This window comes from Dermochelys coriacea, chromosome 6 (genome assembly GCF_009764565.3).
Source record: "Dermochelys coriacea isolate rDerCor1 chromosome 6, rDerCor1.pri.v4, whole genome shotgun sequence".
Classification (NCBI taxonomy): Eukaryota; Metazoa; Chordata; order Testudines; family Dermochelyidae; genus Dermochelys; species Dermochelys coriacea.
This window is the reverse complement of record NC_050073.1, coordinates 109,034,198-109,178,376: the sequence shown is the minus strand read 5'-3', so window position 1 is coordinate 109,178,376 and position 144,179 is coordinate 109,034,198. Positions and strand designations below refer to the sequence as shown.

At 42.1% G+C, this 144,179-nt stretch overlaps 2 protein-coding genes and 1 long non-coding RNA gene across 14 annotated transcripts; 2 read left to right on the top strand and 1 right to left on the bottom strand.

The window, feature by feature from the left end:
- The first annotated feature begins 6,889 nt into the window (after positions 1-6,889).
- On the top strand, positions 6,890-15,913 carry LOC122460736. Its single transcript, XR_006282210.1, has 3 exons — positions 6,890-6,936; positions 10,460-10,497; positions 15,792-15,913. It is a non-coding gene; the product is annotated as an uncharacterized LOC122460736 (long non-coding RNA).
- Positions 7,499-7,876, top strand: LOC119857530 (histone H2B 8-like). Its single transcript, XM_038406607.1, has one exon. The coding sequence runs from the start codon at positions 7,499-7,501 to the stop codon at positions 7,874-7,876; it is 378 nt and encodes a 125-aa protein (XP_038262535.1).
- A 13,058-nt stretch (positions 15,914-28,971) lies between the features above and the next one.
- On the bottom strand, positions 28,972-142,623 carry MARK3 (microtubule affinity regulating kinase 3). Of its 12 annotated transcripts, XM_043516761.1 has the most exons (20): positions 141,920-142,623; positions 127,730-127,768; positions 118,459-118,650; positions 108,054-108,107; positions 101,820-101,868; positions 98,558-98,623; positions 93,535-93,605; positions 83,440-83,496; positions 82,298-82,534; positions 82,081-82,200; positions 80,631-80,730; positions 80,255-80,367; positions 69,497-69,650; positions 62,278-62,495; positions 56,302-56,405; positions 45,256-45,420; positions 44,233-44,490; positions 39,778-39,804; positions 32,686-32,730; positions 28,972-29,524 (listed from the first exon to the last, which is right to left on the bottom strand). In XM_043516761.1, exons 1-20 carry the CDS (start codon positions 141,968-141,970, stop codon positions 29,179-29,181), a joined length of 2,466 nt encoding a protein of 821 aa, XP_043372696.1. In that variant the 5' UTR covers positions 141,971-142,623; the 3' UTR covers positions 28,972-29,178. The 12 variants fall into 12 exon arrangements, with proteins under 12 accessions (XP_043372696.1, XP_043372699.1, XP_043372697.1 ...); XM_043516764.1 differs by lacking the exon at positions 32,686-32,730; XM_043516762.1 differs by lacking the exon at positions 39,778-39,804.
- Between the last annotated feature and the right edge of the window lie 1,556 nt (positions 142,624-144,179).

Genomic DNA, 144,179 nt, shown 5'->3' with positions numbered 1-144,179 from the left:
GACAATTACACTAAGCTCATTGACTAGTATACATTCTGCATCCTGCATAAAATCTCAATAGTTTAAGCATGTTCAAGGTTTACCAAAGCAATCTTTAAGATCATCTCCAAGTTCATCCAATGTGGCTGCCAAAAATCTGTATACCATGTCTGGGCAAAGAATGTGAAAACTTCCTTTAGCTGTTCAAATATTCATTAACCCAGAAATAGCCAGTCATCTTCTAGAGAGCCTGAATTTAGCCTACAGAGCATGATGGGAAAAAGCAATCTCAGAAACAGACATATCAAGTTCTATCAGGAAAACATGGATAGTCAGGAAGTTTGGGGCACCACAGAGCCCACCAGATACGCGTCAACAGAAGGTCTCTCCAAACAATGTCACCAAATACCTGATCAACATTGCTAAAGCAGACAAAGATACAATTTTTGAGGTGTCAATCAAAAAAGACTGGAGTCAATAAAAGAAATCTCCACTTTTGACCAAGATGAAAACTTCCAACCACACTTTAGTGAAGAAATATAGAAGGCATTGAAATAAATGAAAACAGGGAAAACTTGTGGCTTCGACAACGTATCACCAAAACTACTACAACATCATAGAATTGTGGGACAGGAAGGAACCTTGAGAGGTTTTCTAGTCTAGTCCCCTGCGCTCATGGCAGGCCTAAGTATTATCTAGACCAGGGATGTGCAAACTTTTTGGCCCAAGGGCCACATCTGGGTATGGAAATTGTATGGCAGGCCATGAATGCTCACAAAATTGGGGGTTGGGGTGTCGGGGGGGTGAGGGCTCCGGCTGGCGGTGCGGACTCTGGGGTAGGACTAGAGCTGAAGGGTTGGGGGTGCAGGAGCTCCAGGCTGAGACCAAGGGGTTCAGAGGGCGGTAGGGGGATCAGGGCTGGGGCAGGGGGTTGGGGCACAGGAGGGGTCAGGGGTGCAGACTCCAGGCGGCGCTTACCTTAAGCAGCTCCCAGAAGCAGCGGCATGTCCCCTCTTCAGCTCCTACGCAGAGGCGCAGCGGGTGGCTTGGCGTGCTGCCCTGTCTGCAGGTGCTGCCCCTGCATCTCCCATTGGCCGTGTTTTCAATGGGAGATGCGGGCGTGGCGCTTGGGGTCGGGGCAGCGTGCGGAGCCCCCTGGCTGCCCCAATGCATAGGAACTGGTGGGGAGACATGCCGCTGCTTCTGGGAGCTGTGTGGAGCCACGACACACATGGAGCGGGGAAAGTCCCCATCTGGAGCACTGGAGCGGGGCAAGTCCCAGACCCCACTCCCTGGCATGAGCTCGAGGACCAGATTAAAACATCTGAAGGGCTGAATCTGGCTGTAGTTTGCCCACCCCTGATCTAGACCATCCCTGACAGGTGTTTGTCTAACCTGCTCTTAAAAATCTCCAGTGACAGAGATTCCACGCAACCCCCTAAGTAATTTATTCCTGAGCTTAATCACCCTGACAGGAAGTTTTTCCTCATGTCTAACCTAAACCGCCCTTGCTGCAATTTAAGCCCATTGCTTCTTGTCCTATCTTCAGAGGTTAACAACAACAATTTACCTCCCTCCTCCTTTGTAACAACCTTCTATGTACTTGAAAACTGTTATCATGTCCCTTTTCAGTCTTCTCTTGTCCAAACTAAACAAACCCAATTTTTTCAATCTTCCCTCATAGGTCATGTTTTCTAGACTTTTAGTCATTTTTGTTGCTCTTCTCTGGACTTTCTCCAATTTGTCCACATCTTTCCTGAAACATAGTGTCCAGAACTGAACACAATATTTCACCTGAGGCTGTATCAGCGCAGAGTACAGCAGAAGAATTATTTTTCATGTCTTGCTTACAACACTCCTGCTATTACATCCCAGAATGTTGTTTGCTTTTTTTGCAACAGGGTTACACTGTTGACTCATATTTAGCTTGTGATTTACTATGACTCCCAGATCCCTTTCCGCAGTACTCCTTCCTAGGCAGTCATTTCCTATTTTGTATGTGTGCAACTGATTGTTCCTTCCTATGTGGAGTACTTTGCATTTGTCCTTATTGAATTTCATCCAATGTACTTCAGACCATTTCTCCAGTCCAGATCATTTTGAATTTTAATCCTATCCTCGAAAGCACTTGCAACCCCTCCCATCTTGGAATCATCTGAAAACTTTATAAGCATACTCTCTATGCCATTATCTAAATCAGGAGTGGCCAACCTGTGGCTCCAGAGCCACATATGGCTCTTCAGAAGTTAATATGCGGCTTCTTGGATAGGCACCGACTCCAGGGCTGGAGCTACAGGCACCAACTTTCCAATGTGCCGGGGAGTGCTCACTGCTCAACCCCTGACTCTGCCCCCACTCCACCCCTTCCTTCTCCCTCCCCTGAGCCTGCCATGCCCTCACTATCCTCCCTCTCCCTGCCCCGCCCCTAATGCATGCTACAAAACAGCAGAAGGTGCGCGAAGGGAGGGGGAGGTGCTGCTCAGCGGGGCTGCAGGGGGGTGGGAGGGGGCTGCTGATGTATTACTGTGGCTCTTTGGCAATGTGCATTGGTAAATTCTGGCTCCTTCTCAGGCTCAGGTTGGCCACCCCTGATTTAAATCATTGATGAAGATATTGAACAGACTTGGACCTAGAACAGATCCTTGTGGGACTTCACTTGATATGCCCTTCCAGCTTGACTGTAAATCAATGATAACTACTTGCTCAGAACAGTTTTCCAACCAGTTATGCACCCACCTTATAGTATCTCCATCTAGGTTGTATTTCCCTAGTTTGTTCACGAGACGGTCATGCGAGACAGTATCAAAAGCCTTACTAAAGTCAAGATATACCACATTTACTGCTTTCCCCCTATCCACAAGGCTTGTTACCCTGTCAAAGAAAGCTATTAGGTTGGTTTGATATGATTTGTTCTTGACAAATCCACACTGACTGTTACTTACCTTATTATCTTCTAGGTGTTTGCAAATTGATTGCTTAATTATTTGCTCCATTATTTTTCCAGGTACTAAAGTTAAATTGACTGGTCTGTAATTCCCGGGATGTCCTTATTCCACTTTTTATAGATTGGCACTACATTTGCCCTTTTTCAGTCCTCCAGAATTTCTTCGGTCTTCCACAAGTTTTTGAAGATAATAGCTACTGGCCTCAGTCAGTTCCTTGAGTATTCTAGGATGTATTTCATCAGGCCCTGCTGATTTGAAGACATCTAACTTGTCTAAGTAATTTGCAACTTGTTTTTTCCCTACTTTAGCCTCTGAGCCTACCTCATTTTCACTGGCATTCACTAAGTTAGATGTCCAATCGCTACTAACCTTTTTGGTGAAAACAAACAAAAAAGTCATTTATCACCTCTGCCATTTCCATATTTTTGTGTGTCTTCCTCCCCCCGCATTAAGTACGCTGTTCTTAGTCTTCCTCTTGCTTCTAATGCATTTGTAGAATGTTTTCTTCTTATCCTTTATGTCTATAGCTAGCTTAATCTTGTTTTGTGCCTTGGCCTTTCTAATTTTGTTCCTACATAAGTGTATTATTTGCTTATATTCATACTTTGTAATTTGACCTATTTTCCATTTTTTTTTAGGACTCTTTTTTGAGTTTCAGATCATTGAAGCTCTCCTGGTTAAGCCGGGGGGGGGTGGTCTCTTGCCATACTTCCTATCTTTCCTATGTGGTGGGATAAGTTTGCTCTTGTGTCCTTAATAATGTCTCTTTATAATGTCAACTGTCTTCAGTTGTTTTTCCCCTTAGACTTGCTTCTCATGGGATCTTACCTAGCAACTCCCTGAGTTTGCTAAAGGCTCCCTTCTTGAAAAATTTATTGTGCCGTTTCCCCGCCTACCATTCCTTAGACTCATGAACTCTACCATTCCATGATCACTTTCACCCAAGCGGCCTTCCACTTTCAAATTCTCAACCAGTTCCTCCCTATTTGTCAAAAATCAAATCTAGAACATCCTTTCCCCTAGTAGCTTTCTCCACCTTCTGAAATAAAAAATTGTCTCCAATACATTCCAAGAACTTGTTGGATAATCAGCTGTTGGGGTAGCTGAAGTCTCCCCATCACCACCAAGTGCTGTGCTTTGGATGATTTTGTTAGTTGTTTAAAAAAGCCTCATCTACCTCTTCTTCCAGGTTAGATTGTCTGTAGTAGACCCCCTACCCTGACATCACCCTGGTTTCCCCCCACTTTTATCCTTACTCAGAGACTTTCAACAAGTCTGTCTTCTATTTCCAGCTCAGCCTCAGTCCAAGTATCTACATTTTTGGTTTTTAGGCAACACCTCCTCCTTTTTTTACATGCCTGTCCTTCTAGAGCAAGCTGTACCCTTCTATACGAATATTCCAGTCATGCGTATTATCACAGACTGTGATGCCAACTATACTGTAGTTGTGCTTATTAACTAGCATTTCAAGTTCTTCTTGCTTATTCCCCATAATTCTCACATTAGTATACAGACATCTAAGATACTGATTTGATTTGGGAAGAAAAGCCAATACGGGTTGTCTATCTTCAGGCCCCATGTCATACAGAAGAACGATACCCAAGATATGGTGGAAAGCTAAGGTGATAGCTGGCTGCTAAAAAGTGGTCTTCAGCTGGCTGTGGTAAAGCTACCACCCAATATCATCCATGAATTGTAGGTACAAACACCTGGAGTAGATGATAAGAACCCAAGAATGGCCATACTTGGTCAGATCAATGGGCCATCTAGCCTACTGTGGCCAGTACCAGCTACGTCAAAGGGAACAAACAGAACAGGGCAATGATCAAGTGATCCATCCACTGTTGCCCAGTCCCAGCATCATGATCCTATGGAAAATTACATCCAGGTGTAACAGAGCGCAGTCTGCCACTCCTGTCTTCTTGTATACATGGCTCCGTCACCTCTGGTTTGTAACCAATGCTGTGTACTTTGTGTGTGTTAAATAAACCACCACCCACTTATGTTATTCAGAATAAAAAATGTAAGGGATAAATGGCTTCTGCTTGTGACCTTCTCTTTGGTCAAGTGCATTTCTCATCAACCACCCACCATATCAACCATTCAAAAACAAAGCGTTCTTTCCTGTATCAGAAATCTTCATTCTCTGCACCTGCCCTCAGGATGAGACATGGCCTTTTCAAACTGCTGCCACTCTGCAGAAGAGGATCATGCCACTGCTTTATAAAAAGAAACAACAATTCCTACAGAAGGCTGCAAGTACATCCAAGATCCATCCAGTCCAAACCTCTCTGTCCCTCCTCGAGACATTAACAACTAGAGAGGGGATCTCTGTGATGCCTCCTTAAAACACACATACTTAACACATGCAAGAGGAATAGTGTGATGGGGGATGGGACAGAAAGATACTGTTGTCTGGACTTACTGGTTACTAGGAGGAAAGGCTACTCAACTCAAGTGCATGGAAGAGAGAACGCTCAAATGGAGCGGCCCTCCTAGAACGTGTGCTGCTCTCTGTACCTTCTCGCATACAGCTCCCAACTGAGCCAGGCCTTGTGGTCCTGAATAGGTTTAGTGCTGGATTTACAGTTGTTGAAGCAGAAGTCCTTGTTTAGCCACAGAACAGGCACAGCAGCGTGGAGCAGTAGCACCGGTTTTTGCACCTTGCCCCATCAATCTGCCATGACTCATCTGGATGAACTGTATGTCACATCAGCATTGCAATGATCACCACAAACCTCTAGAGGCCAAGAAGGTAAGTTGGGGTCCTGGGTCTTAGCCTCTCTCAGGGTGCCAGTTATGGAGGCCATTCTGTTGACAGGTTAGTGACATTGACTCCTCCCTCTAGAAACTACACTGCATTCACCAACTCATTTCACAGAAGCCCCTGAACAGCCTTCAGCCAGCAATAGCTCTCAGTCATTACAAGTCAGGGCTGAATTTGGACTAGTGACATGGGGAGGAAAGACTCTAGAGCCCTTTTGAGCCATCCCTGCCACAGGAGTTTGGAAGATAAGTTAGTTGTGATGTAGTTATGTCCCTCTGGAATGGCTTGGATTGATTGACATCAGGATGTTATTTCCCCACAAGTAGGTAACACAAGAGGTGGTTTCTATTCCTTCCCAGGAAAAGTTTTAATGGATTTTATATACACACACTACCAAAGATTTTTTTATAAGTCAACATTAAAGGAACAAGAACTTATTTCAGCTATTAGTTCTCTCTTTTTTCAGTTGTTATTCTCAGTGCATACTTGTGTGTGTGTGTTTTCCTGCTGTACCATGATCATTTCAATTTTACTTTTTGTTGTTGTGGTTGTGTTTAGTTACTAGACAACCTAGTACTAGAGCGAAACTTACACCAAAAGCAACCTCCAGTACAGACTCACAGTGTATTATGTGGCTTGTTTAAAATCCAACCTTTTCAGCACAATTATATTCACCCTTTAGTTAAAAGCCAACCCTGACTAGGAAAATGATCTTTAAATGGTTTTATAAGACAGGTGTCAAGAAGATGCAAACAATGGAATACATTAGAAAAAGTACTCAAGACTGGATTAGTGTGGAGATAATTATAGCCTAGAAAGGAATGTAATTCTACTAGGCAAGATACAGCAGCTCATTCCATGTGGTAAAATGTGCACGCACACATACACACACCTCCCAGTGGTTACCAGTGGAGGCGGGGGGGGGGGGGGAAGAAGGGATGGGAGGGCTTTATAGTTTCCAGCGCTGTTAGAATCTGCCACTTTCAAACACAAAACCTCCACCATTAAACCTTTATTAATCGTTGCTTCTGATTTCCCCATGTGGGTCATTTAGCACGAGTTAATGCTAAACTTGGGGGAGGGGGCAGTAATAAGTAAACCACTAATCTTTGATCTTAGCATAGACTTCTCAGTGTGCTAATTCATAACATGTTCTTTCTTGTCTTTCTACCCCGCTGAGATAAAAGACCCTTTACTCCAGCTGTAGAGGTAGTCATGGATGGCAGCAGTCAGCTTGCCATGGAGGTATGTGGTTATGCAAGACACCTCCCTCACCTCTCTGGGTTCAGGGTCCCCCCTCAGGAGGGGGGTGGGGTGCCTGGAGTAAATCAGTCCCACTCCGCAGAGCTTTTATGTCTCACTCGGGTTTTATTTTTCAGTATTTACAAGGTGGGCCTCAAAGTAGGCCCATGGAACACTCTTCAGCCAAACACTAAGAACCAAGTTCCTAACACAAATTCCAACTTCCTCTCCTGCTCCCTCTCTGGGGTGTTGCCTTGTTATTCAGGCCTTTGGGTGCCAGTCCTTCCCCAAACAGTCCCTTAGCTTAGTAGTTTCCTTTACTGGGAGGAGAACAGCCTTCTACAAAGGAGTAACCTTTTCACCCTGCTGTAGCTCATCTCTCCTCCCTCTCTCTCACAAGAAGAGGGGTTTTTCAGACTAGATGATCATAAAGGTCACAGGCAGCCCTTAATTGAACTCAGATGTCTCTAGTTGACCAGAGGTAACCTCTTTTCAGCTTTACCCTTCTAGGGCTGATATACATGCCTTCCCCCACTGTTCCTGTGCTGTGAGATTAGCCATTGAGATGCCTGAGCCAGTGAAATCTGCTCCTATGTCCAAGAAGTGCTCTGAGAAAGTGGTAACCCAGACCCAGAAGAAAGGGGATAAGAAGCGCCGCAAGACCAGGAAGGAGAGTTACTCCATTTATGTCTACAAGGTGCTGAAGCAGATTCACCCTGACACCGGCATCTCTTCTAAGGCCTTGGACATCATGAATTCCTTCATCAATGACATCCTCGAGTGCATGGCTGGGGAGGTGTCCCACCTGGCGCATTGTAACAAGCACTCCACCATCACCTCTCGAGAGATCCAGACCGCCGTGCGCCTGCTGCCCAAGGAATTAGCTAAGCACTGCGTGTCAGAAGGTACCAGGGCTGTGACCAAGTATACCAGCTCCAAGTAACCTGTCTGTGTGTGCCCTGAGGTACATCAATTAAAAAACCCCACTCTCTATGACTTGTCCGGTCTGACTTTAGAAAGACAAGGTGGGTGAGGTAATATCTTTTATTTTTCCAACTTCTGTTGGTAAGAGAGACAAGCTTTTGAGTTTACACTTCAGGTCTGGGAAACTAACTCAGAGTGTCACTGCTAAATGCAAAGTTAAGCATGAATGCCTGTCTCTCTCACCCTCAGAAAGATATTACTTCACCCACCTTGTCTCTGGGACAAACACCGCTACACCAACACTGCATATGGTCTGACTTTGTCACACTCGTTCAATTTCTGTCAAGGGGATAGGGGATATTATCTTTATTAGAGTCACAGCACTTTCAAAACAGCCTTTTAGTATATATTCCGAAATAGGTTGCTTTAATATTGGTAACCTTAGGTGAAATGCTGTAATAAAGCCAGGCAGACACACCAGGATACTTCAATGAAATGATGCGTTTTCCACAGATTCCTTTTCTACTAGGGCATTCACAATTCAGGTAAAATATTCAATTAAATTGTACTTTAAACATGGCCCAAACTTGACTGAATTCCTTGTTCCTTGTCAAGGCAGAAAAAGGGGTCCCAGGTTGAGTCAGTCTGCCAGACAGATTGCAAATACAAAATGATGGGGTCTAAATTAGCTGTTAGCACTCAAGGAAGAGATCTCAGCATCATCGTGGATAGTTCTCTGAAAACATCTGCTCAATGTGCACTCGCAGTCAAAAAATTGAACAGAAAGTTAGGAACCATTAGGGAAGAGATACATAACACAGAAAATATCATAATGCCACTATATAAAGCCATGGTACATCCACACCTTGAATACTGTGTGCAGGTCTGGTTAACCCTGATTTTATATATAAAATCAGAAAAAAGTACAGAGAAGGGCAACAAAAATGATTAGAGGTATCTAGGATGACCAGATAGTAAGTGTGAAAAATCAGGATGGGGTGGGAGGTAATAGGCGTCTATATAAGAAAATGCCCCAAATATCAGGACTGTCCCTATAAAATCGGGACATCAGGTCACCCTAAAGATATTGAACAGCTCCCATGAGGAGAGAGAGAAAAGACTGGGACTGTTCAGACTGGAAAAGAGACGACTAAGGTGGGATATGAGAGAGGTCTATAAATCCATGACTGGTGTGGAGAAAGTGAATAAGGAAGTGTTACTTACCCCTTCACATAACACAAGAACCAGGGGTCACCTTGAAAACTGGAGTAATAGAAATGGGATGAAATTTAATAGTTCAAAGTGGAAGGTCATGCACTAAGGGTAGGTCTACACTACCCACCGGGTTGGCAGGTAGCAATCGATATATGGGGGGTTGATTTATCGTGTCTAGTCTAGACATGATAAATCAATCACTGAGCGCTCTCCCTCGAACTCCAGCGCCACGAGAGGTGCAAGCGGAGTTGACGGGGGAGCGGCGGCAGTTGACTCACCAGCGTGAAGGTGCCGTGGTAAGTCGATCTAGGTACTTCGACTTCAGCTATGCGATTCTCATAGTTGAAGTTGCGTACCTTACATCGACTCCTCCTGCAGTGTAGACCAGGGCTTAGGGACTAACAACAAGCATTTTTGCTATAAACTTATCAGTTGGAAGTGACAGTGGAGGAGAAAGAACTGGTTGTATTGGTTAATCACATGATGACTATGAGCCACCAATGTGATACAGCCACGAAAAAGGCTAATGCGGACCAAGGATGCATCAGGCAAGGCATTTCCAGTAGAGAGAGGGAAGTGTTAGTGCCATTATTCAAGGCACTGGTTAGACCTCATCCAAAATATTGTGCGCTGTTCTGATCTCCCACGTTTAAGAAAGCTGAATTCAAACTGGAACAGGTGCAGAGAAGGGTTACTAGGATGATCCGAGGAATGGAAAAACCTACCTTATGAGAGGAAACTCAAAGAGCTTGGCTTGTTTAGCCCTAACCAAAAAAAGGATGAGGGGGGATAGGATTGCTTTCTATAAGTACCTCAGAGATAAATACCAGGGCGGAGTTATTTAAGTTAGCACCAATGTAGACACAAGAACAAATGGATATAAACTGGCCATCAACAAGTTTAGGCTTGAAATTAGATGATGGTTTCTAACCTTCAAAGGAGTGAAGTTTTGGAACAGTCTTCCAAGGGGAGTGACGAGGGCAAAAAACCTAACTGGCTTCAAGACTGAGCTTGATAAGTTTATGGAGGGGATGGTAAGACAAGACTGCATACAATGGCATGTAGCTGATCTGCAACAATATATCCAATGGCCAGAGATGGGAGGGCTCTGAGTTATTGTAGCAAATTCTTTCCCAGGTATGTAGCTGGTGGGTCTTGCCCACATGCTCAGGGCCTAACTGATCGTCACATTTGAGGTCAGGAAGAAATTTTGCCCTGGGGCAGATTGGCTGAGACCCTGGGGTTTTTCGCCTTTCTCTGTAGTGTGGGGCACAGGTCACTTGCAGGTTTAAACTAGTGTAAATGGTGAATTCTCTGTAACTTGAAGTCTTTAAATCATGATTTGAGGACTTCAGTAACTCAGCCAGAGGTTGTGTGTCTATTACAGGAGTGGGTGAATGAAGTTCTGTGGCCTGCAATCTTCAGGTGGGCAGACTAGATCATCATAATGGTCCCTTCTGATCTTAAATTCTATGAGTCTAAATTAATAGGAAGCATGTTTAAAACAAATATAAGGAAGCAATTCTTCACAAAACGCACAGTCAACCTGTGTAATTCATTTCCAGGGAATGTTGTGAAGGACAAAAGTATAATTGGGTTAAAAATATAATAATAATAGTAATAATAATAATAATAATAATGATAAAAAGAATTAGCTAAGTTTATAGAGGATAGGTCCATCAATGGCTATTAGTCAAAATGGTCAGGGATGTAACCCCATGCTCTGGGTGTTGCTAAACCTCTGACTGCCAGAAGCTGGGGCTGGACCATTCAATAATTGCTCCAGTCTGTTCATTCCTTCTGAAGCATTTGGCATTAGCCACCGTCAGAAGACAGGATATTGGGCTAGATTGACTGTTGGTATGACCCAGTCTGGCTGTTCTTATGTAAATTTGCAGAGCATGGAGAAAATAGTCACTCTAATCCTCAAACTCCAGCAGATCCTGGAAAGAATAGTCTTTCCTTAAACCCGGCTGAGTTTAGTAATAACAGCATTTAGCTGTGCCATATGGACATTTACTAAATTAATCCTCACAAAGCAAGTATCACTACCCCTATTCTACAGATAGGGAAACAGAGACCAATACAAAGTGACTTGTCCAAAGCCATACAACAAGTCAGGCCCAAGCCAGGATTAGAGCTAAGTGGCTGCTGAGTTCTAAGCCTGCACTCATTCCTCCAGCCCACCCTCGCTGGTGATGATATACTCCCAGAACTTGGTGTGGAGTGATGGGGGTCACCTATTTTCCACTCTACAACCTCAGCCCCAGGGAAACACTATACAAGAAATTGCTGTGATGCTCTAATATTTCTAATTCTGTTATCAGACATGCAAAATCCTTCACCCTAGCCTCTCTCACACAGACTGCACTGGGCCAGTCGTTAAGTATTTTTGTCCCAGATGATTTGGAGTCCCCCTTCCCCCACCCTGCTTTAGTTTGCTTCTCTCATGTTTAAAATAAAAATACAAGCCTCAAGAGCGCTCTGGTTCCCCACTTCCCTTCGGAAACAGGAAGTATTTCAGGAATCTCTCTCTCCAGGGACAAAAAATACCTCAGGAGGCCTCCAATCCAATAAGTGGAGAACAGCTCTGCATATTGGGAAGTAACTTTCCATCCCTTCAGCACCAACTTCAGAGTGTTGCCAATGATTGTGACATTCCTGGGCCTTTCCACGTCTGTGTGTGGCTGGTCCATGCCCAAGGCATTCAAATACAGTGCTCTGTAGATTTACTCCAGCTCTGATGCAATGTTATCACATCTTATGTCAACAGCCTGTGGCATCTTATCGTAGGAGTGGCAAGTTGCAACATCAAGGGGGAAAAAAAATTGCCCTACATGAGGCAACAAATTGTCCTCCACTTTGTGTCAGAGGGGAAAAAAGACAAATGCCATATTGTTTATAACAGTGTGGCAGGCAAGTTCATTGCTGTGTTCTAGGAGAAGTTCTGATGTTTCTGAAACCATTTATAAGATTTGGTATAAAAAGAAAAGAAAATTGTGAAAGGTGGCAATGTGGTCTAGTGGTTAGAACAAGGAGTCAGGACTATTAGGCTCTCTACTTTACTCAGCCATTTACTCATGTGACTTTGGTAAGTCCTGTCAGTGTGACTCAGTTTCCCCATATGTAAACCAGGTGACAAATGCCTATTTCACTGAGTTTGAGGGTGCTTAACTAAATGTTCGTGAAGAACTCAGAGAGCTTAACCTATAAAGATCCTTCATTACTGCCTCGTTATCTATCATACTTATCTCACTCCTATCACCTTAGTATCTGAGCACTTCATAATCTTTTATGTACTTAACTACACAACAGCCTTGTGAGGTAGGTATCATCCCCATTTTACAGATGGGAAACAGAGACATATAGCAATTAAATGACTTGGCCATAGTCATACAGGGAGTCTATGGCAGATCCCAGTCTCCCAAATCCTAGGCTAACCACTGGACCAGCCATCTTTCCAACCTTTATATCCACACTCGTTTTTATCCCATGTCCTTTGGTCCCTCTGCTCTGCCTCTCTCAGATGGCTTTTTGCTTCCTCCCATGCTACTCCTTACAGAGTTAAGAGTGGCCATGACCCTGTCCTCCTTTAATCCCTTCTGAATACCCACTCCTGCTTTGACTTCTACAAGAAAGTAGCCAGCGTTTAGTGGCTGGGCTGAGGGTGTGTTGAGGAAAGCTGATATTTGGGCGATTATAATTAACTAAAAATTTTAAAACAAATTGTATTTTAGAACTGTACCTACTTTATTATCTCACTCTCTCACTGCCTGTAGATCTTAGATGGTCAGGTTTTTGGTGCAAGGCCTGTATCTACTTTTGTGAGCCCAATCCTGCAAAGGGAAGCTGATGGAACCTCTCACAGCACATAAAGTTAAGCATGTATTTAAATCTTTGCAGGATCAGGGCCTTGTCTGTTCAACATCCAGCACAATGGGCACTGATCCTGACCAGGATCACTGTTTGCTAGTTGCAATATAACTTATAGACATGAATAATGCGTGACAGAGCAGTGCTGTATCACTGAAATGATTGATAGAAGGAACCACAATGTAAAATGAATTGTTCCCCGGCACCTCCACCATAGGAGTAGTGAGGAGCTAAATAATGGTGTACAGTGGTAGAAAATAGAGAGAAATCTCAGCATGGGGAGAGGTTGCTGTAGAAAATGTGCAGCACAGAAGGGCACGCCCCTGCCAGGTTTATTTTCCTTATTCCCATGGAAACAGAAGCAATATCCTCTAGCTTTGCTGGTTTTGCTGCTGATTTTTAAATACAACTCATGCTTAGATTCACGTACAAGTAATGACCCATTGCTGATGTGTTTAATCAAGGCTCTTCTAACATGTCCAGGGTATCAATACCTTCCCTGCTGTAGGATCTGGGACTAGATTTCAAGGCACAACAGGATAGTCAAAGCCACAAAATGGAGAACAGCATATTGTAGATCTGCCAAAGCTATCTAAATCGGGGAGCTGACTTGAGTTCCTTAAATGGAAGCAAAGTCAAGCCCTGGCCCAGCGTGTAAAACAGGCTCTGACAAGTCAGTTGTAACTCCCGTCTGCTCTAGTTCAAAGTTACGTTTGCTGAAGCCAGAACAGTAAACAGGCGGCTTTCAACTTTCCGTTCTAAAGTCGAAACTGTAATCACTTTCCCCTGAATGGCACTGCCATTCAAAAATGCTGCGTTTCCACCAGCAGGCTGGAGAGGATGACTTTCATATCAAAGCTCTTAGCTCCTCGCTGCATTTGCTGAATGCAGGCTTTAGGCTTTGAATGGGGAATGTGCTTTTCTCCCCCACTGTCTCCGGTTGCAGATTTGTGAATATTGAGGGATGTAGCTAAATCTCCCAGCTATGTTCTTATTCAAACAAATTAAACAACTGATTTAGCGCTTTCCTGTGACTTTCTACCTGGCTCTCAGTGTGTGGTGAAGCTGGAGGCTTGGGCCTGTTTTGAGATGCTCACAAGAAAGGTGCTGGGCTGGAGCAGTACAGACTTGCTATTGCACGTCTGGTTTAGTTCCCTCTGGGTGTCGCAGTTTCATTTTGTGCTGCTAACAGAGATGAGGTCAAGCCCAATTCCTAGCAACGCTCAAGTTGTGGAAATCATGGAGTTGGACAGCAGCAGTGAAGACCTGCTCTAGCCAGCTTAAGATAGACCAAGAAAGCTTGCCTGGGAGCAAGACTCCCATAATGCCTTGCAGTTAAGCTAATTTTAAGGAGTGGGAGTCTATCAAGCAGCTAAGTTCTAACTTGTTTTGAAATTGTTGCTACAGGTATTTTAATAACTGCAAAATGCATCCAAAAGGTACAACGAATAACATTACCTCTCAAAGAAAGACTAAATTATGACTAATTGTCACAGATCCACGAGATCGGTGCTATGCTCCCCGTTTCAGAACAGTCTCCTAGAGAAGCCCCTTCGATACGACAGGCCCCCAAGGGGTCTCACTCTTACTTCAGGGTAGGCCACGCAGCCTCACTGGCACTGAAACTGACCCTCTGGGGTGTCAGTACTCCTGCTTCATGCTGTGTGTTCTGCTCAGTGAGTCCAGACTCCTGGTTAGAGACTGGTAGGCGCTTTAGGAACGATTGCGGCTCACCCAGTATTTGCAGTGACACTCAAGCAGTGATTTGAAAACAGTAGGGGCTTATTAGTCAACTGGAATGTAGCCAGTGGAAGCCCCTTAGGTTAGTATAGAAAAAATAAGGTTAAAGCATAGTCCATTCTGGTCAGCCCAAAGCAATTCACCAGCCAAACTGTGGTGAACTCCATTTTCAGGTTCTCTCCGACTTGCTTCCTTAAGTCAGTTCAGAAGCCAGCTCTTTATTTCCCCAGCTCACTGTCCTTTGTTCTGGAGCTGAGGCCTCTGCTCACCTTCCCTGCTGAGAGGCAGGGAAATCCTCCTTCTTCTGGGTCTTTGGCTGCGCATGTCAGCGTTCTGGTGCGTGGACTTTCCACTGATGTGTGTCAACTTCAGCCCGTCCTTTTAATGACCTATCCTGTCTACTCAGGCAGCTAAGTGACATACACCCATACAGCCACATATCTCTCTTAGCCAGCCCTGAGAGCAAACATAATCCTTCCCCCCACCCCCGGTAGCAGCATACAGTATAGGGGAAATGGAGGCACACATAGGGGTCATAAAAAATTACAAAAAACTCCCACTTCGTCACACTAACTATAAGGTGTTCAGGCAGCTAGAAAGTTATAACTTATAAGGGAACGGGAACTTAGGAAACAACCTACATAAGGACTGGAATGATTAAAAAATAAATGATAGGGGTATAATTGTCCCTATAATCTATCTATAATTTGCAGACTGGACGCTGGCTCTTAGTAGGCTACAGAGAAAGGTCTTCTGCAGCTGTTTTAACCACATTCCTCTGTGTATGTGCCATGTGTTAAATCAATAAATCTAATCAAAGCTAATGTAGCTGAGGTTTTTTATTAAATTAATCCGGACTCTAAAGAACCCCTCTCACTAAGCAGATAATCACAGCCAATAATTGATGCAAGCTTTAACTATCAATTAATTGGTTATTGATTATTGGCAAATTATTGAATATTCATTATCAATAGCTGCAGCTGGCTGCCAAACCACCAGACATTGCCAAGCAGGGACCACCATTCACTTTTGAAAGTTTGGAAACAGAAATGAGAGAAATTTTCTAAAAAGGTGAAAATGATGCTGTGACTCTTTCCCCAACCCAGAAACCATCACCTGGAAGGAGACTGCCACAGAATGCTGCTATCTTATGGGGGAGGAGCCTGGAGCCCCAGCCTTGGCCCCTACAGGCTTCTCAGGAGCCCACTTGACAGCTGGGACTCAGCTATCTCCCTTCCTCTTGCCCAAGGTAGGTAAGAGCCCCAGGGGCGCCATAAAAACACAGCCAGCATATTTTGAGGAAATGGGTGTGTGATGCCATTTGCTCTTCCTCATTACTATTTTCACTGCTGTTCCATGCTACCAGGCCACCCACCTCTACTGCAGGAACACCCTGCTCCAGCTGCACCCATTCCCTGGGCTCAGCCAGGTTACAGTTCCAAAAGATACCCAACCCTTCCCATGACATCTGGCAACCCAGACTCCTCCACTCAGACCTTCCCACAATTCACTACGTCACCTGCCACAGGGAGGAACTGTCCATGGAAACAGAAAAGCAGACATAAGAAGCCAGATTCCAGATGCCCAATGTCTATACACTGCACAGGAGCACTACCGAGGCATGGGCCAGAAGCAGGCAGCACAAAGGGACATGAACTAAAGCTGATGCTGATCAAAACAAGCTCTGCCACCAAACAATGAGTGACCTTAGCAGTGATGAAGCACTTGATATAGGCTGCATCACTGAGGCTTGGATGGATGACACTGCAAGCCCTGTGCTAGCCCCCTCACCTCCCTGGGATACTTGGTACACCCCAGACATGGACAAAAGATAGCAGGCAGCACTGCATTAATCATCTCTGCAAACATCAAATCCAAGAGAGGTGCCTCAGGTAAGGCAAGTTCAAGTGTCTCTGATCCTCCATCAGCAGCTATGTGGACCCCTCATAGATAGTTCCTTCTTGTGATACAGGCCTCCGACCAGGACACTGACAGCCTCACCCCTTGTGGGGTAACAGAGGCCAAACGAAAACCCAAAGTCTTAGTGACCATGTACCAGGCCTTTGGCCCTGGCTGGGCTTAGTAGTCCTTGCCCCTTTACTCCTAAGGCATACATCACCCTCCTGCTGGGGCGAGAGAGGGGTGATAGTAGGGAACCCAGGCCCACCCTCTTCTCTGGGTTCCAACCCAGAGCCTTTGTGAAAAGCAGCTAGGGTCTGTTCCTTATGATCCCTCACTACTCCCTGCCTTTGCATGTTTGCAGGCATCTGTCATGGAGCAGCACTCTCCAGCCCTCTCTCCCTGGAGTTGTCTCTCTCTGTGCAGCTTTCCCCAGTTTGTCAGAGTTGCTTTCTCAGGGTGGCTCCTAGCCTCTGGGGCAGCTGCCTGGAATCTCTTGAGCCCTGCTACCCTCTCCCTTCATGCTCAATCCCAGGGTATAAGCTCCTTACTACAGGTCTCCTCTCTCCATCTTTCTGTACTCGTCCTGCAGTCTTGGTATAGGAACTACCCAGTCTCATTCTCCCCAGCAGGATCTAATCCTCAATTACTTGTTTCCCTCCAGGTGCCATAGAATGGGTTAATTGGGCTCTCCAGCTCCCTTTAACCTTGTCACTGACCATGTGGGGTTTATACATCCCATTACACCAACAAGTGGCCCTTTCTCCCCACTGCTCCCACAGATCTCCTTGGCTTTTGAACACTTGGTGCTGGATGAAGACAGAAGGCCAGAAACTTGAGCGTCAGTGGTGGGAAAAAAGGATGATACAGACAGGATGAAACAACTAATTCCATGAAACCTATGCTGAGGTTGTGTTACAGCTGCCAAATCCCAGCCCAAGGATACACCTCATTATAGTTGTCTCCTCCACGATGCCTTTCAATGGATATTTTCAAGGTGAAGGCCAGTATCCTCCTCTTTCAGGCAACCTTTCAAGCACTGGGCTTGCTGATAAACAATCAGAAGTCAACCTTCATCCCACTAGAGAGGATAGAGTTTCATCGGAGAGGTGCTCTATTCTACCCAGGCCAGGGCCTTCTTCCCAGAAGACTTCAGACGATGGCGCATACATAGCGCAGCATGCGAGACTGCACCTCACACCCCTTCAATATTGTATGGCCTCTGTGTACTTGCCGAATCACCATCATTTGGACACAGTGCTAACAGTGCCCACTCCGGTCCTTGACTAGAGGAGGGACCCTCGACTGGTGGGCTCAGGCGTTCCCTTTATCAGGCCCCAGCACTCAATATCCTTAGTCTCAGATGCTTTGGGGCTAGTCTTCAAATCAGCCAGTCATCAAGGTATGGGTAAACTTGTACTCCTCACCTTCTCAGGAAGGCCGCCAATACTGCCATGCATTTCATAAAAACCCATGGGGCTGCTGACAGGCCAAATGGGAAAACAGTAAACTGGTAGTGGGTCTGATTCACAACAAACCTGAGAAACATTCTGTGGCCTCGGAAAACTGGGATATGGAAATAGACATCTCCCAAATTGAGGGAGGCATTCCTCCAGTCTCTGGAATCCAGGGAGGGAATGATGGAGACTAAGGAGACCGTGTGGAACCTCAGCTTTTTGAGACAGCTGTTGAGCAGTGCAGGTATAAAATAGGTCGGAGACCACTTTGGGATTAGGAAATAATGTGAATAAAACCTATTCCCTCTTAAATCCTGAGGAACCTCTTCCACAGCTCCTACCTGGATGAGGGCTTGCACCTCCTGGACTAACAGCTGCTTGTGAGAAGGGTCCCTGAAGAGGGACTGGGGTGGGGAGGGACAAGGTGGAAAAAAATTGGAGGGTATATCCCTCTTCCACCATGCTCAGCACCCAATAGTCTGTGGTGATGCGTGACAATGCTGAGCTGAAGTGGGACAAATGGTTTGGAAATAATAGGGGACTGGATCTGATGTGGGAACTGGTATAATGTCCTCGGGCGCCCCATCAAAAGTTCTGTTTGGAGCCCCCCCGAGTATCTGGGAGGGCCAGGTAGCAACGCTGATGCAGATGGAGGCAGTTACCTGCACCTAAAGCCTCTACTTTGCTTTCTGCAGGTCCTGACAGGGCAGCAGAGTAGAGAAATGCGTGGGCTGTTGGGGCCTGAAATGTTTCCTTCAAGGTGCCGGGACATAGACACCCAGGGATTTGAGGGTGGATCTGGAGTTCTTCAGGCTGTAGAGCTCTGCATCTGCTTGCTCTGAGGAGAGTGAACACCCTTCAAACCTGAGGTCCTGAAGAGACTGCTGCATCTCTGCCAGTAGGCCAGAGGACAGGCGCCAAGAGCACCTTTACAAGGCCACCGCATCTGCTGCATTGAGGGTGGCTTGCAAGGAACCCCTGGCTATTGCCTTCCCCTCTTCCACCAGAGTGGAGAACTCCTGCCTGGACTCCTGAAGGAGCAAGAGAGTCACCACTGATGGGGCCACCATGGCCAAAATGTCTACTAGGCTGTGCGGGGACTCTTACGACCTCCACTTCCAGACCTAGCTTCAAGGTCACCCTCTTCAATAGCCCCTGATGAGCTTTTAAGTCATCCTGGGGGTAGGGTGTGATGCGTCTGGCCCTGACACTGCCTCCTCTGGGGAAGAGGCGGCAGTGACCTGCACTGTCACAGGTTCCTTCTCTTCTTCCTCTGCACAATGCAAATCCCATAGGTCCAGGTCTTGAATGTCAGTACTGGGTTCGGTACTGGAGTCCGGTGCTGCTTGGTGAGACAGGAGCCTCTCTCTGACGCCACTGAGAGAGAGAGAGAGAGAGAGAGAGAGAGTGTGTGTGTGTGTGTGGGGGGGGGGGGGGGGGGGGGGGGGGGGGGGGGGGACTGGCACCAGGGTGAAGCCTTATAGGTTCTAGAATGGCCATTGCATTTGCATAGGTCAGTGCCCACTGGGCCAATCACTCAGAGGTACCCCCACACTGGGATCCCCCATTGAATAGGATTGAGAGGTGGTGTATTGGTAGGGAGTCCTTGTCTGGGTGAATGACTCCACCTCCGCTCCAACAATGAACCTTCCTCCAGGGATTATGGAGATGTGGTACCCATCAATTCCAGGGGTTGATGCAAAAGATCAGGGGATTGGTGCCAACATGGAGAAGCCCACGTCGATGCTAGCAGGGACAGTTACCCTCTAGATGATACCGATGGCCCCAGTACTGAATGGGAACTCAGGGCAACATGCTTCCTTATGCTCTCCAGGACTGATGATGCCGACACTTGGACTGCCAGCGATGGCAGTACGAACAGTGGAAGGAAGTCTCTGGCCACAACTAATGCCTCTGGAGTGGATGGCACCGTTATCTCACTGGTGCCACACTGTCCCTCCGGTGATGACGGCTGACCTGGGACTGGACTCAATGGAGCCTGTAAACAGGATGGAGTCGACAGTACAGTCTGCTGTGTGGGGGATAGACGAGTGACCAGACGCAGGGAACACTCCGCTATTTGCCCCATGAATGGCCTTTTTAGCATTGGGGAACACCCTGGCCAGCTGCATATGTTTTTTCTCAGCATCGGTGACAGGGAACATGCCAAGAGTCACTTACAGTGGGTGGAGCACTCAGTACTGATGCTGAAATATTTGGTGCCAAGTCCGACCAGCTCACTTCCAAGGAGGGTCGGAGTGCCACTTCCATCAGGAGGACTTTAACATGGCCTCCTGTTCTTTCTTTGTACGCATCTTGAACTGGCGGCAATCTCTGAGATGAGTCTCACCCAAGCACTTTAGACAACTGGAAGGTGGTATCCTCAAAGGCAGGGCCTTACTGCAGGAGGTGCAGAGCTTGAAGCCTGGAGAACGAGGCATGCATGGGGAATCTCAGCGAAAGCGGCAAGAGTCCAACTATTTACAACTACTAACTAAAGTTCAAACTGAGAAAACTATTGGGAAGGAAAAAAAAAGAGGAAGGGATGGAGTGACAAACGAGAACCACTAACGAAGCAAGAGGAGCAGTTCCAGCAACTGTCACGGATGGCAAGAAGGAACTGAGAGGGTGCAAGGTCGGGCGACCCCTTTTACAGGGCGATAAGCGCAAGGCACCAAAGGGCACTCAAGGAAACCCAGTGGATTCCACAGAGGGAAAAATTTCCAGCGACTGTGCACGAGGTGCGCACACACCTAACATGGAATGGACATGCACAAGTACTCAAAGAAGAACCATTCCAGTAGCTAGGGATTTCTTAACCACAGCAACATTCTGGCCACATCCTCTTTCTCCTGGTCGCACACTTGACCCTAAGGGCTGTGAGGAGGCACAACACAGTGGTATAAAGAAGGCTCTTAAACACATGCTTTCCCCTTGGCTAGGGGAATCTCTATGTGGCTAGTTAAATCAACTTTATAGAGCTTTTGCACCACTGGAGCAGTTCAAAGAGATGTAGAGTAGCACAAGTGTAATTAGGAGAGGGTTTGGTCAACAGAATGATTAGTGGAGATGAGAGAAGGAAAGCATCTGCCCATGGGTTTCAGATCCCAGAGGAAGTCTGTAGAGAGAACAGTTAGATAAAAAGTTTTAAAGTTCAGACTGAACAATTTTGCTTTGGAACATTGTAATGCAACATTTACAGAATGTACGTAAAGAGAAGAACAGCAGTTAGAACACTCAGTTTAGTGCACACATTCAATACACTCAAAGGGCCCAAATTGGGGCAGTCAGTCAGTCACATTCTGCTGACTCATCCATGTTTCTGACTGCAAAAAGCATCTAAAACTAAAAATATATAATACTTCCCTATTCTTCTTCCATGTAAACAATTGCTACAGTTGGCACAATTATGCAATTACAATTGGGTGGGAAGATGAGCACAAACCTCTCCTATAAGATGGCCATCCAATGAAAATGCTTGACAATGGCTGCGTTATGCAGTTTGCAAAATTTCCATGCCTACTGAATCTAGACACGTCTATCATTGTGTAAACAAACAGCTCTTTGAGAATTAGCTCCCTCTGAAGTTTTCAACTTTAATTATTCAGATAATTAAGGCTACAGTAAAGTGAGGATTTTTTTTAAAATCAGAAGAATGTGGGAAGTGTTTTTTCCCCATAACCCTCTCATAACTCCAAATACAGCTAGCAAGATTTAAAAAATAAAAACATGTTCTGTAAGAGCAAACATGGATAACTATAGGCACAAAGCTTCACAAAGTTATGCAGTGGAACGGAAATGGAAACTGATCTGAGATCATATTATTACAGTGGCATGGGAGCTTCTGACATGTTTAAAAGATTGAAATTTTTAAGTTCTCTAAAATTAACATACTTAGATTCCTTTGAAATTTGGTACATCAACAGAAGGGAGATAGAAATTTGGATCTAAATTTGAACCACTAACCCTATTCTGCTGCCTCCTGAGGGGGATGACATACCAACCAGGCAACCATAACTCGGCATTGACATTACCTTTTTACTATGCAATACCTAGGCTCACAATCTTAACTAGAACAGTCACAGGTAAGTGTCCATTATAATATTTAAACAAACACCAAAGCAAATAATTCCAATTAATTAAATCTCAGAAAGAGAGGAAATTGGAGATTACTCTTTAGAAAACACAAAAGGAATTTCATCTTAAAAACATTGCTGTTGCCCTTCCCAGCAGACAAATCTTAGCCTTGTCTACACTATGGGAGATCAATCTATGTTATGCAACTTCAGCTACGTGAATAACGTAGCTGAAGTTGACGTATTTAGATCTTCTTACTGCAGGGTCCGCACTACACTATGTTGACAAGAGATGCTCTCCCATCAACTCCCCTTGCGCTTCTCATTCAGGTGGAGTACAGGAGTCGACAGGAGAGCAATGTGGTCTTCACTAGACACACTAAAGGAATTGCCGATGCATTGATCACTGCACATCGATCCTCTGGTAAGTGTAGACAAACCCTTATATTGGGCATCATGATGAATTCATAGGGAAATGGGAGAAGAAACAGGGTGAGAGGAGTTCAAAGGGTTTCTGCACCCCTGCTGTTTTCCCATGTAAAAGATAAAATCAGAATGTACAAAAAAATTAATTCTATGAACAGAGATGTAATGAAGAGATAAAGATAGCATTTTGTAGCATTTTTGTCAATCAAATATATACAAGTAAATATTTTCCACTAGATTTTTCTAGAATAGATCTGCAATAAGCCAAAGTTAATTATTACAATACTACTACTGTTCATATGAAAGTTATAACATATGGAGTATTTCCTGGAGTCACTGCTCAACATCATTATGAGTAATACCAAGCCATGGTGGCTCCTTTTTGTGTTTCTGAATTTGAGAAACATCCTGTAATCATTGCAATCACTACAACTCCACCTCTATTTTATGACAATCTACTGTAAGAAAGTACTGTTGCTGTAGCTGTGTTGGTCCCAAGATATGAGACACAAGGTGAGTGAGGTAATAACTTTAATTGGACCAACTTCTGCTGGTGAGAGAAACAAGGTTTTGAGCTACACAGGGCTCCTCCTCAGGTCTTGGAAAACCTTGTATTTAGTGTCTCAGCTAAATACAAGATCGAACAGGTAGATACCATAAGAAAGATCATTCCAGCAAACAGTCCTCATCCTCTGAAGCACAAAATGGAAGTGCCGTGCCTTTCATTGACTGTTTTCTCTATAAGTATCAAGTTGTTTTTAATCTTCATTATTGTGCCACAGGAGCAGAGTAATTATATTCAAGGCACTTTCATTCTACATCCCTACTTTCAAGATCTACTACTTTCCAAATGAATTACCTATTTGGCTGGCAGTTTTCTTGCTTATTCTCTGCATCACAGGGAAATATTTGTGCAGAGTTTAGTTAAATGTCATTCGCCCATTTTGAATCAGAAAAAACCCCAAATCTTGTTACACTTACAAAAAAATTTCAGATTTTTTTGCACTCAATTAAAAAAGGATTTTTTCCCCAGTGTTCAAGGTAACCAGTTCTTAATGAGAAATACCTCTAACTTAGAAAAATATTGGTTGACAAATAGTCGAATGATTGAAAATAACATTCTGTACATACACACAATAGCATTTTCCTTAATGACTATATTCAATTTGCATTGCCACAGATTAAAATAATCTCACCTGTGCTTTTCAATTAGATCATTTCAATCTGATTACTTGTGAGAATATCTAATTAAATGCACCTAATGCATTCAGTGTGATTAAGAACTACACTGAAACACGAAATGTATGATTTCAATGTTTATTTTATTAAATGTAATGCGAGAAGAATGGACTGTTGTGATTGAGAATTGAAAACCCCAAGCCAGGGAATTCAGTGCTATGGTTTCCCACAGCAACCATAACTCTGCCACTTTGTATGCATGTATTATATTTGCATTTTACCCGATTTTGATAGAAACACTCCACAGATGCAGAACAGCAATTGCTGAAGAAATAATGACCATTTTAAATTTCCATCAGGAATGTTTAACATTTTTTTAATTAAACAACTTATCTGATGAATTGCCACTACTACTATTTGCATTTAACAGTTCTAGATAAGTAAATGTAAACCAGAGGTAGCAGTTGCTGACACTAAGTTGTTTCCACACAGATTGCTATGGGGATTTGTATTAACATCTACAGCTCTTCTGCTCTCAACCGTTGTCGGGGCAAAAAGCCTACCATATTCAGCTGAGTTTAAACTTTATTCTTAGTGCTAGGACAAATCTGAAAGTCTGAGAAAGACAATTTAAGAATAATTCAAATTCTGAGCAGCAGTTTTAGTGCCATTGCTTTTCTTAGTGCCTCTGCTGGAAGGTGTACATCCATCAAGAATGCATCCAGAAAACACAGTATAGTGTCAATGCCTGGAAAGAAAACACCAACAGGATAGGAACCTTGTAAAGCTGATCAACAAATTGGATGGACTTTATTTCTTCCACTAGTTTCTACCTGAAAATTCACTACATATTGAAGTAAAGTGTTGATCTTAAGAGTTTTCTAATTGGATAAGAATTCAATAATGCGATTATTAAAGTAGGGAGCCTTCCAAGAAACATAATATTGAAACTGTTAAGAGATAACTTACTGCTACTCAAACTGAGTGCCAGAACAGTCCCTGACTTACCACAATGTCTGAAATGGTGATGAAATTGGCAGTACTAGTGATTTTTAATAAAATGAAGCCATTCTGCACTGCAAAGCTCCAAGACTTCTCTAGCAAGAATGAAGGAAATGAGAACTATACACACAGCCAGGAGAGTAAAATGCAGATCAAAACAGTCACCAACTGCACAAATTTATTTGAAAAATTATACATTAATATAAATTTGAAATGTGTATTCACATTCCTAAAGAGGTTGTTCTTCCAACCATGTTTAGACCAATGTACTAACACAGCAGTGTCTTACGCCCTTAAAGATATAAATTTGAAACAAAACATTTGGGTAAAGAAACACGCTCTAGTGGAGTACATCACACATTTCCTCCTTCTTCTCCACTATATGGTTCCTAAAATATTTCATTGTGCAGACTGCCACCAAAAGGTTCTAGGGCATGGGAAGCACACAGACTACAATATAAACCATCAGTCTAGAGCCGCTGAAATACACAAATGTTGTTACACTGATTCAAAGGGAGTGGCTTTGGCCCTGATCCAGCAAGGTGCTTTAGGATGTGCCTTGCATTCACACTAATGGGACTACTCACATGATTCAAATTAAGCAATGTACTTCTGTACCTTGCTGGATCAGGGCCTTAGACAGAGAAGATGGTTTTATGGTTAAGAGACTGGACTAGAACTCAGGTCTGTAGCAGACCTGGGAATTGAACCTAAATTTCCTATGTGACCATGGGCAAGGTACTTAATCTCCGTGCTTCTATTCCTATCTGTAAAATATGGAAAGCAATACCTCTTTTTTCAGACCAGGGCGTTTTAGATTGTAAGATCTTTGGGACTGCATCTTACTGTTTTTGTTTTCAATAGCACCCAGCATTATAGGACCCCTATCTTGGTTATGGCTTTTACCATAATGCAAATGATTAATAAGAGAATTAGTACCCAGGAGTTTGTGCTACTTGTACTAAGGCTGAGGTTCCTTGAACCCACACCTACCAGGCCATTTTCTATAGGGTCACTTCCTTCAGCGATATCAAAGACGAAGGTACGTGTAACATACTTAGAAACTAAAGTTTGGAGGAACAGCTAGTACTGCCCTTTATGCTGAATTATTTACCATCTCCTTCACAACATGGTCCAAGGTCTTAAAACATATCTGGTCAGGCAAATGCAGCTATTTCTCTCAGAACTATGCCTTTTTGGTTTCTAGATTGCTTCAATGAATTGTAACCTTAGAGAGAAAAGCTTGGTTGAGCTTATTAATTCTCACTTACCGTTGAGTTTCCATGTATGACAAGAAATATTTTGAATTGAATTACTTAAAGAAAGCTTTGCAAAATATAGTAATTAAAATATACCATGAAAAACTCAGAACATTTTTTTACCTGCTAGCCAAGCGAAGAAAAGCTTGATTTCAGAATCAGACCTGGCAGTGACTTGGGTGGGAGCACACAGTGCGTTAGTCAAGAGCCAACAAACATTTTTAGAAAATGAGACACCGATCTCTAGGGCAGAATTAATGCTGTTACAAAAGCATTTCTCAGCCCTGAATCAACATCTCATGAGGTGTCCAGGACTGCTATTATCACCACAGTACACATCTTGGACTCTGATTACAAGGAGGTTTGATACATAAAGTAACTATAGACCCAATCCTGCCAGCTCATACCAGCAGGCAATCCCCTGAGCTAAAAGATCTCCAGTGACCATGCAGGATTGAGGCCTATAGCTTTATATTAAGCATCTTCTTAATATAGCAAAATATAGTTCCTTCAGTGATTGTCCTACCAGTGAACCAGACAAATAATTACAAGCTTCTGCACTTTAGAATGAAGGACATTGTGTGTGTTATGATCAAGAACATTCGTAACATTTTTGCAATTGACAGTTCTGTATTATATTTGAGAAGGAAGCTGTTAAGAACCTGTTTCTAGTGCTAATAAATATGTCATTTGGTGTATTTTAATATCTCAAATACAGATTATTTCTAAAAGTATCTTTTGAACACATTTTAAGACAAAAATACTTAAGTACAAACTTTTAAAAATATTTAAACTTATGATACTGTTGTACTTTGCAGAAACAATTATATACTGAATGGGTAAAAAAAACAGTATTGCAGGAGACATTTAATATGAAACTTTTGGAATTTCCACTGAATACAGATTTACAATCAGTAAGTGCTATGATCAGAACATGGAGTTTAAATTATAAGACAACAGGAAGTACACTACTGTATGAAAAGAATACACCTTGAGCAGTGTTTAACGTAGAAAGCTAAAGGCTATGTGAATCCTCACCTGAGAAGTACATCTGTCCTGTAATCTCTTATTGCTATTACAAAATGGAGTTTTCATGGCAAGACCATCCTGAGCAAAGTAAGCACGAGTACTGACAGCCCATCAAACTCCATCTGCACCAAGAGTTCTAAAGCCAGTTCATGATCCAAAATATACATACATTAAAAAATGTAAATTCAGGAATATTTACTGCATTTAACAACTATAATTATCTTTTAGTTAGCAAAATTATCAATGCTTAGGGCAAGGTCACTAGAGACTGAGGAAGAGGTATAAAGGAAGAAATTCTTGTTTTCAGAGCACAGATCACAAAACTGAACGTGCAAAATATTCTGGATTCTGCATTTGCACCTTGGGTCAAACCTAAGTTGCGCACACAGTGAAGAACTACGTTAGCTCACTGTAATTTTAAAAAGCAAGCTTAGGGTCTGAATTAAAGCACATATTAAGTACATGCCTAACTGCTGCATGGGAACAGGACCATAAGCATTAAATTTATATAAAATAAAGTAGATAACACGCGGTATTATATACACAAATCCTTAGTGAAATAGCAAACTGAATACAGGAAAGGGAAAATTAGTAGGTAGATTGAATGGATCGGGGAATCCAGGTTTCTGATTCAAATCCATCCCAGGTCAGTAGCGACTAAGAGTTGGTACCATCTGATGGCTGCTTGGTGGTCTGTAGGAAATGTGTTGGTCAAGATAGAATTCAGAGAGGGCAGGTTTCCTCTCCACACTAAAAAAAAGCACACTGCAAGTGACTCCCTAGTAGTCTCAGCAGAGACCAAAAGATAGAATTGACATGGAGATCGAACTCTCTTTCCACCTATATAAGTAGTACCTCACAGAACTGGGCTGAGGGCATTGCAAGGAGTTAGTAGGAGGTAAAGGGAGGGCGGAACCACTGCCACTTGTGCTATTGTGTTTATCAAATGATAGGAGTTCAGTCTCTAAGGCGGTCTATCAATCTGGTATCTTGCATCACTTTTAAATTCATTTAAAGTATGAAAAGTGATCAGCAGACATTGACTTTCCACTTCTGGATTTTAACAAGAGTGCATGCTCACAGCTCAAGGGGAAGGGATAATGTATGTCCAGCAGTAATGTAGAAAGTGAGCATCTCAGGCATGTGGTAATTCTCACCAGAACTTTTATCATTCACTGAAAGTCCTTTTGTTCTTCTGAAGAAACTGGCCAAGCCTTTACAGTAGGAACTTTGTCTGAAATTGTCACTAAGTCAAGTTCCAGCAAGTCAGATTTTTAAAACACATTTCTACCACAAGATAAGACACTAAACGTGATGTTCTCGTTGAACTACACTGTTTACATTCTGTAGCTGTAAATGGTAGAGCTTACTGAACGGTAACCCATTCTACTAAGTCATGAAGACAAAGAGATAAAAAGGATATATTTTTACACTTGTGTTTAACATGAACAGAGAAATTGAAGCATTTACTCAAATTTTAATGCATAAATCAACTCTAATTTTTAATCTAATTCAGACTTAAATAATAAATAGTGGGAGAAGTATAATGCAAGACTTACTGAGTAAAAGTGAATGTTTAATTATCTCATGAGATCTACTTAAAAAACAGGAGTAATGTTCACAACCATAAATCCAAACCCTTCACACTTTTTTCTTAACACAGCAGTGAACTGTAAAACTGCATTGACTGGGTAACCATTCAATTATTTTAAATATTAACCCAAGTGTTTCCTCCTTGGCCATTTCAATTTTTAGCACCAAAATTAGCTCCAAAAGAGGTACGGGTATAGCTCTGATGTTTTCAATGAATAGTTTACATATAATACTTAATATATTATACACACATACTGTACATTCTCACATCCACACAAACAGGAGGCATATTTAAATGTATATATTGTGTGTTTCAGTTTGTTGTCAAAGACTTAGAGCAATGGAAATAAAGCAGAAGGGGTAATATTTTACATAGTAGGCAACTTTAATGCTGTAGTGCACTTATAAAAAAACTCTCCCTCCCAGCTCAGCAGCTTGTTTCAATTTTTTTTTTTTAATATCATGATTCAAAAGATGCAGAAATTATTGCCTAAATATTATTCTATACATTTCCATCGGTGTTCTCAAAAACACTTGAAATTGCTACTTAATTTACAACTTAATTACTTTTTCTTACAGCTTTAATTCATTGGCAATTTTGGAAGCAATGTTTTTAAATGCTATGGATGTTCCCGATATCCGCTTAAAGCGGACTCCATTCAGTGACAGTCTTGGCAGTTTACACACCTCCATCTCCCACTGGACAAGATTTTCCGCATGTCCCTCGCCATGGACACAGAAAAGCAAGAAACGCTCTCTTTGTTCATAGTCACAATTATTGGCATCCAAGACTTTACGAATTTCCCTCATCATATCATTAGGATCCATGGAACTGGTAGTTTTCATGCTCCAAGTAAACCTCAGTGAGCGGGGCTTGGCTTCCTTGTTTTCATCCTTCTGATCCACAGCTACATTGCGACTGAAAGAAAAAATTTATTATTTAATAGAACAACCAATAGCCTCTTAAATCTTGTGTTGGTGAAGCAACTGCCATGTTCAGTGTGCATTTTTTGTATTACAGAAGTCCCTAGAGGGGCCCAAACTTGGAAAAGGACCCTTTTGTACTAGGTATTGCATATTACATATACACACAGTAAGACTGTTCCCACCCCAAAAGCATACAATCTAATTAAGCCAAGACACAACTAGTGTGAACAACAATTGGAACAAATGGGGACACGAGGATGAAAAGCTTGATTACTACCATGCTGAAGGTAAGTTTTCACTCACCTGTAATTCAATTAAGGTTACAACCTATATGGACCAATATTCCGGGCCATATAGCACCAGAAAGCTCTAGAAATCTGGAACCCTCATTAAGATAGCAGCTCTAAGTCACAACTTAAAGACTTAGGCTATAGCTGATATATAACTTGCAATGGTGAACAGTCTAACTTCTGAAGTTACTGCAGTGCCTTTTTCAGAATAAAATACAGGAAGTTAACATACCAAACTAATGTTAACAAAAATGATCTCCTTCTCACTACAACAGAAGGTACAATGGGAAAGTCTGATGACTATCAAATGTAAGAATTAAAGCACATAGCAATAACAATGTTCCTCTCTTGTTTTGGTGGTGGTGGAAACGGATCAGAAGACGAGTTCCAGAAATTTGTAGAATATCAGCTCACTCTTGTATTTCAGCTATGAATTAATGGTCACATGGCTAAAAAGAGAGCTGAAATCTGTGTACTGAAACCTTCACAGAAAAGTATTTGGTAAAATGCAGCTAGGTGCATAAAAGTGTTTTCTGCATCAGAAACCTCTTTAAAGATTATTTTTGCTCTCATGGTATACCATACAGTTTAAAATCAGCGGTATGTTAAGATTCATAATTCAGTTTAGAATATAACAGGCATACTGGGTCAGACCACAGGTCCACCTAGCCTAGTATCCTGTCTTCCAACAGTGGCCAATGCCAGGTGCCCCAGAGGGAATGAACAGAACAGGTAATCATCAAGTGATCCATCCCATCACCCATTCCTAGCTTTTGGCAAACAGAGACTAGGGACACCATCCCTGCCCATCCTGGCTAATAACCATTGATGGACCTATCCTTCATGAATTTATCTAGTTCTTTTTTGAACCCTGTTATAGTCTTGGCCTTCACAACATCCTCTGGCAAAGAGTTCCACAGGTTGACTGTGCAGTGTGTGAAAAAATACTTCCTTTTGTTTGTTTTAAACCTGCTGCCTATTAATTTCATTTGGTGCCACCTAGTTCTTTTGTTATGAGAAGGAGTAAACAACACTTCCTTATTTACTTTCTCCACACCAGTCATGATTTTATAGACCTCAACCATATCCCCTCTTAGTTGTCTCTTTTCCAAGATGAAAAGTCTCAATCTTATTAATCAACCCTCATATGGAAGCCATTCCATACCCCTAATCATTTTTGTTGCCCTTTTCTCAACTTTATCCAATTCCAAAGTATCTTTTTTTGCATGCAGATGTGGTCACCCCATCTCAAAATAGATATTTTGGAATTGGAAAAGATCTCTCTTTCTTGAATAACAGCTAATTTATACATCATCATTTTATATGTATAGTTGGGATTATGTTTTCCAATGTGCATTACTTTGCATTTATCAACATTGAATTTCATCTGCCATTTTATTGCCCAGTCACCCAGTTTTGTGAGATCCCTTTGTAGCTCTTTGTGAGATCCCTTTGTAGCCCAGTTTGCCAGGGTCTTAACTATCTTGAGCAGTTTTGTATCATCTGTTTACCCCTTTTTCCAGATCATTTATGAATAAGTTGAATAGTATTGGTTCCAATACAGACCCCTGTGGGACACCACTATTTACCTCTCTCCATTCTGAAAATTGACCATTTATTCCTATCTTTTCTTATCTTTTGACCAGTTATCGATCCAGGAGAGGACCTTCCGTCTTATCCCATGACAGCTTACTTTGCTTAAGTCTTTGGTGAGGGACCCTGTGAAAGGCTCTCTGAAAATTTAAGTACTCTATATCCTTTGGATCCCCTTGTTCACATGCTTGTTGACTCCCTCAAAGAATTCTAGTAGATTGGTGAGGCATAATTTCCCTTTACAGAAACCATGTTGAATCTTCCCCCAACAAATTATGCTCATCTATGTGTCTGACACTTCTGTTCTTCACTATAGTTTCAGCCAGTTAGCCTGGTACTGAAGTGAGGGCTGTAATTGCTGGGATCACCTCTGGAGCCCTTTTTAAAAATTGTTGTCACATTAGCTATCCTCCAGTCATTTGGTACAGAAGTTGATTTAAATGATAGGTTACAAACCACAGTTAATTCTGCAATTTCACATTTAAGTTCCTTCAGAACTCGTGTGAATATGATCTCGTCTTGGTGACTTATTACTGTTTAATTTATTAATTTGTTCCAAAACCTCCTCTAATGACACCTGATAAGGACAGTTCCTTAGATTTGTCACCAAAAAGAGTGGCTTAGGTTTGTGAATCTCCCTCACATCCTCAGTTACAAAGACAAGTACTAACAACAAATCAAGTTGTCCTTTTATGGACATTTTTTGAACAGTTTCTAGTTACATGAAACAGACTTCTGTACCATCATATTGGCAGAACATTGTGAAAAAAGTATTGAATAAAAATAAAAACTTGATTAGAAAGTTAAACAAATTCAGCATGAAGATGACCTATTTGATAATTCTGTGAGTTATCATAGAGGAGACTTTCTTTCACAGGAGCAGCCTCAAGCTGATTAGTAGAGTCAGAAATTATGCTCATAACCTTGAAAAGGGTAAAAATAAACAAACAAAAATCCACACTTTAGCACCCTCCAATATTGGATTATAAAGCTGTTCTGCAGTCTCACTGGGGGCTGCCTAACTGCCTGCTCAGCTGCTAAGATACAGAAATACATATAGGGAAAAGGCAACATGAAAGATGGAAGAGTTTAGAACCAAGTCACTCAATGATTTAATCACTGTTTTGCAGACAGGAGGACTTCTTGGTTTAGTTTCGTGGAGTTAAAGGAAACAAAACCTGCTGCTCGGAACCCCTGAGCCACATAAACGGGGGGGAGAAAGGTTCAAACTCACCTAAGTAACATTTTAAACAAAAATCATTACCCTCACCTTGAGCCCTCATATCTCCCGTTCCTCTCATATTCAGTCGGGAGCCTCATTGAAAAGAATGCAGAAACAAAAGGAAGTGGGAAAGAGAAGACAAATCTTATACTAGCATACATAATAGCTGAATAGCTGCTAAATGCAATATCTCAATGATACTGTAATTATAATGTATTGTGTTATGACACTTTAGGCAACAAAGATTCAATGGATTTTCAAGATCACAGCAAACTTAGAATACCACAAATGTCTTGCCCACCAAAACAATATGTATTTATAAACCTCAATTTCTAAAAAGTAGATACTTTTAGTATTAATTTTAATACTATATTGACACACGTACACATGAAGTTAAAAGTTAAGATTCCAGTGGGGAAGAATGTTGAATTAGAAATATGTAAAATTTATTAATTCAGTGTAAACAAAGATATACTAATTATTGTTAAAATTAAAGTGCTAAGCTATAAAAGAAAAAATGGTATTAAAAACAGCTTTAATATGCACACCCATACCTGTAAATCAAATATAGTGAAACTTGTAGATCAAAATGATCATCTTATTAATTTCTCCCGCCCTCCCTTAAATCAGGATATAAATTAAAGTTAGCATAAGAAAAATTTCAAGGTAAATTCAAGATTTCTCAATATGTAAAATCCTCTGAATATGAATTCTTCTGAATTCCTGTACCACGGATTCATCTTCCAGAAGACATATGCAGAAGAGTAAAAGAAATTATGCAATATAAAGATTACAGGCAGAAAAGTTGCTTAACACTGTTATATATTAAAGTTACATTTAAGCAACCCTCAAGGCAAAACAGAATCAAGGTGGAAAAATCTCCCACAAGCACTTGGCTACTTTCTCCCATGCCTATCTCACCCCAGGTGTATATACAACATTAACACACCAAACTAATCATAGTAGATTAGGGCAGCTTGGTAAATGGTGTGAGGATGAGAAGGGAGAGTTAAAACTGTGGTGCATCATCTGTGGTGTATGGTAGCTGTGGTGATGAGGTGTATGCCGGTTTGGGAACATGGGTACTGTCATGTAGCTTTTAGTTTCTTTGCTTTTGTGGGTTCAAATCACGTATGTTGTATACCAATCCTAACTATTTCACAGTAATGTTTAATCTATTAACATAGGTTTATAAATTATGTGGCAGGAATTCTATATTTACTACGTATACATCCCTGTCAAAATGGATACGGTGCGCCTATGCTATTCTGAAGGGAATGGTATAAGAACCTGAATAGAACAGGGACTGTGAACAAGGACCAGGTTCCCTAGGTACTACTGTAATACAAATAGCAAGAAAGCAGCGAGACAGGTTTAAGGAACATAAAAGTTGAAGTGAAGATAAGGAATTACAAATAAACCAGTATTCTATATTGCCACAGTGCCCAAAAGCCCCAATCAGAAGCCTACTGTACTAGGCACTGTACAACATAGATATATGGTCCCTGCCCTGAAGAGTTTACCATCTGATTAAAGACAGGATGCAACAAACAATAGTAGGAAGGGGGTAGGGAACATGATTAAAAGAAGAAGATCCTTAAACTAGATGTAGAGTTTCAAGGTGTGTTTTACGTATTGTTTTTTCTTTATAGCAAGATTTTACATAAAACAAAAAGAAAAGGAGTACTTGTGGTACCTTAGAGACTAACAAATTTATTTGAGCATAACCTTTCGTGAGCTACAGCTCACTTCATTGGATGCATACAAATAAATTTGTTAGTCTTTAAGGTGCCACAAGTACTCCTTTTCTTTTTGCGAATACAGACTAACACGGCTGCTACTCTGAAACCTTACATAAAACAACTACACACAAGTATATAGAAGAGAATCCAAAAAAATACAAATCAAACTTTTTCCTGAACTAATACAAACAAAATGCTGTTGCAGGCATACAGGAACACTGCTCTCTGCTACTTTTTTTGGGTCAGAATCACATTTCAAAGTTTCTCAACACTGCAGTCTTATTTTAAAATCTTGAAGGGAAAAAATCTGGGCTAAATGAAGTTCACATTGAAGCAAGAGTCCTGTTCAGATTATTGCCAGAATACTACGTCAACACAGAGTGTATAGTACCACAATGGCCGTCCGGAGTAGGCCTCTCTCAACGACTATTCTAAGTGGTTTCTTAACTAAAGGCCTGATGCTGCTTCTATTAAAAACAATGCGTTTTTCTCCATTGTATCAATGGAAGCAGGTTCAGGCCTATAAGAAGAGACAGTTCTATCATCACCTGTAGCAATATAGGATGGAGACAATCATTTTAAGTTATGCAACATATTTGTCCATATTGGTCAGTAAAATAATTTAGTTCTCTTAGTTACTGAACTGTGAAGCCTGTCAAAGACAGATTAAAATGCCAATAATATTTATAATCAGTTTAGTAGACATGTCAAGCTGATATGCTTCTTTCTCTAGAATGAATGGAACTCAGAAATGGAAAAAGCCTACTAGGTCTGTGGTGTACAAGTCAAGATCTCAGGGCTGCTCTTTACATCAATCTCTCCGGAGGATGGAACACTAGTGAAAGCATGGGGAATTATGGGAAGGGAGAAAGCTATAAAAGCTGAACAAATCCAGAGGTTTCAACAGTAGACCTGCAAAGGATCTTGTGGAAGGCTCATTCTGGAAGGCACAGCAAACTCCTCTCTCTGTAAGTCTGAAGTCACTTCCTGACTCAGACAACAAAATGTCAAGTGCTATACTCAAAAATACTCTCTGAAGGGCACTAGAGGCATCTGTTCCTCAGAAGTAGGAGAGAACATTTTTGCTTATAGTTGCAAGCATTTATAGATCACATCAGACTCGCTTTCTCAGTTGACAACAAAGGCTCAAGAAACAGAACTATGACCTGTCATCCCTATAGTGAATGATACAAGAAACCTCAAGATTAGCTTACTCAAAAGTTCAGACTTTCAAAGGGACAAAAATAGTTTGTTCTGGTTTCAGACCTATTTTCAGCTGAGGCTGAAGTTCAGTTAAAATTGACCAACTTCTAAACACTCAATCTACATTTAGGGAAATCAAAGGTATTCACTAAACACCTGCACCAAGATACATCTTGAGTTAAGTACTCTTATTTGTAAGCCTCTTTTGGAAAAAGAAAAGGAGTACTTGTGGCACCTTAGAGACCAACAAATTTATTAGAGCATAAGCTTTCGTGAGCTACAGCTCACGTCATCGGATGCATTTGGTGGAAAAAACAGAGGGGAGATTTATATACACACACAGAGAACATGAAACAATGGGTTTATCATACACACTGTAAGGAGAGTGATGATAAACCCATTGTTTCATGTTCTCTGTGTGTGTATATAAATCTCCCCTCTGTTTTTTCCACCAAATGCATCCAATGACGTGAGCTGTAGCTCACGAAAGCTTATGCTCTAATAAATTTGTTAGTCTCTAAGGTGCCACAAGTACTCATTTTCTTTTTGCGAATACAGACCGACACGGCTGCTACTATGAAACCTCTTTTGGAAGTACTTATAATTGTGAATGGGCTTAAAAATTAAAATCTGAACCAAGAAGTATACCAGGTCATCTAACACTCAAAACTACATTCCATGATGTGTGACCTCCAACATAAAACCTGAAGTTTCAGAGAAGCAGTGTCAGTCTTCCCATTCATATTCCTTCCCCCTTGGACCTCGAAGCATGGTTATGCTCTATAAAGCACCATGCAAATTTACAGAATTCTGTAAGTAAAACATATACCAGTGCACTTCTGATTAAAATCATACTGTATGTGTCATTTATAATACTGTATATGCTTACAAGTCAGATACAGCTTTTAGGCTTCCAAGTTGCCAATGTGGTCTGCAGGACTGAAAGGAACACAAACTCCTGATTTACAACAGAAGACTATTGAGCAGATAATGTGTTAAAGAAAGGAGCTGACTAATAAGCTAATCAGTTTTGTGATAGAGTAATTTTATATTTTATTTTTCTGTTTTAAGCCTACAGCTGTATTACAATGCCTATAGCACTTCATTTACTTTTGTTAAATGGTATGTGAAAAGTTGTCAATAGCATAAGTGATATGTTGACGTAGTATTGTTCTTCTGTATATCTATCATAAATTACGTTTTGTGCATTGCAAGTGTTCTCTATGTATACTCAGTTAAAAACCCAGTGAAACATTAAAAAATAAAAACTGTCTAAAGAATATTTCACAGCTTGATTAAAACCCTAAATGATTACGGGGGAGTGGAAATGGATGGAGTCTACTACAATAAGATTTAAATTAATTTCTACATAAAAGAAAACAACCTGCTTTTTCAAGGAAAGTTACCTGTAATTAAAGAAAAGATTCTACAACAAAAAAGCTATCAAAATATCAATACCCCTTTGCTATCCAAGTATCAAATTAGCCTTCCACAACATACACGCATCCCTGCAGATTTGCAAGGACACTGTATAGTATCTTAATGTTACATGAAGTATGAGAGATATAAAACCTATCAGAATGCAGTGCACTATTAACAACATTTAATTTTTAAAAAACAAATGAAATGTGTAGCACTCAGAATTTGCTGAGCTCTCTGAAGTGAAGTTGTAATATTGTTCTTGTGACAACTATAATAAATTCCAATGTTAAAATATTTCAGTAGACTAGATTCACAGCAGGTAAAGAATTTGGCAAAACAAATAAATAAATAAGTAGCATTGTTATAGGCAACAATGTATTTCACTTCACTCACTGCCTGCTTACAAGAAGGAGAGAGACAGGCACACTGGTGGAAGTCACATGCACATACACATCTACTAATAGAAAGAAAAATTCAGAGATGCACTGTTGCGCAAGTCTCTTTTTAAACAAGAATACCCTGAAAAAGTTACTATCAGAACACGAACCACTGCTGCAATTAATGAACGTCAAATGTCTGATCCAAAAGTAAATAGATACAATCTTTATGTTACAGTACCATATTTCTATTCAAAGGTAACTCACTAGAACGCGAGTTATAAAATGTAATTGAACTTCCTGACTAACTGATGCATCTCACTTTTTGCCTCAAAATGCAATAAAGGCTTACAGTTAAATTATGATGACTGTCCAGTTGTGGAAATAATAGCTTATTTGCTCTACTAACATTCTAATGTTTTACAGTAGTCATCGCTGTAGCTTTGGAAGAGGCAAAGCCTCTCTTTCAATCTCAGATCCCTGTGCAATTCACAGAACCCACACTGACTTCTGCAACTGTTCAGAATTCGGTGGCTCAGGCTACATGCTGAGTTAAGAAATTTGCCTTTATTCATTGTCAAGTGTACAAGATTGCTGGCACTCAATTTCTTCTCTGATCTACCCTAGCAACAAATAAAACTATAAGAGTCCATGTATATTCCTCCTCCCAATTTACACTCCTGTAAACCGACAATTAATGCCGATGGCAACTAATCCAATAAAAGAATTCTAAAATACGTTCACGTTTGGGAATGCCCCAAACATAGCACTAAGAGGGAGTGTAACTTAATACTATGATTTGTTTTGAAACAAAGAAACCATTCCAAGTCTAGTATGCAAGGTATTTTTCACAGCCTGACTTTCTTGAATGAATGTGAACTTCAGCAGCTAGTTTGGAATTGAATTACATACGATTCCTAATGGAATTAACTAAATTTATATCCTAACAATATCACAGCTTGCCTAAAGAAAGAACGACAAACTTCAAATTGCAAACATCAGTGAGATTTACCTTTAGAATGAAAGTACAAATGGATGCCCATTTTTAAAGTAAAGTATGTTGGGCGGAAATGAATTTTGGGGGGGGGGGGGGCACTTCTGAATCAAAACTTCTTCTCTCAACAGTTGAGCATGGTATCATTTCAGAGAAGCTCTGCAACAGTTAAAAGGCTACTGTAGGATATTACCAGAAAATCCAGCTAAATCAAAAAGCTGTTTCAAAGTTTTAGAAGTCTTCACTGACCGAAGAGTTGCGAGTAGCTCTAGCAATATTTCTTTCAGAGGGACTTCCTACAACTTTTAGTTTCTCATTGTGAAATTGAATTTAGAGTTTTATACTGAAAGAAATGAAGTTATTGGAACACAGTCTTTTTCAAGCTTCCTTATTTTTTATTCTATTCTCTGAAGAAAATATGGATGTAAGCAATTTCTAAGTCATACTTTTTATTTCCATCATGCTTCATTTTTAGAATATTTTGGTAGCTTTTTTTCCTGTTGGTCTTTTTCTTCCATGTTTTAGCTTATGGATGAGAGGGCTTTCCAAAGAATTAGGAGAAGAATGCTGAAGCAATACAGCTTTGAGAATAGGGTGCCTGACTCTTTTTTTCACCTACTCAATAGAATTACTTGTAATTTATGCCAGTATTAAAGCAAGAGGAATCAGTTCTGCCTGTTTTCTTAAAACTTTTCTATATAGGATAGTTTTTCCAAGATTGGTTCCTTTTGTCAATGCACTTGCATAACTTTTATGCTTTTGTTTATTCTATAAATTGTAATTAAGTGCTTCAATTTATGTCATTGCTGGACAGTATAAGAGGAAGTAATTTGGCTTCGGGTACTCTACAAAATGCTTATTTGAAGATTTTCAATGTACATCCTTCATCCCTCATGCAAACTTCCAATCTCTCAAGTGATTTGTAATTTTAAGTCAAATTTGGTGAATGTCTTATATTTGTTATGACTAGAAGCAAATTACTAATGCACTATTTTGATAAGAATTTTCCTAATAAAGAAAATTAGAGGATAAAGTATATAGCGCATCACTTACCTTTACACATTTGTGCCCTTATGTTTTGTCTACATTTTTCAGTGTTACGAAACACGTCATTCTTCAAACATAAGCATGCTAAGTGTATTAGTATAAGAACAGAATTATATTGGTACTATCAACTATCAAAGAAAGAAGAGTGCACAAGGCATGCTTTGCATCTTGTTATACAGGTGCCACAGATGCTTAAGTATCATCATTAGTCAATGGATTTCCTTCTATATTTTCCTTTCAAGGAAGAAAGTATTTAGTTCTCAGCAGAAAGTTTAGTTTTTAGAAAACCAAGACTAGAAAGCCAAATTGTATGTTAATTGCAGGAGCCACTTCTTTAAATATAAATAAATCCTACCTTTTGATAAACCTGAATGACATGTTTCTAAAAGAAATTAAGCCAAAACAATAATTAACAAAAAAAGTTTGTACCAATTAAATTGAAAATTCATTCAAAAGTGAAACATGCAATAACAATGAGATTTCATATTTAAATGCACCTGGAAATAAGAAGTTTCAAATTATTCTGAGATTAGAAGAATGATTTCAGGGCTGAGGAAACTTCCTCTTAAATTTTATTGTTTTCAACTTTGTTTTCCTTCTGAGAGCATTCCAACGTTTCTTCTGAAGTGAGTCATCACTAAATATTATAAATTCAAATGTATACCAGTTTAAAAATATTCTTAAATTGTAGCATTGTATGCACTTACAAAGGGATTGAATTTTTGTCTATTGTCCTATGTATTTCAGACAGGAAAAAAATATCTCAACTTTTGTAGCTGAATAGCCCCAAAATTAACTCATTTCTTCATAACATCAATTTATTCATTTGGTGCCAAGAACTGTGTGATGGGCTGGATCACAGAGACCTCCTTGGGACTGCCACCTGATGTGCTGACACTACCTCTGAGCCAGTTTTCCCTGGCAGCTTGGGACTTCAGAACCCTGCCTTGTTGAGCCAGATGCAATAGTTTGCGCCAACACAGACCCAGGGTCTGAACTACCTCTCCCAAAAGCTGCAGACTTAACTGAAGACTGCTTAGGAAGTGCTCCTGTCTCTAGCACCCAGGTACCCAGTTCCCAATGGGATCCAAACCCCAAATAAATCCGTTTTACTCTCTATAAAGCGTATAGAGGGTAAACTCATAAATTATCTGCCCTCTAGAACACTGACAGAGATATTCACAGTTGTTTGCTCCCCCAGGAATTAATTATTTACTCTGGGTCAATTAATAAGCAAAAAGTGATTTTATTAAGTATAAAAAGTAGGATTTAAGTGGTTCCAAGTAATGACAGACAGAACAAAATAAATTACCAAGCAAAATAAAACAAAAACCACGCAAGTCTAAGCATAATGCAGTAGGAAACTAAATGCAGGTAAATCTCACCCTCAGATGTTCCAATAAGCTTCTTTCACAGACAGACTGTATTTCACTGTATTAGGCTTAGACTTGCATGGTTTTATTTATTTATTTATTTATTTATTTTATTTTGCTTGGTAATTTCTTTTGTTCTGTCTGTCATTACTTGGAACCACTTAAATCCTACTTTTTATACTTAATAAAATCACTTTTTGCTTATTAATTGACCCAGAGTAAGTAATTAATTCCTGGGGGAGCAAACAACTGTGAATATCTCTGTCAGTGTTCTAGAGGGCAGACAATTTATGAGTTTACCCTGTATATGCTTTATACAGAGTAAAATGGATTTATTTGGGGTTTGGATCCCATTGGGAACTGGGTACCTGGGTGCTAGAGACAGGAGCACTTCCTAAGCAGTCTTCAGTTAAGTCTGCAGCTTTTGGGGGACATAGTTCAGATCCTGGGTCTGTGTTGGAGCAAACTAGCATTTCTGGCTCAAAAAGGCAGGGTTCTGAAGTCCCAAGCTGCCAGGGAAAATGGGCTCAGGGGTAGTGTCAGCACATCAGGTGGCAGTCCCAAGGGAGTCTCTTTGACCCACCCTGTCACAAACTGCCTCGATGCATTTATATTTAGCAGCAAAAGTGTGAAATTGCCCACTCCGGAATATAAGTAATTTATTGTCACAAGAGTTTACCCATAGGAAAAATGCAGCAGGATATGAAAAAAGATTAAGATTAAAAGGATGTTTTTCTGCAAAGGTGAGGAAGAAACAAAGTGTTGAATCCTTAGGGATGGGGTGCCTTCCTATGAGTTTGTACAGCACCAAGCAAGATGGAGGCCTGATTCTGAACAGGGCTTCTGAATGCATACTTAATACATAGTCTGTAACAAGAAATTGAGATTTTGTATTTCATTTGTGCAGTTTATTAAATAATCCCCAGATAGTGGAATTATTTACTGTCAAAAGGGGTCTGGCCAAAAGCTATTTTGCTGTGAATTAAAAACAAGAGTTCAAGCTTTTACAAGCTTAATTATGTTCTAAATAATTGAGAATGCTCGCTAATAGATTCCAGGAGCAGGGCTCAAAGCTTACAAATTCATAGTACATGAATATATCCACATTTTGAATGGTAGATGGAAACAGTAAGAAAGGGCATTATAAAACTAGCAATAGTACAGATGCTAGAAAAAGATGCTCCAAAAGGATCTAATGTTTGAATAAGTAAAGCTTTTTTCTAAGCCAACATTTATAGGTAAAAGTTACCGAGATAAAAATAGACATCTTAATGATAAAAAAAAATCTCCACATATCTCCCCTCTAATCTGGCAATTTGTCAAAATAATGTACAGCAGAGCGGGGAGAACTTGGAGCAGGGCAAAAGCTTACCAAATACAAGACTGAGGCGCCTTGGATTTGTCAAAGAAAACTTCTACATTTTAAAGCAAAAATTCCCCATACTGGAATTGCTAGTTAGATATAACATTAGGTTGACTTAGCCCATGTAGTTCTGAAGGAAGGATAGAAGACTGTGAGAAACAGTGTAAACAAGGTAATAAAAAGGAAAGTAAATGAATGGGTCAATGTTAGTGGGGTATACGCCTAGTACAAAACAAGTAGTCAAAGACTAAAAGTGGAATACTCTATAAATCATTTAGCAAGATTAGGCTACTAAAGGCACAACAGAGGTAGGGAGAGAATCAGAAGGCGTGTGGATAGTACCCAAAGCCTCACTCCTGCAAAAAAACGTATACACAAGCTCGAAGATGAACATACAAATGTCATGCAGTGCTCTAACATGCATGAACTATAGGTCATCAGCTCAGATACCAAAAAGAAGAAAATAAAGAATTCTGGAATGTTTAAGATGTATATGAAAAATATGATTTTTAATTTTTAGTTCCTGTGGGAGCTGAAGAAACTTAAGTTACCAATGGCAAATTCAGAATGTTGTAACTTCCTGCTGAAGTAAAAACCCTCAAAACAGGAGCAAGCCTCCGCTTAGGCTAAGCTCCTTGGGTAGGCTATAACTTTTAAGACTAAGTCAGGTCTATGCCTAAACTAAGCGACACACAAATATATCTTTCAAGAGTTGAGCAGGCTTCTGTCTAAACCAAGCTTTTAGGCTAGGCTGACTCTTTCAAAAATTAGGGCAGCTTTATATAGAGTGACCAGGTTTCCGGTTTTCGACTGGCACACCTGGTCAAAACGGGACCCTGATGACTTCGGTCAGCCCCACCGACCAGGCCATTAAAAGTCTGGTCAGCGGTGCTGCAGCGCTACGACAGCGCTATGCAGTTCCTACCTGTCCCAGCTGGGACTACGCTGCGCCCCGGAAGCAGCCAGCAGGTCCAGCTCCTAGGGGAGGAAGCCATGGGACTCCGCGCACTGCCCCCGCCCTGAGCACCAGCTCCGTAGTGGGAGCTTGGGGGGAGGGCGGGACAGTGCCTGCAGGTGAGCCGGGTTGCTGGCTATTTCTGGAGCCTGCCTTGGCCACGTCGCTGCACCACTGACCGGGAGCTGCCCGAGGTAAAGCCACGCACCAACCCCTTGCCCCAGCCCTGAGCCCCCTCCTTCACCGCAAACTACTCATTCCCGGCCCTACCCCAGAGCCTGCACCCCCACCCCAGAACCCTCACCCCCCTGCACTCCAACCCCCTGCCCCAGCCCAGAGCCCCCTCCCACACCCTGAACCCTGCATCCCAGGCCCGACCCCAGAGCCCACACCCCCAGCTGGAGCCCTCACCCCCTCCCACACCTGAACTCCCTGCCAAGCCCGGAGCCCCCTCCTGCACCCTGAACCTCTCATTTCTGGCCCCTTCCCGAAGTCCTCCCACACCCCAACCCCGTCCTCCATCCCAGTGAAAGTGAGTGAGGTGGGGGAGAGCAAGCCATTGAGGGAGGGGGAATGTAGTGGACAGGGCCGGGACCTCGGGCAAGGTGCAGGTCTAAGGTGTTTGGTGGTGTGTGACTAGAAAGTTGACAAGTCTAGCCTTATAGCTCCTTAGCTCGACCTGTCATTAAACTCCAGACAGAAATCAGTTCTAGTGACAGACCACACCATTGCAATGAACAGTCAAGTTAACCCATCTGAGTAAATCTCTGCAGGATAAGAGCCCAAGTATGTTACAGATCAAGGTGAGACATGTTGATTATGTTTCCTAGCAGGAAGTACGATAGGCCAAATTCTGCCAACTTATAACCCACGTAACCCTACAGAAATCAATTTGACTATAATTATAAACTGTAAGAACAATGGCTTTCAAAGATCTAAAGAACTCAAAAAAATTCAAAAACTAATACATCTAGCATTTCAAATTGCAGAAATGGCTCAAACACATTGTTCAATGAATATGAATAGAACTGAACTGCAGCAAAAAAGTATTTGGAGAATGGGAAGTACCTAAGCGAAGAAAAATTCTCACTATACAGTTGTTATTTAAACAAGCCTTACCTTCTTGTTAGTTTTGAAGTTAATTTACTAAAAAGATTAGTGGAGCCCCTGCTCCGAGTCTGTGAAAGTGGTGTTGCTTCATGGGATAGACTGGGTGAGGCAGGTGGTCCATTGTATGTAGCAGTACGTCGCTCTCTTAGTTGACCATGAAAAGTGCTACGACTGGCAGTTCCTCTTGGGAAACGAATGCGATCAGGTGTAGTTGCACTGCTAATGCTATGAGTTGAAGCGACAGGAGTTCTTTGATCAGAAACAGTACTACAGAAGAAAACAAAAACATATTGTACAGTTTCATATTATCTTTTACAGAAACACCAAAGTTTTGTAGGTATGCATTGTTTCCTGCAAATGTGCAACCGTAAATTCTACAATACAGTACGCTTAAAGACATCCTTATATAGGCCATAGTAGAAAAACCAAAAAGTTACTATAGCATATTACAGAATCAAGTAATATTTTACAAAAAAGTTAGGAATAAATAAAGTCTAAACACAAATCTGTGCAGTTAGAAAAATGTAATACTGAGCAAGCCTGTTGGGAATTAGAGGAAACTGTGCATACAGATTTTCACTGACAAGACTGATGAAAGAAGGAAGGACAATCTTCCTTCCAGGTGTGTGTGTGTGCGGGAAATGGATAATGTAAAACCTTGCTTTCTCCTTTCTGTGCTTGTGGAGAACCTTGCTAATTTGTGAACATCTTGTAACAGAACTCTATATACGAGCAATCTACTTGAAAATATTAAAATTCCTAACAGTACAAAAAGATTAGAATATAATCCCCCCCCAAAGCGTTCAAGAAGTAAGTAGTAGTTAGTTACTTACTTAGTAGTAAGAAAAAAGTATTAAATGTTCACTATGGTAGGATATCACAAACACCACAAAACAATAAATGTAAACAAAACTAAAAATTAGGAAAGATCTTGCAGAAAATACAGTCTAGAACAAATCAGACTAAAATTCCATAGCACAAAGTTAAAAAGCAGGTAAAACTTAGTGTCACAATTATTTCAGCTTTTCTTACATAAGCTTGAAGTTATCTGTGTCATTGTTTATTGGAGGTAACATCATCTTCGTGTGCACAGAGACTGACACGGACATCGACTTCTGATGTCGCAGCCGAATGCTGGAGGAGGAAGTGGTACAAACTGAAGCAGGGCTAGCTGCATAAGCGAACATTTCTGTCAGGCTGCGAGGGGGTTTGGGTTCAGGCAGAGGCAGAAAGAACAGCATGGTGGACCAATGACAAAGTGCAAACTATTGTGTATAGTGAGAAGAAAACACTTCTCACAAACATCTGTCTTGTGTCAAAGAGAATATAAGCATTACCATCACTTGCATAGGAGCTAGAGCAATTAACTATTCTACACTGACTAAAACATTTTTTTTAAAGTGTCCTTTTCTGCAATGTGATAATTCAAATGCATTGACAGCATTAGCTTGTGGACACACCTGTCTTGACTAGTTAGATGTATAGAAGCTTGGGCCTTGAAAATCTTAGTGATCTGCACTGAAGTATTTTTTGAAAGAAAGGTGCAGGTTGTATCTGTTATTTTTCCTATGAAAAATGCTTTTTTAAAAACATTCTTAACACCCAGGTCTAATGATTGGGGCTGATCTTCTGGGTGAACAGTAATTTCAGTCAAGTACTCTGCTGCTGCTCGAAAGCGTCCAGGTTTTTTTAAAATTTGCTCTTCCAGTGGGACACTCATTTTAATAAACCTCAATCACTGTAATGGTCTGAGGACTTAATGGACGTGACCAGACTTGAAGACTTAGGATATCTATACTGAGTAGCAAAACAAACAAACAAACAAACAAACAACAAACAATAGTTTATCCTACTGGTGAGTATCCTGCTACAAGGACTAGGGGTGTTGGAGTGCTGGAATGGAAGTTCAATTATCTCTGTGAAGAGCAAGGGACAAGATTGTTCGAGAGTACTTTGTACTTGGGATTATTGAGCAGTACATTTGATTAACATTCATGCTTTGAAGAAGGTCTATTGAATCTTCTTCAGCAAAAAATGACGAATGGCTGTCATGTGGTGCCTCATAGCCATGGTCTACACTAGGCGTTGAGGTCGAATTTAGCAGCGTTAAATCGATTTAACCCTGCACCCGTCCACGACACAGCCCTTTTTTTCGACTTAAAGGGCTCTTAAAATCGATTTCCGTACTCCACTCCCGACAAGGGGATTAGCGCTGAAATCGGTTTTGCTTGGTCGAATTTGGGGTACTGTGGACGCAATTAGACGGTATTGGCTTCTGGGAGCTATCTCAGAGTGCTCCATTGTGACCGCTCTGGACAGCACTCTCAACTCAGATGCACTGACCAGGTAGACAGGAAAAGGCCCACGAACTTTTGAATTTCAATTTCCTGTTTGGCCAGTGTGGCAAGCTGCAGGTGACCATGCAGAGCTCATCAGTCGAGGTGACCATGATGGAGTCCCAGAATCGCAAAAGAGCTCCAGCATGGACCAAACAGGAGGTACGGGATCTGATCGCTGTATGGGGAGAGGAATCCGTGCTATCAGAACTACGTTCCAGTTTTCGAAATGCCATAACATTTGTGAAAATCTCCCAGGGCATGAAGGACAGAGGCCATAACAGGGACCTGAAGCAGTGCTGCGTGAAACTTAAGGAGCTGAGGCAAGCCTACCAGAAAACCAAAGAGGCCAACGGCTGCTCTGGGTCAGAGCCCCAAATATGCCGTTTCTATGATGAGCTGCCTGCCATTTTAGGGGGTTCAGCCACCACTACCCCAGCCATGTTGTTTGACTCCTTCAATGGAGATGGAGGCAACACGGAAGCAGGTTTTGGGGACGAGGAAGACGATGATGATGAGAAAAGGAGTACTTGTGGCACCTTAGAGACTAACAAATTTATTTCAGCATAAGCTTTCGTGAGCTACAGCTCACTTCATTGGATGCATTCAGTGGAAAATAAGATGAATGAGGTTGATGATGATGATGAGGTTGTAGATAGCTCACAGCAAACAAGGGAGAAACCAGTTTTCCCGACAACCAGGAACTGTTTCTCACCCTGGACCTGGAGCCAGTCCCCCCCAAACCCACCCAAGGCTGCCTCCCGGACCCACCAGGTGGAGAAGAGACCTCTGGTGAGTGTACCTTTTAAAATACTATACAAGGTTTAAAAGCCAGCATGTTTAATGATTAATTTGTCCTGGCATTCGTAGCTCTCCTGGATATACTCCCAAAGCCTTTGCAAAAGGTTTCTGGGGAGGGCAGCCTTATTCCATCCACCATGGTAGGACACTTTACCACTCCAGGCCAGTAGCATGTACTCGGGAATCATTGTAGAACAAAGCATTGCAGTGTATGTTTGCTGGCGTTCAAACAACATCCGTTCTTTATCTCTGTGTTATCCTCAAGAGAGTGATATCCTTCATGGTCACCTGGTTGAAATAGGGTGCTTTTCTGAAGGGGACATTCAGAGGTGCCCGTTCCTGCTGGGCTGTTTTGCCTATGGCTGAACAGAAATGTTCCCTACTGTAGCCACTTGGTGGGGGGAGGCAAAATGCGACCTTGTAACAAAAGCACGTGCTATGTATGTAATGTTAACTGCAAGGTTTACTGTGAAAGAGTGTACCCATTGTTCTATAAAATGTGTCTTTTTAAATACCAGTCCCTTTTTTTTTTTCCTCAACCAGCTCCATGTGTTTCAAGGATCACAGGATCTTCTCCTTCCCAGAAGCTAGCGAAGATTAGAAGGTGAAAAAAACGCACTTGCGATGAAATGTTCTCTGAGCTCATGCTGTCCTCCCACACTGACAGAGCACAGACAAATGCATGGAGGCAGACAATGTCAGAGAGCAGGAAAGCACAAAATGACCGGGAGGAGAGGTGGTGGGCTGAAGAGAGGGCTGAAGCTGAAAGGTGGCGGCAGCGTGATGAGAGGAGGCAGGATTCAATGCTGAGGCTGCTGGAGGATCAAACTAATATGCTCCAGCGTACGGTTGAGCTGCAGGAAAGGCAGCAGGAGCACAGACCGTCGCTACGAACTGTGTAACGCCCTCCTCCCCAAGTTCCAGAACCTCCTCACCCAGATGCCCAAGAACGCGGTGGGGGTCCTCCGGCCACCCAGCCACTCCACCCCAGAGGATTGGCCAAGTAACAGAACGCTGGCATTCAATAAGTTTTAAACTTTTGAAGTGCTGTGAGGCCTTGTCCTTCCCTCCTCCACCACCCCTCCTGGGCTACCTTGGTAATTATCCCCCTATTTGTGTGATGAATTAATAAAGAATGCATGAATGTGAAACAATAATGACTTTATTGCCTCTGCAAGCGGTGATCGAAGGGAGGTAGGGAGGGTGGTTAGCTTACAGGGAAGTAGAGTGAACCAAGAGGCAGGGGGTTTCATCAAGGAGAAACCAACAGAACTTTCACACCGTAGCCTGGCCAGTCATGAAACTGGTTTTCAAAGCTTCTCTGATGCGCACCGCACCCTCCTGTGCTCTTCTAACCGCCCTAGTGTCTGGCTGTGCGTAACCAGCAGCCAGACGATTTGCCTCAACCTCCCACCCCGCCATAAACGTCTCCCCCTTACTCTCACAGATATTATGGAGCGCACAGCAAGCAGTAATAACAGCGGGAACATTGGTTTCGCTGAGGTCTAACAGAGTGAGTAAAACTGCGCCAGCGCGCTTTTAAACATCCAATGCACATTCTGCACTTGCTCAGTCCTGTAGTTGAACAGCTCCGGACTACTCTCCAGGCTGCCTATGTATGGCTTCATGATCCATGCATTAAGGGGTAGCTAGGTCCCCACGGGCATTTCAACATCCCCAACGGTTTATTTTCTGGTCTGGGAAGAAAGTCCCTTCTGCAGCTTTTGAAACAGACCAGAGTTCCTGAAGATGCGAGCGTCATGTACCTTTCCCGGCCATCCCACGTTGATGTTGGTGAAACGTCCCTTGTGATCCATTAGTGCTTGCAGCACTATTGAAAAGTACCCCTTGTGGTTTATGTACTCGCTGGCTTGGTGCTCCAGTGCCAAGATAGAGATATGGGTTCCATCTATGGCCCCACCACAGTTAGGGAATCCCATTGCAGCAAAGCCATCCACTATGACCTGCACATTTCCCAGGGTCACTACCCTTGATATCAGCAGATCTTTGATCGTGTTGGCTACTTGCATCACAGCAGCCCCCACAGTAGATTTGCCCACTCCAAATTGATTCCGAACTGACCGGTAGGAGTCTGGCATTGCAAGCTTCCACAGGGCTATTGCCACTCACTTCTCAACTGTGAGGGCTGCTCTCATCTTGGTATTCTTGCGCCTCAGGGCAGGGGAAAGCAAGTCACAAAGTTCCATGGAAATGCCCTTATGCATGCGAAAGTTTCGCAGCCACTAGGAATCGTCCCAGACCTGCAACACTAAGCCGTCCCACCAGTCTGTGCTTGTTTCCCGGGCCCAGAATTGGCATTCCACCGCATGAGCCTGCCCCATTAGCACCATGATGCCCACATTGCCAGGGCACGTGCTTTGTCCGTGTCCTCGTCACTCTCGTCACCCCGCTGATGTTGCCTACTCGCCCGGTTTCACTTTGCCAGGTTCTGGTGCTGCATATACTGCTGGATAATGCGTGTGGTGTTTAATGTGCTCCTAATTGCAAAAGTGATCTGAGCGGGCTCCATGCTTGCCGTGGTATGGTGTCTGCACAGCAAAAAGGCGTGGAACGATTGTCTGCTGTTGCCCTGACGGAGGGAGGGGCGACTGACGACATGGCTTACAGGGAATTAAAATCAACAAAGGGGGTGGCTTTGCGAGAAACTGAATGGCCACCCCAAGGATAGAACTCAAAACTGGGTTTAGCAGGTTGTTGATTTCACAGAGGGAGGAAGAGAGGAGAAAATGAATACAAAACAAATCTGGTCTATTTCTTGTTTTGAGCCACTTCATCTATCTTTATACATCTTGCTGGCAGCAGACTGTGCAGTACGACCGCTAGCCATCACCACCTCCTGGGTGCTCGGCAGAAGACAGTGCAGTATAACTGCTGGCCATCATCTTCTGCTAGCTGCAGATTAAAAGACAGTGCACTGCCGGTAGGACTCAATCTCCATGTGATGAAACAAGGGAAATGACCTGGCTGAGTCACTCGCCTGTTTGCCCAGGCGCCCAGTTAAAAGAGCACCCAGGAGTACGTTGACAACGGCTACCAGTCATACTGCACTGTCTGCTGCCAAAAGGCAATAAACTGCTGCTCTGTAGCAATGCAGTACCACGTCCGCCAGCACCCAGGAGACATATGGTGACGGTTAGCTGAGCAGGCTCCATGCTTGCCGTAGTATGGCATCTGCACAGGTAACTCAAGGAAAAAGGCGCAAAACAATTGTCTGCCCTTGCTTTTACGGAGGGAGGGAGAGAATGGGGGCCTGACGATATGTACCCAGAACCACCCGTGACAATGTTTTAGCTCCATCAGGCACTCGGATTTCTACCCAGAATTCAAATGGGCGGTGGAGACTGCAGGAACTGTGGGATAGCTACCCCACAGTGCAGAGCTCCGGAAGTCGACGGATGCCTCGGTACTGTGGACACTGTCCGCCGACTACATGCACTTAGAACATTTGTGTGGGGACATACACACTCGACTGTATAAAAATGCTTTATACAAAACCGACTTCTATAAATTCAACCTAATTTCGTAGTGTAGACATACCCATAGTTTAAACTAGATGGTAAAATATAAGCATCGTTCAGGCTCAGGGAAATAACTTAGTATCTGGCAACAGGAGTTCCAAACCTGTTGTTCCATGTGATCAAAAGAAAAAGTTACATACGTTCATATTTAAGAAACTCCCTTGTGGCTACAGATATTGGGGGCACAAGCTCTGGAGTTTGTGTCATTCAGTTAAGTCAGAACTCCAGGAGATCTGCAAGGATGCTGGTTCAGGTAGACCAGTAGTTCTCAAACTTTTGTACTGGTGACCCCTTTCACATAGCAAGCCTCTGAGTGCAACCTCCCTTATAAATTAAAAATACCATTTTAAATGCTGGAGGCAAAGCAGGGTTTAGGGTGAAAGATGACAGCTTCTGACCCCCCATGTAATAACCTCACGACCCCCTGAAGGGTCCTGACCCCTCAGTTTGAGTGTCCCTGAGTTAGACTATCAGCTGCCTACTATAGATTTAGAGATTATTTAGCAAACTTTGAAAAAGTTTCAGAGTCAACATGCCAATCATTTTTAGAGCTTTTTCTTACATAAATTGGGTAATTTTTTTAAAAAAGCCTTTCACTGAATGGATCTCGTATGTTATTTTATCATTCCTGGTTTTTGTTTTTCCCAGATGAATACATCAGCATACCTGTCTATAATCACTTCTTTTTTATTAATGGTTTTATTTTAATAAGCCCAACCCATTTTGCCTTTCATTAAAATTTCCAACACCGGGGAGTTAGGAAATTGTAGGAGGATGAACACAGAGCTGCATGAGAGGTCTTAATCTCAATAGTAAGCATCTCAAGTAGATAAACACTTTTTAAGGGATAAATAACCCTGAAACAGCTGATCACTAGAGGCTCAAAACTTAATTTGTATAATTTATTATAAAGATACACTGACTGTTTCCCCTTTTGGGGATTATTTGTTCTAAATTTTAATCATCTTTAAGGGCATTATGAGATTTATAGAAACTGGGTCCCCTACCTCCAAACAGATGCTTAACGTTTGAGCTCTCCTTCAGAATCTTCTGTATTCCACCTTTGCCAGAAGTCATTTTCCTGGTGCTGTCATATCCTGCTGCTAGAACTGCTTTTTTGGTCTGTAAGTTTGCTGCACATCGGTGATGGCAATGATTAAGTACTTTGCTCCTAACATGGTTTTGCAACTGTTTCTTTTGTGATATACTACTACTTTGTTACAATAAAAATCTTTATAAAAAAGGCGAGGTGTTGCAAACAATGTACTCACATGAACCCCATAAGCCACCTCCAACAGTTTTCCCACAGTTGTGACAAACTATGTTGCAAGATGGGATGTTCAGAGTGGGAAAAAGAGTAGCTCTTTGGAAAGCATTATATTTGGTCCCTACACTAAATGATTATTTTTTCTTAAACTATGCTGCCTGTGTCAAAACTCAATGTGTAAAAAAACTAGTATGCAGCATATGGAGGGATAACATGTTTTGTAAAGAAAGGCATGAAACACGTTTAAGATTTTATACATGTTCTCTCTTGACATTAGAAGAGCTCCTCAGGTCTTCAGCAGGTCCCTATTCTCAACATCCTCAATTATAGTAAACCTAAAATCTTAGCTGAAATGTTCTTTAAAGCAGTTCTCCCTTACAATAATTCCTGTCACAGAGAAGTGCAATTTGAAAGCCACAAAACCCATTTCTAAAGAAACCCTGAATTCAAACCAAGTTTCTACTTCAGAATCCCATCTAAGAAAAACATCACAGCTCTTTCTAGAGTTATTTCTTTCACAGAGTTCAGAGATGAGTATTGGAGAGATTAAAAGAACTGAAAAAACAGCATTTATTCTAGATCCAATCAATACTGCATTTACTGCAATCTGTGTTAAAAGATGCTAAATCAGTCAAGCTTATGTCCAACTACAGCTACCACGTATATTGAGATTTGATTCTATAACCCTCTACAGCAATTCTCAGACTGTGCCAATCTAAGATGTACTGTTACATGCACAAATAGTGAAATCCACTGAATCATAACCAGGAATTTCCAGTTATAAAGACAAACTTAACAATGTTGTGTTTTATTCTGTCAAACTTTAGTATTTTTAATTAACACTTATTGATCTTGCTAGTTACCTGGTACCTGTATTTATGGAACCCAATAATGAAGTTGTTATATCAAAGGATAGACTCCATAACAGCAAGTCCAACATGTTTTAACCAAAACTAAAAAGTGGTAAAAGCTAATGTGAAATTTCTGACATCAACAGTATAAATGCCTAAATGAGGACACAAAGTACGTCCTAACAAACTTGAAGTTTGGAATAGTTTTTCTACTTGAATTACACTCTGATCAAGAATAGAAACTTCCCTCTCTGCTGACAGCTGCAGAAGGCAGGACTGTTAAGCATTTTTGAAAGTGAAGATAAGTTACAGAATATAAAGTATGTGTCTATGAAGGTCCATGGGGCCAACACACAGGTTTATTTATTGCTATGTACCACACAGCACTGACTTTGGACAAAATGAAGTCTACTGAAGCATGGTTTTAATACTGAGAAAGTCAAGGCCAGAAAAGACAAAGGAGCAATTTCTCAGCAATACAGAATGAAGCTGCTTCTAGCAGAAGACCAAGAAGATAACACTGGAATCTCTTAAGCCTGAAAGTTTATTTCAAGTTAAGACCTCATAGACAAGAAGATGCTGCAAAACAGAGTGTTAATTTAAAGATGTATTATAAAGGAAACTGAGCAGACTACCCAACTAAGCAAGTAATGAGCTCTAACAAACAATGTTACGAAGGGACACATTTTCACATGCATTGAATATTTTCTAATGATTATTGTTTACCTCAGAGCTATTAAAATGCTGAAATTACTGAAATATCAGGAAAGCAGTTTTAAGGTCAAGATTAATAAATGCAGAAATAACCAAGCAGTTTGCGTGCGAGGTGACTGAAAAGATGTGTTTGGATTGACACCAGGTGGCGTATCTCTAAAGTGGTATAACAACTGTTCACAACTGTACATTTTGTACATCATTTTGGTTGCATGGAGCATCATGTTTAAAAAGAATTTGTCCAGAAAAACACATTAACATATCTTAAATTAAAAAGGTTTTCCTTCCCCTTCCTTCCAAGCAAAGACTTAATAATATTAACAAGGACTAGTCAATGGAGGAAGAGAGAGACAGACACTACTATTTAATAGGGCTATAATTTGCATACTAGTCAATTACAGACCCAGCTGGCCAGGTTGGCAGGGGGAAAAGAGAGGTGTGCAGAGTCAATTTAGACTTAGGTTTTAACTCTCCATAATTCCTGCCAGGCTTGCTAAAGACCAGTGGGAGGAGACAAAAGGTCAGAGTCATGTCCCTTATCCCAGACACCAGTGGAGATGATGCCGAACCTTCATTCAGCATGTCCAACCCAGTCCCTCTTCTTTTACATGCTGCTGGAGAAGAAAGCAGGAGGCAAAACCATACCCTTTTGTGAAATGAAGGCAATCCCACACAGTGACTGCAGCAAGTGCCTGTTCCCTTCCTCTGCCAGAAAGATCCCAAAATAGGGATCAATGGAAAGAAACTGATGAGAAGGGAGCTATTTGTTTTTTTCCCTATCCAGCAAAAAAATTATCACCATTGATTTGACTGGTAACCTCAAATCTCCTGCATAATGCAACTCCCCTCAAACTTAACAGTCACCTAATTTAGGGAAAAGTAGTACTTGTGGCACCTTAGAGACTAACAAATTTCCAAAAGTACTCCTTTTCTTTTTACGGATACAGACTAACATGACTGCTACTCTGAAACCTAGTTTAGGGAGACGGCCCGTATTTGCGTATGAAATTCTATACCCTCACTCAGGCCTGGGGTCTACATGCCAGAGTTAGGTTAATATAAGGCAGCTTACGTTGACCTAATTATGTCAGTGTCTATGCTACAGCCTTGCTCCCACCGATGTAAGTGCCTTACTATACTAACATACCACCACCTTCACGAGAGATGTAGGTCTGCGTAGTTAGGGTGACACAGCATCCATGCAGACACTGTGTTACTTACATTGGCTATTGGCTGTCATTCTTGTCCATTTCACAGATCCATGCTGGAGCTGTAAAATTGACAAGAAAGGCTGGTAGATTCCTTGCTTTTGGCTAGGAGCCATGCTGCCCCCCAGCTCTAGGCAACTGGGAGCCTGGCGGTGCCCAGAGGGGCAGCTGAGCTCTCAGTGAGGAGCTGCATGCCGAGCTGAGAGCCCAGGCTCTCAGCCCCCACATTGCTGCTCTTAAGTCAGTGTAACGAAGCGCTCCTGGTGAGGATGCATGCCATCGATAGAAGGGTAGCGTGGGCATGAAAAACTGCAGTAATTACTGTGGATACTAACAAAGGTCAATTTAAGTTTGTAGCGTAGACATGTCCTCGGAGAGGAGCTTTGCTTCTTTACAGTCCCATTTGTTCAACAACTTGCCACAGATTATAGCCACCTGGAGGGCAGAATCATACAACTGTAACTAACCCGTGCAGGCTTCAAATTCAACTGGCTGTAGTTAAAATTCACCCCAATTCCTGACAGAAAAACAAATTAACTCCCCCGCTTGGCAGTTTCTAGAATCAGTAAATCTCCAGGCAGCAGAGTAATGGGGGACTGGGCTGGGTTCTTGACTTGCACTCCAGCCAATAAAGAAATCCCATGTGCTCCAAATATCCTACTTGACAAGCTGCCTCTGTGGGTGAAAGGGATGCTCACAATGATATGTTCCTCTTCCTTTGCCCCCTTCTACCTCTGACAGGGTAGGATTATGTTAAATTTTAATGTTTCATGACATGACGGAGGCAAATTGAGCCTGCAAATTCTACAGTATAAGTAAACAGGCCCCACACTGTTATCTGGTCTGAAAGCAGTTTTTCTAGAGTAAATCAGCGATTTTCTAAAATATGACACTCCATTGGCAAGGTAATGAGCACAGCATAGAGTGGAATATGTACAGACAGACCGACACTACCATTTTCAGGCAGGTTTTTATTTGGCCTCTAATACAAATAGATGCCTTTCTTTAATTTTCTAAAACCAAAAATCTTTTACTGAAACAGAGCATTCCTTGTTCAAATATCCAGAAGAATGACCGAATGATTCAAGTTTTAACCTGTGTACATAGGCTATCCAACCATAGAACATATCATGGTCCATAAGTTAATATCTACAAATTTTGGGAACCTTAGAAGAATACTTCATGTCTACATACTGCAAAAACTTAAAGTACTTCAAGTATCCACGAGCTGTGGATTCGTACTTACCTTTAAGAGAAAAATGTAACACTTAGTGGTATTGCTTCATTTTGAATCATATACTACAACTTTTTCGAAGCATGAGAAAACAAGTACAGCAGATTTTTCTTTGAGAAATTTCATACCTGTTCTCCTTGCCATTTTGGATTACTGAATGTCTATCTGCAGTGGTTCTCTCGCTACAAACGTATGTATTGCGGCGTGTCATTGCCCCAGATGCAGTATTATTCTACAATTAAAGATACATATGTTAATCCACCCAAAAAGTTTGTGCAATACTCACTTGTGCAAAAATCAATATCAACAATATGTGGTTGAAGAGCTTATTTTCCTTAAATTTGCACTATAATTTGTTCTACAGTTTATAGTAAAAGCATTACACATTGATTTGTTTCCAAATTAGGTAAGATAAACAGAAATACCCTTTAGTTATGGTGACTCTGCTGGTCTTTATAAGAAAGTGCTAAGATGAATGAACAGTTTGAAACACAATTTCATTTTATTTTGACTATTCAACAAGAGTTAATAGAGTAAGCTTAACCTTAAATCACAAATGCCCTCAACTACTGATGTAAATAAAAATGAGAATTTTATGGAAGTTAATCTAGATCTGTAGTTCTTTTACCAGATATTCTTGAAAGATATTTTATGACTTTTAGAATGTGGAAATTTTTTTCTTTTCTTAAAACACTTTCCTGAAACTGAATCAAACCCCAAACAAGTTAACTGACAGGAAAAGCAAAGATCTATCAGAAACAAACAGATGCGGCTAAGTACAGTAGGGAAGTAAATAAATAAAGGCTCTTAAAAATACTAATGCCATAAAGGAGTCTAAAGTTTTGAAACCAATAATGAACAATTAATAAAAGCAGATTCCAAAAAATCTCAGTTAAGACATTTTTCAAATATAAATATACACAAAAACATTAGCCAGAAGACAAGAGAACCACGGGACCACTTAAAATGAAAATGGAGACCTCAGAGGGGGATAAAGAAATAGAATTACTTTGCCTCTGTCTTTGCAGAGGAAGAGGGTGGAGATATGCCCAACTTGGCGGTCAATTTTCCAGGAATAACTGAGGAGCTAGGTAGTGCACAGATAACAGAATTTTTATTTATATATATATATATATATATATATATATATATATATATATAATATATATAATATATATATATATATCTGCACTTAATGTAGAACAAGCATGAGATCCAGAGAAACATGCACCCATGGGTTTTAGAGGAAGCAAGCAAGCAAACTGGTGAATTTCTGACTCCCCCCTTCTCATTCCAGTTCACTGGATTTCGGATAAATTCCATAGGATTGGAAAATGGAAAATAAATCCATTACTGTGCTTTGTTTTTAAAAATGATTGAGGGACAAAGCATGACACAAGAGAGGTTACAGAGTTTAAACATCCATTGCTGGGAAAAATCTTGGAAACCAGTTTAAGGGATGTTATCAGTGAACACTGATAGTGGATAAGCCAGTGTCAATTACAGATTGCCAGTAAGAATTTAGGAAGAGGACATAGTGCTTAACTAATCTGCTCTAGTTCTTTAAAGAATTACTGCTGTGATAGACAAGGGAAACTCAGTGCATTTTAAAAAAGAATTTGAAATATGGTTCCGCATAAAAACGAATGACTACAGCAGTGTCTCATGGAATAAAAGGTAAAAAGATACTGAGGAAAAATGGGCCTAAGAAAAAAAAAGGCAAAGCGTAGCCACTGACAAACTTTTCAAGTGGAAAAAGGTTCCAAGAGGGGGTCAGTAAAAAAAAACCTGTTATTCAATATATATGAGAGACAGCTCCCTGCAGTCCTCTCTTAGGCAAAGTTCCGATACATATCGGTTTATAATCAGGTTCCAAATTCCCCACAATTCCACAGCTGCAGATTATATGAAAAATCCATCTCTTTCTTCAGAACTATACAGTTGAATCCAAGGTCTCATTTAAAAGAAATTTCTAGCACTTGCTGCAGACTTTAAAAACTTGAACTGGTTATAAGCTGATGCAGAGTCATGTGCTCGAGCCTGCCAACAGCTGAAATAACAGCTCTAAATATGAACAGTCACCATTCATTTGAATGGGGTGTTAATGTTCATTATTATTAGGCTTAAAAGTTAACACTGCATTAACTTACTGAACATTGTAGGCAAAACAGCCAGATGAAGATAGAAAAATCCATGACACGGTGGTGAAAGATAAAATTAAGGGGAAGTGTAAAAAGTTGAATTTAACACCAAATTAAGCAACAGCAAATTGTGAACTTATTATATTATTCACTTTCATATTTAATTCAGTATGAAACAATTTTTAATTAATCTGAAGCTGCCAGAAAAACTCTAGTCTGCTGCCCTGGATTGCTAAGAAACCAGAGGCCTTGCTACAGAATTTGGGTCAAGCTTTCTACAGAGCTTTCACTTATAACATACACTGACTTTAGTGGGAGTTTGTCCGTATAAAGACCACAGAAATCTGCCAATGCATTTTACACATACGTACATATGAAAACGAAAACTTAACTTTGCAACCTTAACGATGCATTAAACTTGCCAGTCAATACAAAAGGTTGTCACAGCACTGTTAACTTGGCAACACTGCCCTGCGTCCTGTATGATGTACATCTTTTGGCACAATAAATCATTAACTCGTTTGTTCCCAAATATTTTTTTTGAGCCACTATATGATAAATTGACAGCTGAGCCTCTCCACCCCTTTTTTCTAGCTTCTCTCTGTTGGAGCAGGTAGTGTCCACACTGAAGCACAACAGTGGTGCCGCTCCAGCATGTTAAGTGAGACATATCCTAAGCTGAACTTAGAACTAAACACTAATACTACAAACACACACTAAGCTAAGACACTCTATTCTTCGAGAGAGAAAATTCAGGTTCAGTGGATCCACAGAAGTTCACATCTGTCTGCTGTCGCAGCTGGATGGAGTTGCAGTGGCAAAGGGCACATTCCCTTTTATAGGCATACCCGGAGAACACAGAGGGGAGCAGGAGGGATGAGTGAGCTCTCTAACAGGCACTGCTACAAGAATGAATCCCATGAGTGGGACTTTGCAGAGTACACTTGAAGGTGGTGGCTACATATTTCTGGGAATAAGGAGCATCCTCTGATGCCATCAAAGGCTGAGCTGAGCACCATGAGCATACTGAAGAGAAGCTTGGGCTGGCAGCTGCTGCAGCTGCATTGGAGGAGTTAGCTGCATATACAGTCAGCTACATTAGGAGACACAACCAGGAGAAGGTGAGTGGCTTTCAAGGAGTCACTTGCTGGTTCTTCTAAAGATGTCATAGCACGTTTGCAGAAAGTCTGTAAGAGCTAGGGTCCCGAAGCCTCTTTCACCCACGATAATTGCCTTCCTCTGAACTGCCATCCTGAACTATTCTGAAGGCCCTTTAGGTTGGGAGACAGCAATAAGGTTTACATTTGGAAATATCAAACAATCCATAAATAGTATGCATGAGTAATATGGCAGAATTATGCTGCTGCTAAAGTCTTATTTTTTGAGATTTTACTTGAGCAGACTACATATTAGATTCCAGCAACTTTTTAAAGCAAAATAAATTTGAGAAGTATTTTGATAATGAACCTAATTTGATTTTTACTGTACAACTGTTCGGTTTGCAGAGCTATCCGACTTGCAAGAGCCTGCATGCTCAATCAGCTTTAGAAGCAAAAGTTCTATGTTCCCTAAACCCACACACACTAATCAGCTGCACACACATGCACAATACTTGCCTTGAAGTGTATACTTGCAGACTTAGAAAATATTCTGATGTACAAGCTTAATATGCAATTGTTTAATGGTTCTAACAGTTAAAAGAGTTCAACTTTTTCAAAATCATACATTAGTCTTCAACAAGGACTATGCCCATACCAAGTTTTAAAGTTCTGCCATTTTGCCGTAGCTTTGTTTTTAAAAAAAAAAAAAAAAGGGGTTACTTTTTAAATTTTTTTAAAAAGGAAAGGAGAAGTTACTAGTAATTCTGCTTCTTGGAAGTTACCTCAACGGATTATCAATTTTAGGCTTTATGCAATCAGTGAGGCAGGATGGAACTTCTGTATCTGAAGGATTTTTTGCACTCAGAATGGTAGGTCAGCACAAGACAACCCACTTTCTTCTGGCTGCATGCCAACTACCACAGCCCTTAAATTCTCTAGCCAATTCCTGAACTGCGTGGGAAGTAACAGCTTTCCAAACACACCAGTTATAACAATGAACTCTAAAAATGACAAGAACTCACACTGGAAAACCTGTTAAGTTTATATGGTTAAATATTAAAAGAATCAGAAACTATAACTCCATCCTTTTGCGTGTTATAATGCGGTTTCTGATTATATTAGTGCCATTGTTTGATTCAGTGCGCAAGTTGGACCCTTTTACCATGAACAAAACAAGTACTCCATGGATCTGTCACTATAGCCCAAATTTTGATTTCAATTACAACAATGTAAAACTAGAAACCACTGGAATAAAGCCACTGATGTCAGGATCTAGCTGGTGTAACAGAGCAAGCCAAAATACCAAAAAATGAACACTGGGGCTATAATGCAACAGGGCTGAAAAAAGACCAATAATACTGAGTGTGGAGCAAAACCATACTGCTGCCAAACAAAAAAGATTACTGGAGTGAAGGCCAGTGGTAGGACAAAACCAATTTAAAGGCTCTAGCACTCTGGGACCAGGTAACTCAGAACACCAAGAGAGACAAACAATTAACAGGAAGTTGATCAGAAGGAGGGGGGGGGGGGGGGAGAGAAGGTCAGAAAAGATAGCACTGTCAGAGCAGATATATGAACCACAGCTGAAGAAAAGGCAAAGGGTGGGGATCCCTCTTTCAGGAGGAGTTCATTGCCAGACTGTAACTGAGAATGACTTGGCTGGAAGGTTCCAGGAATTGAAGCATGTGCTGCTGGTACACAACTAATGAGAGGCTGAAGGCCTTCTGTCGAGCTTCTTTTTGGCCTCAGAGGGCTAAAAAGGTTTGCACTAGGGAAATTCTGCCACTTTTTATATTGCGACCATGAAATCCAAGTGCATTAGCCTTGCCAGGATGGCATCTTTAAAGAAACATATACCATCAAGCTGGATAATGGCTGAAGAGATTTTGTTGATACTTTAAAAAATTCACAATGCAAGGAAGATTTCTGTGCAGAAGCTGAATGTTCCAGAAACTCTGAGTTTGTGGAAACAGACTTATTATGAAAACTGTTTTCCAACCTTAGTTATAAAGTTGGCAATCAAGCAAAATCTTCAGTTGAATGGTCAAGCTGGTCTGGGAACTGAGCTAAGGTAGATAAGGTGCTGAAGGGAGGAATAACCTCAGCTCCCTAGTAACTTACCAGCTGAAGGATCTGGAAGTTACTGTGGGAGTTTCACTGAAACTAATCAGCTCAAAGCACTGAAGCAGAAAGATCAGAGGATCATTTTAAGAGAACTCAAGTTCCAAAGCCGAGCACTGTATTTAAGCTAAAACTAAGTTCAAATAAATATTTATTTATTTATTGAGGGTAGGGGAAATTTTTAAAGCTACAGATATTTGGTAATATGTTAATTACTGGGCAGAAGTCCATGGAGTAATCCGTATTATTGCATTTTTAAAATGTGTTAAGGAATGCCTAGTGCAAAGTACAGGTGACCCTTTTTATCAATGTATCCAAAAGAATATGGGATATAAAAGTTGTGGCCGGGATCCCTTTTTTGGGAGGAGGAAATCCAAAAGAGTGGGTGGGATTTCAGAGATCACCCATGACCCATACTATCTGCTCCATAGGATGCCTCTTAGTTCCTTTTCTTGCTTTGGATTTATTTAAAATATACCTCTGGTTCCTATCCTAATAAACTATTTCAGAAATGGCAATAGGCAAAAGAACCAAGTTCCGGGGCAGGTGACTGAAGCAAACAGTATACAAATAAGTACATGAGATACTTACATTTGCTCCTGGGGAATGAAGTGAGATGAAGATAAAAGCATTAAAAAAATCAAAGCAAAAACCAATGACAGGCCATTGGGTTGAGTGACATCCTCCTATTTTTGAAGTGTTTCATGTTCATATGCTTTAAAGAATAAATGCTTCCACTTACACTGGGGACAGCAGAACTTTTCTTACGTTCAGGAATATCAGCCTTATTTGGATTGTTAGCATTTCCAAGCATAGGGCTAGCTGGAGCAATTCCTCTTCCCCCAGCAGCACTACTGCTAGATTTCCTTGTCTGAATTCCATCTTCTTTCAGGTCACTGTCTGTAGTGCTAGTCTGGCTTCTTTTTGGATACGCCACTACCGGAGGGATAGATGGTCCAGCTAAAAAACACAATTTTTTTTCCCAAATGTGGAGGTTATCAAGTTTGTTCTTCATTTATATGCACATATCTTAAAAGTCAAAATAAATGAAACAAAGGTCAGAGGATCATAAGAACATAAGAAGGGCCATACTGGGTCAGACTAAAGGTCCATCTAGCCTGGTATCATGTCTTCCGACAGTGGTCAATGCCAGGTGCCCAGAGGGAATGAACAGAACAGGTAATCATCAAGTGATCCATTCCCTGTTGCTCATTCTCAGCCTCTGGTAAACAGAAGATAGGGACACCATCCCTGCCCATCCTGGCTAATAGCCACTGATGGACCTATTCTCCATGAATTTATCTAGTTCTTTTTTGAACCCTGTTATAGTCTTGGCCTTCACAACATCCTCTGGCAAAGAGTTCCACAGGTTGATTGTGTGTTGTGTGAAGAAATACTTTCTTTTGTCGGTTTTAAACCTGCTGCCTATTAATTTCATTTGGTGACCTCTAGTTCTTGTGTTATAAGAAGGAGTAAACAACATTTACTTACTTTCTCCACCCCAGTCAGGATTTTATACACTTCAATCATATCCCCCCTTAGTCTCTTTTCCAAGCTGAAAAGTCCCCACTCTTATTAATCTCCCCTCATACGGAAGCCATTCCATAACTAATTATTTTTTGTTGCCCTTTTCTGAACCTTTTCCAATTCCAATACATCTTTTTTGAGATGGGGTGACCACATCTGCATGCAGTATTCAAGATGTGGGAATACAATGGATTTATATAAAGGCAATATGATATTTTCTGTCTTATTATCTATTCCTTTCTTAACGATTCCCAACATTCCCCGGCCAGCAGAGGCAGCTGGGCAGCTGTTGAGCAGCTCCGGAGTCCCTCTGCCGCTGCCAGCAGCAGGGGGCCCTTGGCTGCCAGCAGTGGTGGCTGGGCAGTTCAGGATTGCTGCCGCCATCGCTGGCCGGTCAGTTGCAGGGCCCCCCAGTGTCATGGAGGTCACTGAAAGTCATGGATTCAGTGACTTCTGCGACAATCTTAGCCTGACTCATGTCCATTCCTTTGTAGATGTGCGCGCTCGCCACATGCACCGGTGCAGGAAGTTTTTCCCTCAGTGATATCCATAGAGGACCGGCTCTGAAGCCCTCTGGAGTAGTGCTCATATGTACCGGTATAAGAGGTACCGCTGGCTTCTCCCACTCCCTTATTTCCTTCATGACAGAAATCCGACAGAGGGGAAGGAGGGTGGATCAAGGAATGGACATAAGCAACATATCTCAAAGGTAACAGTCTTATCTTCAAGTGTTTGCTCATGTCCATTCCACTGTAGATGATTCCCAAGCAGTACACTGGAGGCAGGTAGAAGTTCATGCATGTGTTGATTGCAACACAGCACTGCCAAATCCAGCATCATCTCTGGCTTGCTGGGTGATGGCGTAATGCATCGTGAACGTGTGTACTGAAGACCATGTTGCGGCCCTGCAGACATCCTGGGTAGGGACATGTGGCAGGAAGGCACACCTGAGCCCCAGTTGAGTGGGCCATCACTATCGGTGGAGGCACAGCCTGCACCAACTTGTAACAAGTACGAATGCAGCTGGTGATCCAATTGGAAATCCTCTTAGAGGACACCGGAAGTCCCTTCATCCTGTCAGCTCTCACAATGAAGAGCTGGGTCGATCTGAAGAAGGGCTTGCGGCGTTCTAGATAGAAAGCCAGGGCGCGCCCGACATCTAGAGCGTGCAGCTGCCTCTCCTCATTGGTTGTGTGGGGCTTTGGACAGAATGCCATGAAGAAGATATCCTGGTTGACAAGAAAGTGTGACACCACCTTTGGCAGGAATGCAGGATGGGGCCCCAGCTGGATCTTGTCCTTATAGAACATGTATGAGCGCGCCAAAGTGAGGGCTTTAATCTCGGAGACACATCTCACCAAGGTTATAGCTACAAGGACTGCAACCTTCCACAACAAGTGGGAAAGAGAACAAGAAATCACAGGCTCAAAGGACAGACCTGTGAGCCTGGAGAGACCAGGCTGAGGTCCCATTGGGAGACCGGATCCCAGATCGGCAGAAAGAGTCTTTCAAGACCTTTCAGGAACCTGATCATCTCATGCGAGAACACCAAACTACCCGGAATGCGAGGTGGAAGGCCAATATGTCTGCCAGGTGCACCTTGATCGAAAAGAAGGTGAGGCCTTGGTGCTTTAAGTGAAGCAGATAATTCAGGATGGACTGCAGAGATGACTGGGTCTGGGAGATATTTTGCTCTGATGCACAGCAGGAGAAATACTTCCACTTTGCCAGGTAAGTTGCTCTGGTGGAGGGCTTTCTGCTCTCCAAGAAAACTTGCCTGTTCCTCTGGATTCAGTCACCCAGTATCCAAGCTGTGAGGTGGTGACAGACACCACAAACCAGATGGATGGGTCCGAGCTCCTTGACGTTTATATGTAATACGAGCTCCTCTCGAGACCATAACCCGAGTCTGTAGTGTACTGAGATGCGCACCCCAATCTAGGTCGGACATATCCGAAATCAGGGAGACTGTGGGTCGGTTGCTCACGAATGGCACCCCTTCCAACACCAGAATTGGGTTGGACCACCACTGCAGGGAGGTAAGTACCCACAGCAGGATCGTCATGACTTTGTCCATATGATGTCTGGTCAGGGAGTAGATGGACGCCAACCACATCTGAAGGGGATGCAGCTTGAGTCTCACATTTTGGACAATGTACGTGTATGCTGCCATGTGCCTCAATAGTCTGAGCCAGACCCAGGCAGTGGTGAGCAGATGGGCAGTGATGCTGACAATCAGATCTGACGTTGTCCTGAACCTGGCCTCTGGCAGGAATGCTCTCGCTCGGGCAGAGTAGAGTACCTCTCTGATAAACGAACAAAAATCAATGTTGATCCCGGTCCAACGGATAGTTTATCAATAGGCCCAGAGCTTGACAAGTGGCTCACAATGTCTCGACGCTGTGCTGGACCTGAACTGGTCCTGGATGAGCCAGTCATGGGTAGATCTGGATACCCTGATCTCTGAGGTAGGCCTCCACCACCGACATGCACTTCATAAACACCCTTGGTGCCATTGCTAGGCCAAAAGGGAGCACTGTGAATTGCTAGTGGGCAGTCTCAACTATGAAATGTAGGATCCGTCTGTGTCAGTGAAAGATCGATATGTGAAAGTAAGTGTCTCTCAGGTCAAGGGTGGCGTACCAAGCTCCCGGATCAAGGGAAGGAATGATGGAGGCCAAGGAGACCATGAGGAACTTTAAATTCTTGAGATGCTTGTTGAGGCTCCGCAGGTCGAAGATGGGGCATAGACACCCCCCCCCCCGGCTTTTGGTGTAAAGAAATAGTGGGAGTAAAACCCTTTCCCTCTCAAATGCAGAGGGCGTTCCTCCATGGCTCCCAACTGCAGAAAGCCTTGCACCTCCTGAGTGAGCAGATACTCATGAGAAGGATTAGGGGCTGGCCGCTGGCAGCCAAGAGGGGAACGCTGATGGCCCCAATGGGTGGCCTTGGGCTGCAGGCAGGTTCTCTTCCTAAGTGTCCGAATCTAAGGAGGGAGAGACTTATCTGGGGGACCAGAACGGTACTGAGGCCGCCTATGTACCCCAATCTCGTTGGCTCTGCCTGTGGACCTCCACTGGGGACCTGTACGGGAGTGATAGATCTCGGTGCTGTGACCCCAGTGACTGATATCAGCATTTGGTGATGGTATTGCAGCAATAAATGCCTCGTGCTAGAGAGTGGTGCCGCTCCATATACCGTGAGCTGGAATGGAAGTGAGAAGACTGATGTCTCCGAGACCGTCAATGTGCCCGTGGTGATCCATACCAGGCCGGCAATCTGGTGACGTGGCTCCAGGGACTGGCACAGTGGGCTAGGAGAGTGGTTTGGACGCTCCTGGCACCAGGAACAGGTGCCACGCTTCTGTAGTTCTGTGCCAGACTGCTGGCAATTGACACCTAGAGCCTGAGGAACACTGCCTGGAGTCTGGGGACCGACGCTGGGAACTCTGGCAGGCAAGCCAACCTGTGCCCAGGGGCTGGTGGCGCTGTTTAGGTGAGCGCTGGCAGGGCATTCCCAGAGGTGGGGAGCTGAAAGGCCTCCAGCATGGATGGTGCGGCCATGTTGAGTGCCTCTGCTGCTTCCCGGGGTGGTGGGTGGGTTTTGAAGTGGGCTTGACAGCTCAAAGGGAGTCAGAGCCTGGCCACCATCCAGAGGGGAAGAGCTACCCCTCAGGGGTCTTCGCTCTCCGACTCTCTCCTTCCCTTTATGGGACGGTGGGAGAACATCCCCTCCCGGCCTTTCTTTGCTTTTTAGCCAGTACTGGGGATGGGAATCAGCGTCAGTCAGAATTTGGTGCCGGCAGCGCACTCTGCACTGAGGCCACAGTGCTTGGAGCAGAGTCCGATCTCGGCGACTCTGAGGCTGTGTGAGGGCCGACTCCATAAGGAGCGCTCAGAGGCAAACGTCCTGCTCCTTCCTGGTTCACGGCCTGAAGCTCTTGCAACCTGAGACTTATTGCTCATGTGAGTTTCCCCTAAACACTTCAGGCAGCTTCTATGGGGATCACTGACTGTCATAGGTTTGTGCAACAGTCACAAGGTTTGAAGCCTGGAGCATGCCCCGTCCCTAGGCTAAGTCCCATATGGAACTAACTATTTCTAACTTAACACTAAGGGAACTATTAACTGTACAACTTTAAACAACTATATACAACAAATTCACTATTAGACACAGTAGAGATAGGAAATCGTGCCGAAGCAAGGAGATGTTCTAGCTCTGTCATTGATGGTAAGAAGGAGGGGGGGGGAAGGGGCGGTGCCCCTTATACCAGCATATATGCATGCCACTTCAGAGGGTGCCAAAGCTAGTCCCCACAGATACCACTGAAGGAAAAACTTCTGGCTCCAGTGCATGTGGTGAACACACACGGACAATGGAATGGACATGAGTAAGCATTCGAAGAACTTTTCCAAACTTCTGAATATTAACAACCTCTGCCTTTTAAAAAATGTGTAAAAAACTTGAGTTGCTCAAAAACAGACAATTTTTAAAAATGTAATAAGTTGGAGATTTAAGCTAACTCTTAAAGCTCCCTTTAGCACAATTTTCCACCAAAGATACAGAATTTGTATACATTTTCTCTGGTAAGGACACATGGGTGGTGAATATAAAACTATTTAAATTCTTTTCTTGGAGATGTTCCTCAGATTTTAATAGAAAAATCTGGTGTTAGACACTCTGAAAAGGTCCCCTTAAGGCTCTTACCTTGTTTTGCTTGGCTCCAGAAGTTCAACATTTGAACACTGCCTATTGTAATTTTCTAGTAATTCCTCCTTTATTTTAAGTGTTGAGCCATATATTTGGCTGTGCTTTATTCCCTTTCTCACCACTGGCACAATAGGTTGGAAAGCTAGTCTAAACCCAGTTAGGGATTTCCTTTGAGCAAGGGATCTCTGATTGCATAAAGTTGTCATGGCAGGTTCAATGGGCATTCCAGAACCCAGCCAGACCAAGCTAAATTCCAGCAACTCTGAGAGGGTGGAAAGGCACCTGGGGGCAATTATTGCTGGCACACAACCTACCCTAATTCGTGCTTTAGCCCCCACCACATGCCTGCGGAATTGGGGAAGAATTGCAGAAAGCTCTTCTGGTACACGTGAAAATCAGGCAAAATGTCCAACAGCCCAGTTATTTGTACAAATCCTTTCCCAGCTATTAAAAATGTAAGAAGTTGACATGTGGATGTTATATTTTGAAAGTCAGACTTTTTTTTCTCTCCTGACACACTTTAATGGGGATAAAAATAAAGTCAAAACCATTCAAGTGTTTTGGTTTCTCTCTTCTAACAAAAATAACCGAACTGATTCTACAGATTAGAAAATTTAACAAAAAAGACAACGTAATCTGAGGAGACACAGGGACAGGAAAGCAACCTCTCCTGCCTGCAACTAACCCCTGTAGTATATTGTGGTCAAAAGAAGATTCCTTTTGTAAGGTATCAGAGTAGCAGCCGTGTTAGTCTGTATTCGCAAAAGAAAAGGAGTACTTGTGGCATCTTAGAGACTAACAAATTTATTAGAGCATAAGCTTTCGTGAGCTACAGCTCACTTCATCCGATGCATCGGATGCATCCGATGAAGTGAGCTGTAGCTCACGAAAGCTTATGCTCTAATAAATTTGTTAGTCTCTAAGGTGCCACAAGTACTCCTTTTCTTTTTGTAAGGTAGTGTATAGACAGGAATATTTATAAGACATTTAGTAATCTCTGTGCGACTGTTCTGCATAACCATGAGGCAGAAAAATTCTAAATTTGGCTGTAGTCACTGGTACTCTTTAAAAACTGTACCTTTGCAGAGCATTCAAGTGACAGCCCCCACAGGAAACAAGAAGAAATAGTGAGGGACAGACAGTTTTCCAAGTTCTTTTAGATAAAGGCTGACCTATTAGTGCCAAAAAGAAACAAAAGCTGTATGGCCATAATGGAAGTGGGGGATGGTGATGTTGTTTAACTTGTGTAGCAAGACTTTCCTAGGATGGCCCCACAGGCAGGAGAAAATATTGCCATGATAATAGAATAAGCTGGTTCACTCAGTACACCTTAAGACTTCCTCAGAGAGATCTTCTAAAGTATACATAAGAATACCTGTACTTGTGGCACCTTAGAGACTAACAAATTTATTAGAGCATAAGCTTTCATGAGCTACAGCATGCATCCGATGAAGTGAGCTGTAGCTCACGAAAGCTTATGCTCTAATAAATTTGTTAGTCTCTAAGGTGCCACAAGTACTCCTTTTCTTTTTGCGAATACAGACTAACACGGCTGCTACTCTGAAATAAGAATACCTGATCATTGTAAAACAGTGAATTAGTCACTAGGTTGTAAATGACCAGAACATAAGCAAGTTGGTCCCTTTTAAAAGGTGGAGGCTGAAAGGAAATACTGAATATTTTATAGTAGATGTGTGTCATCACACTGAAACAGGGTCACTCACCATGATCGCTGTACCGTCGCTGTTTTTGGCTGGAAGATATGCTTCTCTGCACTTTGTGATGAGGCGATTGTCCAGTGCTGTTGTTGAGATCACTACTTGGCCTAACTTTAGCAAGGGAAAGATTGCTGCTGGAGCTTGAATCACTAGCATCCAACTAAGAGAAAATTTAAATATGAGGTTTAATCAAAATGAATTTAAAATGTCCAGAGATTCTGAAAGTAATCTTAAGTAAGGAAAATTTCAAAAAGTTTCTCACTCTAAAATGTTCCTTAAAAGTGCACTAGTCAGATCCAGTTCTGTGCCTAAAGGACCAGTAAAAATATGAATAGTGCTCTATTCATTTTTCACTCAGCTGGTGGTACATACGTAACCAAATCTGTACAAAGCTATGTTAGCTATACAAAACATTGCACAGTTTGAATTACTTCTGAAATGTTAGGAGTATTTTATGAAAAAGTTATTTTGCTAAGAAACATATCTTCTAACCCCTTCCTTATGGGATAAGGTTGGGGAGAGATGAGGGTGTTTGCTTCTGAACAGTTTGCTTCTGGTTTATACGGACATTAGAATGTAGTCCCTGTCCCCAGGTGAGTATAGAGTGCCTACCACACTTTTGGTGCTACAATACAAAAATAGATATTTTAAAAATACGTTAAAATGCTTAACCAATATTTGAAGGTGTTTTTGTTTAAAAGGTAACCAACTATAATAGGCTATAGTGCTGAACTCAAAATATGATGTTTTAGCACACAAAGTTATTGTTAAGGCCCTACTTGAATCATGGGATGATTGTCAAGTAATTGCAGCTCAGAGTTGCAGATTATGTAGTGCCCATCTTTAAAAAAGGGAAGAAGGAGGATCCTGGGAACTACAGGCCGGTCAGCCTCACCTCATCCCTGGAAAATCATGGAGCAGGTCCTCAAAGAATCAATCCTGAAGCACTTAGAGGAGAGGAAAGTGATCAGGAACAGTCAGCATGGATTCACCAAGGGAAGGTCATGCCTGACTAATCTAATCGCCTTTTATGATGAGATTACTGGTTCTGTGGATGAAGGGAAAGCAGTGGATGTATTGTTTCTTGACCTGCAAAGCTTTTGACACGGTCTCCCCCACAGCATTCTTTCATCAAGTTAAGGAAGTATTGGCTGGATGATGCACTATAAGGTGGGTAGAAAGCTGGCTAGATTGTCGCTCAACGGGTAGTGATCAATGGCTCCATGTCTAGTTGGCAGCCGGTGTCAAGTGGAGTGCCCCAGGGGTCGTCCTGGGGCCCGTTTTGTTCAATCTTCATAAATGACTGGAGGATGTGTGATTGCACTCTCAGCAAATTTGCGGATGATACTAAACTGGGAGGAGTGGTAGATACGCTGGAGGGGAGGGATAGGATACAGAAGACCTAGACAAATTGGAAGATTGGGCCAAAAGAAATCTAATGAGGTTCAATAAGGATAAGTGCAGGGTCCTGCACTTAGGATGGAAGAATCCAATGCACCGCTACAGACTAGGGACCGAATGGCTCGGCAGCAGTTCTGCGGAAAAGGACCTAGGGGTGACAGTGGACGAGAAGCTGGATATGAGTCAGTGTGCCCTTGTTGCCAAGAAGGCCAATGGCATTTTGGGATGTATAAGTAGGGCATAGCGAGCAGATCGAGGGACGTGATCGTTCCCCTCTATTCGACACTGTGAGGCCTCATCTGGAGTACTGTGTCCAGTTTTGGGCCCCACACTACAAGAAGGATGTGGATAAATTGGAAAGAGTACAGCGAAGGGCAACAAAAATGATTAGGGGTCTAGAGCACATGACTTACGAGGAGAGGCTGAGGGAGCTGGGATTGTTTAGTCTGCAGAAGAGAAGAATGAGGGGGATTTGATAGCTGCTTTCAACTACCTGAAAGGGGGTTTCAAAGAGGGCTCTAGACTGTTCTCAATGGTAGCAGATGACAGAACGAGGAGTAATGGTCTCAAGTTGCAATGGGGGAGGTTTAGATTGGATATTAGGAAAAACTTTTTCACTAAGAGGGTGGTGAAACACTGGAATGCGTTACCTAGGGAGGCGGTAGAATCTCCTTCCTTAGAGGTTTTTAAGGTCAGGCTTGACAAAGCCCTGGCTAGGATGATTTAACTGGGACTTGGTCCTGCTTTGTAGGGGTTGGACTAGATGACCTTCTGGGGTCCCTTCCAACCCTGATTTATGATTCTATGATTCTATGATTAGACATGGAAAATTGCAGAAAAGTAATAATGGACCTTTATTAATTGTGGTAATTTGGAAAAGCCAGAAAGACCTGTTTAAGAAAAAAATTGCTAGAATATAAACATTCCAGTATTATGTTATGCCTGCTATATATTTTTTTTTTTGATAACCAGACATTTTGTGTAACTATGTGTGGGGCTGACAGTGGGAGCCTTGGCCATCAGTGGCTGATAGCTAGGGCTCCCACTGTCAGGCTCAGCCAACTGGCCGCTGGCGCTTCTGCTATCAGCCCCATACGGCTGACAAAATTGCAGTGGACGTCTAATATTGCTGAGATCTGCAAGTTCCACACTATCACAAATTAGGTAGAGTCTTAGTTATTATCTTTCAGCCAGGAAGCACTTAAGTGATTCTAAATAGTGATACTGCCATGCACTCACTTGCTCTAGCTGGCAACTGCCCTGACATCTCTTCATATACGATTCTCACATTACCCTAACCAGTCTTTGTATCTCCTTACCCTTTCTGGAAAAAGGAGACCCCACACTCTCCTCCCGTTATAGTGTTATCTTTTAAGAGACTGATTACGTGTTTTAAATATCTGGGGCTAGGTGCGGGAGAGACGGGTGGGAAGAAGATCAGACGTTTTGGTAGGCATTCTAAAGGAAATAGGCTGTGTAGGCAGATTTGTATTCTCAGTGTCCTGTTAATCTATATAATAAGATTTCAGGATTTTCACTGACAACTAGAACGTGCATTGAGTAAGCATGAAGCAATGAAAACAGCTACAAGGATAGCTGAGAGCTCCTTCTGTTCAGAATATGAACAGGTTCAATCATCACTGAGATCTGAGCTTTATTATAGTCCGATTTTAAGTTCTCACCCATTTGGACTTTACTAATTATTAGGCTGTTGATTAATCGCAGTTAACTCATGTGATTACTCAAAAAAATTAATCATGATTAAAAAAATTAATCACTATTAATACTATTATACAATAGAATACTAGTTGAAATTTATTAAATATTTGATGTTTTTCTACATTTTCAAGTATATTGATTTCTATTACAGCATAGAATACAAAATGTACAGTGCTCACTTTATATTATTTTTACAATATCTGCACTGTAAAAATAAAAGAAATAGTTTTTTCAAGTCACCTCATACAAGTACTGTAGTGCAATCTCTATCATGAAAGTGTAACTTACAAATGTAGATTTTTTTTGTTACATAACTGCACTCAAAACAAAACAATGTAAAACTTAGAGCCTAGAAGTCCACCAGTCCTGCTTCTTGATCAGCCAATCGCCAAGACAAACAAGTTTGTTTATATTTACAGGAGGTACTGCTCCCTGCTTCTTATTTATGTCATCACATGAAAGTGAGAACAGGTGTTCGCATAGCACTTTTGTAGCCAGTGTTGCAAGGTATTTAGGTGCCAGATATGCTAAACATGCGTATGCCCCTTCATGCTTCAGCCACCATTCCAGAGGACATGCTTCCATGCTGATGATGCTCGTTAAAAAAAATAATGCATTAATTAAATTTGTGACTGAACTACTTGGGGGGAGAACTGTGTCTCCTGTTCTGTTTTACCTGCATCTGCCAGATATTTATTAAGTTTAGAAGTGTGATCTGGATTAAGTTTAGAAGTGTATGCAACAAGGGGGAGTCGTGGTGGGAGTCTGCTATAGACCACTGGACCAGGGGGATGAGGCTTTCTTCAGGCAACTCACGGAAGTTACTAGATCGCAGGCTAGTTCTCCTGGGAGACTTCAAATCACCCTGATATCTGCTGGGAGAGCAATACAGCAGTGCACAGACAATCCAGGAAGTTTTTGGAAAATGTAGGGGACAATTTCCTGGTGAAAGTGCTGGAGGAATCAGCTAGGGCAGAGATATTCTTGACCTGCTGCTCACAAACCGGAAGAATTAGTAGGGGAAGCAAAAGTGGATGGGAACCTGGGAGGCAGCGACCATGAGATGGTCGAGTTCAGGATCCTGACACAGGTAGAAAAGAGAGCAGCAGAATACGGACCCTGGACTTCAGAAAGCAGACTTTGCTTCCTCAGGGAACTGATGGGCAGGATCCCCTGGGAGAATAACATGAGGGGGAAAGGAGGAGTCCAGGAGAGTTGGCTGTATTTTAAAGAATCCTTATTGAGGTTACAGGGACAAACCATCCCGATGTGTAGAAAGAATAGCAATATGGCAGGCATCAGCTTGGTTTAACAGTGAAATCCTTGCTGATCTTAAACACAAAAAAAGCTTACAAGAAGTGGAAGATTGGACAAGTGACCAGGGAAAGTATAAAAATATTGCTCGGCCATGCAGGAGTGAAATCAGGAAGGCCAAATCATACCTGGAAGTGCAACTAGCAAGAGATGTTAAGAGTAACAAGAAGGGTTTCTTCAGGTATGTTAGCAACAAGAAGAAAGACAAGGAAAGTGTGGGCCCCTTACTGAATGAGGGAGGCAACCTAGTGACAGAGGATGTGGAAAAAGCTAATGTACTCAATGCTTTTTTTGCATCTGTCTTCACAAACAAGGTCAGCTCCCAGACTGCTGCACTGGGAGGCACAGCCTGGGGAGGAGGTGACCAGCCCTCTGTGGAGAAAGAAATGGTTCGGGACTATTTACAAAAGCTGGACGAGCACAAGTCCATGGGGCCGGATGCGCTGCATCCGAGAGTACTAAAGGAGTTGGCGGATGTGATTGCAGAGCCATTGGCCATTATCTTTGAAAACTCATGGCGATCGGGGGTCCCAGATGACTGGGAAAGGCTAATATAGTGCCCATCTTTAAAAAAGGAAGAAGAGGATCCTGGGAACTACAGGCCAGTCAGCCTCACCTCAGTCCCTGAAAAATCATGGAGCAGGTCCTCAAGGAATCAATTCTGAAGCACTTAGAGAAGAGGAAAGTGATCAGGAACAGTCAGCATGGATTCACCAAGGGCAAGTCATGCCTGACTAATCTAATTGCCTTCTATGACAAGGTAACTGGCTCTCTGGCTGAGGGAAAAGCGGTTGAGGTGTTCCTTGACTTTAGCAAGCTTTTGATACGGTCCCCACAGTATTTTTGCCAGCAAGTTAAAGTAGTAGGGCTGGATGAATGGATGATAAGTGGATAGAAAGCTGGCTAGATTGTTGAGCTCAATGGGTAGTGATCAATGGCTGCATGTCTAGTTGGCAGCTGGTATCAAGTGGAGTGCCCCAAGGGTCGGTCCTCGGGCCAGTTTTGTTCAGTATCTTCATAAATGATCTGGAGAATGGTGTGGATTGCACCCTCAGCAAGTTTGCAGATGACACTAAACTGGGAGGAGAGGTAGATACGCTGGAGGGTAGGGATAGGATACAGAGGGCCCTAGACAAATTAGAGGATTGGGCCAAAAGAAATCTGATGAGGTTCAACAAGGACAAGTGCAGAGTCCTGCACTTAGGATGGAAAAATCCCATGCACCACTACAGACTAGGGACCAAATGGCTTGGCAGCTGTTCTGCAGAAAAGGACCTAGGGGTTACAGTGGATGAGAAGCTGGATATGAGTCAACAGTGTGCCCTTGTTGCCAAGAAGGCCAATGGCATTTTGGGATATATAAGTAGGGGCATTGCCAGCAGATCGAGGGACGTGATCGTTCCCCTCTATTCGACATTGGTGAGGCCTCATCTGGAGTACTGTGTCCAGTTTTGGGCCCCACACTACAAGAAGGATGTGGAAAAATTGGAAAGAGTCCAGCAGAGGGCAACAAAAATGATTAGAGGTTTCAGAGTAGCAGCCGTGTTAGTCTGTATTCGCAAAAAGAAAAGGAGTACTTGTGGCACCTTAGAGACTAACAAATTTATTAGAGCATAAGCTTTGTAGCTCACGAAAGCTTATGCTCTAATAAATTTGTTAGTCTCTAAGGTGGCACAAGTACTCCTTTTCTTTTTTTAAAAATGATTAGGAGACTGGAACACATGACTTATGAGGAGAGGCTGAGGGAACTGGGAGAATGAGGGGGATTTGATAGCTGCTTTCAACTACCTAAAGGGGGTTCCAAAGAATGATCTAGACTGTTCTCAGTGGTACCAGATGACAGAACAAGGAGTAATGGTCTCAAGTTGCAGTGGGGGAGGTTTAGGTTGGATATTAGGAAAAACTTTTTCACTAGGAGGGTGGTGAAACACTGGAATGGGTTACCTAGGGAGGTGGTGAATCTCCTTCCTTAGAAGTTTTTAAGGTCAGGCTTGACAAAGCCCTGGCTGGGATGATTTAGTTGGGGATTGGTCTTGCTTTGAGCAGGGGGTTGGACTAGATGACCTCCTGAGTTCCTTCCAACCCTGATATCTATGATATTTCATGTTATAGCAGTCTCAGATGATGACCCAGCACATGTTGGTTTTTAAGAATACTTCACAGCAGATTTGACAAAACGCAAAGAAGGTACCAATGTGAGATTTCTAAAACAGCTACAGCACTTGACCCAAGGTTTAAGAATCTGAAGTGCCATCCAAAATCTGAGAGGTACGGGGTGTGGAACACGCTTTCAGAAGTCTTAAAAAGAGCAACATTCAGATGTGAATCTATCTGAACCACCAAAAAAGAAAATCAACCTTCTGCTGATGGCATCTGACTCAGATGATGAAAATGAACATGCGTTGGTCCGTTCTGCTTTGGATCGTTATTGAGCAGAACCCGTCAACATGGACACATGTCCTCTGGAATGGTGGTTGAAGCATGAAGGGACATATGAATCTTAGCACATCGATGTCTGCGACGCCAGCTACAACAGTGCCATCCGAACACCTGTTCTCACTTCAGGTGAAGTTATAACAAGAAGTGGGCAGCATTGTTTGTCCTAAGCGATTGGCTGAAGTAGGACTTAGTGGACTTGCAGGCTCTAAAGTTATACAGTTTATTTTTGAATACAGTTTTTTGGGTACATAATTCCACATTTGTAAGTTCAATTCCATAATAAAGACAGTGCACTACAGTACTTGTATTAGGTGAATTGAAAAATATTTCTTTGTTTTTTACAAGTGCAAAATATTTGTAATAAAAAATTTAAAGTGAGCACCATACATTTTTTATTCTGTGTTGTAATTTAAATCATACATTTGAAAGTGTAGAAAACATCCAAAAATATTTAAATGTTATTCTATTATTGTTTAACAGCGTGATTAATCAAACGATTAAAAAGATTAATATTTTTAACTGCTTGACAGCCCTACTAATTATACCTGTGCAACACCAAGGCATTTATCTATGCCATGCCAAGAGTCATAGATCACTGTAATAGAGATTTCAGAGTAGCAGCCGTGTTAGTCTGTATTCTCAAAAAGAAAGGAGTACTTGTGGCACCTTAGAGACTAACAAATTTATTAGAGCATAAGCTTTCGTGAGCTACAGCTCACTTCATCGGATGCATTTGGTGGAAAAAAACAGAGTAGGAGATTTATATACACACACACAGAGAACATGAAACAATGGGTTTATCATACACACTGTAAGGAGAGTGATCACTTAAGATAAGCCATCACCAACAGCAGGGGGGGGGAAGGAGGAAAACCTTTCATGGTGACAAGCAGGTAGGCTAATTCCAGCAGTTAACAAGAATATCAGAGGAACAGTGGGGGGTGGGGTGGGAGGGAGAAATACCATGGGGAAATAGTTTTACTTTGTGTAATGACTCATCCATTCCCAGTCTCTATTCAAGCCTAAGTTAATTGTATCCAGTTTGCAAATTAATTCCAATTCAGCAGTCTCTCGTTGGAGTCTGTTTTTGAAGCTTTTTTGTTGAAGTATAGCCACTCTTAGGTCTGTGATCGAGTGACCAGAGAGATTGAAGTGTTCTCCAACTGTGTTTTGAATGTTATAATTCTTGACGTCTGATAACATTCAAAAACCAGTTGGAGAACACTTCAATCTCTCTGGTCACTCGATCACAGACCTAAGAGTGGCTATACTTCAACAAAAAAGCTTCAAAAACAGACTCCAAGGAGAGACTGCTGAATTGGAATTAATTTGCAAACTGGATACAATTAACTTAGGCTTGAATAGAGACTGGGAATGGATGAGTCATTACACAAAGTAAAACTATTTCCCCATGGTATTTCTCCCTCCCACCCCACCCCCCACTGTTCCTCTGATATTCTTGTTAACTGCTGGAATTAGCCTACCTGCTTGTCACCATGAAAGGTTTTCCTCCTTCCCCCCCCTGCTGTTGGTGATGGCTTATCTTAAGTGATCACTCTCCTTACAGTGTGTATGATAAACCCATTGTTTCATGTTCTCTGTGTGTGTGTATATAAATCTCTACTCTGTTTTTTCCACCAAATGCATCCGATGAAGTGAGCTGTAGCTCACGAAAGCTTATGCTCTAATAAATTTGTTAGTCTCTAAGGTGCCACAAGTACTCCTTTTCTTTTTGTAATAAGAGATAATTCAACCAATACTACCCTTACTCTACATTGGTTGTATGAAAGAGATGGTACATATGAAGGATTATTTGGCCCAACTGCCACACCCGTGCAACAGCAATGGGCTTTTGGCTACTAGTGAGAAACAAATGACTGCAAATTGGAACGCAACTGGAACATAAGGAACAGCAGAATTGGGATCGTGTGTATGTTCCTAGGTTAGCAACTATTCCTTCACTCTGGGAATCTATTTTTGGTATAATTTTAATCAGGACTGCTGATGCCATGAGGTACCACATTAAAGAATGTTTTGGGAAAAATGCATCTACATTAAAGTTAACAATGACTTAACACAGCTAAGCAGTGTAGTAATGCTTTTTGGTTGGACTCCAGTAACAAGTGTTCACACAATCTATTTGCTAAATCAAGGGAAATGAATTTGATATGCTAAGTTGGGTTTAGCTCTCTTCTTTTTCTCTTAATTTCTTCCATTTTATTACTCTTCTACCACATGGATTCCCTGCAGATTTGGTTCTGTTGCCCCCTGCACATTCTGCCCTGCTTCCTTCCCCCTTGGAATACTCCCTAATCACCTACTCTCAACCTGACTCCAGTGAACATACTGCCCAATTTCCTTCTTTTCCAATTGGCAGCTCTTGGTCCCCCTCTGATTGACAGCTCCCAGTAGTGTCTGTCTATTCCAATCCTGCTGTTAGCCCACATCCCTGAGTGCAGTGTGTGCGTCTTCTGAGTCCTAGCAGAAGCCCCAGCAGAGGGGTGTGTGTGGGGAGGGGTAACCCCACAACCAAGGACGAAGGAGTTAAAGAAATGCTGTCAGGAGTCCAGTCCTGAAAAGACCAGTTAGTCTTTTGACCACTTGTCTGACTTTTGCATTGGCATATTCAGTACTAAAGTTTTATGAGAGGATGGCATCAATACAAGGGAAGACCGCATAAGCACTGGGTTCAATGCCTGACTTGGTTCCAGAGCATCCCTTTTTGGGCCTGCTGCTACCCTTTTCAACTGAGGCTCAAGAGGATTTGTGGCTCCTGAAAAAGGACGTGGTGAAGGAGACCTATATTTCTTCCCTGTGTGGACTCTGTTCCTTCCTTCCCTATCCCTTGAGATTTTCATCAGATCCTCAGAGGCAGCTATTTCAACTCTATAAGTAGAGGAGCCAACAAGAAATTTGTTAGTCTCTAAGGTGCCACAAGTACTCCTTTTCTTTTTGCGAATACAGACTAACACGGCTGCTACTCTGAAACCTGTTTTTAGATGATGAATGCTCAGAAATTTCTGCTGCCCCAGCCATATCAGGGTTTCAAGAGGGATGTTTTAACCTCTCCAGCAGGACCACTTTCAGGCAAGCCACCCCAGATCTTTGGTTTCTCTTAAAAAATAATTTACAGCTGACATTTCTCTGTTATCTGCCTCTCACCCAGACACAGTAAGCATCTGGTATACCCATCATTTAAGAGGTATTACTATCTCACATGAAGGGAAATTCCTAAAACCTGGAGACTTGTGTTCTGTCATTATAACAAATCAGATACTAGGACAGATGCTCAGGCAAAATAAAATTCCTTCTTGATGAAGAAGAAAGGAAATGCCATCAAAAAATTATACACTGATCACCAACTATTAAGTATCTATTTACAAAACAATGGGTAAATGACACACAGTGAGGGAAGAGGCTCACACAATGCAAGACATGGGGTGGTGAACTGAGGGGAAGTTGGGATCACCCCACATTTTATTTCTTTGGCTAGAGGTACAAGGTAACTCGCTCTGCACACAGATATGGCCCTGAATGGACACTGCAGGGTAAAAGAATGCAAACAGGATTGTATTGAGTGCATGCACATCAATAGTGGAATATATACAGACAAGCACTTGAAGAATTGAGGAACAATGGGGCCTGCTCTGTCCTTTATGCCCTTGAGTAGGTGGACATGCAAGGATATTTAGGACACAGGTGAAGCCACAACAGACATTACTGGCCAAAAAAATTTGATCTTGTCCACATGGTGGACCATGAACCCAATAGTGGAATTCACGTAAACAATTTCTCGAAGAGGAACCATAACTTTCACTTGAATTGCTCTGCATAGTTTTTCCTGCATTTAACATCAGAATATTTTAAACTTTTTTCCTGTTCTATACTCACCTCTGATGATTTTCTCCCTAACAATAAGTATGTAGCTGTGATTTCATCATACTTCATTTTACTAAGGGATTCTTGAATTTCTTCTTGAGAGTATCCCATTCCAACCATAATATCTGAAAGGAGGAAGGAGTTTGTAAGTCACAATATGCTTTAATAGATACACTGATTGAGTGTTTCCATATTCAAAAAATCTGTTTATTTCTAACAATGGAACAAAACATCTAAATGTGGGAACAATGTCTATTAGATACTAATAATAAAGTTGTTTTTCAAATACCTAAATTAAATATTAAGCACATATCCGCTCTGACTATACAGTACATGAACTCATAACACTGCAAGTTAAATGAAGACATACTGGAAAACACTGAATTACCTATTCTCTTCTGGTCTGAGATGTCTAGCTCTGGTTCAACAAAAGGTTTTAGCTCATCATCTTCATGCCCTGCATTGATCCACCGGTCCTTCATGATTTGCTACAAAGATAGGTTGCTTAGTAGTGTAAGATATTTACTTGTAAACTAAACAAGATACTGAAAGGTCAAAGTCCCATCTATCAAAAATGTATAGCACTGAAGAACTGAAAACAAGCAAATCCAGACTTGGGTTTAAAGAGGCATGTCCTTGCTTCCTCTTCTAATTCTACCCACCATTCTTTTCCAGAAAGCTCCAAATAATTCCTAACTAGTCAACCTTATTGCCAATCCCCTTCCTCTCCTCCCTGGAGTTGTGTTCCTAGACAGACTACTTCCCATCAGCTGTATTCCAGCATAAAGGTCAAAGTTAAGTACTAGTAGTGGAGAGATTGGTTGCAGTGAGAGCACAGGCAAGAGAGTAGTTAAAGACTTCTTCCAGACAAGAATCTGTATGCAGGAAACCATCCTAATCCAGGAAATCTTCACTGGATTTTGTACACTAATGCCCTCTTTCAGCCACAAAACTTCTTGCAGACTTCACCATTTTAAATATTACTCACTTGGGAACGAGACAGTTCTCAAGGAGTTAAATTAAAGCATAAAGTATTGATAAAGAATACAAAAGAAAAAAAGAAGTAGACAAAAGTAAGCACTTGTTTAAAAGTATTTGGTTAAGAAAATCCAAACTGAGATTTTAACCCTTCGCTAATGTTGCACTATTTAGGAAGTCACAGATATTACTGTACTACAACAGCCTTTCATGGGAATGTACTAAAATGCAAGCCATGCCTAGCCATAGTGCCCTACTTTTGAAGGGAGTAATCGATAACTCCTCCTCATGCGATTACTCTATACATCTTCAAGATACCTTACTGTAAAATACTTCGGTACATTTTGAAAGTCTAAAACTACAGTTTAGAATAGTGATACTATTGTGCTTTGGGTTATTAGCTTTTAAGGAAACAAAGAAAAAAATCAAGTTTTCAAAGATGTGCGCTCTTAAGTGACTTCCCAAAGTAGGCATGAAAACTCCTGATGTGTATTCAAATAAGGGTTGCATGCACGAAACCCCAATTTCTTCATGCATTATGGATTTGCCCACTTAATCCAGGTGCATGCTCAGAGTACACACGTAAGTAGGCAACCATCTAAGAGTTTGCGTTGGATTGCATACGCACAGAAAAAAAAACCTTCTTCCCTGCACTGAGAAACTGACTTGAGGGAACAGGTGAAACTTTGCCGTATTTGTGCCCAAAACTCACACTAGAACTCTCAGGGCAGCAAATATCAATTGAAGTTAAATACCTGCTAATGGGGGAGGGCAATAGCAAGTATTAGTGGTACAAATGAAGCTTGGTAAATCACCTTTAGTTACTATTTTGTCTGAAAGTATTACACTCATGCTATTACCTCTAGAGTGCCTCTTTTAGTTGGGTTTAGCACCAGAAAACGTTTGAGGAGGTTTTCACAGTCTGTTGACATGTAGAAAGGGATCCTGTATTTTCCCCTTAGTACTCTTTCTCTCAGTTCCTTAGGAGAAAGGAAGAGAATTATAAAAAGTCAGAGGCATAGTTTAAAATACTGTTGTTGAATTATTACAACAGCTAGTAGAGTGTAAGTAATATACCTTTAAGTTCTGTCCATCAAAAGGAAGAGATCCACTAACAAGAGTGTAAAGAATAACACCTAAACTCCAAACATCTACTTCAGGTCCATCATATTTCTTGCCTTGGAAGAGCTCTGGAGCAGCATATGGTGGGCTGCCACAAAATGTGTCCAGTTTATTTCCAACTGTAAATTCATTGCTAAAACCAAAGTCTGCTATTTTAATGTTCATATCTGCATCTAGCAATAGATTTTCAGCCTGGGAGGAAGAAAAGAAAAATACTGTGTTGTGTAAATTTCAGATTTTTCTACAAAAGCTATTGTTCAATTTTTTATTCATTCTTAAAGGAAAAAGCCAAAAGTGTACTAAAATTGGTTTTTTATTGAAAATAATAAAACATCTTAACAAAATTAGTAATTTTTATATTTATTTTAAAATCTCACCAGATTTATGGCACCTATTACACTAAATAAAGCTAGTCACATGTATCATCCCTTTGGTTACTTCATGGAAAACTATTTGGTATTTCTGTAACTTTAATGTTTCCCATGTAAAAAGATGAAAATGAAACTGCATCTCTCTTAAAACCTAAACTTTTATCGGGTAAATGCTTACAAAAGTTTGTAGTACATAAAATCTCTACTATAAAGTGAAGATAAGATTTATGAAATGTGCCACATTTTGGTTGTAAGTAATAGCAACCTTATACAGTTATAGTATAAGGAATGGAGCAAGCTCTCTCATAATGCCACACCAACTCGTGCCAAACATAAGAGAAGCCACCCCATCCATGATGGTGGGTTGTTTTTTTTTTGTGTTGTCTATTAATATTGGCAACAAGAATCACCAAGGATTTTCACATCTACTACCCAACTGTAATGTTTTTTTTTCTTATTACCAAACTGAGCAAGATTTCAATTAGTGACCAAGAGGCCAGAGGCTCCATTTCTCATATGCCATCCAAATCCTTACATTAAGATGCATCTCATCATCTCCTCCATCCCCAATTTTTCTTAAAAAAAGAAATAGCTCCATATTTAATATATTTTAATAGCATTTAAAACTTCCTTTAAGCCATAGAAAAGATTTAAAACTCTACATCTTATAGGCACAAAGAACTAAACTATTGCACACAAACTTTGGTAGGGATTTTTTCTACTCACCTTGAGATCTCTATGAACAATATGTTTTTGATGGCAGTACTGCACTGCAGATACTATCTGGATAGAAAACAGGCCCAATTATATAAGTGACACCTCAAAGAAACAGATGTGTAATCAGAAATTTCAATATTAGTTGTTAAAATTGGCAAGTGTTTATGCATTCAAAGCCATACAACCAACCACCACAATGGTCACCATATTCAGAGTAAAGTTAATAAAAGTGTAATTAAAAGTAAACTTATTATTCAACATACTGACTTCTGTTACACTTTGGAAAAGATTTCATTATTTCTGCATGGCTGATTATCGAAGGAGGGCAGGCTCACCTTCTATTAAGGTCACGGAAAGGTTTTCATTTCATTTCTTTACTCATTCACAACTTTCTGAAATTTTCACTATTGGACTGAAATTTTTCAGTCTCTGCCTGAAGATATATATATAGATATATAGATATATATATTTATTTTTATTTTCTTTGGGGGGAAATGGTTCAGCGATTTGAGTGAGAGAAACAACTTGTGTGATAACTTAGTATGGAGTCATAAGTTACTGAAGGGTTGTGCATCATGAGCCAGGCAAGGATCTGAGCACACCTTACCTCATTTACTTTGCACTTTATGCAATGAGTAGCAAACTAAAGGGAACGTGAAGGAACTCTGGTCTTGTTCAGCGTTCTTTTAGGTGTATTTCATACAATAATTTCACGACCATATTTCTCAAATACAGAATATTTTTTCTGCAACTTTGCATGGTGGATCATACAAGGTCACAGTGAATGACTTAAATAAAGCATTTGTGGACAGTGGCATTCACAGAGTAGTACTCTCCAATATAAGCTGTGATGTATGTATGTAAAGCTGTAGAAAAAAAATTGTACATTACACTGTCTTATTTGACACATAGTATATGATCATGTAATGAAACACTATCGTAATGCACATGAACATTGGTCAGAATGCTCACACCCCATCCACCTGTCTACCTTCTTCTCTTCCTCTATTACTCTAGCACCACAAGCCCCAGTCAGAGCTTTACTATATTTCTCACCTCCACAAACCATCCCCAGAAACCCTAGGTCTCCAGGGCCATCAACATGACTAGTATCTCATGCGCCTCTCACTTGAATAGCAAGCAGAGACAGAACATGGTCTGATTGTTACGCCATTCTCAACTGGAAGCAAACATCACTTCTGATACCAAATGGCCATAGCAACATGTTGATCAAGGGATTTTCATTGCTGACATTTTTGTACTAGCTGATGCACCTGCAGACAAATTTAGGGGCTGAAACAGTGAAGCAACAGCTTAGAATGGAAAGGAAAGGGGAAAAGGGCAGGCATGACAAAGGAAAGGAAAGGAGACCAACAGCACGAAGAAAAAGAACCCAAATTCAATGAGGAACTGTACCAAAAATGTTCTTATTTATAATTTTTTCTGGGCTGGGTCCCTTGGTTTATTTCATTGGTTTCCTTCTCCCTTCTGTTTGCATTATGAAGTTGGTGTCTCAGTCTGAGAAATCTACCTACATTGTGGAGCTGTCACTATCAGTCGATTTCTTACTTGTCTGATACATGCTGCACTGTTGATTTAATTTGTGGAGGTTTTTTATAGGCCTAAACAGTTACAAATCTGACCTGACATCTGCCCAATTCCAAATATCATTACGGATAACAAACAAACAGTTACTCACTCACCTTCTCGTAACTGTTGTTCTTTGAAGTGTGTTGTTCACATCCATTCCAATCAGGTTGTGCACATGGTGCACACACAGTCATCAGAAAGTTTTCCCTTAGCAGCTCCCGTTGGGTGGGCTGTGGAGCCCCCAGATATAGGACCCCGCGTCTCCTCAGTTCCTTCTTGCCAGCTACTCTGACAAAGGGGTAGGCAAGTGGGTATTGGTATGGGCATCACCACCGTAAATGCATCCGATGAAGTGAGCTGTAGCTCACGAAAGCTTATGCTCTAATAAATTTGTTAGTCTCTAAGGTGCCACGGGTACTCCTTTTCTTTTTACGAGAAAGTGAGTAACTTTTCTCTTCGAATACTTGTTCTTGTCAATTCCAATCAGGTGCCTCCCAAGCTCCACCCCAGAGGTGGGATCAGAGTTAAGGAATTGCTGATTGGAGCGCCACTCTGCCAAATGCTGCAACATCTCTGCTGTGCTGGGTGACAGCATAGTGAGAGGCGAATGTATACACCGAGGACCACGCTGCTGCCCTGAAAATTTCTTGTATCTGGACCTGAGCCAGGAACGCCACTGACTAGGCCTGTGCCCTCTTGGAATGTGCTTTAAGTGCTGGGGCCCGGACCTTGGCCAGTTTGTAACGTGCGCAGATGCATTCAGTGATCCAGGAAGATATTCAAGAAGAGACCGGGAGCCCTTTCATCAGGTCTGCTACCGCCATGAACAGCTGCTTCCACTGCCTGAACGGCTTTGTGCGCTCGATGTAGAATGCTAGCGCCCACCAAACATCTAATAAGGGCAGCCTCTGCTCTCGACTACTGGGATGAAGCTTAAGATAGAAGACAGGTAGAAAAATGTCTTGGCTAGTATGGAAGTGTGACACCACCTTGGGGAAAAAAGGCTGGGCGAGACCCGAGTTGCACCTTATCCTTGTGGAAGACTCTGTAGGGTGGATTGGAGGTAAGGATCTTTAACTCTGACACCCTCCTAGCTGATGTAATGGTGACCAGGAAGGCTACCTTCCATGACAGGTAGAGAAGTGAGCAAGTCGTCAGAGGTTCAAAAGGGGGCCCCCCCATGAGCCTGGCGAGGACCAGTTTAAGGTCCTACACAGGAACAGGCTGTCTAATTTGAGGATGTAGCCATTCCAGACCCTTGAGAAAACGTCCTACCGTTGGGGTTGGCGAATATGGAGCATCTGGATGCTCCAGGGTGGAAGGCTGAGATAGTAGCGAGAGGTACCCTGATGGATGACACTGCCAGGCCTTGGTGTTTCAGGTGCAGAAGGTACTCTAGAAAAAGTGGTACAAGCGCCTGGAGTGGAGGTGTGTGCTGTTGGGCACACCAGCAAGTGAACCTTTTCCACTTAGCTAGTTAAGTGCCTCTGGTGGATGGTTTCCTGGTGCCAAGTAGGACCTGTCTTACTGGTTCCGAGCACAGAAGTTCCGTGGGATTTAACCATGAAGCTTCCAGGCCATAAGATGGAGGGACTGGAGGTCTGGGTGGTGAAGGTGACCATGGTCTTGAGTGATCAGATTGGGGTGGAGTGGTAATGCAATCAAGGCATCCACTGACAGCTCCAGAAACATGGTGTACCAGTGTTGTCGAGGCCACGATGGGGCCACCAGAGTTACCTCTGCTCTGTCCCTGCAGACCTTGAGAAATACCTTGTGCAGAGAGGGATTAGTGGAAAGGCATACAACAGTCTGCCTCCTAAAGGTAGCAGAAACGCTTCTGTGATTGAGCCAGGGCTATGACTCTGGAAGAAGCAGAACATTGGGCACTTTCTGTTGCTCTGGGTGACGAACAGATTGACTTCAGGAAACCCCACCTTTGGAAGGTGGAGTGTATGACATCCGGACAGATGGACCACTCGTGATTAAGTAATGATCTGCTGAGGTGGTCTGCTAGTTCGTTCTGAACTCCTGGGAGATAGGACACCTCCAGGTGAACGGAGTGGGTGATGCACAACTCCCATAGAAGGAGGGCTTTTTGACACGGGGGAAGGAATGGACTCCACTTTGCTTATTGATGTAAAACATAGCAGTGGTGTGGTCAGTCATCACTGCCATGCACTGTCCTTGTAGCCAGGCCTGAAAAGTTTGGCATGCTAGTCGTACTACCGAGCGCCTTGATATTGATATTAAGGGAGAACTCGTCCTGTGACCACAGGCTCTGTGTTTGGAGATCTCCCAAATGCACACCCCAACTCAGAACTGACGCGTCCATTACCAGGGACAAGGAGGGCTGGGGGCTGTTGAAGGGGATTCCTTCACACACCGTCCGAGGGTTGAGCCACCATTGCGGGGACTCGAATATGTGCTCTGGCACCTTCACCGAGTCCAAGCTGTTGCGTCCTGGGCGATAGGCAGACGTGAGCCACGCTTGCAAGGGTCTGAGACTCAGTCTGGCATGCCAGACCACATAAGGGCAGGCTGCCATGTGGCCGAGGAGACTCAGGCATCCCCTTGCAGTAGTGGTCGGGTACTGCTGGAGGCCCTAAATAATATTTGACATGGCTTGGAATCGGGTCTCTGGTAAAAATGCCCTTGCCTGTACCGAGTCCAGCACACCGCTCCAATGAACTCTATTCTGTGGGTCTGAAACAAGGTTGACTTGTTCACATTGAGGAGGCGGCCCAGTCCTCTGAAAGCGGATCTGACTAAATGGACCTGAGATTCCATCTACTTCCTGGTGCACCCCCTGAGCACCAGTCGTCGAGGTATGGGAATATGTGCACCCGCCTCCTCCAAAGGAAGACTGCTACGACCAACATGCACTTGGTGAACACTCGACCGAATGGGAGGACCGTGAACTGATAATGTTTGTGGTTGACCACAAATCGTAGTAATCGTTCGCGTGCAGGCCGAATGGCTATGTGAAAATATGCATCTTTCATGTCGAGGACAAAGTACCAGTTTCCCGAATCCTGGGAAGCGATAATTGTGCTCAGAGAGACCATGCGGAACTTCAACTTCACCATGAATTTGTAGAGTCCTCGCAGGTCTAGAATGAGTCTGAGACCCCCTCTCCCCCTTTTGCCTTGAGGATTAGGAAATAGTGGGAATAGAATCCCTTGCCCAATAGCTCCTGAGAAACCATCTCCACTGTTCATATAGCGAGGAGCACCTGCACTTCCTGGATAAGGAGTAGCTTGTGAGAAGGGTCTCTGAAGAGGGACAGGGAAGGGGGGTGAGAGGGAGGGGAAGAACAGAATTGGAGAGAATATTACACTTCTACCGTGTGAAGAACCCAGCAGTCCGATGTAATTTGGGACCAAGCACGGCAGAAGTAGGATAGATGTTTGATGAAACAATGGGAAGGATCTGGTGTTGTGGTAGGTGTGCCGTCCTCGGGCTCGCCTTCAAAAGGCTTGCTTATAGATGAAGGTTGGGCTTTGGCCCTGCCCAGAAGGGGGATTGGAAGGTTTGTGCCTGCTGTTCCTGCCCCTATGACTGTAAAAATCCTGCCGCGGCCGAGGAGGATATGGGCGCTGCTGTTGCCGTCGGGGCTTGAAATGTTTTCGTTGGGTTGCTGGAGTGCGTGCCCAACAATTTCATAGTCACCCAGGAGTCCTTTAAGCTGTGTGGGAGTCTGTCTGCTCCGAAAATAACCCTGCGCTTTCAAACAGTAGGTCCTGCAAGGTTTGCTGCACCTCCAGGGGCAACCTGGATGCATGGAGCCATGAGCTCTTCCTCATGGCTATTCCTGAGGAAAGGGTGCGGGCAGCCAAGTCCGCAGAGTCCAACGAAGCCTGCAAAGAGATCCGTGCCACTGCCTTCCCTTCATCAATAATAGCAGAGAACTCGGTTCTGGAGTCTGGTGGAATCAGCTCCTTGAACTTCAACACAGAGTCCCATGAGTTGAAGTTATATCTACTAAGGACGACAGTTTGCTGGTTGACTATCCTCAGCTGCAGTTGTGTAAACCTTCCAGCAGAAAAAGGTCCATCCTTTTCGATGCTTTGGATTTAGGGACCAGCCCCTGCTGCCTGTCTCTCTTTCTGATTAACTGCTGATACTACCAGAGAGCATGGTTGTGGGTGAGAAAACAGACTCTTGTACCCCTTACAGGGGATGAAGTATTTGCACTCCACACCTCTGGCAGTAGGCGGGATTGAAGCAGGGGTATACCAAAGAGTCTTAATATTGCTCTGGCTCACTTTTATTAGTGGCAGAGCTACCTGGGATGGTCCTTCTGGAGGGAGGATGTCGACCATGGGGTCCTTGGGTTCGACCACTTCCTCTGCCTGTAATCCCATGTTGGGGGCAATCCTCTGGAGAATGTCCTTGTGGGCCCTGTGGTCAATTGGCGGAGGGCCCGAGGTTGAAGCTTCTGCCACTGCCTCGTCCAGGAATGAAGATGAAGAGGCCAGAGGCAGAACGGGGTTCTCCTAGCCCTCCGGCTTCCTGACCTCCTCTTGTTCAGTGTCTGGGGCCTCTGTAGCAACCGTAGCCATGATGGCGGTAGCCTGACTTTGCAATGGGTCTTGCCTCTGCGGTGACCTGGGAAGCTTGTGCCAAAGTTGCCTCAGATCCCCAGGGCATAGGGGATCTTGGCTGGCTGGCTGGGGTCCTTGGCTGGCTGGGGTGGTTGGTGCTCAGAGGCCACCGAGCGGGAGCCCCTAGAAAAAGAGCCCTGGGCCTGAGGGTAAGGCCAGGGGGTCCAAAAGGGCCATTGTACTGGAGGCTGTCACGGGGGGTGGGGGGGTGCCGGTGCCATGCCATTGGTGCCTACCGCCATTGCTTGTCAGATCTGTGTTGACTTCGACAGAAATAGAAGGAATCACTGTCTGAGTCCGATGAGATGGATCTCCACTGTGATGACCACGGTGGAGCCGAAGTGTCCTGTGCCAGGGACTGGTGCCAAGCTGATGATGCGGGGGACTGATGTCAAGGCGCTCGTGCCAGAAATCTGGTGCTGGTCCTCTCTTGGAGCTGGGGGTCGGTGCCGCACCGTCCTCTGTGCCAGGGAAAGGGAGCAACCTCCTGCTGATGCTGGGGAACCCCGCACAGAATCCAGAGCCGAAGAGCGGTGCCTTGGGAGATGATGATCTGGAGTGGGGCCAAGGCAAATGGTGCCTGACAGGAAAGGGTGAGTGCTGCATCATGGTCTGTTTGTCTCTAGATGGCACTGGAGCTCATCTCTGACTACCGGGGGCTGAGGAGCCATCATGGCAAATAAATCTCTGGCAGCCGCAAAAATGTCCGGGGTGGAGGGTTGCTCCAACTCCTCCACCTGGCACTGCCCATCTGAGGAGTTGCTGGGTGCCGGACTCAACATTCACCTCAGGCAAACTGAAGTCAACGGCGCCAACTCTTGCTGCTTGGGCGCCGGATGCTCCTTCAAGGGATGCACCAGTGCAGCACCTGTGTGTCCAGCTGCTTTCAGCACTGGGGACCGCCCTGTCTGCTTTTCTATGCCGCTTGTACGGCAACAGTGAATGCAAGCTATGCTGGGCTGTCTCCTCAGCATGTGGTGCCGGAAAGCACCAGTTACGAGGGTCTCAGACTAGAGTCCTTCCTTGACACTGTGTCACGTACTGATGCCGTGGCACTCTGTATGGATGCGCTCGGTGCTGGGTCCTGGTGGTCCGCAGCAGACTGGGGACAGAGTGGATTTCATGAGCAATTGCCTAAGTTGGAAATCTCGCTCCTTTTTTGTCCTGGGGCGCAAAGCCCTGCAAATCTTGCACCTTTCTGCCCTGTGTGCCTCTCCCAGACACTTCAGAAACGAGTCGTGGGGGCCGCACGTTGGCATAGGCTTACTGCAGGTTCCGCAGGGTTTAAAGCTTTGGGCTCGCAGCATGCCCCGGAGCCCAAGAGTTGGGATTGGGGAAACCCTGCTCCCAAACCTTACTATATATACACACTATGTACTAACAGTAACTACAACTAAACTAACCTCGCTATGTAAAGAATGCTAAGGGAAGCGCTTGCTAGGCAAGAGATCGCAGTTCCAATGACTGTCACTGGTGGTAAGAAGCAACTGAGGAGGTGCAGGGTCGGCAGGGTCCTATATCCACCATGAAGGCGCCACTCCACAGGGCTTCACAGCTGACCCCGATGGGAGCTGCTAAGGGAAAAGTTTCCGAAGACTGTGTATGTGGCACGTACACTCCTAATTGGCATTGACATGAATAAGTACTCAAAGAAGAATACTAACAAACAACCCTGCTTCTAGAGTTTCTCATAGAAGAGGCAGAAAGATTAACGAAAGCTACTTTCTAACAAACTAATGCAGGGGAGGAGTAGTACGGGGGCATCAATTACCTAATTTGCTCATTTCCCAAAAGGCACAAACTTGGGTTCCTTGTTTTTACATTATTTTTTATTCATACATCATCTCACACACTGGAGAATTTTTCTGCTGAGGAAGGCTGATCAGAGCAGACTATCAACCCAGAGGCCTGAGGGTAGGGAAAGGGGAAGTAAATCATATGAAAAATCCAAAACATCTTTAATGTGCAAATATTTGCTCTCTGAGGCAAAAAAGCAGCTTAAAATGGAGAGCAGCAGAGCATCGTTATATTTTTGGTATTTGCACACTTTCATACGTCACCTGTTAAACATGCATGCTATGCATAATACATATGCTATTTACTGCAGCATAATCAGCCATGGCCACACTTTTTCAAAGTAGAAGAAAAACTTGGATGACAGCAAGGAAGTTGAGCATGTACCAAAATATTGCTCTTATTATCCTGTGCCCCCAAATGACAGTGCCATGATTGAAAATGCTCACTCAAAAGGACTATAAGATTAGAAGAACATTCTAAAAGTTGCTGTATACCTTCAGGTTTTTTTTTTTTTTTTAAAATATTGTGAGACAAGTTTCTAGTACTGAAGTTCAGTGACCTGTTTTACAAACTCTTTGGGGAAAGAGTGGCTTGGTTCAAATTCCCTTTCAGAGAAGTCAGTGGACTTGAATAAAATAACTGGGATTGAAGGATAAACTGTACACAACATTGTAGATGAAGTAACAAAACATGTAAGTACTGTGACAGAACATTTAAAAAAACAACCACCTTGATTAAGAACAACGATAGCCATGGGGAAGAGTGAACATACTGGTGAAGCAGATTTGACCGCTGAAAATTAGTATTAGGCATGCCAGTGGGGAGAAAATTCCATGATCCTTTTGAATCTTAGAAAAACTTTATTTAAATTACTGGGTTTGCATCTGAAGGATAACCTTTCGGATTTAAAAAAATGGTACAGCCCAACATCTGAGATGGGAATGACAATTCCAGAAGCTAATATCATTGAGACTGTGAGGGACAGAGGGCAAAAGCAACATACACAAAAACTCTGAATTTGAAGGGGAGATTTTTCTGTCTTTCTGAATTTAAGCATAGGAACCTGGAATACAGTCCGTTAAACAAAAACAACACACCCCAGGGTTTTGTGAATGAGTGGCAGAAATGGTTCTTGCCGCCTGTCAATCTGCACACTACTCAAAGAATATCTTCTGGGATGTGAAGTCTGCCAGCTGGATCTTGCAAAAGATTAAGGAGGATACTGCAAGACTTTTAGGGAGGATTCAAATGAAAAGAGAAATAGTGCTTTCTTTTATTGATTTTATTTTTGCCTCCTTATAATGGAAGTTGTAAATAATACTGCCCTTTTTCCCTATTAGTGTTTATTGCGACTGTCACATTTACTTTAGAGAGGTTACTGTTTATATCAGTTAAACTTCTCTGCACAGTACATTTCCACAGAAACGTATTACACACACTAAAATATTAGATACAGGGAATAAGCGAGTTATTCCTACATTTCCACTATTTCCCAAATAACTAATGGTGGACACACTATTCTATTCAAGACAGAACAGACAAGCATAAAGGTGTCCATTTATGTTATGAGATTTACTTCATGCAAAATGTCCTTAACATAACTGAAACATTAGATTGTATGTAAAATTATATGATCTCCTTCAACAGCTGTGCTTGTTCCCTCTGTGCTATCAGATTTTTAAAATGAAGTTACTCCTGATCTTTCTTCTTAGATCACTGTCCACAGATGGTGTGCCATGGAATAGATCATCAACAAAAGCTGGTAAGGAAAATAAAGACTGGGGAATAACAGCACATTTGCAAATAAGTTTTCAGTTTATTATCCATATTCATTATTGTTTATGATGTCATTTATGTCATGTTTTCTGGCACATGAAATGGATTAAACATCACATGTTGTACTGCTGACATCCCTGCCCTTAATTGTCATATATTTTAGCACTCTAGATTCACTTTTTACAGGAATCTACTAGGTTTGCTGTTATTTAATGCAACAAAAAGTCAGTAACAGAGCGTGCTTGAAAGCACCACAGGAAAGCTCACTGTCAACTATTTTTCATGTGTTTTAATGCTAAAGTTGAGGATTTAAGAGCTGTGAGTTTATCATACATACCTGTCTAAATTTAGCTCTTGCTTCCTTTTCCTTCATTCTTCCATGTGCAACCAGATAATCAAATACTTCACCTGCAATTGAAACATATCAAAGATTAAATGAGAACTGTTGAATATTTTAAAATACTAACTAGTTAATTTCAAAATCTAGGGTTAGTTTTGTAAATGTAAGAGTAACATATATTGTATGAGCTACGTAAATGTCAGAAATTTGAGCTAAATTTGAGATTTCAGTTAGAATGATTTGTCACATGAATAAACAATAAAAGGGACTAACTTTTCGTTTTTGCAAAAGGCTCATGGCAAGAGCCAAGAAGACTGATTTGCTATGATGTCATAATTTCACTGAGAAAAGAAAGACTTTAAAAAGAATTAGCTGGGTGACTGAATGTAGGCAAAATACTTGTTTTCAATCGTTTATGGTAGAAAATGAGCAGCATGCCTTTCTTTTTTTTTTTTTTTTTTTTTTAAGAGAGTCCTGAATTCCTTTCAGATTTCCATTACAAAAATATCTGCTGTATCACAGAGATAGACTGTCATAAGCCTCATCTACAGTACAAAAATGTTTAAAGGATCTTGTAAATATGGTTGTAGCCTCAGAGTGTTATAATATAGTTAATCTAAGTGTACAAAAATTACATTACAATGATGGAAATCCCTGTTTCAACCTGTGGTTGAAATAAAATGGGGTCTTCATTATAAAAAACATCCAAATGAACACAGAGTGATGTGATGAAGCAAGCCAGAATTTAAACATCATATATAAGACATTGAAGAAAAGCATCCTGGCATAACAGGTCCTTGGAAGACTTCCAAAATGTAAAAGAAACACAATGCAACATGTCAAGGGACATTTGAAGGACATAGTACTGAAGAAAAATTGAAAAGGGCTGCATTTTTAAACAGTCAATTAATGTCTGGCATTTTATAACTAGACTCCTTGACTAGTTTTTAAATGTTGCTATCTATCCAGTGAAATATCAACTTGTTTGTCGCAGTGTGACTTAAATGTTTTTCTACTGAAAAACTGTAAGCATTAGATATGGAAGAGGTAATGCTTCCACATACATAAATAGGTCTTTAAGTACAAATAAATCATTTAGTTTAAATAATCTAAGATTTTATAAGTTCAAAGATAAAAACACTATTTTAATATATAAATACTCCCAGATAAGTTAGAGAACATTTTTCATGTTATGACTTCAAAAAAGGAAAAAATATTTAATTAAAAGTACTTTTAATTTTTAAAAAAAGTCACAAGCTGGAATCAACTCAAACTGATTTAAGTACAGAATGCACAACAGACGCTACAATAAAGAACACAAGATCTGACAAAAAGAAAAGGAGTACTTGTGGCACCTTAGAGACTAAAATTTATTAGAGCATAAGCTTTCGTGAGCTACAGCTCACTTCATCGGATGCAAAAGGAGTGTGTGTGAATGGTTTGATAAGTTTGCATCTTCTGAACAGTTTTTTTTTATTTTTTATTTCCAGAGTAGCAGTTAAAATACAAGAGTCAGTGATAACAATTCCCTGAAATATATCTTACAGCTATTTCTTTTTAAAGTATTAGTAAATAAAAATTCATAGAAATGCAGGGGATCAGACAAAGAAAAAAATCCAACCCTGTTTATCGGAAATGTTTCAGGAATATCAAAAGCAGAGAAAAACAGTAGTTCAAATAACCGAGGGAGTTACTGAATATTTAACTTAAGTTGAGACAGATGACTAAAATATAGATAAAGGGGAATTTTCGGAATGGAATCCATATCGGGGCATAGTCATCTGCTATTATATTTTTATGTAGCATATTCCATAAGTATATAATAGTACTAATAGCTTCTGTGCCAAACATGTTTCATTTCAGCTAAAAGGAGCATCTCAAGCCTGGTCTACACTACAGAATTAGGCTGATGTAAGGCAGCTTATGTTGACCTAATTATGTCAGTGTGTCTACACTACAGTCTTGCTCCTAGGGATATAAGTGTCCTACTACACCGACATAATAATTCCACCTCCATGAGAGGTGTAGGACTTACATTGGTGTAGTTAGGGCAACACAGTGTCCGTGTAGACACTGCAGGTTACATACATCGGCTGTTAGCAGTCATTCTTGTCAATTTCACAGCTCCCTGTTGGAACTGTGAAATTGACAAGAAAGCCGGACTTACAGCTTGGGCTGTCACCCCAGGACAGATGGAGGGCTCCAGCTAGAGCCCAGCTGCCCCCAGCAATCTGTTCTCAGTAGCGCTACTGCCCGGGCTCCTGGCTCCCCACTGGGAGCCGGGTAGCCAAGAGCCTGAGGATGCAGCTGGGCTCCTGGCAGGGAGCAGGTAGCCAAGAGCCTGGGGATGAAAGAGGAGAAAGCTGTGTGCGGAGCTGAGAGCCCAGCCTCTCAACCCTCCACACTGCACCTCTTAAGTCAGTGGAAGTACTCCTGTTGAGGATGCGCACCACTGACAGAAGGAAGTTAGTGCGGACACGAACCACAGCCGTAATTACAACCATAGGTATAAGTTGAGCTAACATAGATCGACTTAAGTTTGTTGCGTAGACATGCCCTCAGTTATCTGTAGTAGTTTTTGGCCTTCTATCCTCTGTAAGCCAGTCACTAGATGGCAGTATGACCTCACTTTTAAGTCAAAAACTACCAAGTAGAAGGGAGAGGTGCACACACACTAGCGTGCTCAATGTGCAGAGCTCAAAAAAGCTAACATTAGGAACCATTACGAAAGGGATAGATACTGCATACAGACAGGTTTCAGAGTAGCAGCCGTGTTAGTCTGTATTCGCAAAAAGAAAAGGAGTACTTGTGGCACCTTAGAGACTAAAATTTGAGCATTAGCTTTCGTGAGCTACAGCTCACTTCATCATAAATAAATACAGCCCACTGTATTTTCCACCGAATGCATCCGATGAAGTGAGCTGTAACTCATGAAAGCTTATGCTCAAATAAATTTGTTAGTCTCTAAGGTGTCACAAGTACTCCTTTTCATACTGCATACAGTGTGTCGCATCTCAAAAAATATATATATATTTTGGTATTGGAAAAAGTACAAAATAGGGCAACAAAAATGATTAATGATATTGAATAGCTTCCATATGAGGAAAGATTAAAAAGATGAACTGTTCAGCTTAGACTGCGGGGAGATACGATAGAAGTCCATAAAATCATGAATGAGGTGGAGAAAGTGAATAAGGAAGGGGTTATTTACCCTCTTCACATAACACATGAACTGGGGTCATCCAATTAAATTAATAGGTGGCAGGTTTAAAATAAACATAAGGAAGTACTTCCTCACACAACATGCAGTCAACCTGTGGAACTCAGGGCCAGGGATGTTGCAAAACCCAAAAATGTAACTGGGTTAAAAAAAAAGAATTAGATAAGTTCATGGAGGATAGGTCCATCAATGGCCATTAACCAAGACAGTCAGGGATGCAAGTCCATGCTCTGGGAATCTCTAAACTTCTGACTGCTAGAAGCTGGGACTTGAGAATAGGGAATAGGTCACTTGATAAAATTGTCCTGTTCTGTTCACTCCCTATCTGGCAGTATCTGGCACTGTCTACTATCAGAAGACAGGATACTGGGTTAGATGGACCATTGGTCTGACCCAGTTTGGCCGTTCTTTGTTATTATGCCCTTCCCTACCATTAGTCCCATTTAGACAACTAGAAAACAAGTCTATGCATCTATGGCTCCTAGGAATTCAAATATAACAGCTAAAACACAATTTATATTAGCAACCACATCACGATACCCCAGATATACTGCACATATGCAGTGGGACCCAATGGTGAAACTCTGCTCTTCTGTTTCGGAGGACAAACCTCTGTCTCCCCCCAGCAAAACTGAAGATATGCCTCAAATATTTGTGCGATTCCCACCAGCTGATTTTGAAGTTTAACCATTTTTAGCTATCCAGAAGAATAAACGCCTTGATTCTAGTTATAGTTACAAACAGCGGAAGACACTGAGGAAATGTTCACATTTGCTCAAAAATTGGGAATTATTCAAAAGGGGGAGTCAGTGGAGGAACTTAAAGAGGGGGTTACAGAGACAAGGTGGGTGAGATAACATCTTATTGGACCAACTTCTGTTGGTGAGAGAATTTTTTGAGCTTACACAGCTCTTCTTCAGGTTTGGGAAACGTACTCAGTGTCACAGCTAAATACAAGGTGGAACAGATTGTTTAGCACAAGTAGTTAAATTTTTCAAGGGACCGTTCAAGGTGAAGAGGCCCATGTGGCGGTCAGAATGAAGAGTCCAGAAGATTTTGGTAACTGCAGATCTTACTTTAAGTTAAAAGGGCCACTTTAATCAGGATAGTCCATATGTCACCAACATTCAAAAACAAGAAGTGCAATGTTGAAGTACTGGTGCTTTAAAATGCAAGGGCAAATAGATTTGCTACACTTTTCCACCTGAATGTTATATGCTATTACTTCATACAATACAACATCTGAATATATATTTAACTTTACCAAATACCACATCAATGAAACCACAGTCGTACCAATTCCTGCCTATTGTGAATATCCTTATTTTGCTATTACCACTATGATGGATTTCAGAGTAGCAGCCGTGTTAGTCTGTATTCGCAAAAAGAAAAGAAGTACTTGTGGCACCTTAGAGACTAACAAATTTATTAGAGCATAAGCTTTCGTGAGCTACAGCTCAAATGCATCCGATGAAGTGAGCTGTAGCTCACGAAACCTTATACTCTAATAAATTTGTTAGCCTCTAAGGTGCCACAAGTACTCCTTTTCTTTTCACTATGATGGACTGACTGATCAATGAAAATAATGAAAAAAATTCCCTCTGCATTTCAATAAAGCTTGGCTTACTTAAAAAAATTGTACAGCTTTAAGAAAATGCCTCCCAAAATATTAACATTTCACCTGAAATGTTGCACTATCATGAAATCAATGTTTCTTGTTTTAAGGAGTATTACAAAAGAAAGCTTTAATACCATTTGGCAATTTCTTTACATTTATATCACATAAAGGAAAATACTTACCCCCACTTGCATACTCCATGATTAAGTAGAGAGTTTTTTCAGTTTCAATTACTTCAAATAACTTCACTAGAGGAAAAAAGAGCAGTTATTTTCTAAAATGTTGCAACCAATTATAGGAGTCTAGTTTTCGGTTAGTCTTTGTGGAAGATTCTCTCAAAGTAGACTACTGCTGCTTGACAATATCAAAACAACTTTTCTTAAAAGCAATTATTTCCATTTCATGCTTCTAAATGGAAAAACTGAAATGCTTTATTAGTAGTTTGTAGTCTGGGTCAAACTATTATGAATGTACAATTCTGGGTTGGAACACACTCAGTTTAGGGTCAAGTGAAAAAAAAATCAATTAATTTAAAGCATAACTCCCAAAAAAAACAAAGTACCGGGTAATAGTAATTTGTATACATTATATACAGGGTACGTTGTTGCCTCAACTATTGTCTACAGAATCCAAAAGACAATACTGTATCACTTTAAATTAATTTTACATTCTGAGTGCTTTTTCCTCTCCTATGGGAGTAGGTTTTTTTAAATTTTATTTAAGTGAAAGCTTGGCTTCTGGAGCAGAATTATGCAGCAATTTTCAGTCATTTGTGTGACTGCATAATATACATGGCGTCCCAGGCAATAAGTATTCTTTTTTCCTCCTCTTTAAAAACCACTTCTCAGATATAGTGGTGCATCAGCATGGCAAGGCAAGTCTATGCAGCCAATGCAATGTCCTTACATTAAAATACTTATCTCCCTACCACCACTTTAAGTGGGCTCCATGATGCAGAACCTTCATTAGACTTGTATACCACTGCTTTAATTTAAAACAAACAAACAAACCTGTTACTAATCTTTCCATAACTGTTGTTCCTTGAGATATGTTGCAGGTCCATTCCACTGTAGCCATGTGCATGCTCCAGTGCACAGCTGGGGAGTTTTTCCCTTAACAGTTCCCATCAAGGAGGCATGAGTGCTTTCAAGTACCTTGCATGCAGGCATAAAAGGCCAAGCTGCCCCGACCCCCCTTTCTCAGTTCCTTACTCTAGAAGGACTCAGAGAGGGGAAGGAGGATGGGTCATGGAAATGGACACATGCAACAAATCTTGAAGAAAAACAGTTACGGAAAGATTAGTAACCTTTTTTTCCTTGAGTGATTTTGCACCCGTCCATTCCACTGTAGGTGACTCACAAGCAGTCCCACTGGAGGCGTGATCGGAAACTATTTCAACAGGAATCAAAGGACCATTCATCCAAATTTAGCATTGTCTTTAGACTGCCGATAGCGTAGTGAGAGGCAAACATGTGACATGATGTCCACGTTGCCTCTTTCCAAATGTCTAATATGGGCATGTTAGCAAGAAATACTGCTGAGGTTGCTCGGGACTAAGTCAAATGACTTAATCTCTCTGGCGGCTTCACGTTAGCAAACACAAATGGGTATCCCATGATGAAATCCTTTGTGTGGAAACAGGACTGCCCTTCACTCTGTCCACAAATGCAACAAACAACTGAGACCAAGATCTGAAAGTTTTCGTCTGATCCGAATAAAATGCTAAAGTTCTTCTAGCATCCCAAGGGTGCAATCTTTCCTTATGTTTGTTAACATGAAGCTTTAGGAAAAAGATTGGTAAGAAAAAAAAACCAAACAGTTACTCACCTTCTTGTAACTGTTGCTCTTCGAGATGTGTTGTTCATGTCCATTCCAATCAGGTGTTCGCACACGCACACATGCACAGTAGCCAGAAGACTTTTCCCATAGCAGCCTCCGTCTGGTTGGTCGGGACACTCCCTGGAGTCGCGCCTTCATGGTGCTCAATATAGAGCCCTGACGACCCGCCACCCCTCAGTTCCTTCTTGCTGGCTACTCCGACAGAGCGGAACAAGGTTGGGTATTGGAATGGACATGAACACCACATCTCGAAGAACAACAGTTACGAGAAGGTGAGTAACTTTTTTCTTCTTCGAGTGCTTGTTCATGTCCATTCCAATCAGGTGACTCACAAGGCCAAGTTTAGGTGGCGGGGTTGGAGTCTTCTACTGATTGGAGCACTACTCGTCCGAAGGCCGCATCGTCTTTGGCCTGCTGGGTAATCGCATAGTGCATGGCGAAAGTACGGATGGAGGAGCACGTCGTCGTCCTGCAGATTTCCTGAGTGGGAACCTGAGCCAGGAATGCTATTGATGAAGCCTGCACCCTAGTGAAGAGCTCAGTGATTGGAGGTGCAAGAACACCTGCCAGGTTGTAGCACTCACGAATACAGGACACTATCCATGACGAGATATATTTTGACAACACAGGCTGACCTTTCATTCTGTCCGCCACTGACATGAATAACTAGACTGATTTTCTGAATGGTTTAATTCTCTCAATGTAAAAGGCTAGTGCCCTGCAGACATCCACAGAGTGAAGCCTCTGCTCCCTGCCGCTGGAATGAGGCTTAAGGTAGAATACCGGGAGAAAGAAACCTGGTTGATTTGAAACTGACACACAACCTTCAGGAGGAACGCAAGCATGTGGCTCTCAGAGTTTTCTGCTGCCAAGGAGGACCTCTCTAACCTGGTCTGAACAGGAAAGCTCCATTAGGTTCAACCATGGAGTTTCCACACTGTGAGGTGAAGTGACTCGTAGTTTGGATGTTGAATACAATTGTGATCTTGTGTCAGAAGGTCCAGGAAGAGCACCAGGATGATTAAGGATTCCACAGACATGTCTAGGAGAGATGTGTACTAGTGCTGATGGGGCCAGGCTGGTGCTATCAATATGACCTGAGCTTGTTCTCTCTGGATCTTGAGTAGAACCTTGTGAACGAGTGGTATGGTCTGAAAGGTGTATAGGAGAGAACCTCCCCAATAGAGGAGGAACATGTCCGCGCTGGAGCCTGGGCTGTGATTTTGGAAGAAGCAGACCTGCTGGCACTTCCTGTTGTGTTGCGAATAGGTCTATCTGGGGAAAGCCCCACCTCTGAAAGATTGGAATTGTGATGTCCAGGTGAACAGACCACTCCTGGCTGTGAAACGACCCGCTGAGGTGGTCCGCCAGCTTGTTCTGTACCCTGGGGAGGTACAGCTTTTTATACCTGCCTGCGGTATGAGAGGCAGCAGACGGTGGTCATGCTGCCCCATCAGGTACCACTAAGGGAAAAAACTCTGACAACTATACACTGGAGCTCTCACACACCAAAAGCAAAATGGACATGTGCAATCACTCTGAAAACAAGCAGTCTTCTAAAAAGTTAGTTACACAGAACCAACATGTTAGGAAAACATGAAATACCTATATTTGGATGATTTAAAATCTTCATTATTCTTACTTCTCTGAAAAGCTGAAATAAAAAAGATAATAGGAAATCAAATAAACTAGTGACAAAACAATTACCATTCATTTCTTTCTAAGAAGCTGATTATTTTGTTCTATATCTAATGTTTAGAGTTCCATACCTAATCCTAATAAATGGTAGAGTAAATGTGAGAAACACAGGAATACTACATATTTCACTTTCAAATGGACAGAATAATCTTTTTTCAGACAAGAGGAGTAAAATGTCAGCTTTAAAAAAAGTTCTTCTAAAGGGACACTGGATACTTCAAGAGATAAACTGAGGCTTTAATCTCAAGATTATTGGTTCTGATCCAGTTCACTTTAGTAAGTTTCATTAAAAGGTTACATTTATTACTTATGAAGGTCATACTTACTGCAGCATTTCATATCCCAAATACTGGCAGTACCATGGTGTATTAAATTATTTTATTTTAAGATAGGTCTCGGATGGCTTAGCAGTCACTATTTGATAGTCACAAATAAGTTACCGGACAACATTAACTGTTTACATCACAAAAAGCACAACAATTTTTACAGATACTGCCAACAAGCAAGCACTAATCAGGTAGTAGGCGAGGGAGAATCTCCCTCTTGGTCTCAGAGGAAGGTCCCTCCAAGTAAGAATTGAGGCACAGTTGCAGGGATTCATGATGATGATGTTTGCTTTATCACAGTCTATGCTGTATTTGTTCTGTGGCTAGAGAGCCAACTTTGGCCTCTGGGATGTCAATCCAATACCTTTCATGAATACTACATTTACTTACCAAAATGAATGACAGCAAACAAAATCCATAGCATTTCCCTTCCATTATGACAAGTAGGGGATTATTTGGTCATGAATCTCAGGCAATGCCTCACCTCTAGAGTCTTACTGATTACATAAAATGTCCTTTATCGTCTCTTATATTTTCATGAGTGGAGAGGACCTTGCTTAATTAGATTTCAGAGGGGTATGTAGGGTTAGGAGGGTCAACTGCCTGCCAGTTTCATTGTGGGGAGAGGAGAGAGGCATACAAACCATTCTTCCCCATGATGGGACTATTAAATGGAAATTCCAAGTGGGAACTTTGTTATCTATATGAGGAAGAGCCTATATGGGAAATGGGAAGTCATGTGGCCCTTCTTATAAAATAATATTTTTAGAAGTTATATCATGGTCAAATTTGACACACTATATATACACACAAGTGTTAGGCTAGGGTTTTATTTTTTAATATAAAAAGATAATCAATCAGTCCCCAATTTTCTGATATGTAGCCAAGATGACAAATTACACTAAAGCAAAGTCTTCGATTATTGATGTATAGTTTTCTTAAATTAAAAAAAGGCAAAGTTATCCCTTCTCCTCTTCTGCACTTTGTGCACTTATTTTCTGTTACACTGAAAAACTGACATGTAGGTCATGTTATTTTAATATGTAGTACTGCCTTCAAAAACTTGAATTATGAATGCCATAAACATTCTCATTTTTTCTGACAACCTAAATGTAAGATAGACATCACCATGAGAACACTGAAATACAAATGCTATTGTATATACATTCCCTTTTATTTTGCAAATGTCCATTCTCAGGAGACTTGAGAGAAGGGGACACAAGAAATCATCTTTTTAGGCAGTGCAGCAAGTTGTAATCAATTGCAAACTGTTCACATCCCCTCACATCATCCCAAGACTCCAGATGGTTGGCATTCTCAAGTCTTGATTATTTTGTGAAGGCTGCTCTGTCTTAACAAGAAGGGGAGCAATCAAGTGGTTTTTTTTAAAATCCAACAGTAGCCTTACAGCTACACTAGTGAATTAAAAGGCTATGGTATACTTAATAAAGGAAGATCCAAGTTGAAAACACACTACATTACAAAATGGACAAAAAAGAATGACCGTTCTGTGCCTAGAGGATCCTGCAGAAATCAGAGATAACAAGAATAGATGAAAATAAGAACATAGTAGTGCTAATGCAAGTTTCCTTCAACAAGATCTATCAGCACATACTAAAAAATTTAATATTTTCCCTATTTAAATGTGTCCTGTAATCTGCAGGGAGTAGCAGCTGCAGCAATGACTCAATGGGCATTAAAATTACATTAAAAAAGTTGGGGTGTGAGAAACAAAAATAAGAGCCAACAAAATTGAGGAAAAGAAAATCCTTTGTACCAATCCTGTTGAATGGCACAAACATCTTTGAGCATGAATAATCCTAACTGTTCATAACAGTAGTGTTTCACCACTGGTGAAGTAGACAGAGGAGGAGAAAGAAATAAGAGCGGCAGGCATAACAGCAACTATGCTAAAATATGAGCGAATTAGGAGTGTTACCACATTTGATTAACAAACAAATCAATCTGTTCACCTTTGCTAATTTAAGGAGTGTGCAGGCTTGGATATAGGGGAAGAACTAAGCAAAATTATTACTGGAGGGACTGAGCAGAAGAAGCCATCAGGCAAAAGAAGTGTACACAGACTCTCTACCATGCCCAAGAGTGCCCCAGGCCCCCACAATAACCTGAAAAACAAGACACTGAGAATCAAACTACTTCTACTAAGCCTGTCTATTTTTCAGAGCTTATTTACATAGCAGAATAAAATGGTGCTAGCATTAGGTATTTTAAAAGTTTCAGTGAAAAATTACTAAAAACCCATGTGACCCTTACTGAGAAACCAAGAGGTAACAAAAGCGGCAACAAAGAAAATTAAGATTACAATCAGTAATTCAGCTAGCCTAAAAACATAACATACCCTTACAGCATTGACACAAAGAAAAATAGTTCAGGAGGATGTGGGCTTTTGCACTTTCCTAAAGTTAATTTAAATTTTAAATCTATATTCGGACAGATATAGGAAGTGATGCATGCAAACTGAAGTGTTGGCTAGTGATCAGAAAAGGGGGCTGGAGTTCTGGTTCTATCTGTAACCGTGAACTGATTCATTGTGAGAGACACTTGTTATTTGAATTCTGGCAATGCTTAGGAGCCCCGATCAGGGACCAGAACCATGCTGTGCTAAGCACTGTACAAAAACAAATTCTATCACTGTCCCAAAGAACTCACAAGCTAAGCATAAGACAAGTGGTTACAACAAAATGGCAGGACATTTCTAAACCTGGACACTTATCCTTTTGGTAGGTACCTTAGATAAAACTGTCACTGAAAGGACACCGTATGTTTAAATTAACTGTTTGTAAAATGTTTTGAAGTCCTTAAAAGAAAGTGCCTGTAACTGCCAAATAACTACACACTGTTCTTCATCCATCATATATTTGGATACTTAACTTAAAAAAAGAAATTAATAAGTGATTTGCACTATAGTATGGTAATTATTTTTCCTACCAAGACATTTGGAACACACAAAATGAAAACTGATTAATGTACGTTTCCAGAATGACTTAGCAATTTTATTTATGTCAAATTCCTCACTAGGAAGGAATTTTCAGTACGGTACTTAGTTATAAATCATACAAATCATTGCATTAATAATGTACACAAGATACACAGTATCTTAACTAAAGTAAAGTGAATTTCTGTAATACAGAAACTCATTTTCAAAAAATTACATGTTATATTTTGGGGGGCAAGAGATGGCTTTTAGAAAAATTTGATTAATCTAACTATACTAGCAGGGAAAACGCTACAAGAACAGGGAAGTACAGTACTCAAATTTAAAATATGCAAAGGTATTATCATAGTAATTAGGTTCTAGAAATAAGTTGTCTACACAAATCAATCTTAAGTGTCCCTATGAAAAAAAAACAACAAACATTTGGGATGAGAGATGGATAGAAAGAGGAAACTAGCAGACTGGAAGGCGCCAGCATCACCATCACTGGCTCTGCCACCTAAGATAACACATATACAGCTGGAGTGTCAGTGCTTAGCTACTATGTACCATTCTTATTACCACCAAATATTTTATCTATGCTTCTAAGGTTCCTAGGCTGAGACAGCTTCCACCTTTGCAAACTGTACTGCACATCTTTGTTGTTGATTCAGAGCAGGCTATAAACTCTGCTACACAACCATGATGCTGAAAGATTAACTTCAAACAACATACAGCAAACTTTTGAAACATCTATCACCCTTTAAACATGCAGCTGCATGCATGTGTGGATGACTAGGTACATGTCTAACTGGTTCTCTGTATGCACAAATTCTACTTACATTGGGCATATATATTTTCCACAATTACACTTGTACCCCAAGTTTTTGAAAAGTTATTGCAAGAAATAAATTATCGTCTTTGCTTGATCACGGAAGATTAAATCATCATTCAATTACATCACTCTCTTAAAACACGAGATCTTCACCAAAAACAACAGGTTAGCAGTTTCATCTCTTTAATGTTAATCTCATCTACATCCCAATATTTTGACAATATTCTGCCAGACTCTTTTTTAAGAAATAAGTCATTTGATCTTCGGATACTAAGGAAATAGGTGGCAAAAATTTCCAAAAATCTAATCCTAACCCAAACTACTAAAACCAGCTACACAACTGAAGTGTAAATATAAAAAAATAAAATGAAAATGAGAACCATCAAGCCATAACAATGGTTTGAAATTGAGATGGAACAGGTTGAAAACTGGAAAGGGATCAATGAGTACATATTTCTAACCTTGGGTTTTGCTCGTTTGTTAAATCCTGTGACCTGCAAAGTGTTTGCTTTCCGCGTAGTGGTACAAGTTCCAGATAGTAGAGATCTTTGAAATACACTAAGATATGGATATTGTTTCTCCATGCCTCTCCCTTTTTTCTGGCCGCCCCTTCACCACTCATGAAAAAGCTTCTCTGAACCTTCCTGATTACCTGCCACTATCTCGCTGTTTGTCTTTCCATCTCTCCCCCAATTCTTCTTCGAAGGTGCTCCGAGTAACTAACAAATCATTTGACTTTCATGTGTAGATTTCCAACAATGCAGTAACTTCTCTTATTTAAGTGACATACTTTCATGACAGTATTTTAAAACTTCAGTGTAAAACTCATAATGAAATATATGAATAAAGCCAATAAACATGCAATTACAAATTGTATCACAAATGTTTTAATGTATATTTATACATTTTTGCATTTTTCTCCACTTCTGCTGAAGCCCCTCAAAAAGTGGACTATGGTGGTTGCTTTTGTGATGGGTATACTTTTTACTTAAAATTGAATGAAACTATTTCAGAGAAGCTAAAGAGCCATCAGATGATAACTTTCAGTCATAATTTACCTGAGCCAAATGAAAAACTCCATCTCTTAATTAACTGAGCCATCCAGTCCCCAAAAGCTTGTGTTTTCCCCATTTGCTTTTGTGCCATTAATTTAGATAAGAGCACCTATGCATATGGTCTTTTTACCATTTGTATAAATCTGAATAAATATCTCTGTTATCTAGTGTATTTAGTTTGATTTCACATAAAACAAATTCCTGGTATTATATCTTACCCAAATAGGATAAATCCATATATTTTTATTAAAGTACATACATAAAAGCCTTTGGCTATCAGTGTTTTAGACAGGAAAGTGCCTAACAGGCATGCCTCCTGTGTACAGCTCTAGGTCGTATCTTTGTACTTAGTGACAATAGTAGTATTTATCACTTATTCTTGCTAGCATAGATGAGCCAATAAGACTATGGCAGAGAGTGAGATGGTTTCTCTCTTCCACCCTCACTCATCAAAAGAATTATATTTCAATCTGTAGAATCTTTTTGGCTGGTGATTATGTCTGAGGCAGTGACTTTTAGCCCACAGACAAACTTTGTAGCTGTAAATTTAACAAAGTGACTATTGAAGTGACTGAGACAAAACAGATGCTCATGGATGCCATTTTTACTGAATTGGACACAGGTGGAAGGAAAAAAAAAAAGGAAGCCAGATGAATTCTTTTTCAATTTACTTAAGAGTTCAGGTCATTTGTGTAACAAAGTAAGACTGGCAAAAAACATGCAATTTTCTCTGTTTGTAGCTTTGTATGCATTCTTTATTTGAAGGATGTGCTCATCTTGCATGACTGCAAAACTGTCCAAAACAGGCCTTTTACAAGCAAAGTTAGCATTGAAGTGCAGTACCTCAGTTGTGTATTTATATGAAATGTGAGGTAGGTGTTGCTTCAGGGACCACAATATGTGAATTCAGGAGTCAGAGAAGGAAGAGGTAAAAGGAAAACAAGCTGTAGTACAGTTGAAAGATAAGAACAGTGAATCAAAGAAGCCTACCTTTTGAAGACTAGTTGGGTTCAATTGTGTTTTGTCAATTATTTTTATTGCAACCTAGAAGAAAAAAGTTTATGATCAGTATTTCCAGTTTAGATGTGATTACCTTGTAACATGGTTATAGTTGTTTAGACTTAGAAATGCAAGGCATGAAATCAGATCAAGATTTCACAGATATAGTTTTATTAATAAAACACTCTGAATAAAAGTATTTGGAACAAAATGATTCCTAAAGAAAATAAAAGTAGGCTTCAGTTCTGTTGGATGTATTGGACAAATCAGACAAAAAACAGCACTTAATGGTATTACAGCAGAAGAAAGTTCAAATGGTAGGAAGTAGGATGTATTGCAATGCAATTTAAATACTAAATATTGTATTGCAGGGAAATAATTTTCCTCTAGATTATAATCTTATAAAATGACACCTATAGACTGGCAAACTGTGAAAATGTTTTAAATGCAAAGTTTCATAGCAAATTACAGGTATTGCTATACAAACTTCACAGCAGTTAAACTGACCTTTGGCCATTCACCGAAGATGTATGTGCTCAGCGTTAGTATTCTATTAAAGTTATTCCCTTCTTGGTAAGAAGAGAAATGGCATCTTGTATATAACAAAGAAATGAACTACACCGCACCATTTTAAACATTCATTCTTTTATCAGGTTTCCATCTTCTCTGTAAACACTGAACAAATATTTTTGAACCAATTAATTCTTAAAAACGGAAATGTAAGAGTTCAAGAAACTGATCAAATGAAAATTCAGTGCCAAGGCTACCACACACTATAAGACATGACAGGTTTCAGAGTAGCAGCTGTGTTAGTCTGTATGCGCAAAAAGAAAATGAGTACTTGGGGCACCTTAGAAACTAACAAATTTATTTGAGCATAAGCTTTCGTGAGCTACAGCTCACTTCATTGGAAGACATGAAAGGATCTCCAAATCAAGAGCGTGCAGGGAAGTAAGGAAAGGGAGACACTGTGTTTCAACTGAGCTACAAAGTAAGTTAGACAACTTATGACTAAAAAGAGCCCATTTATAGAAATTTATAGAAATTATCAGATCAGACCCAAGGTCCATCTAGTCTTGTATCCTGTTCTTCAATGATAGCCAGTACTAGATGCTCCTAAAAAGGTGTATGAAACCCACAATAGGCAGATGTTTCATTGAGCTGCCTACAATGATACCAGGTCCCTTCTCCAAGTTAAATTTAGGACCTTGTAAGACGTATGAATAGGATCTTACCAAATTCAGGGCCATGAAAAATGCGTCACGGACCGTGAAATCTGGTCCTGTGTGTGGTTTTACCCTATATTTCATTTACAGATTTCATGAGCGAGACCAGAGTTTCTCAAACTGGGTGTCCTGACCCAAAAGGGAGTTATGGGGGGGGTGTCACAAGGTTATTTTAGGGGTAGCAGTATTGCCACCCTTATTTCTGCACTGCCTTCAGAGCTGGATGGCTATGCGCTGGGCACCCAGCTCTGAAGGCAGCGCCCCACAAGCAGCAGTGCAGAACTAAGGGTTACAATACCATGCCATGCAACCCTTACTTCTGCGCTGCTGCCTTCAGAGTTAGGCGGCCAGAGAGTGGCAGCTGCTGACTTGAGGGCCCAGTTCTGCAGGCAGCAGCACAGAAGTAAGGGTGGCAATACCATACCATGCCATCCTTACTGCGCTACTGCTGGCAGCATCTCCGCCTTCAGAGCTGAGCTCCCAGCCAGCAGCTGCTGCTCTCCAGCTGCACAGCACTGAATGCAGTGCCACTGCCAGCAGCTGCACAGAAGTAAGGGTAGTAGTACCACCACACCCACCCCACCATTTTTGGGTCAGGATCGCTACAATTACAACACTGTGAAATTTCAGATTTAAATACCTGAAATAATTAAGTTAATTTTTTTAAATCCTATGGCCATGAAATAGACCAAAATGGACCATGAATTTGGTACAGCCCTACGTATGAAAAGTCTTCATTATTTTCTATTTATCAACACAACTTCGTTTGCCATCATGTTTCTCATTCTTCACCAGTCCTCTCTGGTCTTTACTAACCAAATAACATTGTGTCAGCTGCAAATTTTGCTACTTCAAAGATCACTATCTTTCCAAATAATTTAATATATTCAACACTGATCCTAGCACAGAAACATGAGGTACCCCACTGTTTTGCCATGAAAACTGTCCATTGGATGCTATTCTGTTTCCTGTTACCTCATCAAGTTTTGATCCATAACAATACTTTGCCTCTCTCTCCGCATGACTACTTAGTTTCTTTGACAATCTCTTGGGAGGGACCATCTCAAATGCCTTTTGACAGTCTAAAATTGTCAAATTAATCTCCTTTATCACTACTTTACTGACACATTTGAAGAATTGTAATAGATTAGTGTGACTGTTTTACTTTGCAGAAACAGTAAGGGTTAGATTTAGATACGATGATCTTCCAGGGGTTCACTATTCTATTTTTAATTACTATTTCAACCAGTTTGCCAGGAATAGATGTATAGCTTACTGGTCTAATTCCCCAGATCACTTCTCAAGACCTTATTTTAATCATAGGTAAAACATTTGCTACCCCAAAACTCTCTGGAAAAGCAGCCGTTTCAGTAAGACACTGCATATTTCTGTTCGCGGCTCAGCCACTTCATACTTAGGCTTCTTCAGAACTCTTGGATGTGTACCATCTAAGCCTGGAGACTTACTGATTTTTAAATCAATTTGTTCCAACATCTCTTCTTCTGACACCTTAGTCTTGGATGGTACCTCATCTTTATTGCCAGAAAAGAGCAGTTCCGAGGCAGGTATTTCGCCAATATCCTCTGCAGCAAAGATCAGTGAGTCACTTAGCTTTCCAGCAATGTCCTTATTTTCCTAATTTCTCCCCTTAACCCACTGACTTCTTCACAGGCTTCCTGCTTCTGACAAAGAATCTCGTTTATTTAAATACACTTAAGACTTCACCATTGTGAAAGAGATTCTGGATTCCAACAACACACCCTTTTCTACTGTGCCAATTTATACACCTTTTACAAGGAGATTTAATTTCCTTTTAATCTCAAAGGGAGATTACTGTCCAACAGCAGAAGTGCCCACCTTTATGCTTTTACACGTTTAAATATCTGAGCTATCAAAGCGAGAAATGCACAGATGCAGGTTACCATGAATAAATTAACCATCTGAAAGTAAATGGCGTGAATATGAGAGGGTAGATGTACAACATGGGTTTATGTGGGTACGGCTGGATCAAACTGGTCTAAGTTCACAACCCTATTAAAGTTTAACAGGAAGGCTGAATAAGGAAAAGAGGCAATAACAGTACTCCTTAAATTCATGTATAAAGGGTACAGCTGTAGTCACTCCCTTGGAAGAGAGGAGTGTTTGGAGACTGCAGACACATGTAAGCTGCAGTTGTTCCATGGGAGGACAGAGCAGTGAAACTGGCAGACCCAGAGAAGGGAGGAAGAGCCAGAAGGTTAGGACAGGGCTCGGAGGAATGCAGCAAGGTATGGGAACAGACCTTGACTGCTGACTAGAGGGTCTCAGAACAGAAGGCGGACCCAGATTCCCCAACCAGTCACTGTGGAAGTAGCACCAGTGGGGCAGTGCATAGGAAAACTGCCTGAGCCTGTCTGGGAGAGGAGACTTCCTTTCCTTTCCAGCCCCCAATTGGAAGGGGAACCACAACAGTGGCCTAGCCGGAAGGGTGAGTCACGAAGAGGCCGCAGCAGCTCCTGGAGCGAAAGAGGGGCTGCAGACAAAGACAGAGGAGGAGGGACAGCTTGCAACTGTGGGAAGAGGTGTCAACCTGGTGGGCTATTTCCCAGAACGGCCAGCAGGAGGCACTATATCAGCAGTAGGTAGAGCATCCTGCCACAGACATTCCAAGCCCAAATCTATTCTAGCTATCTATTGTAAAATAAAACTATTTACAAAATGCTGAAGGACGCAGCAAATGCTGTGGACACTGAAGAGTTCGCTCTTGGACCATAGGAAGTCCAAAGGAACTGGAGAAGTGCTTGGGCCACACTGCCCCTTATATCCTAAGTTCAGAGCATGAGTCCGAGGGTCCAAAGGACACTGCTAGCAATAATCTTCCAGCCTCAGGTACACGAAGCGCATAAGTATCCATAGTGGAATACACAGAGACCAGCACTTGAAGAACCACCTTCACTATCAGAGAGGTCATTATATGCAGACATAGGCCTGAACTCTGAAGTTCAGAACCAGATCAGCATCTCAATATTCCCACAGTTCAAATGTTCAGATTCAAGTTTGTTCTGAGCCTCCTTTTATATGTAAGACAGAGGTGAGCAGTAGACTACAAAAAATAATTTTAATGTTGGGGGGAGGGGGGGAGATTGGGTAGTACATTCCACTACAGACTATGTTGTGAAAAGCCAAAGTTCAGTTTCACTACCATTTTCTGGGGTTAAATTCTATTATGAAATCTTGAAACATCCCTTTTCGGAAAAAAAAACCCTACAAACGCACTGAGTAATAAGTCTCTCTCCTTTGATTCATTACCTTGCATGGGATCAAGACATATTTTTGTCTTCACATCACATCAGTCAAATTACACTTGTCTAGATAAAAAGGCTATTTACACCTTGAAACCTCTTTTGGATACAGACTGGAGGCACAGTGATCCACCTGTAGATTGGATTACTTTAACATATTGTACATGGGGCTGGCCCCTCAAGACCACCTGGAAATGGCATAGAATGCAGATGTCTGATTAAGTGGTGCTTCCTGCAGGAAGCAGATTAAATTTGTTCTCCAACATGAACTAGGTTCCAATTAGTTTCTGGGTGGCATTGAAAGATACTTGATTCTACCTATAAAGGCTCAACGGATTTGGGTCCTGTAAACTAAGTCCACCTCTCACCTCTATACACATGGCACTACTGCCACCAAAGAAATACCTCTCTGATACCAGTAAGCTGGCAGGATTTGACTTGCCAGTCATCAGTAAACATCAATTTCACTGGACACACAAATCAACAAAAAAATCCAACAGTAAAAGTCAGCAAGTGCAGCCTCTCATACACCTAGTGTATGCAGGGATCCAGTGAAACCAGCCCAGTAGCTGTGTAGAGCACCCTCTGTAGCCCCACTGTCACCACCTCTCGCTCACTCACAACCAAGAGTAGAGGGCCCATCTTTGGTAGGAGCCATTCAGCAGTAGGGTGGCAGTCCCTGCAGCTGGGGGCTCCTCCTCCTCATGGCCCTGATTGAGGATCTCTGCTCTGCTGGGCCAGGACTTCAACCTCCCCCAGACCTTGCACCCAGGGGGTATCTCGGGTCCTTTGGCTGAGCTGAAAGCCCTTTGCAACCCTACTGTCACCACCAGCACCCTAATCCTACACCCCCTTAATTTCCAGCATCTGTGAAAATTAAAAGTTAAAAATAAACACAAAGATAAAAAATCAATATGAATGATCAAAATTACAAAAAAAGATAAAAACCAAATTCTGCCACCTAGATACAGCTGACATCCTGGGGAAGAGATAAAACCCTCGTCTTACCTGTTATACTAAGTATGGTTGACAAAACATCAGTCAGCCCTTCAGAACGGAGACTCTTGATACCCATGATACAAAGTCGACTTGCAAGAATTCCAAACATTGTGGTCAATGCTGAAGGAGTGTTGTAGATCTTATACCATTACTTTTGAATATCAGCCATGCCCTCTCATATGTCAGAAAGGAATCATGGTGAGGTTACCAGAGTGGAGATGAACTTTTCCAAATATCCTCTCTTTCTTTCTCAGGAACCACTACGCAAATACTAAGCCTTGAGATAAAAGATCCCTCCAGTGTACCGGAAACAAGGGAAATCTCTTTGCTGAAGTGACTCGGTTGGGACAACATTGCCTCTTTGGCCAAAGGGTGCCACTAAGATTACTATTGTTTTCTCCCTCTTGATCTAATGACTAATCCTCAGTAAAAGAAGGAAGCAATGGAAAAAGCATATAAGAACTCTGGTGCTGGGACTAAGACAGGACACCTGCTGCTTTGACCTTTGGGTCCTTCTGATGGGCAAAAATTTGAGAACCTTGAAACTGAAGGGAAGCAAACCAGGACTGCCACTAGAGAGCCAAATGTTCTTGTCAGGTTTATGGAAACCTGCAGAAAAATCCTCCACCTTGTTTGGTCTATATTCCTCCTGCTGCTCCAGTCTTCAATGACATTTAAACTTCCCAGGTTCTTTCTATTCAGGAGAGGCTGCAGTTGTGCCTCCCTCTGAAGACAGAGGCCTTACAAGTAAGCAAGTTGTGGCAGACATTTCTCCATTATACTTACCAACCACCATTATTCATGGTGGGAAGCAGCGCTATACCGCATCACCCTAAGCTCCAGACATCTACAATGGGCCTCCTCTCTCTTTTGAAACCCACGATCATAGGATTGTTCTAGTTTCGTGAATGGGCATTGCAACCTTCTAGGCTGGCCCTCAGTCATGATGACTATTTTCTGTAAATCTGCTGCCCCACAGGTACTAGTGGAGTGAGTTCAGTACTACTCCTAGGTGTTGGACATTTGATATTGGACAAGATAAAACTTGGTATAGAAAAAAGTTCTGAAGAAGTTTCATGTGAGCCTGGGTTCACTGAAGGGAACACATACACGACACCATCATATCCAGAAATAACAAATGGATAGCGACGCTCCTCTGAAACTGCCAACCGCTCGAACTAGTGTTCTTAGTTTTCCCTATCTCTCCTGAGACACAAATACTTACCTGTACCATCACAATTTTAGTCCCAAATGTTGAATCTTCCATGGAAGAATCAATCAGTCTTTTCCTGATTGAGGACAAAGCCATGCTTCTCCAGAGTCTGGAATGCTCATGGAGAGTTTTCTTCTGCTAGTCTTTAGATCGTACTCTGATCAAATGATTGTCTAGGAGGAGATAGAAATGGATCCCTTCCTCCCTGATGGCTGCTACAACAAGGAGCATCTTCATAAATACTCTGGGAACAGAACCAAAGCAAAGGGCAAAAACCTGCACTGGTTTTGGAACATGGTCATTCCAAAATAAAACAAATTTCTCCTGTTGAATTGTCAGATGGGAGTAAGGAGAGCTTGCTTTAAATAGGTTTCAGAGTAGCAGCCGTGTTAGTCTGTATTTGCAAAAAGAAAAGGAGTACTTGTGGCACCTTAGAGACTAACTAATTTATTAGAGCATAAGCTTTCGTGAGCTACAGCTTACTTCATCGGATGCATTTGGTGGAAAAACCCACCAAATGCATCACCAAATGCATCCGATGAAGTGAGCTGTAGCTCACGAAAGCTTATGCTCTAATAAATTTGTTAGTCTCTAAGGTGCCACAAGTACTCCTTTTCTTCTTGCTTTAAATAGGAATACTGCCTACGTTTGGTACCCAAGCAGGTACAAGTATATTTTAATTTTGATTTTTCTGCTAATCTATTGAAGTATTCCAATTTGAAACTTCTGATCCTAGCAGATTTCTTTGCAATTAGGAGAGAATGAAGTACAGGCCTGGGCTCTATTGTTCCACTTCACAGCAGATGACAGATACCATTATAATTCTGAGTCTTTCCTTGATTGGATGCTGATCAAAATGGGATGAATTCACACTCTGGGACCTGCTGGCGTTAACATTTTCAAAAGCACATATGTCATTTAAATGACAAGTGCCTAAGTCACTTCTAAAAATGGTACTTGGAAGCTGACATCATCCAAGTCCCTTAGATGCTTTTGAAAATATGTTTACCCTCAGTTTTATTTTGAGCTCTTTAAAATATGGTTTATTATGGTCTGTTGTACTTGAACAGTTGGAAAAAATATAGAAATAATTGAAAAGTCTCTATAGCATTTTAGTAACTAACTTCAGCATGTACTTTTTTCATGAATGAGTAGTTTTTTCCCTTTTAGTTCTTGAGTCATTATGAGGTAGTTGGGGGCTTTTTAAAATACAGAACTCAAGTGTACAGAGGTATTTTCACTGTGGCAATAAAACTTTACACACAATGTTAAAACTCTATGGAAGAGGATGACTCAAAGGTAAATTAGCTTTTAAAGTAAAATTTTTACCTCTCATACTAGGAATCAGGATTTCTCTCAGTGCATATCTCACTGACAGCAAGAGGGTACAGCACAACCAGCAGCACATAATGCTGATTATTTTTAAAGTTCAGAAACATCAGGACCAAAACAATGGTACATGACCACAAAAATAGCTGCAATAGCTCTCAAAAAAACCTCCAAGCAATACCTTTGGGGAGGACATTCAGAGATGGTATCGATGATTATACATGCAGTAGGATGATGAATTCTCATATTTATATGTTGTCTTTCCTCCAGAAATAGTTCAAAGTACTTTATACGCTACTCTTACAAGAGCATACCTCTTAAGTGTCCCTCATTTTGAGAGATGCCATTTATTTTAGTCTCCAAATTACGTAAATTCCACACAAATATGATGGTCCCTCACTTTTACTGTTGAAAGTTATTTTCTCAGAAATGTAACATCACGAAACTGAGGTTAAACAAAAGGTTTACACCAAAGGGAAAAAGGTATCCTTCATTTTGGGTCTTTGTCACATGCTAATCCCACCTCTGGAGTCTATGGCATTCACATTCTCTAAACCATATTTAACAGAAAATTGCAGTACTACACAACAGCTTAGCACATAAAATAATGATTATTATAATGCAAAGTGAATTTAAGTAGTCAGAATGTAATTACCCAAATTGGAAGTCAGGACACCAACATTATTCTGGAGATAGGCGGTGGATGGGTCATCCATTGCCCATTTTAGAGATGACACACCTCCATTGCTCCAGTACCATTGGTTCTGTATTGACTCAGATATGGAAACGCCACCTATTAAATCCCCAATACTACTGCATTCAGCAACTTAGTTTTCCTTGTAGATACTGGCCAATAGGGTCACTTCAACCTCACAATGGCCAAGTTCATTCCAAACCCATCAATTTAAGTCAACAAGAAGTGCTGAAAAGGAAAAGTCTTTACCCTGCAGTAGACTGAAACTAGCTATTGATAATGAAGGTACAGCAACAAGAAACACCTTCTATAGCAAATAAACTATTTACTAGTAGGAATATAATTTATTTCCACAGAAAAGAACTGTCAGATGTAAATTACAACTTATTAACTGTATTGCAGTAGCACCTAGGAAACTAGTTATGGGTCAGGGCTCAATTGTGCAAGACACTGTGCAAACACACAAAGACTCCCTGCTTCAAAGAGCTTATAAGTGCTATATATTCTGCCTCTGTTTGCATATGCAAAGGAATTCTACTAGCAAATTTCAATATTCTTCATTTATTTAACAGGTACTTCAGAACACACCCTCGACTTTTAGTTTGTAAAGTAGTGATAATCCCAACTCTCCTCTACTGCTGTGAGACTTGGGTGTCCTATACAGGGCCGGCTCCAGGCACCAGCTTCGCAAGCAGGTGCTTGGGGCAGCATTGGGAATTGGCGGCAGTCTGTGTCCCGCGGTGGCAATTCAGCGGCGACTGCTTGGGGCAGCAAAATTGGTAGAGCGCCCCATGTCCTACAGAAAACACCTGAAAAATCTGAAATGCCAGCACTAACATTTTCTTCAGAAGATCCTCAACATAAAGTGGGAGGATCGCCGCACTAACACCGGTGTCCTCACAGAGGCCAACATCCTCAGTGCTGAGGCCCGGATCATCCAGCACCAGCTGAAGTGGAGTGGGCACTCTGTGTGCATGACTGAAATATGCTTACCAAAACAATTGCTGTAAACCCAACTCACCAAAGGGGAAAGGAAACGGGGAGGCCAAAAGAAACACTTTAAAGACACCCTCAAGATAAACATCAAGAGATGTGGCTTTGACACCACACACTGGGAGGCAGTAGCCCAGGATAGGGATAACTGGTGAAGACCTGTCAGAGAAGGAATGTCCACTTGAGGAAAATTGCCTTGCCCTAGTCACAGAAAAATGCCAGACGACTGTCACCCAGCAATCATGGCCCAACCTTGACTTTCAACACCACCTGCAATGTCTGCCAACGAGCCTGTGGCAACAATCGGACTCCTCAGTCACCATAAAAAATAAAACCTGTGAAAGAAATCACCCTCAACCTTGAAGAATTGCCAAAGACGACAACTTGCTAACAAACATGTCTTAAAGATCCAGTATAAAACAGGCCCTTTTTAACAAACAGCATTTTGTGTAAATCACTAAAAGCCAAGAATTTAGTTTTCTATATTTTTGTTTTCAACATTTTACTTTCCAGCAAATGCATAGAAGTTTTGGGGGTTTATCCATTTCTCTCTAACAAAAAATGCCGTGTTGTTCTTGGACTCCACATAACGCTATTTAAAGAGCGCTTTCAGAACCAGTGCAATAGAGCATGCTTTACAGAGTTAACAAAAGCATTTTACCTCTCTGCCAGTAAGGATGTGTCTAGCCAACTTTACTTTTGCAAAATTCCCCTTTCCAATCGTTTTAAGAAGTCTGTAATTTCCAATATGAGGTTGCTCATCTGCACAGGAAGCTATAGAATTTCTACAGCGAGCTCCAGAGCGCCCAGTTCGTGAGGAAACTTCTTGACGTCCTTCTCCATGAGAGGTGTGCTGTGATAAAGATAATACATGTGTTAAGATACAGTGTTAAATAAAACAAGTGCATCAATTACAATAATGAAGTACTGAAGCATTACATATCACTGAGTAATTAACCTGAACTGGAGAACTTTCTGTTTTACAGCAATCTACAATTTCACATTTTGGGTGTCACTAGTATATCTGATCCACACACACACTCTTTCTTTATGGGCCTATATGGCAGCAGTTAGAGGCGGCTCTGATCAACTTCAGTATTGATTCAACACTGCTGTTTAAGGGTTCAATTTAAAGAGGTGCTGAACTCCCACAAAATCCACTGAATAAAGTATTAGGTACAAAGGCTCAGTACTTTTTAGGATTTTGATATAATCAGCCTATGGTCTGATGCAGTATGGAATACGTGAGACACTTATAATATTGGTATCAATAATATCCTGCCATCGCAATGAACCTTACCAGATATGCCATGTAAGATATCAGTGGAAAAGTTTAATTCGCTAAATATAATAATCACATGTATATGTATATATCATCTTTGTATTGTAAGCTATAAATATGTATTGTATATTTGTACTTCAAATATGTGCTGTGTTTCTGGGTGACATGCCCCAGACAGATTGGCTTTAGCATTATCTAGCCTGCTTGATGGCCTATGAAAGGCAATCAGCCATACAATGAACTCATTGAGAGAAGGCAGAGATACACCTATGAGTCAGCCGGTCAATAGGGACAAGTCTGTACAGAGAACTGCAAGTGCCCATGTGCTGCGAGTTTGTTTGGGACAAAGGAAGTACAAGCCACATGTCTAAGGATATAAAAGGCAGCTGCATCTTCTCAATTTTGTCTTCAATCCTGTACCTCACTTCTGGAGTAACTTCATTACATACAAACTGAAGCTCTGAACAAAGACTGAATGATCCAAGTTTTGGATGTGTTCCAGAGGGACTTTCGAGCCAGCAAACTCACCAATACTGTTAAGAATCTGATATATGGACCCTGAAATTTCATGTATGTATTTGACTGCTTTGACAATTTAACAACTCTCTTCTTGTTCTTTTCTTTTCTAATAAACCTTTAGTTTTAGATACTAAAGGATTGGCTGGCAGTGTGATATTTTGGGTAAGATCCAAACTAATATTGACCTGGTAATGTGGCTGGCCCTTTGGTATTTAGAAGAACCTTTTGTAAAGTGAGCAGAGTTGTAAATAACTTCTCACTTTACTGGACCTGGGTGTTGATCGGGAACTAGAGAACTGGAATGCAGTAAAAGGGGTTGTGTGATTTCTTTTTTCAGCTTCTTGATAACTAGTGTGGGGGACCAAGAGAACAGTTTGTGACTGGTTGGTGAATCTAAAAGTGTTCATCTCCAATTTGCAAGAATCTGCTCTCCTTTTTGCAGCCTGCTCTGACCTTGCATTTTCAGTGTGGGCTACCCTAGACACCCTGGGTCACATAAGGAAGGATGGGGTTGCTCTAAAGAAACTGTTCCACAGGCTGAGTTTGCTACCTCCTCAAACAGTTTTTTAAAATACTCCCAAACAAGTTCTAGTTGGAAAAAAAAATGGAAAAGTATTCTTTGAATTTTTTTTTTTTAACCCTTTTGTCAACTTTCTGATTATCTGTATCCTGAACTCACTTATACTGTAGCACTCTCTCATGGCAAGGTGCCAACAGTATATATCATTTGTTAACTGTTAGTTGAATGAAGAACCTTCAAGCTATTTTCTGCTAACAAAAACTTTGCTATAACAGAAATGCTGCAATGCTAACAGAAATACATTTTTGTATAGCCACAAACTTTAGAAAGAGAACTTCAAGTATCCTGGAAAATAACCCCTAACAGTCAGAGTTTAATTGTCAAATTCTATCATGGTGGTATTTATTTCAAGGCCTTTGGATCAACTGCTCATTCTGAAGTAGTACTAGCATGTATCTAAGAAGTTTATATGGGAAAGGAAGATTCAATGCATTTGAGTAATCAGTCTGTTCAATTTAGTACCATGGGAATTGTCTGCCTCCATCCTCTTGCACAGTTGCCAACTTTAGACGAACCCCTGAATTACATTTCTCAGACAAGACTGAAACCAGCGAGCTTTTGCTGGGAGCATCTACCACAGCAGGGTAGGGTGGAAGAGAATCTGGGTTTTGGTCCCAATTCTCTCCTCCTTCCCACCATGTAGTCTCACTTGGATGCATAAAATAATATGGGTCCCCTTGTGTTGTCTGAATTAATTTGGTATATCAAGTCAATAACAGGTATTTTGTGAGGAGGTGAAACCTCTTTCCATTTTTCTCCCCCCCCCCATCTCTTTTTCATATACGATTTAAAGGAAACTCTATAAAACAAAGCCTTATTATGGCTTCCTTGTTTTTTTTCCTCCCTTCATTCCTTTTCCTGAGGATGGATTTATTTTAATCACTGAGTTTAATAATTATTTAAATCAGCAAGCAGGAAACCTTGACTTAAATCATAAATTTTAATATTATTTTGCATTTGTACTTTTTTTTAGTTATTTTCCTAAAGCCAGGTTACCATTAAAACATGTTGATTTGTAACTAAACATAGTCTTTACAATAAATTCAGTACTACTTTTGGCTAACCAAAAGGGTATACTATATCTATATACATTTATTTAAGCAATGATATAAATTAACATACATTCAGTCTTAATATTTGAATTGTTAGAAAATGTAAATGATTGTGTGTATGTGTATATATATACACACACACACTGACAAATGTGTAATATATTACTCATTTGTGTTGAGTAGCATTTGAATGGAAATTGGAATTCAAAGAAACATGCACAAAACCAGCATTTCAGAATTATCAGTTAAATAAAACTACCTTTAATATGCTGAATACATAAGAAAAAAGTTTATCATAACATTTCTCATTTAAGATTGATTATCTGTAGTCAATTGAACTGTTTCTGGTCACAATGTTCTTCAGGATTTTAGAACTAACAGATTTCATCTTCTTATGCCTCGTTTTGATTTACGGATTCAAAGAAGAAAACAAAGCTTTTCTGCTTTTTTGAATCCCAATTGGTTTCTCAACTTTGATAGACTAGTCCTTGAACTGAACTAGTAGAATAAACTGAGAAGAAGAAAATATTCTCTTTGCACCTACAAAATAGGCTACTGCTATCAAAAACTGGTTTAGCACTTGAACACACACTGGATCCAGATGCTTAACCACTAACTTCCACCAGTTAACCACTAACTTCCACCAGGAGTCTGACTGTTTAAAATTTTGGCAAATATATACCGCTTGGATATTTTTTTACATTTTATTTTAATGATTGATTGTAGACAATTTAGGCTTTAGCACGGGTTGCCATAATTTCAGATTTAATATTAAGTTTATTTTTAAAATTAAAATGTATTTAAATTAAAAAATACTTTAAAAAAATCAGTCTGTACCCACCCTGTTTTTCCTACTCTCCACTTACCCAATATTTTTCTGCATCCTCCATACTGTCCACCCCAACCCCCAGGACGTTCACCATACACACCTTTCACACTTGGGTATCTAAACACTGTCCCCAATCGCAAGTATTTCTTGCCACCCAGCTTGTGTCCCTTCCACTGTCATTTCACTGTTGGTGCTGCCCATCTCAACCTCCAATGTAGATCCCAGTCACCTCTTCCTTCAATTCCTCACTCTGCTTGCAGCTTCTACTACTCTTCTAGCTGGGGGTAGCCTAAAACCAGTACCCCAGCAATCCTCACTGATCTGGAAGAATCACGCCAGCAGAATTCTATTTCACTCCAAGCTCAGCTATGTGCACGAGATCACAAATGGACTGCAGGCGTGACAAGGCTGCAAATGCACAAGTATCAGTTGCAATGAATAATGTTTCATAGATTTTTAAGGACAGAAGGGATCACTGTGATCATCTAGTCTGATCTACACAACACACACCATAACCCTTCTCTGAATTAACTCATACTTCAAGTCCAAAACCAATGGTTGAACTAGAGCATATCTTTTAGAAAAGCATCCAATCTTGATTAAAAATCTCCAGTGATGGAGAATCCATCACAATCCAGGGTAAGATGCTCCAATGGTTAATTATGTTCACTGTTAAAAACCTGTGCTTTATTTCTAGTCTCAATTTGTCTAGCCTCAACTTCCAGCTCTTGGATCTTGTTATACCTTTGTCTGTTAGATTTAAGAGCTCTCTATTACCAGATTTCTGGTCCCCTTGTAAGTACTGATCAAGTCATCCCTTACTTTTCTCTTTTTATAGGCTAAACGGATTGAATTCCTTGAGTCTTTCACCATAAGGTATGCTTTCCAATCTTTTAATCGTTCTTGTGGCTCTTCTCCGAATCCTCTCCAATTTATTGACATCCTTCTTCATTGTGAACACCAGAACTGGACACAATATTCCACCAGTGCCAAATATAGAGGTAATATAACCTCAATACTCCTACTCGATAACCCTATACATACACACATGCAAGAATTGCATTAGCCCTTTCGGCCATCGCATCACATTGGGAGCAGTTTATGTTCTGCTGATTAGCCACAAAGACGCCCCACATCTTTTTTTGAGTCACTGTTTCTGGAGAATGGTGTTGCCCATCCTATCAGTGAAGGACAAAAAATACAGGCCAAGGTGAATGATCTTACATTTGGCCGTATTGAAACACATATTGTTAGCCTGAGCCTAGTTTACCAAGCATCCTAGATTGCTCCGTATCAGTGACCTCTTCTCTTCATTATTTACCAGTCTCCCAATCTTTGCAATATCTATAAACTTTATTGGTAATGATTTTACATCTTCTTTCGGCTCATTGATAAAAACATTAAATAATGTAGGGCCAAAAACGGATACTTGTGGGGTGCCATTATAAACATGTGCTCAATACTGATTCCCTCTTTAAATTTACATTTTGAGACCTGTCAGAGAAGTTTTTAATCTATTTAATGTATGCAATGCTGATTCTGAATCCTTCCAGTTTCTTAATCATGTCATGAAGTTCCAAGTCAAATGCCTTATACAGATATCTAACTATATCACATCAACCAACGTGCAATCTCACTTTAAAAAATCTAGTTTGACAAGTTCTATTTTTCATAACCCTCTGCTGACAGGCATTACATGTTACTGTCCTTCAATTCTTCATTAATTGAGTCCGATCTGAGACAGTCCATCATTTTGTCTGGGACCAATTCAGGCCTATAATTAGCTGGGTTGTTCCAGAAGACAGACAGAAAGCCAGTGTTCCAAGACTTACTGAAAACCAACAGTAATGGTCCACTAAACTCATCAGCCAACACTTTCAAAACTCTGGATGCAAGTTGTCTACAGCGGCTGATTTTAAAAGTGCCTGCTATATAATTAAGAAGGATGTTATTGTTGGCATAGAAAAGTGCTTTAACATCATATGACATGAATACATCGCTGGCTTTTTCTCAAATACAGAACAGAAATACTTATAGAACACTTCTACCTTTTCTGCATTATTACTGAGAATTCTACCATTTCCATCTAGTAACAAACCAAAACAATTGTTAGGATACCTTTTGCTCCTAATATATTTAAGAAACTCTTTATTGTCCTTAATTCTGCAGGTCACAGATGTCATCAATTTTTACAATTCCCAGCTTATATTCACTGCTTTCACTCTCCCCATTTAGATATATCTATCCATGTGTCAATTTCCGCTTTTTTATACCTGCTTTCACTTCCCCTCTAAGACAAGCTGTGTTTTTTTTAACCTGTGTATCCTCTCTCAATGGTGCTTTCTGGACATCTAGTAAAACGTTCTTATACAGTGCCTAATATACCATTCTCAATTTTCTATTTATATTCTCTCCCCCCAAATGATTTGGCTCAACTGTTTTCAGCTTTGTGAAACTGACCCATTTGCAGCACCAGGTATATTCACATTAGTGGCTTGGAATTATTCTGTTTGCACATAAAAAATGCAATCAAATAAATCACAGAACTAAAATTAGTGGTTGCTTAAGTGCAAGTGATTAATTCTTCACTCTCGCTGTCAAGATCAGGCCTAATATGGAATTCCCCTGGGTGGGATGCAACACTGAGTTAGGAAACTTACTCCTATTCTGAGGGCCCCCCTCAAAAAAAAAAAATTCTGCACACAATATTTTAAAATTCTACAATTTTTATTGGTCAGTAAATAAATGTGGAGGCTCCAGCATGGCAGCAGGGAGCACAGGCCACCGGTTGCACAGAAGTGGGAGACCACCCTGTAGCCTCCCCGCTCCTAGGACACTGACTCAGCAGTTAGGCTGCACCCGATCCTGACCCAGCACAAGGGCCAGGCTTGCTCCATAAACACCCGAGCGCCCTACCCCCCTGTGCCAGGCACACACGTGTGGGAAGGCAGGCTCAGCCCAGCAGGATCCAAGTGTGGAGGGGGATCCAGGGTGGGGTGAGAGGATTCTGTGTGGGGCAATCTCAGTGCAGGTGGCTCAGTGGGTACCAGATGCCAGGAGGATCAGGATGCACAGGGGCTCATTGTCGGATTCCAGGTGAAGGGACAAAAGACTCTGCAGTGGGGTCCAGATTAAGGTGGCTGTGTCTCAGAAAAAGTGTCTGGGGGGGATGTGGCTCAGCGGGGGTGGGGTCTGGATATGGGGGCTCAGTGGTATTAGGGGAGTGGGGCTTGATGGAGTGGGGGTCGGTGCAGCTGGTTGGGGCTCAGTGGGTTGTGGGTCCAGGTGCAGGGAGGGTGGGGCTCATCATCATGGGGGTTCAAGTGCAAGGGGCTCAGTGGGGGATGGTCTGGGTGCAGGGGTCTGGATGCAGAGGGGTTAGGGCTCAGTGGGAGGGAGTGGTACGGGGGGGCCCCTCAGGGTGCAGGGGGTGAGGATCAGTGGGGCAAAGGTTCAGGTGTGGGTGACTTGGTGGAAGGATTCTGGGTGCAAGGGGTGAGGCTCAGTGGAGGGAGTCTGTGTAGGGGGATCCGGGTGCACGGGGTTGGGAAGATGGGGGAGCAGCTCCCCATACAGTGACTGCTTCCCTCTCCCCCCTCCCCCCGTGGCTGAAGAGTAATGGGGGCAGGAAGCGGGAAGGGTACAGAGTTTCCTGCAGCTGGAGGAGGTTTCTGGAGATGGGTCTAACCCAGACCCAGCCACTCCTTGCAGGGGAAGAGCAAGTTCTGTCATCTCCTGCCTCTAGCCCAGCCAGTACTTGCAGCTGAGTCCGTTGCAGGGTAGGAGCCACTGCGGGAGAGTCCTCAGCCCCACCTCACCCCTCAGTGATTGACCTCTCTGCCAGCTGCTTTGGGCACCTGAAACGACATGCCCACGCTGCTGGGGAGGGGCAGGTGATCACTCTTGTGACTTCCCTGTGAAAAAGTCATTTTTCTGCGGGGAACATGAATTCTGCACAGATATAATGGTGCATAATTCCCCCACAAGTAGAAAATAACATCTATAATTTCTTCTATAAATTCCAGCATGAGATCCGCTTCTACTTGTGAAACTGATGGTAGAGCAGAGGGCCTGACACTGTACAGGTATAATGCAAAAGGCAGAGATATCAATTACCAAAGAATTCTATTCCTATGCATCCTTTCAGAGCTGTAAAATGCTAAACAATTAAATAAGTCCCCCTCTCATATGAAAGGGTAATTATTCCTCTATTCCATCTTCCTGAAGTATCTGATTTACACTAGCTTTCATTTTCTCAACTAGGGCAATTTTACACACAGCAACTTCAATGAACTTGCTAAATTAGGATGCAAATTTTTTTTTTAAAGAGGAATGATGCAGCAGCATATTGAGAGTAGATGAAGCCTCATTGTGATGGTGACAAAAGCCACCCTTTAAGTTATAATTCTTACTTCTATCATCAAATCACCTTTTTAAAAAACGTCAACGTTTATGGCTACTAAATCCTCAATATGAGTTCCTATGAAAATACACTTTTTGTACTAAATTTGAGTGTATGATTATTATTTTTTTAATAGCCCAAGCCTCCATGCCGTGGTTGAAGAGGTGGTTTTCATGTACTCTTCTGTCAATGCATGTAGCAGAAGTCATCAGGGCAGCACAAGGTAACAGGCAAAGTTCCTTCTGCTACACTGGGTCTCCTCCACATGTCGAAAAAAAGACAAGAAATCTCCTACCACCTATCCAAAGCATTTCCAAAGGAGCAGAGGTGTGGTACAGAGAGTAATTGATCCAGAAAGTCATGCTTGTTCAGGAAAGCTTGGGGAAGCTGAGAAGAGAAGCAGTACAGTATCTCCTATCTGCTAATGGAGTTACCCACTTCCCCTGGCAAGCAGCATAGCTCAAAAGCTGCTTTCCTGACCAACTGCTTCAACGCATTGTTAACCTATCAGCACAAGCAGATTCTCAGTTCCCTCCCACACAGCTTATCCTTAGAAAAGCTTTTGTTTTTTTCACAGGCAGAGTCCCAACCTAATACATGCAGTTCTGCCCACTGGTTTTCATCCAGTAAGGACTTCTGTAACAGCCCCAGCCTTCAACCAGAAAGCAAAGGGCAGACTGGGGCTATTTAACTTTTAAAGTCACAAATAAAACATTCATATTTTAACCCGATCTAGGGTTTTATTACCAATTAACCTTTTTTTAAATGACTGGTTAAATATGTGGAAACAGTTTAAAAAAAATGTAAGGCTCTTCTATGACACTTACCACAGCAGAGTGTCACAAAATGACTTTATCCTCACATCATGGTCAGTTAAGGAACTGCATTGTCTTACAGATAGCAAACTGAGGCAGAGAGAGATTGACTAACCAGAGAACACGCAGGAAGTCTGTAGCACAGCCAGTATTAAAATATATCTCCTGAATTCCAGTTCAGCGCCCTTATCACAAAACTGTCCCTTTTTCCATGTCTTGATACATGCAGTACCCTAATCCAAAGTCTTAATCTTTAAAGTGCTCTTGCACAGAGGTGGCTATCTTAGAAGCCACCTCTCCATTTCCAACCCAGAAAGACAGCTTTACTCCATGGGGATTCTGACTCCAGGAAGACATTTAAGGAGGAGGCACACAGGACCTCGCAGTTGTGAAACACCTTACTGCAAGAGATCTGATTGAGCCTCAGCTTTCAGAACACAATGCAAAACCCACCTTTTCACAAAAGCCTTCCCCCAGTGAAGAGACGACATCCTTTCTCAAGGCCAGATAATGATAAGCATGAAGAGAAAAAAGATAAGAGAAGAAGGAAAAAAGGAAAAAGCAAATGAAGCATGGAGGAGCACACAGTTGACATTCCTTTGGACAATGTTAGCTCTACATTACATCTAAATATTCAGAGCTTGGAGATCCCGATGGGTGCATCAGGAACACTCAAGACAGAGAGGATGATTAGATTCACTAATTAGTAAGATTTCAGAGTTAAATATAGTACTCTAGGAAGTTGCTAATAGAGCTGGGAAAACCTGGGGTAAATGGAACTTTATTATAAATTCTTCCAGTGGGCATAAAGTATGAGACTACGCACAGGGTTTGAAAAAAACATGTACGTGCTCACTCAGGCTTTCTATAAAGCTTTGTTGAGAGGGAGGCCAATGATATCAATTTCTGCAGAACCAAAACTGTCTTAAAAAATTGAAGTCTCTAGCTCATGCGGTTATGACGACAGCCTTCCCCATAGCAAGCAAACATAAGCCAATATATAGTGCTGTCTTCCAACGTCTGTAGACCTCTCCATTGCCCCTGCTGTCACCCATAGCTTTGTGCTACAGCAAAGTAAAGTGACCTGACTTATCAATGTTTATGGCTGCTATATAGAAAGTAATGGAGCCAATAAGAATCCTGTCAATTTAACTAGCTGTACCATGTATGCTTTTTTAAATTTCTATGGAAAAATGTTAAAAATCCCATTCCCTGCAATATTTATAATTCAAACATCATGCAAATATTTGAGAAATTAAGTAAAACCAAGGAACTGACAAGTTTTTTCATTGTCCACGCCCGGATACAGAATGCAAATATAACATATTGGATGTCTGAAATTCAGTTTCATAGTAACCTAGTGTTATTTCTAATACAGGTGAAGTAGAATTTAATTTAGTTTCCCATTCCCATTTAATAAGTCACATTATCAAGTTACTGGAAATATTAGAGCACCATAAGGTATTTAAGACCAGGTTCACTCCCCTCATTCACACTGAGTAGTAGTACCTTACTTCACACATAATCCAATTGACATTTATGGGACTATGCATAGTACTATTCAACATGAGTAAGGACTTGGGACAGAATCTGGCCCCTAGAGCATTAGCAGAAGTACATAGTTTTACTCCTGAAGGCATTCTGTGCCAAAATAAAAATTCTGCACACATTTTAAAATTCTGCAGATTTTATTTATCAAACATGGAGGCTCCAGCATGGCATTGGGGAGCACATGCCACTGACCGCATAGAGGTGGAATATCACTGTGCAGTTCCTCCCTGGGACATGGACTCAGTGGTGAGGCTGCACCCAACCATGACACAGCGCAAGGACTGGGCCTGCACCAGAAACACCCCAGGGCCCCACCCCTCCATGTGGGTAGGCAGGCTCAGCAAGGCAGGATCCAAGTGTGGAGGGGCTTAGTGTGGGGGGGTAAAGATGTGGGTTGAGAGGGTTCTGTGTGAGGCAATCTAGGTGCGGGCAGCTCAGTGGAGGATCCGGGTACGGGGGGGATCTGGATGCATAGGGTCTTGTTGGGGGGTTCTGGATGCAACGGTAATGGGACTCTGAAGGGAGGTCCAGGTGAAGGTGGTTGGGGCTCAAAATGGGGGGGTCTGGGCATGGAGCACACTGCAGGGTCCAGACACTGGGGGAATGGGGCTCGGAGTTGGAATCCAGGTACAGCTGGTTGGGGTTCGGTGGGGTGCGGATCCAGGTGTGGGCAGCTCGTCGGGATGGTGCAGGGGAAGTGGGGCTCATGGGGGGGGTTTCTGAGTGAAGGGGGAGATGAGGCTCGGTGGGAGGGTCTAGGTATGAGGGGGTCTGGATGCTCAGGGGCTGGGCAGACGGGGGAGCAGCTCCCTGTACAGGGATCCTTCCCCTGTAGCTTAGGAGCGATGGGTGCAGGAAGCAGGGGTGGTGGGGGGGGGGAGTTTGCAGAGCCTCCTGAAGCTGGAGAAGAAATCTGGGGGTGTGTATGACCCGACCCCAAATGCCATGCAGGGGAAGAGGAAGTCCTGTGCTCCTCAGCCCAGCCGCGACTAGCAGTTGAGCCTGACGCAGGGAGAAGCCACCAGCAGGGTCTTCCCCAGTCCGGTGTCCTGCCCTACAGTCATTAACCTCTCTACTGGCTGCCCTGGGCACCAGAAACATACTTCTGAGGAGGGTCACATGACCACTCGTCATTTCCCTTTGATTCCTCGTCAGAAAGTCATTTTTCTGCATGGAAGCAAAGAAATGTGGGGGACATAAATTCTCCGCATGTGCAGTGGCGCAGAATTCCCCCAGGAGTAATAGTTTATACATGTGCCATCACACCATTATGGTCAATGTGAATTTGACTAACGAAGTGGATAAAGGAACCGTCTATCACTAAACCATAAGCATTTAGTGAGATGGTTTGGATGGTTCCAAGTTGGAGTCTTGCTCTCAAAAAGAAACAATTTATTGTGAAAATACAGTGTTACGGCCTCAGACAGAAAATCTTCTGCCATTTGTCCAACTAGTATGACACTCAATGAAATTGACTGGCCAGTTAAACAAGGTCACGCTTGCCAAACAACAATCAGTTTAAAAAAAAAAAAAAAGAGAGAAATTAATCTTTAGTACAAATAGCCTAGACATCATGACACATACCCCTAATTCCCCTGGAGGGAAAATAATTGAAATGGGGACACACCCACTTAGTCTCAGCAAATGTGACAGAGCCCCAAAACACTGCATTCAGTAGACATGAGAGGGCTAACAACACTGACTGGCCAACAACAGGACATGTGATGCCCTGCCATATATGGCAAAGAAATTTCCATCCCTCAAATGTTTTGTGTTAGCTCTGCATGAGAAATACTAATAACTGTGTAGGACAACAAGAGTTCTGTGGACAGAAGCTCAGTGATAAAGCTGGTGATCATAACACCAAAGATCCAGAATTGGGAATAATTTGCTAGTTAAGGCTCAGTAACCATAGACAAAAGACAAATTGCTCTTGTTGGCCAATAGGCTACTGAGAGTGCTGCTACTCTGCCTCGGAGATCCCTTCCGGTGTAGTCACATTGCTGGTTTTTCTCAGTTCCATCAGACACAGCAGATGATCAGTGAGAGCCATACTCCATATACCATATGAAAACAGAAGTGTACTTTGTTGTCTAGTGCTAATCACAGGTTGCAAAACCCAATATAGAAATCCTGTTTAATACAAAATATACCCAAGTGTGGAAGCGTTTAGAAAATAAACTTTAAGGCACTTGATATTCACATATCTGGATCTGAAATTTATCATTTTCCAAGTAATATTTGCTTTAATTTACTGACATCAGCACTGGAGAGTAATAGCGGAAGAGGAGCAAGCCACATTCTACTCTGCATCATCAATAAAATTGCCAACTAAGTTGGTTCCAGAATCATCGTTAGTAATTATGTATGAAACGAAAAGGACCCAGACACCAGGTCAAGCTTGCAGTTAGAAAAACCTTGTTTAGACTTTTAATCCTGCAGGAATAAATCTGATATAAAAGCTTAGATACACAATGGCACAACAAGATGCCATTTTAGAAGACACATGCTTTGACCCATAAATATACTTATTAAATTGGACCTCAAGAGACTGATTTATATGAAACTACGGGTGCTCAGCACCCCTCAAAAATCAACCCCTACATGCATATATAGTCTATTAAGTATATCGCTATTGCAGTTCAACTTTTACATATTTAAGTGGTGGACATTCTCCACTCTAAACAGAACAAGGTATTCTCCCATCCTCAAAAGCAGCTTGATTAGGCTTGGTCTACACCAGCGACTTATGTCAGTACATGTATGCTGCTCAGGGGTGTGGAAAATCCACACCCTGAACGATGTAGTTAAACTGACCTAACCCCTGGCCCAGACAGTGCTAGGTTGACAGGAGAGCTTCTCCCTGTCAACATAGCTACCAACTCTCGGCGATGGTATACCTATATGCACAGGAGAAACCCTTCTGTCGGTGTAGGTGGTGTCTTCACTAAGTGCTACAGCAGCGCAGCTATGGCTGCTGCAGTGCTTTAAGTGTAGACAAGCCCTTAGTCTCTCCCATTTTTGTGCCAGCACAGTCCCAGAAAGAGGTGGTATTTGACCAAGCGTGTGAGGAAGTAGAGAAAACATATGCTATCGTGAGAAACAGGGAATGTAGAGGGACACTTACCTCCAATCTTAGCCAGAATTATCTATGTTTGCACCACTCTCGATTTTTAGTCAATGAGGAGTTGTTTGGTTTCTTTGCAAGATTTCGGGGTCAAGCTAGAGGGGTACAGTTTTCTTTTAGTTGTTTGTGCATGTGATGTAAAACAGAAAGAATGGAAACCACTTAATCAAAATGCAAAACTGTATTTTGTGAACTTGGGAGATACAGATTACATCAGAGGTTCTCAAACTGTGGTCCGTGGACCACCAGTGGTCCACCAGCTCCATTCAGGTGGTCCACAGATAGTTCCCTCTAAGGTGCACACAGGCACGGCTCCACTAATTAGGTGCCTGGACCCTGGAAAAGACACACATGTAAGGTGAGGTGGTGTTCTTTGGGTGAATAGGGGGTAGGTGGGAGGGGGCAGTGGGATGAAAAGAGGGAGTGGGGGGAATTTGGGATGTGTAGGGCTGCAGCATCCAGAGAAAGAGGTGACTTTCCCCAGCTCCAGGGCTGCAGCTGCCAGGGAGAGACCCCCCCAACTCCTTCCCAGCCCCAAATCAGGGGCTGCCATGGCAGGGGAGAGAGGGAGAGACCCTCCTCCTTCCCAGCCCCAGCTCAGGGGCTGCCTCGGCAGGGGAGAGAGGGCATATCCATTAAAATACGAGTTGCGTGCTTTTATTTGTAGAACAAAAGCAATGTTAATTATTAAGGGGTTTTTTTATATAGCGCTTTTATCCAAAGTGCTTTACAATAGTTAGCTAACGGTACAAACAACATTTGGAAATATAATTAAGTGGTCCGCCAAGGCCCTCAGCGATTTTCAAGAGGTCCGCAAAAAAAAAAAAGTTTGAGAACCATTGGATTAGATGATTCAGGGTAGTTCAAACTGGCATGTCACATGCCTAACTTTAACATGTCAAACTATTAACTCTTAGTACACTGCAAGAATAGTCAAATATATTGGATGTAGTCCAGAAGTACAATGCTGTATTTAAAGGTATCCCAATTACTAAAAAATCCAAAGGAGTATATTTCACACTCTTAATTTAAATTTGTGATAAGCACAAAACATTTCATGTGGAGTTTCCCATGTAACTATATTAGTTTCCCATGTAACTATATAATGTTATTAATATTTAATTTCTTCTAAGTGAAGATGGCAATTTAATTTATAGCAATTACAGGTTCCAAGACCAGAAGAGACCATTATGATAATTTAGTCTGACCTCCTATATAACACAGGCCATAGAACTTCCTCAAAATAGTTCCCAGACCATATCTTTTAGAAAAACATCCAATCATCATTTAAAAATTGCTAGTGATGGAATAGCTCCCATGATCCTCAGTAAATTGTTCCAACTGTTAAACTCACTGTTAAAAATATATGCTTTATTTCCAATCTGAATTTGTCTAGCTTCAACTTCCAGCCATCGCATGGTGTCATACCTTTCTCCATTACACTGAAGAACCCATTATCAAATATTTGTTCCATATATAGGTACTTACAGACAGTAATGAAGTCACCTCTGAACCTTCTCTTCTCAGTTATCTCAGTGTTTAAAATATCTTATGAAAACGTTCAAGGAGAGCTATCCCTCGGGGGGGGGGGGGGGGAGAGAGGAGGAAGAACCTAAAAAAACCCCCTCTTTTGGTAATAGGTACACAGGATTTTTCTGACCCTAATTTCATTTTGCCAGAGATAGCCTTCCGGTTACATACTTCTATTTATAATAGGACATTTCTGGTAAACATTGCATAAATCAAATCTAATCTTCCAGATTGTCCGCAAACACCCTAATTTGCACAAATTAATGTACTTTAAATAATATTATAATACTTTCAGAGCCAGACTTGGGATTTTGGGAGGGTTAGTAAGATGAATTTTTGGGCCCACACCAAACTTCGCTCACTCATTTGAAATAAAAAGGGAGTGACTGGACTTCAGAGCTACCAGGAACCTCCTTTTGCAGAAGTGGAGTCCACCTACTTGTGGTGTGGTTTGTGCAAGCATAGTTTACTCTTGGAGAAATTCTGTGTCACTGTAAGTGCACAGAATTCATGTCCCCCACAGATTTCTTTGCTTCCCCACAGAAAAATGACTTTCTGAAAGGGAAGCTGCAAGAGCAGTCGCACACCACTCTCTAGCAGTGCAGGTACATTGTTTCAGGCATCCGGAGCAGCCAGCGGAGAGGTAAATCACTACGGGGCTGGGGACACCCCAGCCAGTGGCTCCTACCCTGAGCTAGGATCAGCTACTAGTCCCAGTTGGCCTGGCGGCAGGAGAGGATGGTGTGATGTTGCACTCCATATGTTTTATAGAAATATGCTAATGAGGGTGAATATAATGTAACTGGAATATGCTTTATGCAAAAGGTCTCTTGTAAGGTATCATTACAAAGCTTATAATCTACTGAACGTGTTCATCTTATTTGTACAAATGTATCATTCTTGTATCTGAAGCTAGAAATATGAAGTATTACTCTTAAGTGCTATTGTAATTATGCAAAGTGTGGGCCATTAATGTGGTTTAGAATCTTGATGGCTCCGATTGACCAGGGCAATTGGTTGTAAATGGCTCTGTTTACTTGTTTCAGAGTAGCAGCAGTGTTAGTCTGTATTCGCAAAAAGAAAAGGAGTACTTGTGGCACCTTAGAGATTTGTTAGTCCCTAAGGTGCCACAAGTACTCCTTTTCTTTCTGCTTACTTGTAAGCCTTCCAGTGTTCCTGAGAGTCAGCCCGGGAAAAAAAAGAGGCTTGGGGGGTGCTCACAGGACATATGACCATGTCACCTGGTACTGGAATCCATCTTAAACCTGGTGCTTTTCCATTTAGAAGGAAGGGTGGGGGCCCAGAGAGATAAAAGATTCCCACCTTGTGCCAAAGCTATAAAAGGGGGTGAAACAGAACAAAGGGGGCTGCAGTCATGAGAAAAAACCCTGTTACCACCTGAGCTGGAACTAACAAGAACTGTACCAGGGGAAAGGATTGGGCCCAAACTAGGAAGGAGTCTAGTTTGTGAAAAAAGCTTATTGGAATATCTCTGAGGCCGAGATTTACCTTTGTTCAGTTTCTTAATGTATTAGGCTTAGACATGCCTGTTTTGTTTTTTTTTTTGCTTGGTAACTTACTTTAGTCTGTCTGTTATTACTTGAAACCACTTAAATCCTACTTTTTATACTTAATAAAATCACTTTTGTTATTTAACCCAAAGTAAGTGATTAATACCTGGAGGAGCAAACAGCTGTGCATCTCTCTCTCTACACATCTCTCAAAACTGGGTGACTGGGCAACAAAATGGTAGATGAAATTTAATGTTGACAAGTGCAGAGTAATGCACATTGGAAAGCATAATCCCAACTATACATATAAATCATGGGGTCTAAATTAGCTGTTACCACTCAAGAAATACATCTTGAATACTATGTGCAGACGTGGTTGTCCCAGCTCAAAAAAGATATATTGAAATTGGAAAAGATTCAGAGAAGGGCAACAAAAATTATTAGGAGTATGGAACGGCTTCCGTATGAGGAGAGATTAATAAGATTGGGACTTTTCAGCTTGGAAAAGAGATGGCTAGGGGAGATATGATTGAGGTCTATAAAATCATGACTGGTGTAGAGAAAGGAGATAAGGAAGTGTTGTTTACTACTTCTCATAACACAAGAACTAGGGGTCACCAAACGAAATTAATAGGCAGCAGGTTTAAAACAAACAAAAGGAAGCATTTCTTCACACAACACACAGTCAACCTGTGAAACTCCTTGCCAGAGGATGCTGTGAAGGCCAAGACCATAACAGGGTTAAAAAAAAAAACTAGATAAATTCATGGAGGATAGGTCCATCGATGGCTATTAGCCAGGATGGACAGGAATGGTGTCCCTATCTTCTGTTTGCCAGAAGCTGGGAATAAGCAACAGGGGATGGATCACTTGATGATTACCTGTTCTGTTCATTCCCTCTGGGGCACCTGGCACTGGCCACTGTTGGAAGACAGGATACTGGGCTAGATGGACCTTTGGTCTGACCAGTAGGGCCATTCTTATCAGTGTTATAAAGGGCAAATGATTTATGTGTTTACCCTATACTATATAAGCTTCATACAGAGTAAAACAAATTTGTTTGGGGTTTGAATCCCACTGGGAACTGGGTGTCTGGGTGCTGGAAATAGGTAACTTGGTGAGCCGTTTTTGGTTGAAGTCTGCAGCTTTGGGGGTATGGACCAGACCTGGGTCTGTGTTGCAGCAGACTAGTGTGTTTGGCTCAACAAGTCAGGGTTCTGGAGTCTAAAGCTGGCAGCGGAAAACAGGCTCAAAGGTAATTCCAGCACATCAGGTGACATTCCGAAGGGGGTCTCTGTATCCGAACCCGTCAGAGATGGGACTTCATCTTCCCCTGCAAGGAGTGGCTGGGGCTGTGTCAGGCCAACCCAAAGAAACCTCCCCCAACTGCAGGAAGCTCAGCATCCTCCTCTGCTTCCTGCCCCCATCACTCCTCAGCTGCAGGGGCAGGGGGGGAGGGGTCAATGTATGGGGAGCTGCTCCCCCATCCTCCCAACCCCCGTGCATCCGGACCTTCCATACCCAGACACTCCTGCCAAGCCTCACCCCGTACACCCAGAACCCCCTAGCACTCCATACCCAAACCCCACCCCACTGAACCTCAACTCCTGCATTGGAGCCCCCCTCACCCGGACCCCCTGCCTCCAGACTCCCATCCCTGAACCTCAGACCACCCCCTCACTGAGCTCCCTGCACTCAAACCCCCACCTTGATGAGCCACTCCACCCTGAGCCCCCACATCACTTACCCCCAACTAGCTGCACTCAGACCCTACCCCACTCCCCCAGCACCCACACTCCCCTGCTGAGACCCCCACACTGCTATACTGAGCCCCAACCACCTTCACCTGAAAGCCCCTGCAGAGTTCCATTGCCCCTGCACCTGGAACCCCCCCTAACGAGCCTCTGTGTATCCAAACACTAAGCTGCCTGCACCCAGACTGTCCCACAGAGAACCCTCTCACCCCACACCTGGATCCCCCCACACTGAGCGCCTTCACACTTGCATCCTGCTGGTTGAGCCTGCCTGCCCACACCTGGTGTGCTTGGCGCAGAGGGGCAGGGCCCCAGAGTGTTTCTGGGGCAGACCCAGGCCTTGTACTGTGTCAGAGTCAGGTGCAGCCTCAGCTGAGTCCGTGTCCACAGGGTGGGAGCGGGGGAACTGCAGGGTGATCTCCCACTTTCATGCAGCCAGTGGCCTATGCGCTGCACTGCCATGTGGAGCCTCTGCATTTATTTACTGACAAATAAAACTTGCAGAATTTTTATTTTTTTGACACAGAATGCCCTCGGGAGTAATAGTTGCCAACATCTCAACATTTTTTAAATGGGTAATCCACCACATTAGCTATGGACATGAAGATTACTAAAGGGCAAATTGTAGTTATTTTTCTCCAATTATTTAAAGTTTAGAATTCAGAGTAGTTAGCAAAATTAATAAGTGCTCAAAATAGTCACCTCATCCCTTTACAGATGTACAGTTTATGTAATGGAAATACAATAAAATAGAAGTATAAATAAATAAAATGAATTAGCCTGAAAGTTGTCATCTCACCCCTTCCATTTCTTCATGTTTTTTTAAAATCTCATTGATTCTAAGGATTTCCATACCATTTATATTTCCTCTCATTTCTATCTACAGTTTCCTCATCTTCTCTCCAAGAGGAAACCTTCCTCTCATTCTATCCATTTATTTGCCCCATTCTCTGTTCTCTAGAGCAGGGGTTCCCAAACTTGGTCCACGGATTGTTCAGGGTAAGCCCCGGGCGGGCCACAAGATGCCTTGTTTCATCCTCTTACTTTAAATAGCACTTTACAGACCCTGAACTACATTACCCAGAATCTTATGAGTCAGCCACACATGTGCATCAGTCTCTCATTGACTGAGGGAGAGAGAGAGGCTGATGCATACGATTTTGGGTAATATAACTGAATTTTTTAATTTGACCTAAATGGATTTTTATGCGGGTGACAACATTACTAAATCAAGAGTTGGGAATTTTTGGTGGTAAATGGGAGTCTCCCTGAAATACTGGGAGACTTAGTAGGTTTGGCCAACAGCCTTCAGCTTCGCAGGTTCCTCAGATGAACTGCTCCACCCTTGTGGCCAGAAGTTACAATGGTAGCTCAGAGCTCATTTTCAGGCAGTCAGCCAGCCTGCAGCAGTCCTCATGTTATCAGTGGAAGTCAGATAGCTCCCCTACATATGAGTCACCCCGATCCTTTTCCTGAGAAATATAAGGGACTCCTGGCCACAGATTCTTGAACCTTAATGGCCAGCCCTTCTTGGCTGGGAAACATGCCAATGGCCTTAAGGGAAAACCACTGACACAAATTTTCCACTCTAATGGTTTACGTTTTGAAGGATCTTTCGGTAACAAAGAGAGCTATACATTGCCTTTATTAAAAAATTACAAAAAAAATTACAAAAAAAATTAAGCACTGATGATGAGGCCTTGCCTACATGTGCAGTTAAACCAGGCTTAACACTGGTTAAACTGCACCCTTTATCAGCACTAGGTAATTTTCCTAGTATACAGAAGACATTAAGGGATCCCATGACCATGGCCAAAAGGCTCCCTGAATACTTTGCATTTCTAAGCACCTTTCATCTAAAGATCAAAGTTCTTTAGGAACATTAACTAATTAAGCCTCATCTAGGTAGTTAAGGCTTCATTTTACCTTCCAATAAAATACTTGGAGGTGGAAGAACAGTTAGACTAGTAGTGAATGATACTATATTTTAGAATTAAAATAGGAATAAAATTAATTTTGTACCCAACTGAATTTAGAGGTGATTTAGGCAGAAAGAATGTAAATATCAGAGTTTAAATTTGGCCAGAACAACACTTTACATTAAAGATCACAGAGCAAATGTTTTTATCATTGATGGTCACGACATCTGAAAGGCAGCACCTCAAGCAGTACAGTACCATATACTTGGGTTTTGGTTCAGTGTGACTAAAAAGGAAGAATTAGCCTACTGAATCACACTACTACTCACTATAGGTATTCCCAAGTGGTCACCCAGCTCAGTTTTGCTTTACCTGCAAATTTGCTTTGATTAGAGTATAAAGTGACATATCTGTAAGCAAAGGTGACAAGCACTGTACATTAATTAAGAAAATTACTAAGGAGTTTGTTCTGTATTTTGAAAGCAGAATGAAATACCCTGCATGGAAAAAACTTCAACTCTAGCCCCAATGTTAAATAACATGTTTCCAAAGTATTAAACTAGGATTTAAACCAAATTATAGAACCAGTTTTAAACAATTTCTAAAGTGGTTTCATAGAATATCAGGGTTGACAGAGACCTCAGGAGGTCATCTAGTCCAACCCCCTGCTCAAAGCAGGACCAGTCCCCAACTAAATCATCCCAGCCAGGGCTTTGTCAAGCCTGACCTTAAAAACTTCAAAAGGAAGCAGATTCCACCACCTCCCTAGGTAACCCATTCCAGTGCTTCACCACCCTCCTAGTGAAAAAGTTTTTCCTAATATCCAACCTAAACCTCCCCCACTGCAACTTGAGACCATTACTCCTCTTTCTGTCATCTGCTACCACTGAGAACAGTCTAGAAGATCCATCCTCTGTGGAACCCCCTTTCGGGTAGTTGAAAGCAGCTATCAAATCCCCCCTCATTCTTCTCTTCCGCAGACTAAACAATCTCAGTTCCCTCAGCCTCTCCTCATAAAACGTGTTCCAGTCCCCTAATCATTTTTGTTGCCCTCCGCTGGACGTTTTCCAATTTTTTCCTAGCCTTCTTGTAGTGTAGGGCCCAAAACTGGTCACAGTACTCCACATGAGGCCTCACCAATGTTGAATGCTGACAATGCCCCTACTTATACAGCCCAAAATGCCACTGGCCTTCTTGGCAACAAGGGCACTGTTGACTGGTTGATCAGGATGAGGCCAAATTGGAGTTTAAAAACTTTGATCCAATGCAGCTAGGAGTACAATGACTGGGCAAAACATTAAAGGGGAATCTGTTTTGGCCATTTGGAAGTTCAGCTGAATACAAAAGGCCACTACAATTTTCATTTTTAATGTTTTTCTTCCACAGGGCAGCTTTGGCCCTTAGGCTGAAGCCATTTAGATACAGCAACAAAATATGCTTAGTAGAGTTTTTGCTCAATACAGCCCTTAGCCTGCAGGTTGTACCAAAAGCTGAAACAAATAAAGATCACAGAAGTGAGAAAAGACTATTATGTCAATAAAATCCAAATCCTGCCAATGCAGTAACTGTTTTATGCAGCATGTTTTCTAATGCTTTGTTTGGTCTTGTTTTAAAATGTCTCAAGCAATAGGGCTTCCACCAATTCCCTTAGAAGAGTACTTGCTCTCTAACAAATCTACCATTTTTTCTTAATATTCAGGCTGAATCTTCCTTTTCCTTATTTCAGTCCAAAACAGGTATCTCTCTCCCCAATCACTTTCATACAGACCCAGCATATGGTTTCTAAAGGACACTGGGTTATATTCATAATGAAAGAAATATAAATAATGCTCACTGATTTTGCTAATTTGTGCTTCAGAGCAGTAAACAGCAACTCATCTGCATACCCTCTCACATAAAAAGACCATTTTTTTTCCTAAAAATTTTTCCTTTTAGAACGATTATTCTGAGGTCAAATAAGTTTTGTCTCAACTTTAAGCAAATACGGTTCCTACTTAGAGAGGGTATGTCTCAGAGTTTGATTTTTGATATTAAGTTTCTACATACTATTTACATATTAAAAATATTTCAGATAAAATGCTAACAATATTAGTGTTTGATTGAGCTCATTAAAAACATGCAGTTTTATTTACAATATGTTTAGCATTCACTGCCAAATGCCACCTTTTAACAGAGGAAGGACTTTCTGACTTTGCTGCTAATTCAGAAAAGGGAACCTTCCAATATCATCTGAACAAGCGACAATAAAGCTATTATTCTAGTCATTAATAATCATACAAATTAGAGATGGAAAGACTTATTATCTAGGTCATGGAGTCCTACCCTGCCAGTACAGGACTGTTCTCTGCACTCTGTTTACTAGTGCTTTATTGGCTTGTTTTAGCGATTATTTTACACTTCAGCTTACAAACATCAGGGCAAATGGATTATTTTTCTCAAATTCTGCATCACTAATATATGAGACAGTACTGAATTTGCACCATACAAGATACATCATTAAAACATTACAGGGTTTATTGGGTTTTTTTTTTGTTTTGTTTTGTTTTGTTTTGTTTTTACCATCACTAGCAAACCAAGCTCTTGAGAAACACTAAGTTAAACCGTAATTTAATTTAATAATTGGCATTGGCCTTCAATGACAGCACTCACAACAACAATACTCTTCACACACCTGTGAAACATCTGTTTAACAGGTTTCAGAGTAGCAGCCGTGTTAGTCTGCATCCGCAAAAAGAACAGGAGGACTTGTGGCACCTTAGAGACTAACAAATTCATTTGAGCATAAGCTTTCGTGAGCTACAGCTCACTTCATCGGATGTTTAACAGCATCCAGCTGCCAGGACAGTGCCTTGAACCAGTGTCACAACAGCAGGAACATAATATATACCCACAATGCCAGGCTCCACTTTGGGGATTTTAAATTACACAGTTTGATTCTGTACAGGGCCTTTCGTTCAAATTACACCTATGGGCTTATATTGGCACAGAGAGGGCCAACAACTGCTGAAACAAATGCACATTTCTCGCTAGCCGTTTTTCTCCTGAGACATGTGTGCGTCTGGACACAATACACCCACCCCTCTCCGCGCAGGCCATCCTTTGTGTAGAGCAGTCACATTCAGCCACACAAGCGACACAGCCCCCCAGGCACTTCAGCACACACGTTCCCTGGGTGACAGGCAGGTCCGGCCACCCCAGCGCCCACTCGCCCCCGCCCCAGAAAGCCCAGCCGGCGCTGCCAGGTTACTTACATTCTCGGTGTCGCGTTCATTCACCGTAGGCAAGGGAGTTCTAGTGGACATTTTAATTCGCTTGTGCCGGAGCCACTGGCTGCTTGCCACAGCAAAACAAAACACCCCCCCCCCGCCCCCAGCAAAAACCGACCACCCCCCCCCCAAGAACGCCCGTCACTCTGCTGCGAGACAGTGGTTACGAAAGGCCACCATCAAAGGGAGGGGGGTGGGGGGGGCCGCTTATTTCCACCGCCGCCACCCCACTTCTGAGCTATATTCCAGCCTGGCGATGGAGCAGCGTCTCCCCCGGGGAGTCCTCCGGGCTCATCCTACAGCCAGCTTAGGAGCCCAGCGCGCAGAGGGGGGGCTGGTGCGGGGATCCTTGCAGAGCGCAGCGGGCTGAGGGGGGCGAGGAGGCGGCCCGGAGAAGGCAGCGGGGCGCTGCAGAGCCGGGCCGGGAAAACAAGCCGCCGCTCCGCAGCCAGCTCCGAGCACTGGCAGCCAGGCAGGCCCGCTCCGAAGCGCTTCCCCCTCCTTTCTCCCCCCAGCCCCGCTTCACCGGGCCTCCGCTCGCATGCCGGGCCTCCCCCACCCGGCTTCCCCTGCGCCTTCCGAGCCGGGTGTCAGGAGCCCCGCGGGCCGGCTCCGGCAGCCTGCAGCCCCCGCCCCCACTCCGCCGCTCAGCGCCGCCCGCTCCGGGCTGGAGGATCCAAGATGGCCGCCCGGCTTCCTCCGCTCCGACTTGAACCGGAAGAGCCCGCCCCCTGCCCTGACGCGGGGCTGGGCGGCCGGCGCCGGCGGCTTGTTGCTAGGCGGCCTGGGCCTGGCGGGGCGCGGGAGGGGAGAGGCCTCCGCAGGGAGCGAGCGCCCCGCGGGGCGGGTGGCACCCAGTCAGCTTCCCGGTGTGTCAGTGCAGGCTTGGGGCTGCTTAGCTCACCCACCAAACCCAGCCCCTCAGCCACAGGCGCACCCACCCCAGCAGCCACGCCGCCCAGGTGTTGGGCTCCTGGCTCGCACCAGCAGCACCGCCCTCCTCGCCTCCCGGGGCCTTCGCACCACCCTGCTCCAGCTCGTGCGGCATTGGCCCCCAGAGCACCGCCCTGCGCCACCTCCATGGGATTGGCAGCACTGCCCTGCTCTGCCTCTGTGGCACTCGCGTGGCATTAGCACCACCCTGCTCTGCGTCGTGTGGCATTGGCAGCGCCCTGGTCCAGCTCCTGTGGCGTTGGCGCCAACGGCACCAGCCTGCGCCACCTCTATGGCGTGGGCGCCAGCGGCACAGATCTGCTCCACCTCACGTGCTGACCCTCTGCTCCGGCACGCACAGCCTCAGCCCAAGTGGCACTGCCCAGCTCCATCTTGCATAGCGTTGACACAAATGGCACTGCCTTGCATGGCCATAGCGCCATTGCCATCGCCCTGCTCCAATTCAGCTGGCATTGCATATTCCGTGGTAATGGCCCAAGGCACTTTGTGACCCCAGTAGCAATGCTGCCACATAGGGGCAGTGACTGTAAATACAGTACCATTTTGTTGTAAGAGTCTAACCTCACTCCCTTTGAAAACAATTGGGTGTTGCAGGGGTTCTCATTGTGGCCTTTGAGAGCTTGCCAATCTCATAGTGCTTGCTCCACCTTCCTGTTTCCTGCTGCTAACACATTTGAAACTAAAACACATTAAATACTTTCCTAATATTAATTTGTGTAAACAATTGCTGTAGTTGCCACGAGAACGTTACAGGATCGCGGAAATGCTGGGAAGTAGTTCATGTGAGAGTGACTAGGAAGGAAGGTGGCCTGCATGCTTGTGAATGGAAGGGGAGATGGTGCATCATGAAGGATGTAGGGGAAGGTAGTGCACGTGATTGTGAAGCAGCAAGGAGATGGTCCATGCACTTGCGATTGGGAGGTGTCTATGTTAGCAAGAATAACAGAATGATGCTATTGGGAATGGATGGGATGAAGGCCAGAGACAATTTCTTTATAAAAATGTGGTCCACAGTATGAAATGTTGGGAAATCTCTGGTCTAGAAATGAAAACTTTGGAGCTGATTCAGCTGTCCATTAACAAAGTGAGGGGTTACGCCCCTGGGTTTTCAATCCTGAAGCTTATTTGCTGAAAGCAAAGTCACAAGAGACTGCAAGATAGGGCCCTTATACTCCTTCCAGAAGTTTTCATTTCTCCTTGTGGTACAGTATATTTAAGGCTCCAGCCCTAAAAAGGGGCTGTGTAAGTATGGCCCTTTGATGGGGTGTTCACCTCACACTAGCCTGGGAAG

Bases quoted from the DNA above. Each gene is read 5' to 3' on its own strand.
- LOC119857530 (XM_038406607.1), top strand. From the start codon at position 7,499: ATGCCTGAGCCAGTGAAATCTGCTCCTATGTCCAAGAAGTGCTCTGAG.
- MARK3 (XM_043516761.1), bottom strand. From the start codon at position 141,970: ATGTCCACTAGAACTCCCTTGCCTACGGTGAATGAACGCGACACCGAG. The intron at 62,496-69,496 runs GTGAGTGACCCT...TGTGTTTTTTAG, and splicing joins GCGACGGTACAGCGATCATG to CTGGACCATCTATCCCTCCG. The intron at 39,805-44,232 runs GTAAGGCTTGTT...AATTTCTTTTAG, and splicing joins ACTTCAAAACTAACAAGAAG to AAACATGTCATTCAGGTTTA.